Source organism: Vipera ursinii (assembly GCF_947247035.1).
Source record: "Vipera ursinii genome assembly, chromosome: 3".
In the NCBI taxonomy this organism is placed as follows: Eukaryota; Metazoa; Chordata; class Lepidosauria; order Squamata; family Viperidae; genus Vipera; species Vipera ursinii.
Window position 1 is genome coordinate 192,669,482 of NC_139516.1, and position 144,179 is coordinate 192,813,660.

A 144,179-nucleotide genomic window follows, 5' to 3' on the forward strand; every position below is an offset into this window, starting at 1 on the left:
TTTCAAGCCATTTCAGGAATTAGGAATGGCTAATTAGGAAGTAGACATGTAATAGACTTAAGCCATATAAATTAAATTTATCCTGAGCTCCTGCACTGAATTGGATGATCTTCAGGGAACTTGTATTCATGATTGCTTGAAAGGAAATAAGTCTCAATGTAAATGGAACACTTACACAATCAGACTTTCAAATGGGTAAAGGATTACTTTTTGAACATAAATTGCAAGAAGAAAATAACTTTCTGACTTAATAAAGAGCAGTTGGGGGCTTAGAAAATAGGGCTGGCCTATACCAAGGCACTGAGAACTTAATCGTATTTACTTAATCCTTTTATATACAAGATATGAGAGAATTTAATTTCTATGTGTCTGTTTGAAAGATTATGAATAATGTGCTTTAGGTACTATAGAACAGGGGTCCCCAACCCCCAATCCATGGACCAGTACCGGGCTGTGGCATGCCAGCAACTGGTCTGCACAAACAAGCAAAGCCCCATCTGCGGGATGCAGGCAGACCACAAAACCATGCACCCTCCAGTCTGTGGGAAAACCTCTCTCCATGGAACCAGTCCCTGGTGCCCAAAAGGTTGGGGATCTCTGCTAAGGAATGTCTTCTTTTGCTCAGCTTTCTACCACCTTCTCCACTTGGTTTCCCCAATTCCACCTGTATATCAGACAAAAAAGACTCTGACCTTTTCAGTAGATATAAAAGATCTGGTCATCAGTGCTTTCTGCTCATTCTTTATTCCTACTAATTCCAGTCCATTGTGTATTCCTAAATCACTGACATGTCTGTGTATGCAAGTCTGAGACTGATTTACAGATCATGGTTTCATATTTCTTTCTGAGAAGTGAATGAACATTTGTTGACTGGGACAGGCTAGCCGATTTTGCAGCATGAGGAAACTGGTCACTCTTCATGTATTATTATAATAGTAAGGAATCCTGATATGAAGGTGTCTGAGGCTGTAATAAGTTTCTTACAGAGCTCAACCTAGAAATTATGCCTAGGAACTATTATAGAGGTGACAGTAATTGGATTAAATACACCCCCCCAAAGGTACGATAGCTCAGTGGTTAAAGACACTGAGTTTATCAGTTGGAAAGCTGACAGCCCAGGTTTGTAACCCGAGCATCGTGCAATGGGATGTGCTCCCATTGCTTGCCCTAGCTCCTGACCACCTAGCAATTTCAAATCATGTAAATGCAAGTAGATAAATAGGTACCACCCTAGTGGGAAGGTAACAGTGTTCTATGCACCTTTGGTGTGTAGCCATGCTGGCCACATGACCACAAAAATGTCTTTGGACAATGTTGGCTCCCTTGGCTAAGAAACTGAGATGAGCACTGCCCTTTAGACTCAGAAACAATTGGACAGGGAAAAACTTTACCTTTAATCATTTAAAACTTCAGCTATGTCTATTTTTTTTCACCTTCCTCCATTTGATGGCTTTTGTATGAGTTCGGTGTGACTCTCAGAAGGTCCAGAATTTCTACCATGGAGTTCTCAGTGCTATCTGAGCTTGGTTGTTTGCTTGGTGGCATTTTATTGCCTGACATCATCAATACTGTTTGTGCTGATGAAGTGACCTAATTGAATAATGAAACATCTGCAAGCAAAAACAATCAAGCTTAAAGAGCACCAAGGGCTTCACAGTTTGATCCTGAGTTTTATATATTCTTTTCTATTAGAATTTCAACTTTCATTTCAGTGGCACCAGAGTAAGGAAAAATGTCTTCCTTTTGCTACAGGGAGATACAAAGCCTAAAGCGTTTTGTTTCATATGATACAGTGGGTCATCGCTTGCTTGAAATGGAGGCAAGGTTTGTGAAACCACAATGGGAGCAAATAGTAAGGAAGCTGCTACAAACTTTATGACCCTGAAATTTGACTTGCAATTGTAAGACAGCCCTATTACCACTGATTAGTGGATTTGCAAAATTCACCTTTGGACAAAAGATTTAAGAAACTTGAAGTGCTAGATTTCATGTTATTCAGTGTTCTTTGTTTGCAAAATTGAATTAACTAATTTCAAAAGTTTGAGGTGTGAGATCTTAAAGCATGAAATCCCAGCCAAATGTCAGGACAGTAAACATTGGTTCTGGTACATAAACACACATCATAACATCTTGCTTTCCAATTCATGACTGTGAAATTAGGCAGTTTGGTAGAATAGAAGATAGAGGGGGTTTTTAAGTGTGGAAAACTATGAATTCTCCCACTCCTGTTGATCAAAATCTTCCTGCAGGTTACAAGAAGGACATGGGTGGTCCTTAGTTTTCAAGTTGACATGCCATTGTTCGAAGGCTTATGATTAAGAAGGTACAATGTCTGACTTAACATCATATATCCTACATATGTGTTTGTAACAAATATGATTAAACTAATCTAAGCCTTATGTTCTCACTTTGAGCCTAGCCTAACATTGGCAGGCTCTCTTGCTTACATGAACTAATGCTTAGATGCTCCAGTAGCATTAATCTGATACATATGTGTTTGCCTTTAATGTATACACAAAGACATCCTGGGGATGAAGGATATATCCAATGAACTAGCTTGAAGAAAAATCCATTCTGAGTGGCTGAACATAGATGGGCTACAGCTAAATATGGACACATTACGTTTCTTTATTTGATTTGGACGTGCTGCAACAATGCAGATTCTCAATGGTCTACACAGTAATTAAGAGCAATAACAAAGGCCATCACTATTAAAAACATCTACAGTAGGAGCAAAATTAAATACATACAGCTGTAATATAAAGTCCAACAACCCTGGGTATCTTGTCACTCACAATGGGCCCTCAAAATAATGAAATTTTCCAAAGTTTTTGGAATGCTAAAACTGGAAAGCAGACTGATTTCTAAGGAGAGTGTAGTAGGCCATGACAGCAAAAGTAGTAGCTATTCTTCAAGATATGCAGAAATGGGAGGTCACCAGCAAGTTTTCCCATGATGGGTGAATCAGTTTTGATTGGAGAAAGCAATTTTTCACATGCTTCCTGTGAAGCCTACTACAGCTAGACAGGTCAAGGCCAGCATGTTGAATTTTGCTTGGGAGCTAGTGGGTAGCCTGGGACTGGAAACCTGTTAGCTAATGAACAGAATGGTAGTTTGAACTATGATCTTCCAAGTAGTTTTTAAAAGCAATCCCATTTAGTGTGCATTCTAATAATCCAGGAACATAGGAATGAGGAATGAGGAAGAGAAAGAAGGGTTTATTGAAGTTGGCAAGGAGTTTCCTATCAAGTCAACAATAAGAATTTCTTGTCCTTTCATGTCCAGCACCTTAACCATCTACTAGTATTTAGTTGAGCAGAGCAGAATTTCTGTAGTTGATTTTATTTATTATTATTTATTTATTAAAAGTTTGTATGGCTGACCACTCATTCTCACTATCTTACAAAAATAAAAACCCAATATGTAAACAATAAAAAAACCAATAACCCTTCACTGCCTTGATGACAACAATCAGTCAAACAAACCACTTGATGGGTTCCTTCCCACTCTAGATTCCCCAGGCCTGTTGGCGAAATCAGGGCTTCAGAGCCTTACAAAAGAGGTCAAAGAGGGGCCAATCTAATCTCCACAGGAATAATGTTCCAAAGGGAAGGAGCCACCACAGACAAGGCCCCTTTTCTGAGCCCCACCAGATGTGCCTCCTTAGGACATTCCCTGCCTCCCCATTGTGGTGGGTTGGGTAGTTGTAACTAGGAAAAGACGGTCCTTCAGATAACCTAGTTCTAGGCCACATAAAGGTTTGAAGGTGATAACCATCAGCTTCAATTGTACCCTGAAGCAGATCAGCAGCCATTGCCACTCCTGCAGGAGAGATGATACCTGTGCATACCTATAGTAGGTCTGCACAAAACCATACATAATGCTACATTTTAAAGCATGACTGGATTTTTATGGTCACCATGGCCCAACTAATTGAAATATTTATATATTAGTGGTACCAATAGCTCAATCTGACTGAAACAAAACCAATGAAGCTGATGCAGAATTGGTTCAGTGTAACTCAGACACTATGCTTCTACCAGTATGAACTTTTAATTCATCCTTTAATATACAAACAAACCTAGATTTGAACCAAAGTTGTTGTTTTAGGATAACTTCATGAATAAACCTATCAAGTCTGTAAAAGAAATGGGAAAATATGTTCTGTTACAGCTAGACTTTACTCATAAGAAATAGGAATTGGAATCTCCTAATTTTTATGCCCTGTGGGGTAATTTCTTAGCTATTATGGCTTTCCTTATTCCCCTCCCCTGTTTCTTTTGTGTTTTGCCTCAGGAAATATTAGATGTATTTACCTTAAGCCATAGGTTAACAAAGTTTCCCATGAGGAACCGGGTATGTCTCCAGCTGTATTTTGACTAAATTTTACCCATGGATCATTAGTGTTTGAAGCAAGGCTTTATCTTCATGAAGACAAAATTTATTGCATTTTTTAAAAGAAAAGGGAAATTGGGGGTATTTGAAATAAAACATTTTTATATGGGTGGGAGGGCTGGGAGTGAGGATGCTGCTTTAACATGCTCTCTTTGAAAACGTCAGCTGCTTTTTCAACAGATGTTTGAATTTATTCCTTTCTAGAGCTGTATATGTGTGTCAGCCTCCTCACACGTGTACTGTGTTTTGTAATAACAAGCAAAGGTCACTGACTCAGTGCAGATTCCAGGGTGGTAGATTGCTTACATGTGCTTTGGTCCTAAGGAGCTTTACTCAAGTGCTAAAATTGATTTAGTTTTTCCACATGCTTTGAAGTGGGAGCCATATTGGTATGTCAGCTTCACAACACCAAAACAATCCTCTCGCTTTTTTTCCCTCTCTGTCTGTCTGTGACTCACACATACATATGCACTTATTCTTTCTCTCCACATTGGTAACATCTTTTTTTTGCTTTTGACTTCTCTCAGTTCTATGTTTCGCTTAAAAGACATTGCCTCCTACCCAATTTTACTCATGTGCAATAACATCCAGACACTTGAAATACTTAACAGCCTTCCACAGAGATGCCTAACATCTTTTTTTTAGTAAGTTTTTTATTGATTTTCTAATGTTACAATAATATCTTTGAAAAGCAACGTCGTGTCTGGGTAATACTTCCATTTCATACGAATACATATTATTACAAATCTCCAATTTATTGTGACAAATATTTCCTCTCTTTTTTCCTTAAATACATATTATCTCTTATCTAAATTAACATACTTCTTATTGTTATCCATCAGTTATTTAGTAGTTTTCTTACATTTGTCAATACTTTTGTATATTTTATATTTTAACATTCCATCTTTAAAACATCAAACACCTTATATATTTTCCCAGCTTTAGTTTTGCATTGATATTAAAGTTAAAAGTTTGAAGTTTCTCATTTTTATATTTCTGCGTGACCTCCCTTCCCTTAACACTATTTTCTCCAATACCTGGTAATATAAGTACACTTCTTATCTATCTGATTTCCATATCAACAATTTAGTAATACAATATGATATTCTTATTTTCATTATGATTTCCACATATTGAAAATTATATTCATACATCTAATGTTTTTTAATTAGCCAGTATTTTTATCTACTCATCCAAACAATCTCTTATAGCCCAAATACAATCCTGTCTATTTTAGTGTTTTCCATTTCAAGCCTCTTAAATATGTACAATCTTCTTCAATCTTATTCTTGCTTTTTTCCTTTGCCATATCATTTTTCACTTCTTTGCTTCAGGGTCATCAAGAATTCTTGTGTTATTGTATCGTATTGAAGTGACCCTCCAATCTCCATTTTTGAAGGGTTGTGGGGGTCTAATAAAAACACCAAATCTTCTCATTACTTTCACCTCTTCATGTAATTGTCCTGGACTATATATTTTTTCCTACATTTCTTTCTCATTTTGCTCCTCAAATGTTTGTGCTTGTTGAGTAATTAATTCTTCTGTCAGTGTATTTGATTGTTCAGTTTCTTCTGTTAAGTTCTGTCCCAATAAATTATTAGTTGTAGTCACAATTTGAGTTTGCTTCTCCAAGATGCTTTCTAGTTTCCCCCCAAAAGCTCTTATTTCATCACCGGCTGTAGAAAGGAACTGATAGGTTTGGTACGTTGTTTTCATCATAGCATAAATTTGTTTTTGTATTTCTTCCATGGTGGAGTTTCACATCTGGTATTCAAGGTTATTATTATTTTTAGAATGCCAGATTATAGTTTCAGGCTTAGCCACTGTGTGTCCCCCGAGTGCTTAGAAAGTTCTTTTTTTCTTTTCTTTTAGGGAACTGTCTGTTAATGTCTTTCCAATTTATTTCTTCTATTTTAGAAGAGTAGAGCCAGATTTTCAAATAAAAGTAGGAAATAAAGAGTAGTCCAAAGCTTTTAGTCCACAAAATATAAAGTTCTACTTGTGGTCCAAATCAATTTTTCAACATTTTTTTAAAAAAACACCCCTGGAGGCTTGGTTGCCACTAATTTGAAGGGAGGGTTAAAAGCACCCCTCCCTCTCCACAGGGGGGATGGTACTTAGCAGCTCATTTAGGTGGAAAGAAGATTAGGGTATAAGAGAGGAATCTTACCCAGTCTCTTCCACGCTGCTTTAATGTTGCCTGGTGGTAAGTGTGACTTCGGCTGCCTGCAGCCTAGTAACCAGCCATGTTGCTATGGCCGGTCTTTCGTCTGCCAGTTCGAAGGGAATGCAGGCACTAACAGGAGGGTTGCACTAACAGGAGGGTTTGGCCCTTTTAGGACCCCCCAGCGATGCAAAACTGGACATGGAAGGTGAGAGCCATCCTCCAGACATCCATAATGGCAGCAGTGGCAAACCGGAAGTCAAGATGCCTAACATCTTCTGCATGCACTACACACCTAAATTTTCAGTGGGACTGGTTCAGTGGAATAATATGAGTAGAGAAGTCCACAAAGAAACATACTTTCACTGGCTTAAAACAGAGAAACAAGCCATTACAAATTGTTCTTTTCTGGACTGGTATATTTTTAGGAATGATAAGACTTACAAAATGCTGTTTAGCTATACAGAATCTAACAACCACAACATCTTTGTTAAGATATTTAAATATAGTAGCTGGAGCAGTGGGGTTGTGTAATGAGCCAGCACACACAGTTTTGATTGATTAATACCAGAGTACTGGCTCCTGTGTGAGGCAATCTGCACTATGATTGGTTGCTCTGAGTGTGGAGGGGAGTTTCCCCTTTTCCCCCACCTTTTTCTTCTGTGTGCCCTCTGTGCTTTGCGATTTACCTGATTATGGTCCAGTTTGCCTGACTATCTAGTTAGCTGTATATATAGATCTTAAGTGTATTTTTTATATAAACTACAAATTTATGTCAGTCTCTATGATTTCATTTGGACACCTGCTGTGCAATTCCCTGATAACCCTACCCCAAATGACCTGACTTTAACCCTTTTACAGCATGTAAGGAATCATATAGTAAAAAAAAATATGCATGGAAGAATTGATATTCATGCCTCTTCTGGTTAGAGCACATGGCTTTGTCATTATCCTCAGACTTGCAGGATGAATTCATGGCAAAATGTCTATGGCTTCAGCCTTGAACAAGTGTGAGACTCCAAAAATCCTTAACACTTCAGTCAGCTCCTATGGAGATGGTGGACCTCACTGTACAGATCCTGACTGTGTGTGAGATTTAGTTTTAACTATCTTTGGAATGCTTCAGAGGCAGGTTTGCTCTTATTTTAATAGGACAAACTCCAGAGCTCTCCAAGGTACTGTTTTATTCATTTATGCTGTGTGGGCTACCTGTGGAGAGCTTTGGATATTTGAATTGGTTGGGGCATACACCGAGTTCCTCACCCCCACAGAAATATGCTTAAAAAGGGACAAACTTTACAAGTGAATTTAGATTTGGAGGAGACGTTTGGCTGATAGAGCAAGATAGAAATGAATATTCTCCCCCCCCTTTCTCATTTTGCAATAAGATCTCAGGATCTGGTGGATATCTAACCTGAGCTTATAAAGCTCAAGTGATTCATATCTGCTTCTAAATGTCCTTTTTATAGTGCCTTGGACTTTAATTGACAATTATAAAGGGGGATATTTCCCTCCTTATGATTTAGACCAAAAGCTGCCAACAAACTGCAACAGATCTGATAAAGTTACTCCTTCTTTAAAAAGATAAATGTTTCCCAATAGTTGTAGATTAAGTTTAGAATCAACAAACAGAACAATTACTCAGGAAGTGTCCTTGGGGGTTCCAGCTTCTGAGCTGGAAGGAGACACATGGAGGTACCATTTCCCCCCCCCTCTAATATTAAATCAAGAACCAAGCTGAAATCCTAACAGACTAAAAGGTAATCAGAAGCTTGAATTTATCAACATCAGAGTAAGTATGCAAAATAAACACTTAAATGGAATCTAAACATATTGCAAGTTGATGTTATGGAGATCTCAAGTAGCTCATGGTCTGCTATTATTCTATCCTTGCAGCTTCCCTCTAAAGTGAGTTTGAATGAGATAAGGAGTGACCCAATCTTGTTCAGTGAATTTAATTACTGAATATGAATGGTGATTTGAGCCCAGAATTCTTGTATAAATCGAACACTAATCTAATTATCATAATTATTAAGAATGTAAAATTCTTGCAACATTTTTCAGGTAACAGATGTAAATCATTTTATTTCCAATGCTGAGGAAAAAACATCTTTCCCTCAACATATGGATATTTACTCCCACCCCCAAAAAAATTTCTCCTGAAATTTTGACCATATATCATTTTATGTAAGCAATTTTCCTGAATACAATGCCTTTTGTTGTTATTTCACTTGGTAAATACTTTAATATGACCTTTTCTCAATACATTGCTATGTATCATTGTGTGCTACATCATTTAAGAAAAGGAATTTTTCAAAGGATAACTGAGTTTGACTGCATTTATTGGTCTAAAAGTGCAACATTAGTATAATTCCCATTAAAATGAGAAGCCAATGAATTCCAGCTGCTATCTTATAAGTGGGCCAAATGGCACTCAAAAGATGCATAAATGCATCCACATGGGGTAAAAAAATAAACAAAACGTCATAACAAGCTCTTCACAACTCTTCCCACTATATGAAATGGCTTCACAATTTCATTTTGTTTGGTTTTTTATCCATTTCTGGAACAGATGGACTGCTCAATTGGATTTTTTAATCAGTTTCCTAAAATATAGTTTAATTAGTTTCCTATTGAGGCAGACATATTTAAGAATGTTAGTTATTAATATTGATGGTTGCATAACAGGATGCAGAATTATAAAATGTGAATAAATTCCAATTTTCTATCTTGACATTTTGGGGTGTGAACCTTTGGATTAGAAAATGTAAACTTATATTCAAAAAAGAAATTCTAACCCCCAGTTCTGATTTCTATCCTACATAGACTTTGCATGCCTAAAGTATCTCATCATTAGACACATAAAATCATTTGCCATTCCAAACTTAAGCTTGGAATGAGTTCCTGTGCAGTTAAAAAAAATAAAAGAATTAAAAATTAAAAGATAAAAGAAACAAAATGAAAAAAACTCTCAGCTCTCCATTATCTTAATTTTGTCAGTTTGCTTAAAACGTGTGTATGGCTCTATCTCTATCTCTTTGTCTCTGTGATTGAATGTGTAGACACACACACACTTTTGAATATGTTCATGGTATTTCCCTTTTATTTGTATTGCTATGACTGATTTGTTTGCTTTATAATATAATGGTTTTAAATTTCCTGGAATATGGATCAAGTTTATAATCTAATTTGAAATTTATCCGTTATGTATTCTGGTCCAAATCAGATAGAAGATAATATTTGATTTTATATTTGTCATGATGATATGCAAGACTTAAAAAAACACACACCAGAATCTACTTTTTAAGTTTTACAAGTTATTTTTAAATAAATATAATGGGACTCTTGGGGCTGTCAATTGCATGTGAATGCCTGAATTGGAAAACCCAACTTGTCATATTTCTCCACTGTTACTTCCCCCCCCTACATTTGCATATTATATTTTGGATTTCTAATGTCACAAAACCAAATGAAACTCTTGAATTCTCAGCATTATAACCTTGCAGTTCGGACCTGGAACAGTTGATGTTATTGCTATCTTATTGCTGAAATTATATCCTATTAGTACAAAGCATCTTTTTTGTAACCTGGCTGTCTCTAGTTTTGAACATTTCATTTCCTGGTTGCTGCAGAACCATTGAGTTATGACCATGTAATTCCATGCTTGGTGAAACAGTTACAGAATGGTCAAATGCTCTTTAGACATTATTTGAAGACATGTGGCAAGACCTCTTGAGTACAAGCTCTATAAGGACTAATTGAAGAAACTTGGTATATTCAGTCTGAAGAAAAGAAGACTGAGATTTTCTAAGGAACATATCAGGAACAATTTCTATTGCCATAGAAACAGGTTCAGGAACCAATAGATATAAGTTGCAGGTCCCTTAATTTAGCCTGAAAGTAAGATGTATACAATAGTGAATAGTCTACTACCAAGGCTGCAGGCTCTCCATTTCTGGAAGTTTTAAGAAAAAGCTGGACAAATACAACTCATGGATAGTTTTATTGGATTTCCTGCACATTAAAGAAAGTTGAACTAGATGAGCCATGCATTTCCTTCAACAAGATGATGATACGATTTTATAAGAGAAAGAATAATTATTTCTTAAGTAATGGGTTTTGTCATGGGATAAAGTGTACCTTACAATTATATCTTTCTCCAACTTAAAGCTTTTAGATCTGGTCATGTGGTGCTACTGATAATATGTAGTAATTGAAGGTTGCTATAATGTGCGTACACACATATACAAACAAACAAACAAACAAACAAACACACACACACACACACAGAGACAGAGACACACACAGAGAGAGACCCCTCTCAATCTCTCTCTGAAAGCCAAAGTTGTGCAGTAACTAAGGTACAAGGTCCATGACTAGGATCATAGAGACTCAGTTCTGGTCCTTTCTTAGACATGGAAGCTGTCTGAGTCACTCTTAGTTTCAGATTGGGAAGTTGAAAAACATAGAACATAGAATAATGGAATTGGAAAGGACCTTGGAGGTCATCTGGTCCAACTCCCTGCACAAGCAGGATACCCTATACTCAGTGCTTTTTTTGTAAAAGAAAAAGGTGCCGGAACTCACACATGTCATACAATCTGCCTTGCCTACCCTACAAGGTTCCATCCAAAAAAGGTGCCGGAACTCCATTATGAGCGTTCTATGAGAAAAAAAGCCCTGCTATTTCAGACATGTGTCTATCCAGTCTCTTCTTAAAAGCCTTCAGTGATGGGGCACCCACAACTTCTGAAGGCAAGCCATTCCATTGGTTGATTGTTCTCACCATTAGGAAATTTCTCCTTAGTCCTAGTGTTCTTTTCTCTTTGATTAGTTTCTATCCATTGGTTCTTGTCTTGCTTTTGGGTGCTTTGGTAAATAGTTTGCCCCCTTCATCTTTGTGATACTCTCTCAAATATTGGAGCACTGCTATCACATCATCCTAGTCCTTCTTTTCACTAGCCTAGACATACCCAATTACCCAGAATACATCTATGTAGCAATCCAGCTGGATCACTGGAAAGATAGATTACAAATCCATCAACTTCAGTGAAGAGACCTCCACCTATGGTAGATTAATTCAGAATAATAAACACCTTCAAATAACATTTCCCCATCCTTGCTAAATTCAGTCTATACATCTGGCTGACTGTGCAACCAACTATAGTAATTATATAAAATTGATTTATGGAATGACAAAGCATTAACAAACACACAAAAATATGATAAGCAATGAGGTATGTTACAAGCAAACAATATGTTGTCTGTCTGAGTGAAAAAGAAAGCTAGTTCTAAATATATATATAAAACATGTTCTAAACGTTAAAGCTGAACAATGGTAATATATTCAAAGGCACTAATTCTTGAGTTGTGCCTATAATCTGCTGCACAGGATGTACAGTATTCTTGATTGGGCACCAGCTGAATTAGAGGATTTAGACTGCCAGGCTCTGAAATGCATAACAAAACATGATGCACCATACCCAAAAAGGACACAGATTTGTCTTTACCAAAGAAAATGGATGGTTGTGGTTTGTTGCAAGTGAAGCAGACAATAGAGGATGAAATCAAACATCCATATAATTACATAAAGCAAACAAAGGGTGAGTGTTAATAAATGTCTAGAGAGAAAACATTTTGACAAAATCAAAGATAGCACACAAAGCTATTTAAGTTGCAATAGTGACTGGGGAATTGGAAATATAAAGATCAGCACAGTCATTACCTAAAAAAAATAATAAAGCAAAATGAATAATAACAAAACATAGCAATGACTTCAGAATGAATTCAAGAAGGAAACAGAAGGATTATTTTTGCAGCACCAAAGCAAACACTTAGCAACAAATGACACAAAAACAAAATAGCAATTCAGATGAAGATGAATAAATTGTGGAATGTTATTCTAAAAATGGTGGGTTAGTTAGTAAGTTGTGCACCACCCTCAGTCCTATTTTCAGTAGCGAAGCACCAATTTTCAGTAGAATGACTTTGGTGTATGCCTAGGGAAACAGGGTAAATGTGTTTTAATTGATCCATATTTTTGTTAAAAAAACCCTAAAACAATCTTATGAAAGAAAAGGTCATTGAACATTTTTGCCATCACGTCACATCCTCATTGTGCAATATATTGCCAACTGTATAACTATCACAGGTCTGGAGATTTCAGAAGATTTTTTCCAGGGGTTTTTTTTTAAAGGAAAAGTGTAGGTCCTAGGCAATGAAACAGCTTCTTGTCCATTTCTCATTTTTTAAATCTCATTTGTTAAATCTGGTTAAATGGAATTGTTTGAATTAAAATGACAACTCTTTATGTCGAAACATGTCTTTAGTGTTACAATTTCATTCAGATGTCTTTAACTTTAATTTCAAAGTCAGCTTGGCTAAACAATGAAGAAAAGCATTTTGTTAAGTATAAAACCCATCTTCCATCTCAGTAAGAAATAGTCTTGAAAAGAGTAAAATTTCAGTTTTAAGCAACTTTACTAATAAAGGATTCTTGTCTTTATCTTAGGCATATTTGCACTAGACTGTAGCACACTGAGAAGTAAGAGGAACTATTGCTTTGCTTGTAACATAAGCTATCACATTAGCACCACATTCCTCCAATTTTATGAAGCATTCCTCTGCAGATTTAGCACTCATTTGGTTTGACTAGTTCCCTGTTTTTTGTCATGGCTTAGCTATGTTTTGAAAGTGGTGCTAAGCTGGCTGAAAACCAAAGGCTTGTTTTCTTTAGCACTCTGTGCTTGCATTGAAGAGCTGTAGAAGCTAAAAATTGTGTCTTCCTTTCTTCCTTCTACTGTTTCAGTCAGTCAGAATAGAGTTGGAAGGGACCTTGGAGGTCTTCTAGACCAACCATCTGTTCAAGCAGGAGACCCTATAGAATTTGAGACAGTGGCTGTCCTGTCTTGTTTTAAAAACCTCCAGTGATGAAGCACCCACAATTTCTGAAGGCAGGCCCTTTCACTGGTTAATTGCTCTCACTGTTAGGAGGTTCCTCAATTTCAGGTTGCTTCTATCCTTGATTAGTTTCCATCCATAGTTTCTTGTCCTGGCCTCTGGTGCTTTGGAAAATAAATTGACCCCCTCTTTTTTGTGGCACCCCTCAAATACTGGAATCATGTCACACCCAGTCCTTCTTTTCTCTAGACAAACCATACCAAGCTCCTGCAACCATTCTTCATATGTTTTAGTCTCCAGGCCTTTAATACTATCTTGATTAAATTTAAATTTATGTTGACGCATGTCTTTTACATGCATCAACATATATAACTATTAGTCATATCTGAGCATGCAAAAATCCTGATGATCACTAAATGCTTGTCTCTTTGCTGGTTATCTGGGTTGTTTTTTAAGCTCAACTATGATTTCCTTAGAACCATCTCAATTTACCAGTTTAACGATCATCTCATTAAATTCTTTACTCTTTCTTTCCTAGACTCAGAAATCCCTTTATTACTAAATTCAAAATATAAGGAACTAATTATTTGAGTATAATAAGCAGAGACAGTGTAGAAATATTTACTACATAGAAAGTGAGGCTAAAAATAGGATTATCTTACTTACACATTGCATTTATTTCTCAGATTCCTATCCTGCTTTTTCTTTCAGAGCTCAAGGCATCATTTGTAGTATTCCTTTCTCCAATTTTGTTCCAGGAACAACAATTATGTGACCTATCTTACTCTTACATATAATTAGGCTCTTGGAATGAAAGATAGGGATCAGCACAACGTCAACCAGTGAGTATCCCTGTGATGGATTTGGTCACAGTCCTGTACCGTAAATATTGAATAGACTGTTGGGTCTTCTGTTTATTTGAATCTTCCTTGATTGACTCTGAGATGTACGCATGTACATTTATTACTGATCAGTCTTGGCTATCTCAAAAAGCAAGGTAGAATGTGGTTATGTAGGAACATGAAATCAAAGAGCTGGGGGCAAGACTGGGAAGAAAAAAAAAATCCTGGAAAAGAGAAATAGCAACCAAATCTTTCTACATTATTGCTAAGAAACATAGATCTGTCATGAAATCACTTGGAAGAAAAGCCCAGTTTAAAGGACTTTTAAAATTTATTCTGTATTAGCAAAAATATACATCTCCCACTACATACTGTAAGCATATACATTCAATATACACTCGACAATATTCCACATTGCTTTATTTGGAAGACTTCTGCTTTATGCAGAATTCACAAATATAATTAACTACAGCAGCAGAGCAACAATGACTGCATAATGTTTAAACTAAAATATTTATTTTAATGTGTTAGTAGTTTTTCCTTGATGAATTCCCAGCAACTCCAATGACAGTTGTGCATTTGAAAATCATCATGGGCTAAAACACTCTTGGACGCACATGTTCAGTGTTGAGTGCAGCAAACAAATTCCAACTTATCATATGACCCTCTGCATATGTGTCATGTGTTTGTATTTGTGAAATCACCCAAGATAGATTTCAATTTCAGAACATGAATATAATGTGTTCCAATTCAAACCAGTTCATGGTTTGGATCAATACAAGATCCAGTGTTATGATAAAATGCCTACTGTCTTTGGAGATTCTCAGTCATCTAGCTCATAGTTGACTCATAGTTTTTTTTTTCTTCAAAAAGCAACTGGACTGTTTTTCCTTGAGGAAGAAGAAGATGAAAACATTTTGCTTTTCATCCAAAAAGCGTCATCAATTCTAATGGCAAGGGATGGGGGATGGAAGGCTAGGTAGATACTGATAATTGGAGGGGGGGAATGGAAGGATAGTTTCTGACTGGATGGTTGTGGTGGGGGGATGATGGAAGGATTCTATTTCTTTGCAGTCATCTGGTCATTAGTACTCTCTAAGAGCTGTTGAGGCCATTTGGGGATTTATCTGTGCCCTCAGGCTCACCTAAATCAGGGTGCTCACCTAAATCAGGGTGCAATAGGGTGTGGAATCTTCTTGGAACTGCTGCAAGGGCTGTGTTGTAAACTGGAGATAGGAGGTGTCTTATTCCGCCCCCTCTAATGAGGGACGAGTGTTCAATTCTAACATAGATAGATTTTTCTACCCCTTTTTCAAAGCAGTGGTGTTCTCTAACCAAAATGTTACTTGCCTACTGTTACTTGCAAATTTTCAGCTAGACTTAAATTTCAGCTCAAGTGCAATAAGCTGCACTTGAATCAGGAAATGTATTACTCCAGTTAAGACACAAAGCTTTCATAGTTTAAAAAGTAAACTGTCAGTGAAAACTAACACTAAAACATTATCCTCAGACTCTATACTTTTCTGTGAGGCTGGCCTCTTGGCATGAAACATTGGACACTTACTTATGTCATTATTAAAGACTCCATTGCATAATTCAACTTCACCTAGGTATGTCTAAGTATAAAAGGAAATTTCAACAGTTTGAGATCTGTAAGTTCAGATCTGCGCCAGAAAGTCCATTAATCTTCAAATTTCCTTTGAATTTCTCAGAAACATTTGGATGACACCTGAACTGAACTGACTCTGTGAATCATTTCAAAAATTGAAGTCAAATATTTGTTCAAAGGGGTGATTTGATTGATACTCTTTTGAATGAAATCACCCCTTCAATCTTTTTCTGTGTGTGAGAATGAGTGAGTGTGGGAAAGAGAAAACTTCAGCTAGATACTTGTTCTTGGATGACTGTCACCCCTTTGATAAATAGCCCACAAATTGACTGTACTGCTGTATCTTAATTGATTTGATAAACTTGCTCTGTGGAAGATTAAATCAATCTTGTTTCTGCTTTATTAAATGCATTTGTCACTTACTGTCATTCTTTTTTGGTTTAAAATGTCACATAAATTTGTTCTTCCCTCTCCTATCATAATTTTCTTAGGGATGTGTGTCTTTTTTGTTATTCCACTGCAGTCACAAGTTATTAATTAAGAGTTCCCTACTGACGTTCATTCAGCTTGGAAGCATTATATAGATGACAGCATATGAGTCAGGCAAAAGTATGTTCATCTCTACAATGTATGATGGGGCTGAAGAGATTTAATCAGAGCTTTTGTCACCATGTTCTACCATACAAAGATAGCTTAGGAATTATAAGGAAGAGGGGAGAAATGAATATTTATTAAATGTTACTTTTTCCTATGTACAACTCTCAGAACAAGGTATTATGGAATAAAAAAGGATGGAAGCTGGTAGTAAGTGGATCTTGAAAGCAATAATGTTCCCCTTGAAATCATGAGACCTAGTCCAAAATGTAGAAGGGGAGACATACCCCACATTTTCTCCTGGAACCTCCCCAATACCCTCTTAAAAATATCTCCCTAAATTTTTGATTATTTTTTTTTGTCCCAGTCTTAGCATTGTTCTTGCTGGGTAAAGAACTGCATATGTGCCCCAACTATATCAAATGGATTGTATTCGCAAAGTGTATAAATCATGTTGACCAGCTGAATATTTAAAGACGATATTTATATATTGCTATATATTGTGTTGGGATGGTGTGATGTCTCAGCAGTTAAGATATTGCACTTGTTGGCTGGAAAACCAGCAGCCAGGGTTTGAGACCTAAGCAACATGCAAGAGGGTGAGCTCCCGTCTTCACCCCAGCTCCTTCTAGCCTAGAAGTTTGAAAGCATGTAAATGTGAGTACTACTTTGGTGGGAAGGTACCACTTTGGTAGGAAGGTACCACTTTGCTGGGAAGGTAACAACATTCTGTGACATCATGCTGGCCACATGACTGTGGAAATGTCTTTGGACAGTGATGGCTCAATGGCCTTGAAAATGAGATGATCACCACCCTCTACAGTCAGCAATGACTAGTGAAGTGAAATCCATAGGGACTCCTTTGAGTTAGAATCAAAATTTCCTTCATGAAGTCTCCAAAAGATTCAGATGGTCTTGGGGTGTCAACAAAAAACTAACATAGTATTTATCATCTTGTCTCTTTTCTCCAGCATCTTGCACTAAATATGAAAGTTGGATATTTGGTTATTGTGAATTCTAATCTTCCACTAGCTTCTATGTTTGTTAAAGTCCACTTGTTGCAATATGTTCCAAATAAGTATTTTTGTGGCACTAAATTTATATTTCCATATATGACTAGTGTACACAAGTTAACTTTGCATGTTAAAGCTGTTTCAACTTGAGATTTGACAGCTTAATGAAATATACTTCAAGTTATTTCTTTCTTCTTTTAAGGTATGGGGAACTAAGCTGGACTTTTCCCAAAACTATTAACCATGCAAATATAATTTTAGGTACCATACATCTGGAATGGATCAAAGTGACTGTGGTTAAAAGAATGCACACAATCAAACCCAGATGTTAAAATATAGCAGTGTCTTATAGTCTCAACAGATCTCAATGGGTAACAAATGAAAGATAAATGTTTGAATGTAAAAGGACTAAGTGGCTTTAAATTTAGGTGGCTTGAAGGTGATGGAGATGGTGAATAGCTTTATATCAAAGTAGGTGTGAGGTCCAAGAATTTTAAGAACTCCAGTCAAGGTCTGTTTTTTTTAACAGACTTCTTTTTCTAAAGACAGGATGTTAAGTAAACTTTCCTATAAGGACAAAGACTAACAATCTCAGACTGAACCTGTGTGATTTAGCAAATTCATTTATTCTGTATTTATCACATTCCATTCTTGTTCCTTGTCTGAGGATTTCAAAGCCCTGTGTGTAAGGTTATCTTTACAACAACGCTATCAAATAAATTATGATTGATTTAAGGCCACCCAGTTTGCTTCATAGCAGAAGTGGAATTTGAATTCAATATGCTATCTGATACATCATCTTAAGCATCAACCAAACTGCTTTTGTAGTTTGGTAAAAACAATTATGCCCCTTTTTAAAACTGCTTTTCACATCATAATAACTTGGACAGGACCAACAGGCATTTTTACAGGAATTTATGGCTAATCCACCCAATCTGTCCCACAGGTTTTGGTATACATGAAGATGGATATAATGCTAAATAAACGTTTCTGTACCTGAGTTGTTCAGATATGTTGGAATTTCGCCTTCCAGAGTTATCAACCAGAATTAGAGTTTCAACAAATCCACAGTTCCCAAATAGACCTGGGTCTTTGGATGGTAGGTAGTTAAAAATATTCTTAGATAATAAAGCTAATTAGACCATCATCTTCATCACCAATATGATTACTGGCAGTTTGCTTTGCTAGGAGGTAGTCTATTCCACTCTATTCCACTTTAGAAGAAGAAACACCAAAGAACGTAAATCATTGTGTGGTCTTGTTGGCAGAAACCCTGTATAGCATAAGCCTGACTTGGACTGTGCTTTTCTCAATTCCCATTATTTCTTTTATTCCCAAATGCTTCACAGGTATTATCATCTTTATTACTGAATAGCAATCAAAAATAAATCCAACAGGTTGATCTTTAGGAGACAGAAGACGTTGAGCTTGCCCATCTTGTAAAATCAGCTTGTGGGCTCCTTCTCCAAGACTTAGCACGGACATCAGAGACTGAGCACTTTTTCTCCACGGCCCCATCAAGATGCAGTTTTACATTCTTTGACTGTGCTGTTTTGGCCTTATCTACCTCAAAACTGTTGTGTTTTTCAGGGCACGCTTAAGGAGTTCATTAGGTTAAAGCAATGATGCAGAAACAGAGGGCAGTTAACTCTAAAAGGTTATTTTTCCTTGGACTCAAATATATGGTGAACTTAACTTTGGGAGGAAAAATGCATAATATTTGGCAGAATAAAGAAATACATAAATATTTTAGATCTGGGAAGCTTTTACTTAAAGTTCAGAAGCAGAATATTCTTTCCTTTCTCTCTTTTTATTTATTTATTTATATCCCACTTTTATTATTGTCACAAATAACTCAACAGGGTGATCATATCCAACACATCTTCCTCCTCTTATTTTCCCCACCACAACAACCCTGTGAGGTGGGTCGGGCTGAGAGAGACTGACTAACCCAAGGTCACCCAGTTGACTTTCATGGCTAACTTAGGTTCTCCCACTTTCCAGCCTTGTGACCACTAGGCCATTGTTTCTGTGGCAACAATGCTCTCCATTTGTTTTTAAGCCATGACTGTAATTGAAATACATTCATTAAAAAATAATAATGAAATACAATATTTCATTCAGATAATAATAAATCAATATTTAGTATTTCTGGTAGCACCAATCTTTCCAGAAGCATTGACTTGATCTAAAAAAAACATCTATTTTTTAATGTTTTAATCACTGGGGACTCAAAGGCGCCACTTTATTTTATGCAAAAATTGAATGAACTGCTATATAAAAGAAAAATAATATTTTCTGGAATTACATAATTGTGATGTAGATTTTAATTTTGCTAACTGCTATATAGACTGTGGATATTTATGTATCATGAATATTTATGTTGTTTCATTAAGTTATGTACAAATGATTACAGGTAAAAATAGAAGTCTTCCAAAGGGCTTTACTGGCTTAAACTGTTTGATATTATGTGGATAATCTATCTTTGGGTATTGTTCTGCTTCTTTCAGTAGGGATATTGATTTTAATTTTGCTAGTTGCTATGTAGACTGTGGATGTTTATGTATGTACTATGAATATTTATGTTGCTTCATTATGTTATGTACAGGTGATTACAACAGTAGAGAAATGTGACAGATAAATTAGGAAAGTCCGTCAACCTATAGCAGGTGAGAACCTATCTCAAATAGATTCACCCTAAATTTACTTTATGGCCACAACATTTTTATATTTAGGATTATTGAATAGAAGATTGCCTGTCTTCAAATATTTATATAAACCCAGAAAATACAAATGATGCTATAATTTCCCCAATTCCATCACAAAGCATAGGTTCCAGAAGGCTTAAAAGAGGATCCAATCTAATATATTGGTTAAGGCACTCTAAAGACTAGGGATTCTTGAATTCATGCCTCTTCTCCACTGGGTAGTTTAGAACTGTTCCTGATATGTAGAGTTCTTGTTGCCCTCTGATTTTGGTGGTTTGCTGTCAGATGTTTCATTACTCAAGTAGGTGACATCATTAATACCTTCATCAGTGCTTTTATTATCTGGCACTGATAATGTTACCTAGCTGGGTAATGAAATAACAGCAAGCAATGAAGCTCAGAGAGCATGAAGGACTCCACAGTCCAACCCTAGCTAGATATATTTCCTTCTGCCGTTCCTGCTATCTCATCTCTACATACCTCTACTAGTGGAAGTGTGAAAAAAATGGGAAGACAGAGTGCTGTGGAGACTACATTAACTTCCTGAAGGGAATAGGTTATACATCTCATGAAATAAATGTTTATGTATCAAAGCTATAATATTGTACAATATTTTACAATTATATATTTTGTCTGCCTTTCCATTTGAATCATCGGTATAGCTTATTAGTGGACAAAATGTTAACCTCTGAATTTATATTCTCAACTTAACTTTATGCTGACCAGAACAAATCCAGAAAGACAGGTAGCAGAACTAAGGTCCAATAACATTGTTTATGGTTGTATCCAAAATTGCCTTCACATTCTATACATTTTGTCAATAAATAAGAGTACAGATCTCTTCTGAAACCAAACCATTTATCTGCCTTAGTCCATGTTGCCTGCTTCTGGACATTCTGATCTCTGCTTTCCGGCAAAGGGATTGTCTTTGCTAATATAGGACAAACACACACACACACACACACACACACACACAAACACACACACATATACATTTACATAGACACTATCCTAGGTCATGCTTTTTGCTACACTAAGGAGAATATTTGCAACTGAGGGTTGAAATGAGGGGTCCTTGGTGTTCTCTGAGCTTGATTATTTTCTTGTAGTTGTTTCAATATCCCAATTAGGGCAACCAACCTCAGAGAGCATCAAGGACTCCTTATTTCACTACAGCTTATAAGGACATAAGCAACAATAACCTGCACTATCTAACTATTTAGCCCCAAAGAGAAAGAAATTAAAGAAATGTCAGTGCAAACATAAAAGAAGCAGAAAAAGAACAGAGGAAAAAATGGGAGGAAACCAGAGGCTGAGGATTTGGTGAAAAAAAAAATTACACAGAATTTTTCTATCCTGTTTTCCTCAGTTCCTCGAACAAGGTTGTCTGCAAAATAATTGCAGGTACCAGACTGTGAAACCATGACACCAGCAAGCTTGAGAATGAGTTGATGAAAGTTTATTTTAGTATCTTGCAGATTACTTTAGTATCTTGTGATAAGGAAGAATGTTAAGAGTTGAGATGAAAGCTCTGATGTCCAGTATAGAGGGGATATTCAACAGAGGAGAAGAAGGCAAAAAGGTCAGTTGAGGTTGTCTGCTAAACATAGATTCTTGGACAATGGAAGTAGGTCTAACATTCAAATCTCCTTCTTGTTTACCATAGCCTGTCACCTGAAAATTTTCATCAAAAATCAAAAGGTTACTTAAGATCAGCAAACAACTGGAACGAAGAAAGGTAAGCAGTCTATTGTCCAGCAAACAATTATTTTTTTTTTAAAAAAAATCTTGACTTTCCTAATTTCCTAGCAAAGGACAATTCGTTTGGAGAACAATCAAAAGACATACCACAAACTGGTCCATAAAATTTAGGTGAATAAAAAATTATTTCATGATATATAGATGAGATAACATAGGAAAAATTTGCCCCCCCCCAAAAAAAAGCTTGCTTCAGAAGCAAGCAGAAGCAAACTGGCATGAGACTTTGTAGTATAAGACTTCTGCTGGTGGCAAAATTATTTATGCTTAAAAACCAGAGATGGAGAATCTTTTTTCTATTGAAGGGTACGTTGCCTTGTCAGAATTTTTTTTAAGCAATTGCTTAACGGAGCTGCTGTTGGATCCAGTAGTGTGAAAGACCAGAACTGTTAATTTAATTTAATCTATTTTCTATCTTTTTTTAAAAAAAAAACCCGCTTTTTCATTTCTCTTTTTACTTCACCATAAGTTTGTGTTTCTGGAAATACTTACATGGATGCTCAAAACTCTCCTATGCTTTCTCCTGAAATGTAGGAACCAGTCAATCAACTGGGCTCTAGTAAGGCTTTTTAGTGCTACAATCTATAAGCCACAGAGAACAGAATTCCTTAGAATCACCAAGCAAAGTTATGCAAGTTTTACAGTAGAACCACTTTGACTCAATTTTGTTGCTTGCTTTATCAGAACAAAAAGTGTGCTTCAGACAAAAGTCCAAAAGATGGCAACTTTTAACTGTTTATTTGACAGCAAAAAGGAAGGCCTCAGCAGTGAAATTTTCACACAGCATGGAGTAGTATTTGAAAAAAAGAAACACTCTGCCCACTCCAGTTGCATCAGTTTGTTCTAACTAGAACAATTAGTCATGTGTATATGTTCTGTACTAAATTTGAGATGGCAACCTCACAAAACCTTCTTTAGCATAGGTTTGCAAGGAAGTTGTTTCCTCCTCCTCCTCCTCCCCCCTGCAGGAGACCTTATACCATTCTGGACAAATGGTTGCACAATCTCTTCTTAAAAACTTCCAGTGTTGGAGCACCCACAACTTGGCAAGCTATTCCACTTATTGTTTTTACTGTCAGGAAATTTCTCCTTAATTCTAGATTGGTCCTCTATTTGATAATTTTCTATCTGTTACTTCTTGTCTTGCTCTCAGGTACTTTGGGGAAGAGATCGACCCCCTTCTTCTTTGTGACAGGATCTCAAATATTGGAAGACTGCTGTCATGTAGCACCCCTAGTTCTTCTCTTCGTTAGACTAGGCCTGCCCAGTTCCTGCAACCGTTACTCATACGTTTCAGCCTCCAGACCAGTGGTGGGATTCAAATATGTGAACAACCAGTTCTTTGTGTGGATGCCGCTTCTGGAATCCATTCTGGGCCTGGGCAACAAAAAATTAGCTACCGGTTCTGCCGAAGTGGTGCGAACTGGCTGAATCCTACCACTGATTTCAAGCATTATGGTTAGAAATAATTGCAGCGTTCTTGCTGCCACTTACTCATAATGAACTCTTGTTATTTTATTTAAGAAAATTTGTATGGCTGCCCAACTCAGTGATTCCAGGCAGTATACAGTAGTAAATTTATAGGACAACAAAAATATAGACCTAGAAAGAAATATAAGCCTTTCCTTAATTGAAAGATTCAATATATACACTCTGTTATATAATAATTAATAGATGAATCTGTCTATTGACCAAATAATGGTATGCCTCTCTGAAGTTTCTTTCATTCCATTTTTTGCCATCTTTTTCTTTGCTATTCCTTCCTTCCTTCCTTCCTTCCTTCCTTCCTTCCTTCCTTCCTTCCTTCCTTCCTTCCTTCCTTCCTTCTTTGTTTTGTCAAAAAGAAGGTCTCATTTTTCTTTGGATTGAAAAATGAAAACTGATCAAGCTTTGTCTGATGTTGAGGGGGAAAGATGTCCAAAACAATGTCATGTATATCTAGTGAAATTAAAAAGCTTGGGTCAATCAGATCCTGAATGCAGATGCCTGAGAATGTCATGTTTCTTATTTGTAATTTCATAGTAGAAGAAGAATGGAAGCTTAAGTTACTTAATAACATTTTATCAGAACCAAAATCTGCTATTATGCTATTTTGTCATATTTTGAATACTACAATAAATCTTTTCTTTATTGTATGTTATGCTTCACCTTGGAGTTGAAGTCCTAAGTATGCCCTTTAAGGGACACTTCCAAGTAAAAACCTATAATCTGAATAAGCAAAATATACTGCAGACACACATTCCTGGTAGAGGAATTGTCTTTTGAGATCCCTGCTTTGCAACAATTATATATTTGCAATACCCTTGGGACTGAGAATTGGCTCTCATAAATGCATAGTTTTGACATATAACAAAAAGAGGAAAAAAGAAACATGCGAGGATTAGAAGTATAATGGATCAGAAGAGACTCCTCTGGGTTAAGAGTAAAAAGGCAGACTCGATGTTTATTTTCACTAATCCTGACTAAAAAAAGATACAGCAGTGAAGGCTGTATTTAAGACTTTTTCCCATTAACCACTTTTTAAGATTTTGAAGGCTTCATTTGCTGCTGTCTCACACATGACCTACAATGAGATAATATTCATGTGGAAAACAAGCTGTTCGTTGACACTTGTGATGAGTTGTATATTTATTTTTCTTACAGAACATGATTTTAAGAAGCGTAGATCTCCTATCTTTCCATTTTAACCATGCTTTCACCATTTGTCGAGAACCACTTAAACTCCAATTCTGTCCCTCCAGACTAGCACAACAAAATGTCTCAATTTTCCATTTTTGCTGATTATGAACCAGATTGCCTTTATGGTTTAATTATAAAAAGTTTATGTGAAAGTATGCATGCTTACATGCATATTTTGCCTACGTAAAGCTTTACAAATTTTGAAAGAATGAAACTAGTAATCCTTTCCATTTATTACCTCTCGGGCAAGTCTGTCAAAGACATATTGTTGAGTAATCACTTCATTCCAGTTTCTGTCTACTTCTTCTCCAAGATGGGAGTCATCTGTGCGCTTAAGCTTGATTAGAGAAGAGACCTGTGAAACATACTATTCCTTTCAGTTTGAAAAAGGAAATATTTATTTAGCCAATTGCTAGACTAACTAGCTTCAAAAATGACTCTGGGTGGCCTAGTGAAGTTAAAAACAGAATACGTATATTCCTTCTTTCTCAATTGCCACTCACAGCAGGAGTAAGAACAACTAAGCAGATAGGAATGGGTGTTTCTAGAGTGGCCCCATTGTCATGAATCCTCTCTAGGACATTGTGTCAATCTCAGAATAAGAAAGTCAACAAATACCTATGAACAAGATCTGCTTGGGATTAAACTTAACTCATTAGTTGGTGCAGATTAGACAGCTCTTATGACAAGCCAGGGTGACTGCTACAAATTGCTTGAAAATAATGTGCTATTTAAAGTGGGAACAAGTAACTTGACAACCTCCAGTTGTTTTGCCATTAAGTAAACTAAGATTAATGTGATTTGAACTACAAATATCTGGTGATCATAAGGTTACCTTTCTGTGATCTAAATCATACATTGTAATCTATACCTGAGCAAGAAATTCTTCTTCAGACAAATTCTGGAGTTTTTCCTCAAAGTGTGCAAAAAAATCTTCTATTTTTTTGTCAACATATTCAGAACTAAAAATAAAAATAAAAGAGGTAATATGATCTTGGAAGATATTTATTGCCACCTGTGCAGTATTTAGTCTTATCTACGTAGGTTCAGCTATGGATTTTAGTGGAGGTTGAACAAGCTGCCTTTCATGTAAATCAGAGATGATCAAGGATCTATTGACTGCCAGCAAATATTTGTCCCCTTAATCATGAGATTTCTCATCCTTAACCAATAAACCTACACAGTAGTGAATCTGGAAGAAATTGGAACCCAAGCAATAGATTGATTTGAATTTATGTGGACCAATTGTATTATAGGAAGTAAGCCATAATGGGCATGAGACACTAATCAGAGTCAAATGAAGATTAGATTTCAGCAATTTTCACCAGTGAAATTATTCCTTCCTTCCTGCTGAGAGGGCAGGGAACATGACCATCTCTACTAAACTGATTAGACCATCTTTTATTTTCCACCAAGATACAGTTAGTTCTCAACTTATGACCATAATTGAGCCCAAAATTTATGTTGTGAAGTGAGACATTTGTTAAGTGATTTTTCCCCATCTTATAACCTTTCTTGCCATACTTGTTAAGTGAATCACTGCAGTTGTTAAATTAGTAACACAGCTGTTAAGTGAATCTGGCTTCCCCATTGTCTTTGCTTGTCAGGAGATCAGAAAAGGTGATCACATGATTCCTGGACACTGCAACCATCATAAATATGAACCTATTGCCAAGAGTCTGAATTTTGATCATATGACCATGGGGATTCTGCAACAGTCGACAATGTGAAAAATTGTTATAAGTCACTTTTTTCCAGTGCCATTATAGCTTTGAATGGTCACTAAATGAATTGTTGTAAATTGAGACTAGCTGTATTCTTTTTTTCCTTTTGTGTTGCTTATGTATCCAGACTAAAAATAGGGGAAAAATAGTTTACTTTTAGAAAATAATATCCAGCTGCGAAACTAATAATTATTTGCTTGTCTCTTCTTGACAAGTTTTAAGAGAGTCCTTGGCAATTCTTATGTTCTTAATAAAATATAATTTGCATATTGAAAAGCAGCATGTCTAAAGCTGCAGTTTAGCACATTTCTAAACAATAATCGTATCTTTGTCTTTCTGGCAAATTCAATTCTCTTTCATGAAGTATTTATTTTTTAAAAACCTTGTGTTGTCCTTAAAAGGACACCTCCCTTTCTCTGTGTGTGTGTGTTTGTGTGTGTATATGCATACACATTTATGCACAAATAAAGATCTTTATTTATAGAAGAGAATGATAATAGTAATGAATTTTCTCAGAAAGAATTGCCTTCTACCTAATTCAAATTAATGTTCCCTACAATATTCTTGGTTTTCATGTAGATAACATGAAAACATGCTACCTCCAGATCTTCTAAATTGATGATGTAAAAAAATTAAGCCTGACATGTATATTCCAAAGTAATTTATGAAGTATAGGACTGTATGAGATTATGTTAAGCTAAAGTCATTTTTCATTTTTAGAAAAATCCCAATCCAGCTAAAATTCAGTGAAGGTATGCTGTGGAGTTTTATTTAGTGGCTGCTATGAATTGGTAACTTTCTTTTTAATGTACCAGGATCTGGGCAATAAATTTGATTGGCATTCCTATCTCTTATAGGTCAGGCCATTTAAGTAGGTAGGCTTGTTTTGGAAATGTATCTCAGCAAATACATTAAACCTCTTAGCTTTAAAAGAAAGCAACAGAAACATTTGTAATGGAGAATTAGCTGTTTTAAACATGTCAGTGTTTTTCAAGAATGATTAGCCATTAACAGTTCCAGAATAGCAATATAACATTTACTTGATATGAAAAAAAAGAGACGTACTTATATTTGGTTGCTTGTGTTGTTACGGTAACAGAAAAACCCAGGATCCCAGAAGTATTTCTTGTAGCAGGGTAGACATGGTAACTAAAACAAATGAACAGAACAATATTCCAGACTCAGAAGTCATTTTATGCAAACTATTAATTAGAGTGTATTAATATACATTAGCTTTCCTATTAAACCCATATGCTTGTTGAAACTTCATGGAAGCCAACATTCAGTGATTTACTAGAGTTAGAGCTTTGAACTAGTGATTTAATCAAAGCCTTTCCATCTTCTAGACTTCATGGGAGAGGAAAGAGACAGTGATGGCCCATTCCATCAGCCGGGTTAACTCTACCTGTCCCTGGATCCTTTCTCCAATGTTAAATCATCCAGACTGAGCTGCAACATCAAACATCTTAAAGGTAACAGATTAGAAGACCTTTGGATAGGTATCGCTTATTCTGCTCTAATATCCATGATTGTGAATTTGTTCATTAAGGACCTAATTCACAGATGGAATAGTGGGAAGTTCAAAGCCAAAGTTATGGAATTTTTTCATCTGCTTTTTCAAAAGTGGGAGCAGAAGTATTCTATAGTAGGGTTTTTCAACCTTGGCAACTTTAAGATGGGTGTACTTCAGCTTCTAAAGTTTCCCAGCCAACAAGGCTTCAATCTGTCAAGATTGAGAAGCAATGATCTCGCAGACTTATTTGATGTTTAAAAGCAGTGATTTCAGATGAACCTACTTTTGAGTAAACATGGCTAGATTACAGTTTAGGAAGGGAATAATTAGATTTTTCACATTGTGTTTCCTAATTAATAACTATTATTTTGGGGTTTTCCCACTAATTTTATAAAAAGGTTTTCCTCCCTCCCTCCCTCCCTTCCTTCCATCTATCCATCCATTTTTTTTTGCTTCCAAAGGTATTATCTGGAGAGAGAAATACCACAAAAATACAAAAATTCATGTTTAATATAAAAGGGGGTAATATGCTCACCTTGTAAACTATTTAGAGAGGGCTGTAAAGCACTGTATATAAGTCTAAGTCGTAGAGAGAGGAAACAATTCTATAGATATAAAAACTACGGTCTATGATCAGATAAGATGAGAAGTGGAAAACTCACCCCAGTGTATTCTTGGTCCTCAGGAAATCAAAGCACGGCTCCTCCATGTGCATCTGAAATTCCACAGATTTAGAAGTTAAATACCATAGTTTGCTTAACTCACACTTTTATAAAATTATACATGATTTTTTTTTCTTAAAAAGGGGAGGTGTTGTTGAAAGCTTTACAATTGTGGCTTTCATGTAACTAGAATTAAATGAGGAATCTGACAATTTTTTAATTAAATTTTTTATGAAAAGGGATAAGTGAACTTCAGCTCATGGTACTGTATGTTGTTCATTTTTTAAAAAAAATGAATAGGAAAAAGTGCTATTGAATTCCTGATTTTATTTCACTATAGACTAATGGATTTGCTTCTATAATGTTTAGAATTAGAGGTATAAGGAGGAGAAGTATAATTTTTAATTACAACTAAGAGATGGTGAAGCAGCTTACAAAGCAGTTGAAAAAATGCAATAGTTCTTCAGCTTATAAATTAAAAATTATCCACATCAGAACAGGGAGTAAGGAGGAAGCAGAAAGAACAAACACAGGCATTAGTTTTTAAAGTTACAGGCATTGGAACTTACCACAAGCAGTTCTGTCAGTGTATAGTCTTTTAATTTCTTAGCTCCAGTCTAAAAAAATAGGTGATAGTAGGTTAATGATTTATCTAGGTATGTGGTATATATTTCAAAATGTAATGAAAATATGCCATAAGAGGATTTCCAGTTTTGTGTCGCAGTGAGATGCGATGTAGAAAGGCAGAGCTCTGCCTTCCACGCCTGATTTTGCCCTGCTGGGGTGCCTGAAAAGGGCCTAAAGTTGTCCCGAAGAGGTGATGAAGAAGGACTGGATGAGAATATTGATCCTTTCTTTACTATTTTACAACTGAATTTCCTGGGAAAGGCTCCCAAGAAGCTTAAAACCTCCGGATGTGAACAGAAGCGGCGTTTTAAATTTTTTATGGGGGACATAAATACACAATACTGAAGTGAAAGTAATACAAAGTTACAGTTTTGATAAATATGAGAACTGAGATAAATTTTTAACATTTTCTCTTTGGAAAAAAATATTGAGGTGAAATATAAGAAATATAAGAAATCAACCCTTTGTTTTAAGAATGGAAAATGGATTTGAGTACAGCACTATAACTAGGTCCTTGGCTGCTTGATGAATTTCAGCTTAAGGGAGAACAGCTAGCAATAAAGGAAAATATTTTGGCATATTTACCATCTTGACCTTTTTGGACTATAAATACCTACTGAGCTTGGACTTTTAAACTCAAGAGCTAGTGGGAGAGAAAGAAAAATCTGACCTTTGAATATGTCTGGCTGCAGGGATGTTGAACTTTTTGAACACTTGGAATATTGTGGATTACAACCTTGCCTGATTGATAACTTTCAGGATACTTGAGACAAAGGATTACTATAAAATATTGCTATTAGGACTGGATTATAAAGGCTATATAAAAAGACCAGAAAACTAGAGAAAATTTTGTTCCACTCTTACCGAGACTGGTAATACTAGAGGATTTCTAGGAATGATGCCTCAAGAAAAAAGAGATACCTTTCAGAAGGAAATACTCTCTGTGCTACAGCAAATTCATCAAACAATTATTGTACACAAAGAGGATGTAAAAAGAAACCATAATGAGACTAAAAATAACCTAGATGATATAAAGGACCAAATCTCCAAATTGAAGCTATAACTGGAAAACTCCCAGGCAACAACTACAAAGTATGAACAAATAAACCAGAAATCAGAGGGTGAAGCAGAAAAAATGGACTTAAAGATGGAGGAGATAGGAGAAGGGAAATATAGACTGCCATACACAAATAAAATGCTCTAAGACCTAGCTATAACAATGAAAATACAAGAGACCCTTTATTCCTTTCTCCAAAATACACCTGATGACAAGGAAGAAGATTCTAGAAAATGTAACATAGAGCAGGCAAGGGAAATTTCTAGGGAATGTGGATGAGTCAAGTCCCCCACCCCCCAAAAAATACTCTACCTAAATTGTCTTTCTCATGCCAAGGAGCTTTCACAAAAATAGAAAGAAAATCCTTGGGCAATTTAATTGTCCTGGCCTGGAAAACTGCTTGGCAAAGAAAAAAAGCAAGAGTTAGACTTAAAAAACAGAGGATTTGATCTATCAGAGGGGGCACTATCTGTTTAATACACTTGTTTGAATATGTTTAAAAGAACAGATGACCCTTAGATATAACTAGATTTTTATAATGGTAGATATGATACAGAATTAAAATAGCATTTTTTTCTTCTGTTGATATGGGAAATTTAAAAATAAGAAGATTGGTATGAATAATTTTTTAAGCTATATAAATGTAATTAACACTGAGAAAATCATAACTGACAAAGATGCTTTATTGATGGGAAATCAAACTTTAAAAAGAGCACAAAAAACAAGATATTGACTTATGAATTGATATTATTGTCACTTCTGTAATATCAGTAAAATGAAGATGTCTATATCTAATTTTGTATACCTTAATAGTACTAAGAATTGTAATTGTTTAATGAGGGGAAAAGGGAAAAAATGGGAAGAAAGGAAGATCAAGGAAAAAAATATTGGATTGTGTAGTACTGAATAGATTTATATTGAAGAAACTAATGTTAAATATGCGAACCCAGACAACATGTTGTTTACTAAGCTCTAAATTTATTAATTAAAAATTAATAAAATCTATTAAAAAAGAAAATATACCATAAAAATGCCTTTAATATGTTCTTGCCTTAAGTTTTTCTAAGGAACTGAGGTCTCTGGATCATCAAAACCACCAATCAGCCTGGTTAAACTATTTTTTTTAATGCAATGCTCAAATTGCCCATTTGAAGGAAGGGATTGGGATAAAAAGACTGCCAGTGTTTGACAACAGTGATGTCATGGGGCAGGTGAAGAAAGTCACACTGGTGGCCATAAATATTTGACCCCAAACCCATCTTTTGCAGACAATACATGTAAAAAAAAAGATATGAGGTCTTGCTTACTTCTGGTAATTAATATAATCTATTACTACTGGTTTCTATCACCATCATGGTTTTTTTTTGCACCCCTTCCTTGCTCTATTTGACAATCACTCATTCAAAAAACTCATTTCCTTAAAAAATGCCATTTTATGCTTGAAAAGAAATAGAATAGGGGTGTCAACCTGCCAGCCCATGGGCCAGATTGCATCATAGCAAAACTTTGCCTACCCCAATGCCAGCAATGGCAAAAAAAGTCACAATACATCACGACACGTCATGTGACGTTACGAGTTTGACACCCCTGAAATAGAAGCTTTTAATTTCCTTTGCAGCAAATATAAGTACAATTACAAAATTATCTCTTTATGATTATAAATAAGCTCACTGTTTTGTACTATCCATTTTTTTAATCATCATACCCATGAATCATACAGTAAGTGCATCTTTTTTCTGCCTCATGTAAAAAGTCTATAAGGGGTTTCCAGTTGTAAATTATTCTAGTAATAGACTAAGAAATGTGGGATAAGTAGAAGGAATCAGTAAAAAGGTAACTAGGTAAGGTAAAGTTTCCCCTGCACACGCGTGCTAGTCGTTTCCAACTCTAGGGGCCGGTGCTCATTTCTGTTTCAAAGCCGAAGAGCCAGTGCTTGTCCGAGGACGTCTCCATGTGTCATGTGGCCGGCATGACTAGATGCCAAAGGCGCATGGAACACTGTTACTTTCCCACCATAGTGGTCCCTATTTTTCTACTTGCATTTTTTACGTGCTTTCAAACTGCTAGGTTGGCAGAAGCTGGGATGAGTAACAGGTGCTCACTCTGTTACACGGCACTTGGGATTTGACCTGCCAAACTGCCGACCTTCTGATTGACAAGCTCAGCGTCCTAACCCACTGAGCCACTGCGTCCCTTTAAAAATGTAACTATTATGATGCTAATAATTTTCTCCTTAAAAACTTATAAACTTTAATATAGAATCATAGGATAAATTATTATATGAATGTATTATTTACATATACCATAACCCTGACCCTAACCCTAACCCTAATTATACAGCTTAACATCCATTACAAATCCTGAGATATAATTCACCTGGTAATAGACCGTGACATCAGTGTTTGCATCCCCAATGTGAAGAGATTTCACTTTACATAGGATGTGAGTATTAGGCAACTCTATCACTCGAAACTGAATAGGACAAGGGTGTATTAGAGGATGGAACTGCAATTTTCTGGAGAAGGAAAGAGACCAAAAAAAAAAAAGTAACAAAGCAGCTTATATGGAAAATTCTACATACTAAAATCTCTATTTAAAAAAAGCAATCCAACTTGCTGATTATGCTTTTTGATATTTCATTTTTTTCACTGGCAGGTGAATAATCACAGCATCCTCAAAAGGATGAGGGGTCCTTCGTGTTCTCTGAGCTTGATTGGGTTTTTTTTTTGCAGATGTTTCATTACCCAGACTAAATAAATCATGATTACCTAGTTTGGGTAATGAAACATCTGCAAGAAAACAACCAAGCTCAGAGACCACCAAGGGAACCCTCATTTCAACCTTCACCTACAAATATTTTCCTTTTTTGATGTAGGAGTTTGCAGGACTTTGAAAGCATTTCTTTCCTGTGAAAAAATCAGCACATTGGTAGGTAAACAAAATTTGCTCAGCTTTCCTTTGAAAATGCAACCAAGGAATGAGGCAAAAGTAAGTAAGATGCGCTGTAGGTTCAAAATTCAGTCAAAGCAGCAGAAAAATACAAACCTGTTTGACTCCAAGTAATTGCAGAAACAGGGCAAAGTTCTAACAGAGGAGAACACAAATTATATACATTTCTACCAGTGGGTCATTTTCTATTGGCAAGCTATAGCACTTAGTCTGAAATTGTTATTTAGAATTTCAGGAATCTGGTTTATTCGGCAGCAGGTCTAATTCTTAAGTTTCTATTCCCCAGGAAGAAAGACTGCATTTTTCCTGCAGTTTCATGCTTCTTCATCTTTCAGTAGTCTGGCTTTTGGCCTGCTGTCACTCTTGTGGACTGAGATGGTCCTTAGGGGTTTTCTGTATGCAACCTGAGGTTTCAGCAACGTTGGTAGAACAGACCAATTTTCCTCCATCTGCTCTGTTGGGTCCTGTCTCTTAGCCCATATCACTCTTCAAATGACCCTGCCCTACAGCTGCATTGCTATGTCGTCTGACAAAGGTCATAATCAAAGGTATGCTTTATGTAAAACATTTTTACAATGCCCTTTGAAGTTCTACAAAATGAGGTCTCCTTGCTTCCAAATATTAGAATGGGATGACTGAACCATCCCTTCTGTCTAATAAATAGAGTCCAGAAGTTGATGAGGGCTTATACTGCACATTCAGCAAAGCTCCCTCCTATGGTGATATGGAATCTACTTTGCAGGTATATAGTATAAGCTCATGGAAACAATAGATGGCTTCACAATTAGTATGAAAATTATGCTGGAATTTTGAACAAGCAAGTTTGGCTAAATGAATGCAAGCAAACATCAAATAATGCTTGAGAATATTTATAGTTTTAAAAAAATCTGGAATTTCAAAGTTTTTTTTGTAATTAAGATAACATTGGTACATAATATTTTTTAAAATATAGAAAATTAAACACAGGTGTTCTTAAACAAATGCAAGCATGATGGGCGGCACACAAGTCAAATAAATAATACAACACAACTGTACTAAATGCATACTAAAAATGCTGGTAATTATAAAGAATTAAGTTTCCAATGCAAGTTATGCTTTAGTATTGTGAAAATAACATTAACTACTATGTAGTTCTCGAAAACAATTGTCTTTTATTCAATAGTGAGAATCAAATCACAATACTTACTCAGAGATATAATTCATAAACTCCTTTGACTCCTAAGAGATAAATTGTGAAAGGTAATACATTTGAAAAAAGGTAGGCAAAATATTTTTGTCCCAATAGTCAGCAATATTTTGCATCAAAGACCATCATGGTACTCCAAGGCTGTAGGCTTGATAAGATAGGGTTTTTAGTAGAAAAATGCAATAGCAAACTATTTCTATAGTACTGCCAAAATAATTTGGCCTTCACATCACCAGAACCACTGTTCAACACAAGTTCAATTCACAGAATAGTTAAATTTTACCCTCTTTGAAAGCAAATTTCATCTCAGACTCTTTATTTAAAAATTGTTTGTATTTATTTATTTATTTATTTATTTATTTATTTATTTATTTATTTTATTTTAATTGAATTTTTATACCGCCCTTCTCCCGAAGGACTCAGGGCGGTGAACAGGGCATATAAATAGAAGTACAAAAGTTAAAAAAGGATTAAATTATTGCCCAAATTAAAACAATCAAAATATAAAAAACATTAAAACCCTAACCCTATTGATATAAAATGTCCATGTGATATCACATAGCAAACAGCAACAATATGAAATTAATAATGTTAAAATGTTAGTAAAGTAATAAAGCTATCTGAAATATAGTCTATAATATTTATTGATTTCATTATTTGTATTTATTTATTAAATTTGTTTGCTGACCATCTCACCATAAGGTGACTCTGGGCAGCTTACAACATTAAAATGAAACTATAAATATATGTATAAATATATAAAATCACATTAAATAGCAATAGCACTTAGACTTAGCTACAGCACTCTCTCTGAGCAGTTTACAGAGTCAGCATATCGCCCTCAACAATTTGGGTCCTCATTTTTCCAACCTCAGAATGATGGAAGGCTGAGTCACCCTTGAGTCCATCAGGATTGATAATAAAGCAAAATAAAACAATAAAATACAAGTTAGAAATAAAGATGGGGTTCATTATGATAAAAGATTTATTATCATTTCATAAATATCCATTAAAACATGCAGATTGTAAAAGGGCATAAAAATTAGGGAGTTATAATACTTTGTACCAGCTAATGATCTTCACCACCCCATATCTAAGTGGGTTTTGTACTCACATTTTTTGTAAAGTTTCCTTGGACAAGTCCTTCTACCCACAGGTTTGATTTGAAAGCACCAACAAATTTCTTCAGAGATTCTATAGAAATACCATTAATCAAAGTTTGATATTTCTCTATTAATGACCATCTGCCGTGTTCCAATATTGATAGCCGTATATCTCTGGAAATCCCAAAATGAAGAGATATCAGTAGACATGTATTAATTCTGGATTCTTAGTTTTTTTCAATACTGCAAGCACAATAATAATCTAACTCCATTCGCATGTCATTCAAATAAATATTGGGGCAAGATTGCATACTTAGTTCAACTCTTCTCCGAGTGTCCCACCACCTAACATCAGGAACCTCTCTAAGTGAACAGCCACTTAGTCATAAGAGGATCAAGTAGAATGCTTAACTATATGGGTGTCATGCTTACAGGGCTACAGTGCAAGAGATAATGCATTTCTATAGCAGATGGTACATAACCTGAGATCTCACTTCCATGCTCTGAAACCTTGGGTAAGGTTATTCAGAACCTCTCCAAAATTTATCACCAGTTTGTGACAGCTTTGATGTGACAAACAATTAAATATTCAAGAGGTCGTACATTAATGAGAACTAATTGACTGAATATATTTTTAATTAAACAAATCAAATCAAATTTAATTTTTGATCAGTTACTATTCATATTAGTTGCCTTGATTCTAATTTTTGAAATATATATTTGCATTTATTAATTCAAGGCCGAATGTTTCTTCTAGCCTGGGGAAAGTTACACATTGCACATATCTTCTACAGCAGCAGTCCCCAATCTTTCTGTCTCGGTGACCTGGACCAACGCAGGGGTTTGTGTAAATGGCAGGCACACAAACACGTGCACAGCTCCATTGGTGCAAGGGGTGGTCTAACACACCCCTTACTTGTGCAAATGGAGCTTTGTGTGCGAGTGGAGGGCATTAGCATGTGAGGCTCCACTTGCATGCGTGGAGGATACTTGCGCTCATGCACAATGCTCCACTCGCATGAGTGGAGAATGGAGAATGCTGACAAATGAAGCTTTGCATGTGAGTACTGTCCATTCACATGAATGGAGCTTTGTGCACAAGCACAAGCGCCCTCTGCTCATGAGAGTGGAGATTCGCACACAAACTTGCCCATCGCTCACACAGCCCAATTTCAAATGGGCTGTGGCCCAGTAGTGGGCTGCTGTCCAGGGGTGGGGGACCCCTAGTCTATGGATTCAACCACTATCACACATCTTTACCTATAGGCTTGAAACTAGTTTTGTTGTTATTTGTTTTGTTTTGTTGTAGTTGTTGTTTTAATTTACACAATTAAGCTCCAACACAGTCATTATTTCCATGAAGTCAAAACTTAAAAATGCTCACTTGGCCAGTGTATCTGTTTTGATGAGATAATTAAAGTATGACCTTTTCAACTGTTCTGTAATTATCTGGAAATTTGAAGGCGTGATCTTCAAGTCAGATAAATTATTGATTATCAAATGAAACAGCAACTAGAAAGAAAAGTTCAAGTACAGCAGCAATTTATGAAATAAAACACTAAAAGGTGCCACATTAAGCATCTCACAACTCCTAGTCCAATGTAATACACAAATCACAAGCATACCAATCTATATACTGGATACTGAAGGACCCAAAACATCTGTGATGTTGAATTAAAGGAGCTGGAATAGAGAAGGTTAAATGTAGTCATACTATCAGCCTTCAAATATTAGAAAGGCCATGTTTTGTAAAATTAGGCAAACCTTCAATATGCCTCAAGAACTTTCAGAAACCTAAATCTGCCCCTTGAAGTGAAGAATAAAATAATTCAATCCATCCTTAAAAGGGAAACATTCAAATCAATCCATTAATTTATTAAATAAATATAATTACTGAGCTAAATGTTTCCATCTGCCATTCTTGGTGACATCATAAAATTTTTCCTCTATCCTGTGTAAGCCTTGAGATTGACAAGGTACAAAAAATGATTGTCTCATTTTGGTCTGTAATGGTATAAGGACACAAATATAATAATATTTATATAGATCAATAAACATTACATAAATCAGGGGAAAAAATCTCAAGAATAATTTCTTTCTTCTGATTCTTTATAGCTCATCTGAGGATTGCAGTATATGATTCCTACACATGGAATATATCCCAATTTCCAGGTAGATAATCCCAGATAAGAGGATGGAGAAAGAGTTATGTGTAGCCAGACAACAAACCAAGGTAGCAAAATCTGATTTAGTGTACACCAGTGTTTCTCAACCTCAGTGCCTTTAAGATGGGTGGACTTCAACTCCCCACGCTGGCTAGGGACTTCTGGGAGTTGAAGTCTATCCGTCTTAAAGGTGAAATGATTGAGGAACACTGGTGTACACCATCTTATGGCACTGATTTATGAACTTTCACTAAAGTTTAGGTACATAGTAACAGCAGGTAGTCCTTGATTCATGACTATAATTGGAAACCTGTTTGTAAGTAGTTGCAGTAATAAATTGAGGCATCAATCTGATCAGACCTGTTTTTCTGACATTTTTCATGGTGGTCATTAAGAGAATCACATGATCATTAAACAAATGGTATGGTCATTAAGTAAACATATTCTTCCAAAAGTGGGCAAAAAAGTCACAAATCGTGTTCCCATGACCTCAGAATGCTACAACCAGTTGTAAAGGCACCCAAAATCTAGTCATGAGATCAAAGAGGAGGGGAAGCAACATTTTACAATACCTGGAAGTACATTATGGGCCATAATGTACCTGTTCTGAGACCACTGTAACAAATGGTCATAAGTTGAGGACTACCTGAATTCATCCATGACTTAAGTTGTTCTTAAGTTTTTTTTAAAAAATCTTTACAATCACTGGAATAGAAATAGATTATGAAGAAGTAAGGATCACTCACAGGTAGCTTGTGGTTAAAGCCTTTTACTCGAATGGCCAAGCCATGCTCTTTAGCCATCACTTTATATTCCAGCTGAGCAACATCAGCTTCGTATGCTGGTTCAGCAAGGTTATGGCTGAGGATGCTTACAAAAATATCAAAAAGCACCATGCTAGGTGAGGGGAAAAAATGAAGTGAATTAACATAAGTTGAAGTGGCAGAGCTGTCGTGTCTTCACGTTTTACAGAGAAAGAGAAAAGAGGCTGTTCTGAGACTAAAATTACAGATTGTCATTTCCATGGGTTAATTTCCCTTCGACACGATCTGTTTGGGAGAGTTAAACTGCAGTAACAGATGATCCAGCCATTTCCAAAAATTACAGACATTTTTACATTTACGAGCTTTTCCTCTCTCAAAAATACTGTATACTGAGTGAATTTAAGATATAGAAACAATTAACCTTACCTTTATGAATTTGGAGTGGTGGCTTCACTTCAAAAAAGATTCAAATGAACCCCTTTAAACTTCTTCAGAGAAAAAAAAAGACTATGCAAGAAAACTGAGAGGAGTCTTTGGTAAGTTCTGCAGTTCAAAACTTCTCTCAACCTTCTTTTGCAGCATTGGTCAAAGGCTGTGATGGAATTCAGCCAGTTCACACCTATTCAGCATAACTGGTAGCTAATTTTTTGTTGTTGCCCAGGCCCAGAATGGACTTCCAGAAGCAGCATCCACACAGAAAACTGGTTGTTCACATATTTGAATTCCATCACTGGTCAAAGGACTTTCAGGTTGGATGACTTTGGCAAATGCCATAGGATCTCTGTGCCTAAAGTTGCAATTTTAATACTTGCTGAGGTTCTTCCAGATCAGCACAAAGTGAATCACAAAGTCTGCATTGGAGCTAGAAAACGTGGAATCTTTTCCTGATTGCTTGGTAAAGATCCTTTCTGAGTAGGGAACTTTGGAAAGTGCTGAGGACAATCCCAAAGCCATGCAGCCTGAAGCTCCCTTTCCATGTGCTGAAACAACTTCAGCTATCAAATCTTTGGGGAACATCTACTCTAGAAAATGTAGACTGGTCCTAAGGTAGAGCTGCAAGGAGCCTTCTAACCACAGAATTCTGGTTCAAGGACTTTGCTTAATCAAAGTGAATCTAAATCACTTCATACAAGGCTGTATATGTATTATTGTAGCCTAACAGTAACAGTGAAATCTCTTATTATTTTTTAAAAAAACTAATGCAACCAATCAATTAACGAAATGCTTACTTCAATGCAGACTGTAATATTATTGGTGATACCAGGTAAAAACAGATAAATCCTGAAGAAAAATGAATAAATTGGAAAAGCAGTAAGAATATCAAAATCATACTGTATATATACATACATCTATATTTTTAAAGAGTCACTGAAATCTCTCCTACACCGGTTGAGGGTTGTTCAGTTAAACATCACAATTGTATTCTTTCTGAAACCATTACTTTTATGTGGTAACCATGCTTGAAGATCCTCATTCCCAGGATGATGATGATTAGAATTAGAATTCAAATAGCAGAGTTGGAAGGGAACTTGTAGGTCATCTAGTCCAACCCCTTGCCCAAGCAGGAGTCCCTACACCATTTCTGACAGTTGCCAGTCCAGCCTCTTCTTGAAAGCCTCCAGTGATGAAGCACCAACAACATCTGAAGGCAGTCTGTTCCATTGGTTGATTGTTTTCACTGCCAGGAAATTTCTCCTTATTTCTAGGTTGAATCTCTCCTTGATCAGTTTCCATCTATTATTCCTTGCCTGGCCTTCAGGTGCTTTGGAAAATAGGTTGACCCCCTCTTCTCTGTGACAGCCCCTCAAATATTGGAACACTGCTATCATGTCTCCCCTGGTGCTTGTCTTCACTAGACTAGCCATGCCCAGTTCCTGTAACCGTTCTTCATCTGTTTTAGCCTACAGTCCCCTAATCATCTGTTTTTGTTCTTCTCTGCACTTTTTCTAGAGTCTCAACATTTTTTGATAGTGTGGAGACCAAAATTGGTTGCATAATCATTATCATCATCATATCAATGTGTGTGTGAGAGAGAGAAAGAGAGAGAGAGGGGGAGAGGGAAAGACATAGAGAAAGGAAGACAGAGACCCATAAACAACTTTCCCTATGCCCAACGTTGCCCCCAGTAGTAAACACTAACCAATGAGTTAACAATGATTGTTAACAGAAGGTTTTAATTTCAATTGGGCAAAGGGTTGTTTCTGGCCTTTAGTGAATGCACTTTAAATATGTCAGTTTTTTGGGTAGATTTTCCTTAAATCACCTTCTTGTTTAGCATTTATCCTAAGCTCGTTTCACCTCTGTTTCCCCAAAGGATTCATTGAGAAGAGATTTTCCATGACAAAGAGCTCTCCAAAGTTCTGATTGTTTTGAGCAGTTAAAGAACATTAATACCTTGACAAGATATCTTCTCCATAGATCTATTCTAAGATGTATGATTCAGTTGTATTTATACAATTTACCTTTGGGCACACCAAATTTATTGTCTTCCTTGTACCATAGACACCCTTCCTGTGTGTTTATTATTTTGGTAGGATATTCTGGAGCATGCATACTTGCTTCTTTCACAGAGAAATCTGTGGCTAAAATAGGAGACAAAAGTGGCAAATTTCTATACTGAAGACAATATTTATTCATGGTCTTGGTCTGCCTGCTTCATCAGATCTTCATAAGCTTTGTATGAATCTCTGGACATACAAACAACAAAACTTCCTAAAGTTTTGATTACAATTGTCAAAATCCAGGCATAATTTCCTAGCATTTTTAGGCAAAAACATTAAAAACCTGAGGCTTAGATTAGTTGAAAAAAAAACTTTAAAAAATAATCCTTGTCCCATAAACCTAGAGGTGATAGCACTAAGGGAAGAAAAAGAAATCTTGGCTTATGTATCCAAGTCTATTACAGGTATTTGTTATTTGTTATATTTATAGTCCTTGCTCCCCAAAAGATATTAGTGCTACCAATGTGTACCTTAGTGGGTTAATGGTTTAACCCAGTGCAATAATAAGAACACTTTTTAATTGAATAGGACTGTTTTGTTGTAGTACTAACCTATATATTTATTTTCTTGTGGCAGATGTAAATCTGGATTCAGAGGGAAATCAGTGTTCCACAAGTTGCTCCAATATGGGTCAATGTCTGTGAATGTAACACAATTCATAATGAATGCCTTAGTAGAGAATACTTCAAGATAAATATTAGCCTTTGATTCATTGGTGCAGAGAATCTAGCTTAAGCTAGGCTCTAGTGAGCTCTAATTTTCTTAATTTTAATTCTATAAGCCTTCTAAATCATGCATTCAATCCTCCCCATCCTCTGGAGGACAGCTAGAATCTTTTAATACCAGAAACACCACAGGAAAAGAAGAAAACTATCGATTTTATGTTTCCCAAATGTCTAACTTTTATGGCATCTTCGTTTCATCTGAGTTCATGATTTAATCATAATTTGTGACTTTTGTTCCTGTGTTTACTTACTCTTGAACCCTTGATTCTTGGATTGGCTGACTACTCGACTCAGCACCCTGGCTTATGGATCTTATTTGGATCACTCTCTTGGTGCTTAAACTTCAAACTGACTTATTCCGATAAGCTCTCTTTGCACAGACTCTGATTTATGATATTGTCTACTGTTATCTGCTTAACACCACAGAAACTGTGTCCACATATGAATGTTTGCAAACTGAGAGAGGACATAGTTGGCATGGCCAATGCCACAAGACAGCAAGAGCTATCAAGCTCCATGTCATATGAATAAAATGAAAAGCCTGAATTCTGAAGAGAAATCCTTGTAACTAAACAATTCATATGGAGGTTAATGCAACATTTTGCACCATTAATGACATTTTTTGCTCTGAGATGTTTTGAAGCAGATTTTTACAAACCAGTAATAACACAAATGGCCACTTTACCTAACACACAGTATTGTGTCCCAAACCACTTTTCTTTCTTGGTGCATTCTCCCTCGTGGGAAGGAGATAAGAGAAAGATGTTTACTTTTTCAGGAGTGAGATGATTAAGGGCATCAGCAATGATCTGCAAATATAAAAGATAAAAGAACAAATCAATGTATTCTCTGTTAGTCAATTTTCATAAAAGTTGCCTCTTTGTTCTTAAGCTACTTTTTTAATGCCATGACATAAGAATTATTATGGGGGATGGAGGATGGGATATTATCAACCCATTGAAACTCACAGGCTAATTGGTTAGGAACCTTGTTGTATTGCCTACACAACAGAAAAGAAAATCTCATTATTGCCCCTAGACCTACACTTTAAAGAAGCTTCATTGCATTTTGGATCAGGAAGTGTATAGAAATATTTTCATTTCACTTATTTTTTTTCCAGACACATGTGGGCTCCACTTACTTCAGCATTATATTCAATCAGTAGTTGATCTCCTGTTAGTAGGTCTTCCTTTTCAAAGATGTGCATATTTTCACAAATATTTTCTACAAATTCAATTGGATCACTCTGGAGATATGGAAACCACAATGAAGAAATAATAAAAGTCTAATAAAGATTAGAGTTTCTTAAAACCTAGTCTTGAAACACAGCATGATTCACAAGAGTTAGATTCATTTGAATTCCATTTTCTAAAATAATGTGCCAATATTTTCAGTGTTACTGCTGGCATAATGGAAATACCTGTTCCTGGAAACAAAATTCATTAGCTTCAATCTTCTGAATCTCTTCCCATATTCTGCAAAAGAAAAAGTTGTGACCATTATCACGTGGAACAGCTCTCAAACCATCTTGGTATCCTTGAAATGTTTGGAGTACAATTTCCAACGTTCTCAACAATATTTGTAGTAGTTGCACTATTCTTGGACCTTAAATCTACACATCAGAAAGATACAGGTAGTCCTTGACTTACGCCCACAGTTGAGCCCAAACTTTTTGTTGCTAAGTGAGACAGTTGTTAAGTGAATTTTGCCCCATTTTATGATCTTTCTTGCCACCATTGTTAAGAGAATCACTGCAGTTGTTAAGATACTAACATGGTTGTTAAGTGAATCTGGCTTCCCCATTGACTTTGCTAGTCAGAAGGTCACCAAAGGGAATCACATGATCCTGGGACACTGCAATTGTCATAAATATGCACCAGTTGTCATGTGTCCGAATTTTGATCATGTGACCATGGGGATGCTGCAATGGTTGTAAGTGTGAAAAATGGTCATAAGTCATTTTTTCAGTTCCATTATAAATGTGAATAGTCACTAAATGAATGGTTGTAACTCAAGGACTACCTGTATACAGACTGGGTCTACACTATTATTCATACCTTTGAATTAGCAGGCGATGGAAAATCATATAGGAAGTGTGAGTTTTTAATAAACAAAAATTAAAACCTGCTTTTCATGACTACAGAATAAAAACATCTTCATTCTGGGTGCACTGAATATGCATGAGGGGTTATCATGGCAGACTCCAGTCTTGACCAATGAATGTTTAATTGATTGCCTGTACAAGTCTCACATGTTAAGACTGACTCATGGATTCTCCAAAGTTATGAGCTCTTCAAATAAATCATAATTAATTAATCGATTAATCAGGTGAACAACCTGTCTCCAGATGTTGTGAATGCTCCAACACTGGACATTTTTAAGAGACTGGACAGCCATTTGTCTGAAATAGTATAGGGTTTTCTGCCTGAGTAGGGGGTTGGACTAAAAGACCTCCAGGATCCCTTCCAACTATTATTATTATTATTATTATTATTATTATTATTATTATTATTATTATTATTATTATTATTATTATCTTTTATTCATTAGACATGAACCACAGTCAACTGAACATTCAAATTGACTGGTGCTGATAGTTGACATGGGTTGCTGCCAGCATCCTAGGTATCAACCAGGTACCTCCTTAAAAGGTAAGATGTTCCGAGTAGTGTACTTTTTTGTAGCATTGCTGGAGTTATTGCAGGAAGCTGCAGTTTCTTGATGTATTTTGCAAAGTTTTTGGACATCATTCCCAGTGCCCCGATGACAATGGGTATCACTGTTACACATTTCATCCATAATCGTGCAGTTTTGATGGCCAGGTCGCGATATTTCATAATTTTTTCCAGTTCTTTTTCTTTGACTCTGGCATCTCCTGGTACAGCGATATCAATCAGCTGTACGCTTTGGTTCTCTATGACTGCAATATCTGGCATGTTGTGTTCCAAATGGCGATCTGTCTGTATACGGAAGTCCCACAAGATCTTCACCCTCTCATTCTCGACAACTTTTTCCACCCTATGTTCCCATGACTTATAATTTTTGTTGTTGTTATAATTATTATTATATTTGCATATTCTTTGAATTACCAAATTGGGATTCACAACCAGCTCTTGTATTTTACATACTAAGATTTGCTACAATTATATTTGGCTAGATATACGAACCAGAAGCCAAAGAAATGCCCAAATTTTGAGCACTATGAAATTTCCCCCACATTTCCCAGTCCCAGATAATATAGCAGTTGGTTTGGGGAGCTAAGTTCTAACAGAACGTGTATCAGAACCATGACATATTGATGATCCCACTTGTTTTAAACACAGATAGTTCTCGTTTTATGACCACAATTGGGACCAGAATTTGCAAGGCAGTTGCTGAGTGAGTCAGGTCTGATTTTATGACTTTTAACCAGGGTGGCTAAGGAATCACTGCAGCTGTTAATTTAATCACAGAGCAATTAAGTGACTCCAGCTTCCCCTGTGTGACTTAGCTTTCAGAAGCCAGCAGGGATGAGCACAAATAATGATCACATGACCCCAGGATGCTGCCATTGTTGTAAATGCATGTTGGTTGCCAAGACTGAATTTTGATCATTTGACTGGGGGGATGTTATAATAATAATAATAAAGTTGGAAGGTACCTTGGAGGTTATCTAGTCCAACCCCCTGCTCAGCCAGGAAACCCTATACCATTTCAGACAAATGGCTGTCCAGTCTCTTCTTAAAAACTTCCAGTGTTGGAGCATTCACAGCTTTTGGAGGCAGGTCTTTCCACTGGTTAATTGTTCTAACTGTCAGGAAATTTCTCCTTAGTTCTAGGTTGCTTCTCTCTTTGGTTAGTTTCCATCCATTGCTTTATGACAGTCGTACATGCTAGGACCAGTCCTAAGTCATTTTTTTCAATGTCTTTGCAACATCAAATGATGTTACTAGATGAATGGTGGTGAGTTGAGGACTACATGTATTCTTCCTATCTGTCACTTTTTAGAGTATGAGAAACAGAAACATATATTATGGTTCTGAACAGATGACTAACACCTATCCCAAAGGTGCTTTTTCAAATAGCAACTGGACTTTGTTTTTCCTTGAAGACATTTGCTTTCCTTCAGTTGAACTGAAGAATCTAATTGGATGAGAAGTGAAATGTCTTCAGGTAAAAAACAAAATCCGGCTGCTTTTTGAAAAAGCATCTTTGGGACAACCATGACATGGATGACTGCGAATCTCCATAGACATGACTAACACTTATCAAATAAAAAATCACTTTTGTTGGAAGGAATGCCTTTTAGAGGTCTATTCTATGTTAATATGAAACCTTATACAGTTATTTACATAGCATTGTTTATTACTGCTGTCAAAGAGATTATACTGCACATTTCAAACACTGTTACTGCATATATTGTATATGTTGATTTGATTTGAAGATTAATATATTTAATATGTATGGTACTCTTAAACTCTTTGTTTACAGCATCAGTTACAATATGTACTGAAAATATATTAAATATAAAATAAGAAATGACTAACAAAGTCATAACATTCATATATATATATATATATATATATATATATATATATATATATATATATATATATATATATATATATATATATATATATATATATATATATATATATATATATATATATATATATATATATATAAAATATACCTTTTTTCTGGTCCATTTTTTTGCAACATCTTTAAATACTGAAATATAAGATGAATAACCTGAAGATAAAGAAATGGATTCAGTTATTTTTGAGCTGCATTCGACTACAAAGAAAGGCAGCATTCACAATTAATAAACCATTCACAAATAATCCTCCAGACAAACAAAAAAAAGTATTATTTTGTTTCTTTAGCCCCACCTTCTAACAATTTCTGATATCTTATGTTATGGCATTCTCAGTCAGAAATTATCTTCTCCATTGATCCATAGCACACATGGATTAAGAATCTTTTATCTGAGATTTTAGATGCTTTTAGTATGGTAGCCCCCCAAAAGTCCTTGTTTGCTTTGATGACATGCCCAACCATGCTTTAATTCCAAAATTGGAAAAGAAAAATATTTTTTCTGCAGGATTATTGCCTGCAACCCCATGGGATTTCATGAATTCATTTATGGCTCCAGCAGATCATAAGTATATAGACTATTGATGAAGATATATAGTATGCTATAGAGAATCTATTACCCAGAACTGATTTCAAAAGAATTGTCCATTTCTTCTCCTTCATTACTGACAAATATCTCTAAATCTCCAGCAAACACTGTAAAAATAATCTTACTCAATGATTTTCAAAAGTCAGAAAAGATGAATCTTCACTCCTTGGTTCATCCTATGTAGCACTGTCCAACACTAAGCCATTTATATATTTCTATTAAATGCATTCTATTCCTGAAAATGACAGAGCATTGGAAACATTTGGAATCTAAAGAAAAGTAATACTAATCTTCTATTCCCTTTTCAAGTTGTCATTGGACTTTATGGAATTTACAATACAATAGTATACACTGGAATAATAATAGTAATAACAATAACAATTGACCTCATAGAAATATTTAAAGCCTTCATCTGTCAAAGTCACTGAAATGCTGAAGATGGAATAAGTAGAGTTTTGTTCAAATCCTGTCTCACCATTTCCTCCATATAAGGCAAGAGCCCAAAACCTATTATAAAAGTAAAGCCGTGATTAAAGTAAGTAAATAAACAAATATTAGAACTGTAAACAGCGAACATTAACTAAACATTTAATCTGGTTATAATTCTAAAAGTGGGCTCTTGCAAAGTAGGTTTTCAAAAATATAAATATTATAAACAATATTGCATGGCCTTTAATATTCTCAAAAAGATACTTATATTAAGTGTTTGGTAATATTTATTTATTTATTTATTTATTTATTTATTTATTTATTTATTTATTTATTTATTTATTTATTTATTTATTTATTTATTTATTTATTTGGACTTATATGCCGCCCTATCTCCCGAAGGACTCAGGGTGGCTAACAACAATAAAATACAAATAGGATACAAATATTAAGAAAAAATTAAACTATACTATATGCATGTACATTTAACAAATTGTTTAATCAGTATACAGTCTTTCTAATCAACTAAAAAGTAATACATTTTCAAGAAGCGTTGCTTAATAACTGCAGGAGGGTCAGGGTTAGGGTTAGGATTAGGGTTAGAAACATGGTCTCAATCTTGTGACACCCATAACTGTTTTACTTTGGGACAATATTTCCCCCTCTTAAATGACAACGTGTAGATGAAGTAGCTAAAGTTCTTTGTAGAATTCTGATCTCTTGCAGTGGGCTTTGAAATTAGCTTGAAAATTGTAATGCAATAATAATAGTAAAAAAAAACTTTGGACGTACTTCTTTCTAAGAATGGAGAGCACGCTTCCACTACCTTCATGTCCTATCAGCCAAGAGATATAATGCAGTGGCTTCACCCTAAAAGTTTTGGGAAAAACATTAAACATGAACTTATTTTAAAACAGCTTGATTAGAAGGATAGATGTTTCTTTTATTTTTTGAAAAAAAAAACTGTATTACTTTTCTGTATATTCAGAAAATACTGCATTATTTCAGATTGGAAATTCACCTGGAAGTCAAGTGGAGGGAAAGAGCTAAAATTCTAGTCTGTTCTGTTAATCAGTGCTATGTTAGGGAGGATTAACACTAACATTAAAAGTGGTGTCATTTGTTACAATTCAAAAGTAAAATAAAATACAGATAGTCCTCAACTTAGACCACAACTGAGCCCAAAATTTCCACTGCTAGGTAAGGCAGTTGTTAAGTGATTTGTGCCCCATTTTATGACATTTTTGCCACAGTTGTTAAGCAAATTGCTGCAGTTTTTAAGTGAAGAATACAGTTAAGTGAATCTGACTTCCTCCGTTGATTTTGCTTGTCCAAAGCTACCTGGGAAGGTTACAAATGCTGATCACATGGCCCTGGGACAGTGCAACTGTCATAAATACATGCCAGTTGCCAAGGGCCCAAATTCTGATCACGTGACCATGGGGATGCTGCCACAGTTGTAAGTGTGAAAAATGGTCACAAATAACATTTTTTTCAATGCCATTGTAACTTTGGTAACTAAATGAATGGCTGTGTGTCAAGTGCTACTTGTAGACACATTCAAAGTTATCATTAATAAAAAGTAAAAGTCAGGAGATTAGGTTTGATTATTGGATAAAGTATATAAGGAGAACATGATGGTCTCATTTATCAGGTCGATGCCTCTTTGGAAATGTTTTAAGTACTCATGTGGTAATAACAATGTTCTGTTGTTCCACAGCAATTTTGTGCCCCCCCCCCTCCCAGAGCCATTGACAATGCCAAGAGGACATTGTAAAGGTTCTACCGTACTTCAGAGGCATCTGGACTGTGGGCATAGAAACATATATTGTATTTGAAAGCTTCAGCTCTTTGGAAGTTTTCTAATGTTGCCACCAAATGGTTATTTTTAATCTGAAGGAGACCATTATTAAATACCTAGGGATTGTTTAAGATTTCAGGCTTGGTTTGCCATTGCCTCCTTCACAGACCTGAGAGAGGGAGTGAGTGGCTGAAGGTCACCCAGCTGGTTTCATGCCTGAGGTTGGACTAGAACTCATGGCCTCCAGATTTCTAGCCTGGTGCCTTAACCACAGTACCAAGCTGGCTCTACATGTGGATTAATCCTGTGTAAAGGCTTCTTTGAGATGACTAGAGAGGAAACCTCCTTGGCAGCAATGCAGAAGTGACTTGCATTGTACGAATTTTTTTTAAAAAATTAAATGCTGATTAAATACAAATACACTCTTATGTTGAAATAAATGGCTGTCCTACTCTCTAGAGTGTGGCCTGTGGGATACCATTCAGAAACAACACATGGTTCTTAGTCCACAAAGCTTACTCTGATGCACAAATGCCATAGGTCATCCTTGACCTCATTCCAGAATGGATGTGATTCCTAATGTGAACTATCACCTCTCCCTTCACATTAGATTTATTCAAAGCCTTGAATGATGCAACTGCATCTACTCATTTATCTCAATGCATTAGGAAGAAAGACTGTTTAGAAACAAGAAGTCATATTAAACATCAGAAGTATCATGAAACAAAGGCCTTCAGATAAGAAGGCAATGACAATTACATCTGTATAATTTCCGAGTAAAGAATATAGACATGTTCATATAAGTCAACAGGATTTGAACTTAAGAGACACTTAATTTATAGAGACTAATAAAACTATTAGTTCATACAATAATATGGAAAAGGAGCTAACATTCATGGGGTGTTCTAATCAAAAACAGGAGGCATCTGTCAGTTCTCCTTGCAGGAATTAAGTAGGGCTGCTCATTTTTTACAAAATACCTTCTTAATATCTTATGATATCTCCACTTATTCTCTTGCCCTTTCCCAAATCATGTTTCCCAATGCATATAATTGCCCTTCAGAGACAGTTGATTAATGGTTTGATTTTGAGTTTATTTATCTGTTATTTATTCACTGCATTTAAAATGAACTGGATATTCATTTCACTGGGACCATGCGTCCTTAAATCCTGCTCATTTTGCATTGGTCGGTGACTAATAAAGAACTGAACTCAGCTATTCATTATTGCTTTGTATGCGCAGGTTGGGGAATAGAAAGACTCAAGACAATAGAAAATAATAATCTTAATTATGTGATGGATGCAGATCTGACTCCTCGTAATATATAAATGGAAGATTGTACAAATTCCACTCCTTACTTGTAATTCTTTTCCTGTGTGGGAAGAGCCCAACAGATGTTCAAAGAATGTATTTCTTTCACTGGAATAACTGAAACAGGATAAAGAGGTTAATATCATGTTTTCAAAATTTGAAAAATTGGGTAAGAATAATGGGAAAGGCTGTAGGGGAAAGAAATGGTAACTAGGGTATGAAAGGTCTTTGGAGAACTCTTACTTCCTAAGAACATTATGACAAGGTGAAGACCAAGCCTTATATTTATTAGACAATGAGGACCTCCAAGGAATTTGTTTTGCTCTATTAACTATTGAAGTTGTACCTCCTTGATTTATTTATTGGCCATGCACCAGCTGCTTTTAAATTAAGGCATCACCAAAGACTTGATCTGAAGAGGGTATAATATTTTGGTTGACTACTGAACTTGAGGAATTTGTTTCATTTTCCCCCCCTTCACACCTGACTTTTTTCTTTTTCTAGTTTGCTTAAGGCAGGATTCATCTCTGTTTTCAAATGGCTCTAAATGCTATAGGAGATAGGATAAAATATAAATCACATAACTAAATATTTCAAGTTCTTCTAAAAAGTACCATCACCACAATGTATTCCTTTGTAAAATAACAGCAATATGTCTCACTTCCCCTAAACCAGGGTATCTATAATCTAAGTCCAAGAGACACACATGGTCTCCAAACTCTGAGTGTACTGTAGCTTCTGGAATGACTTGAAAAGTTACTTCCAAATTATTATTTGTGATGCACAGAACGTGAACTTTGTAGACCCCTGCACTGTAACACCTTTGCTTTGTAAGCTCTTCTGGTTACCACTTAGTTTGCTGGTCCAATGCAAAATGCTAGTTATCAGTTATAAAACCCTTTATGGCATAGGGTTGGGCTACCTCAAGCACTGCATCTCTCTTATTATTTCTACCCATTCTGCATGATTTAACAGAGGAACTTGCTTTATATTTCATCCATTAAGCTATGCATCTGATGGATGCCAGGATGCATGCCTTGTTTCTCATAAGGCCTGCCCATTAATATACCAACTCTAAGATTTGGATTGTCCCAACTCTGCAGCCCTTTAAACATTATTTTAAAAGTTAACTTTTCCACTAACCACTGGGATAAATCAGTGATGCATCCATTATATATATATATATATATATATATATATATATATATATATATATATATATATATATATATATATATATATGTAGATCTAGAGTCTCGGGTTTCTTCCCGCGTTCCTTTCATCTTCAGAAAGTTGTGGCGACGTTTCGACGAAATCCCATCCGTCATCATCAGGCCGGAGTGTTCCTCCGGCCTGATGATGACGGATGGGATTTCGTCGAAACGTCGCCACAACTTTCTGAAGATGAAAGGAACGCGGGAAGAAACCCGAGACTCTAGATCTACACATACAGACACCCGCGAGAATCTACGAAAACATATATATATATATATATATATATATATATATATATATATATATATATATATATATATATATATATATATATATATATATATTGTTTATTTTGGCTGTGATATGTGTTTTCCCTTATTACACAATGTCTTTTTTCATTGACATTGCATGTTTAGATACTGTTTTTAACTGTACACTGCCCATAATTGGTTTTGGGTTGGGGCAGCATTATGAATCAAATTATAAACAAACAAAGAAATAAGCTGTGATTTGGAATGTAAGAAAAGGAAAGAATACAAACGAACAAAGAAATTAAACAAAAAAATTAAATATGCTATGTGACTATAAAAAGAGAAAAAGGAAAGATTGTAAGTGATGCTTTGGTCTTGTGTGGAGGACTTTAATACATGCAGAGAAGTAACATATTGTCTGTGGAGATTCATAGTCATCCAGGTTCATGGCTGTCCCAAAGCTGCTTTTTCAAAAGGCAACTGGACTTTGTTTTTCCTTGAAGAGGTTTTGCTTCTCATCCAAGAAGCTCCTTCAGTTCTATAGGTTTAATTATAAATAAAAGATTTAAACTGCAAGTCAGAAAGTAGAACTGGTATTACCTGAATAGATATGAGTTCGGGTAATACTGTTGGGCATGTTGTGCCCTACAGGTGGTTCTTGACTTACAACACTTCCTTTAGTGACTATTCAAAGTTACAACAGCATTGACAAAAATGACTTATGACCATTTTCACATTTACGACCGTGGCAGCATCCTCATGGTCATGTGATAAAAATTCAGACACTCATATTTATGACAGTCGCGGTGTCCTGGGGTCATGAGATCACCTTTTCTGACCTTTTGACAAGCAAAGGCAATGGGGAAGCCAGATTTATTTAACAACTATATTACTAACTTAACCATTGCAGTGATTCACTTAACAACTGTGGCAAGAAAGGTCATAAAATGGGGCAAAACTCACTTAATAAATATTTTGCTTAACAACAGAAATTTGGGGCTCAATTAAGGTCACAAGTCAAGGACTACCTGTATTGAATGGTGAAAAGGAATGAATCATCGTTAGGAAAGTTCTGAATAAATGTGATCCAAAGGAAAAAGTTATTCTGCCAAATGGCAGAATGGATAGATACGAATTAGGGAATAGAGTATAAACAAAGTGATTGGCTTATTTGGAGATCGTAGAATTAATAGATTTCTGAGCATTTGCTTAGAATAAAAATCTGTTTTGAATGATGGTTTACACAAAAGTTTAAGCAATGAAAACACACAGGAAAGGAATCTAAACTTACATCATGACTAGTAAAAGCTACAAGGGTGATGAATGGTTCTGAATATGAATCAGAACAATTTTTGATTGTGTAAATACTATATATTGGGTAAAAAAGGAAATGTAGTAAAAGGAGATATCTGAAAGAAACTATTATGAGAATAGTATGACTGTATGAACAGAAAGCTCACATTATATTTGAAATAGTATTAGAACATAGATGAACCTCCCAATAGGGTAAATGGAAAACAGATGTAAGAAAAGAAAATGTAGGATTCAGCCAAAAGTAAATAGTGTAATTAGCACGTTAAATTACAGTTAGCTTTTGTTGTGACATCACTTAATGTTTTAACACTTAATGTTTGATATTGTAAATCCCAACATGTTAATCAAAAACTCAATGTATCCAGTAAATTTAAAGGTGCACATCTTTGTGTTTAATGCTACATTTTAGGAGTACAAATATATACTATATAGTGACGAGCTGTTTATTTTTTTAAAAAAAACAACAACCTTATATGGAACATTCATGCTATGATCTCAGTATTTGGAATACAAGATAGTCATAGGTGGAAGGCGATGACTTGTCTATGATGTATCTTTCAACACCTGATAAGGTATGAGTGCAATTCCCAGGAATTGTTTCTGGAAACTGCTAGCTGGAGAATCTAAGAAGTGATGTCCCCACACATTTGGCAAGAGCCAGACTGAAGAAAGATTAGCCTAAATTGACATAGTAACATCATAGCTAAGGCAAAATGTGAAATTCTTATTCAGATCTTTATTCTCCTATTTCTTATGCCAATATTCCTTAAAGTGTGGTCCAAGGACCTACAAGGGACTCTCAAGAACCTCTCAGGGGTCTGCAAAATTGAAATTATTTGCCAGTTCCGGAAAATTTAGCAAAGTTTTAAAGCAACGACACTCTCCCCATCATTATTTTTCGTTAAAAGTATATGAATTTTTTATAAACCACAATTTAGTTATGTTAATATCCAATGGGTTTAATAGTGTTATTCCTACAAGATTCAATCAATATTCTGTGAATATTTTGAACTTTCAATTTTAATATTTAATATGATAAACACCAATAAAAATGAACCCTAAAATTTTAAGCTCTTTTGGCTTCCTCAAAGTTGGGAAGTTAGAAATGTTCCTAAGTGCATACTTCTTAAGAAACACCTCATTACACTGTCCTAGAAAATGATATTTTGGTGTACAATTTCCATCCAGATTCCCCAACTTAAAAAAAATTCAGAATCACATCTACTTACTTTTGTAAACCTTGTGAAATTCTGGTGTATCAAAAGGGTTCATCAGGTGACTAAAATCCGGTCTGGGCAGCCCACTTAAAAACAAACAATCAGGAGCATTGTATTTAAGGCTTAAAGTTTAAATTCTACTGCCATCTCACCTTTCTGGTGTTCATATACAAATCCTGGCACTGTAGAAAATAAAAAAGTCTCTTAACATAAGACCTCTATGACCCCATAACTGAGTTAGGATACTGCCATTCTTTTAGAGATTTATCTTTGAGTCTACTCCGGAGTTTTGGTGTCTAGTCCGATTTATATCTACTGTGGCAAGACCTACTTTCACTGGGAAAACTTACTGAATATCAGCCTACATCAGCTTTGTTAGCTAATTCAGAATGGAACTTGTTGCCCTAACATCTGGATATTACATTTGGCAAAAACCCAGGAGTCCCAACCCCATATGCAAGAGCCTGTGGGAATAGGACTGCTTTGCTAGCCTCTCCTATCAAATGTTTCTTTTTTCCCAACTATACAACGATGTGTTTCCCCAGAAAGTTTTTTGTACTTAATCAGCATGAAGTTTAAACATGATCTACAAGGGGGTTACTCTTGGACAGCACTTTGAAATTTTTCCCATTGTAATTTCTCATGTTTGCTTTTTTGAAGCACATCACTGGAGCTTTGTTAAACATGTAAACCAAGGCTGAATCACATGCAGCCTTTCATACTGTAAACTGCTCAGATTAGCTTCAAAATGAGATAGGCAGCATTTTTTAAATAAAATATTAAATAACTTCCAGATCTATTTCTAGATTCTACTTAGGTTCCCCAAATGGGCCATTGATGTTCAGTGGCTATATGGCAATTTTCAGGCATTACTTAAAAACTATGTTAATTTTTAAGTTAATGTATTCAGATCTGAGCAATTTTATGGTTTTTTTTTCTATTTTGGATAGTAAAAAAAATTGCAAATAGAAATTATAGGAACAACAACAACAAAAAATTGGCAAAGGTGTTAGGTAACATGGTAAAAAGTTTATTTATATGGAGAAAAGAACGGAGAAATATCAAGATGTGCAAATGTTAGCAGAAAGGTTCTATGTCAAATAAGGAAAGAAAGTTGATGTGTATAAGCATCCCTCTGCCCATCTTTACATGAAATTGAAAGCGGGATGTGTCAAGAGAAACAGTGAAGTTGAATGTTGTGGGATGCTCAGTGTGATGTGGGTGATCAAAATACAAAAAGGAGAGACAAGGAGGAATGGATATTTGTTTGTTTGTTTGTATGTATTTGTTTGTTTGTTTGTATTTGCTTGTTTGTTTGTATTTGTTTGTTTGTTTGCGGTGGCTCAGTGGGTTAGGACACTGAGCTTGTCGATCAGAAGGTCGGCAGTTTGGCGGGTCGAATCCCGAGTGCCATTTAACAGAGTGAGCGCCTGTTACTCGTCCCAGCTTCTGCCAACCTAGCAGTTCGAAAGCACGTAAAAATGCAAGTAGAAAAATAGGGCCCACTACGGTGGGAAGGTAACACCTCTCTGTGTGCCTTTGGCGTTTAGTCATGCCAGCCACATGACCACGGAGATGTCCTCAGACAAGCGCTGGCTCTTCGGCTTTGAAACGGAGATGAGCACCGGCCCCTAGAGTCGGAAATGACTAGCACGCATGTGCGGGGGAACCTTTACCTTTACCTTGTTTGTTTGTTAAATTTATATGCCACCCATCTGACTAATGCAACAACTCTGGGAAGCTTAAAATATAATAAAAAGTTAAAACATGCTTAAAACACAAGTAAAATTAGAATAAAAAGGTTCAAAGTTAAGAACCACAATGATGGGCAGCCTGGAGGTGAGTATCTTTTCTATTTCTCTGCCATCCCAAACCAGGCCAAGCAGCAGGCAGATCTCACTTCTGATGGGAGAATATTCCAGAGGAGGGTGTGGGCACAGAAAAAATTCTCTTCTCCTGCACCCCACCAACCAAAATACTTTCCCTATAGAATCTGAAGTAGGCTCATTCCACTGGAATAAGTGGGATGGGTTGGTCCCATTGGGGCAAGGCAGTTGCCCAGTGTTGAATGTGGATTCAGTGCAAGAATGGTTGATTAGTATAAGGTAAAGGTAAAGGTTCCCCCGCACATGCGTGCTAGTTGTTTCCGACTCTAGGAGTCGGTGCTCATTTTCGTTTCAAAGCCGAAGAGCCAGCGCTTGTCTGAGGACGTCTCTGTGGTCATGTGACCGGCATGACTAGATGCCAAAGGCGCACGGAACGCTGTTACCTTCCCACCATAGTGGTCCCTATTTTTCTACTTGCATTTTTTACATGCTTTCAAACCGCTAGGTTGGCAGAAGCTGGGACGAGTAACAGGCGCTCACTCTGCTACACAGCACTCGGGATTCCACCTGCCAAACTGCCGATCTTCTGATCGACAAGCTCAGCATCGTAACCCACTGAGCCACCACGTCCCTTTGATTAGTATAAAGACATATAAATATATGAAGAGTGAATGGGATCAGAGGAAAAGCTAACATCAGTGCCAGAAGGGAGTGGGGTTTGCTCTGTTTATATATGTATAAGTGGCTTGCCCTCTCAGTGTTGGTAAGAGTCTTCTTGGTAGCTCCTTGATTAGGGCATTGTTTGTTTTTAACACTGGTGACGCTACATAGTTGAGTAATGAAATGTCTGCAAGAAAATAACCAAGCTGAGAGAGCACCAAGGACCCTATAGTATAACAATGAGCTACAAATATTCTCTACTCTTAAGTCTCAGCTATATTTCTTTTTGTTATCTCCTTTTTTTTGTTTTATCCACTTACTATTTCCTATGCATTTTCTTAGTTGAGTATAGTGTTGTTTACCTAAAAATTTAGAGAATGAGGGCATGCACATATGTATAGATCTACTCCTTACAGCATTGTTAGATTCTCCCTATTTCACATATCCCTAATCTCCAATCTTTAGGCTGCAAAATAGTTTTTTTTCAAGCTCTGATAAAGTTCTCTAAATTATTGGGGAAGAGGTTTTCAGAAAAACTGACTCTTCGCATCCAACTGTACCCATCTTCAGAGTTTCTTGACATTAATGGAGGAATGGTCAGCTGTGATCTAACAAAGAGTGTGTGGCTTGGTTGTGGTTTTACAACTCTGCAACTTTTTCCTGGAGTAGATCCAGGGATGATTTTTAGATAAGCAATAGGGTTTTGCTTCTCTAGGCCTCTGACAGATTTATGTTTTTGACTGAGAGCTGATATTGGTTTCTTTAGTTTTAAATGAATTTCATTTTGTTCCTTTTGGGGGAACTGGAAAGAAGAATATTACTGAGTTTATAAAAAGTCATAAAAGAGTCCACAGCTGAGAGAAGATTGTGGCAGAAAAGAAGTAGCTTTGTTTACCCCATTTCCGCTAAAAATGCATTTTTTAGACTTCATTTCATAGTTTAGCTCAGACATGTCAAACACAAGGCCCGGGGGCCAGATCCGGCCCGTGAAGTGGCTTCATGCGGCCCACGAAGCCATCCTGGAAACAGTGAGGGAACAGCCCCCACTGCCTTGGCCCTGGCCCAGAGACCCTCCTCCTGCCAGAGACCCTCAGATCTGTCTCACTCCTGCCCAGGCCCCCATAGGCACCCTAAATGCGAACGATGTAGAGCTGGCCATGCCCACCCAGTAGGCCATATGCACTTTAGCCACGCCCACCCAGTAGGCCACGCCTGCCCAGGCCACACCCACCTGGCCCCCTGAGGGCAACCGCAGTGCTGATGCGGCCCTCAATGAAATTGAGTTTGACACCCCTGGTTTAGCTAGTGAATACTGGAAGATGAAGAGTCCTCTGCCTGCCAACGAATATGGTCTTTTTACCATATTTTGGTTTGGTTTTGGTTGTCTTGGGGAACCAAATAAACAGTATAATATATTAGTTAATTAATATATTACTGTTTGATTCCTAACATGCATTAACTGATTAGTATTCAGGTCAGAAATTCAATTCAAAACTCTGAATTGAATGGATTTTTGAAATTGAATTGGAAGGTTAGTTTGGAGACTCAGATGTCTCCAAATTGATTTTGATAATTTTGGATACTTTTGCATATAAACAAAACTGTTTTTCCAAATGAATTCAGAAATATTAAACAAACCATGCAATTGTAATCTGAACATTCTAATTGAATCAACTTAGTTTTCTAAATAAATTTAAATTATCAAATTGATCCATTTTCAAAATGGAATTAATGGTTAAAAATTGGTTTGTGCAAGTTTTTTGTTATTAAGTTCCAACTACTGTATTGACTGCACTTCTGTTTGCACAAACCTCAAACACACATTCATATAAAATGATTTATATGTTTTAAGATGAGCAAATAAGTAAACCTAATACTGACAATTAAAGGCAAACTTAAAAAGAAACCTTAAACCTTTACCTCTAAAGGTAAAGATTTCCCTGTCCAGTCATGTCCAAGTCTAGGGGATGTTGTTCATCTTCATTTCTTGGCCAAGGGAGCCAACGTTGTCCAAAGACATTTTCCGTGGTCAAGGGGCCAACATGGCTCTACACCAAAGGCACACAGAACTCTGTTGCCTTCCCACCAAAGTGGTACCTGTTAATCTGCTTGCATTTGCATGCTTTTGAGCTTTTAGGTGGCAGGAACTGGGACAAGGAATGGGAGCACATCCCATTATGTGGTGCTCAGGTCTTGAACCCAGGTATCAGCTTTCCAGCTGAACCACCACGCCCCTTCCATAATTTATTTACAAATCTCAAATGTTTAATTCCCCTCCCCTTATCACTTTTGTTCCTTTCCCCCTTTGGCTTGAAAATTTATAAAATATAAATTTTCCTATTAATTAGGACTAGATTAGTTTTATTTATATTCCCATACCGTCCATCTTTTTAAAACAGAAGAAGCATCTTATAGTTATATTTCTGGAATCTATAGTTACGTTTTTAGAAGTTTTATAGTTTAACCAGAATACTTCAGTTATTGGGTGAATTAGAAATTTTAAGATTAAGAATAACATTAATAGAGTATATTCTTTCACATTGCTACTTCTAATGGAACATATGGCGTATACAGAACACTTAGCTCTTCCAGGAAAAAAAAAAGAAAAAGATAAACTCACTTATTTGGGATGTGTGAGAAAATTTCCGTCACCCATTTTTGCAAAGTATCCAGGGTTTCTATTCAGAAGAATATTTAAAAAAGGAAAAGAATCAAAAAATGTAGAAAATATAGAGAATGAGGAAAAGACAATTCTGCTATAAAAATTGAACCATATACTGTAGGCATGTATTAAATTTCTATCTATGTATCAAAGTCTTCAAATGGCTATTCTGCATTGAATCAAAGATGGGATTTTCTATAGCTTAACTATGAATCCACAAAAGAAGTACCCAATATTCTTCCTTTCAACTCTTTAAAGTGCTATTTTTGACAGGAATCAGATTCTTTTGACATTGGGACTCTTGTGTTGTTTTGTTGTTTTGCAGCAAGGATTTTAAAAAAGAATATGCATACTAACCAGATTTCAGTAATGCAATTTTTAAATAAAAGGCTAAGGGTAAGAATGGGAGTGGGAGACCTCTAACAGATAAATCTCTCCCGTAGTCATTCCTAGCACTGATATACCCCTAAATCTTCCTTCAAATTGGCCTGAAGAATATTGCAGTTAAAATTTCACATTTAATTCTTCGTGCAAAAAAGCATCATTTTGTGGGCAATGATGCTAAATAATCTACTGGTAGTTGTCCATGCCATTTGAGATGTCCTACACCCTCCATCAGGTGTGCTTAAAAGTCACTCCTTACTAAATGCAAAAAAAACCCTATGTTTGCTGTATTAAGGATGCATTTACACAGAATCAACCACCCAGTGATTCTCCCAATTAGTTCACTTATCTTATTGTGCTGTAGTGTAATGGTGCGTGGGACTGAACTTGGGAGACAGAGGGAAAAGAGACTGCGTAGGGAATGATCAGATAAGGGGAGGGAGGCAAGGGGAGAGGTTTTAGCTTCATAACAGGCACAGAAAGAAAGAAAGGATCCTCCCTAATGTATGAGGCTACAAAAAGAAACGGTTGGAGATTTGTACTTTCAGGCACACAAAATTCTGTTAATGTAGCCTTACAACAAAGTAGACTGGGAGGCTATCAGTTTTTTAATTCCTGCCTTTTTTTTCTCCATAGGAAGCAGAGGATTTCAAGGACATTATTCATTTCTCCCTGTTTTTTTTGCCCTGTTTTGCCTCCTTATGTGGTCATTACCCATGGGGGTAAAAACCAAAACAACTTCTGTGGTAGAAAGCCTAAGAGGGCTCTTTTAGTGTAGGGTCCTTCCCTAGTTCAGTGATGCTCATAAACAATTGTAGGGACAGTTCATTATCAGATAAATGGTTCACAAGATACATGTATAATTAGGTGAACTGGAGGAGTTAATTAGCCCCCCCAAATACTATTGAGCTAAAACTAACCCTCAATAGTTAATAGTCACATTTAATTAATTTAGTTTTAGAATGTACCCAACACACTTACCATTCCCACCTTATGATCCCATTTAAGTATCAACAAAATCTAACAGTCTCATAGGCATATCTTGTCACACATTAAAAATTAGCAAATATTTTGTCACTTAAATTCTGAGGGATTGTTATGTCGTGAAATTGATTGCAAACATAATCTACAACAGTTTATGTAATAAAATAAAACTGTTGTTTTTCTTGTAAAAGTAACCTAGCTATTCAGTACAGTACCTCAAGGAATGCTGCCATGGATGCATCCAAATATGATGGTAAATTTAGGATCATTGAGATCTTGGCTATTCCTAAGTAGCTATGCAGTCTCATAATGGCCTAGTTCCTGGATCCATATGATTGAAATCTGGAAAGATTGGAATGATTTTGCCAACCTTTCCTTGAGATCAAGTGAAGGAATAGCAACATGTTGTAAGATGTTATGAAAAAAAACAAGCAAACTTACTTCTTGAGGTTTTTGCCATTTGTAGGTTTTAAGGGGCTTGGTGATCTTATGAGGTCATTCTGCTCTCTTGATTATTATTTTAATTTGAGTGAGCCTCAAGCACAGTTATATATGTCAGTGCCCATAAGAACACACCATTCTTAGATTGGTGGCTTTAGGACTTACATGTACCATTAACACAATGGTGTAAGTTGTGCAATTGTACCAGCAAACCAACAGAGATTTTACTCCTCCCACTGTGTTATTTTAATGAAAGATTTTTCATGAAACTCTGACAAATTCTGTCAATTACACAACTGAATACACTTTCATACATATCTATCATCTATCTATCTATCTATCTATCTATCTATCTATCTATCTATCTATCTATCTATCTATCTATCTATCTAATCTACCTATCATGATTATGGGTAATTTCTACCTCTAGACTGGACAACAAGATTCATGTAGTGAGCTGAGTAGTATCGTTTTCTGAAATCCCTTAGTCTTGCGTAGGTATCAATTCCTTTCTTTTTTGGTGTATATTTCAGTGTCTCTGCATTACCTATATAATTTGAGAAGAAGAGATTTTCTTACTAACATTAGTATCAATTTCCCTACAGTGTTGTTTTCTCTGCAACAAAGCAGATTTTGTTTAACTTAAAATAGCCCAATAATACCAAGTAAATATTAGTTTAGAAATGCTATGCTGGATATACAAATGAAACCAGCTGATGACTTATTAATTAAAAGTGATGTACACATAATAAGCCAAAAGAATGATTTGAATAATTTTCCTATATTTCCTTTTTATACAAAAAAAGACTTCTTAAATATACCGCATCAGACTGAACCATATCTTGAAGGATACAAGATCGTTGAGGCATGCAAAGCCTCTGTCATGAAGCTTGTTTGAAGAATAGCATATCCACAACTTTTGAAAGTAAAGAAAATACTTTATATTATATAAGGTAAAGGTAATGGTAAAGGTTCTCCCGCACATGCGTGCTAGTCGTTTCCGACTCTAGGGGGCGGTGCTCATCTCCGTTTCAAAGCCAAAGAGCCAGCGCTTGTCCGAGGACATCTCCGTGGTCATGTGGCCGGCATGACTAGACGCCAAAGGCGCACGGAACGCTGTTACCTTCCCACCAGAGTGGTCCCTATTTTTCTACTTGCATTTTTACGTGCTTTCGAACTGCTAGGTTGGCAGAAGCTGGGACGAGTAACAGGCGCTCACTCTGTTACGCGGCACTCAGGATTCGACCCACCAAACTGCCGACCTTCTGACCAACAAGCTCAGCGTCTTAACCCACTGAGCCACCGCGTCCCTTTATATTATATAAAATTACCATCAAATACAAGCTCCATTAAAGCCCATCTGCTTGTATCTCAGTATACTTGACTTACCCCAAAAGAATTTTCTCATAGGATGTCCTGGTTTTGCAAGACTTCCAAGCAGGAGTTCTCTTCTGTTAGCATCAGAGGGTTTTGCAATCTGATATTCTGTTTATTTTAAAGTACACATTAGGCATAAGAACTTAAGAAAAGAATTCCAGTGATATGATCATTTGGACAAGGCAAAGAGCATAATGCACACATACATGAAGCAGCAATGAAAAGTGTCATACTCGTTTGACACATGCATTGGATTTGTGGTTTTGTTTCAGAAATATCATGGGCTCCATCAGGGATTACTAGTACTTTGGAGAATGAGTATTCCTAGCAGCTCTGCCTATTTATCAATCGTAACAGAGCCAGAATCTCAATTAAAATAGGATAAATAGATGTTCTCTTTCAAGGCACAAATTACCATATAACCATAATAAACATATTGGTGGGAAGAGAGAGAAGTTCTTGATTACATTGGTTCTTCTTCTGATGGAAACATACAATAATCTTCCTTGTCAGTATTTATTTCTGTGCCTTAGCATTTTCCACTGCTATAAGTGTGTATCAAAAACTGGAGCCCAAGACCCAAATCTAGAACTCCATAGGCCAAGTAATGATCATCCAGAACTGCAGGTTGAGAAATAAAAAGTGGCCAGTTTCATCATGACGTCTCTGATGAGGTCACCAGAGTTTATGCTGGCTCACATCTTCCTTTGTTCTTTGCTACCTTCCTTCTTAATCCTGTGCATATCTAGATACATACCTTCATTTGGTCAAAGGGATTTATTTATCTTCCAGGAAGTTTATTTACTGGAAGCAATAATATAAAGTAATATAAAATAGAGGTTGCTTTCCTTTCTGTTTCACAGGTGAAGGCAGAGGATTTAGAGACAATAACTTCCACCAGGACAGGTTTTTTGTTGTGTTTTTTTTTAAAAGCATTTGGTCTTAGATCTTAAACTGTGATAAAGGAAGTTTCAAGAAGTTGTGTAATGTTGTAGTTGAACAACCAGGCTTGTGCCATCCTAAGAATACACAGAATAGTGCTTTTTTTCTTTCCTTTTTTTGGTCCCGTCAAGTCAGTATTGACAACTTTGGGTGACTAAATGGATAAGTCCCTGCAGCTTTCTTGGATAGATGTGATTTGCTACTGCCTTTTTCCTAGGGTTGAAAGAGAGTGACTGGCCCAAGGTCACCCAGCTGGCTTTGTGCCTAAGGCCTGAATAGAACTCATAGCCTCCTGGTTTCTAGTCTGGTGTCTTAACCATCACCCTAAACTGATTGTAAGTACTGTATTCATATTTACACTGCATTAATCTCCACTGAATTCAACATATTTCCTGCAAGATACCATCAGGATTGCAGTTATTTGTCCAGATTTGGATGTTTGGAGAATAGAACTCCTAAAAGATATTGTCTGCAATCCAGTGCAAAGTACACGTAATGCAACTGATTTTAAATGTTTTAAATGTGCTTAAACCTTTGAATTGAAAATATATATTTTTTATAAAATGGTTGTGAGACAGGCCATCCAAATTTCACAAATGTGAATGCATCAAAAAATGAGGTGAGATAGTTTTCCACCATCTAAGAACTGAAAAACTATAAGCAGTGAACAACCCATCCATTAGTTTTACCACTATCCACAGCTTCAACTTCACGGTCAATAGCATCTTTAATCATCAGAGGATGAATGAAGAACTGTGCCCATCTATGAATAAAGTAGAAGAGAAATACAGGTGTTTGCTATTAAGCCTTGAAATGTGTGGAATAATAACAATCTCTTTCCATTAATATGCTTATGAACTATTGTTATGGCAAAACAGAACTTGATTTTTTTAACCAAGCATTCATTTTGATGAAAAATGGTTTTTCATTTATTTGATTTCATTTTTTATTACACCTAGGCAAGGTATACGTTTCTTTTATTTTAATTATGTAGAGGGAATACACAAACATATACTCACAAACAAAAACTCTATTTTATTATAGAATTACATTTTTGGCAGCTTGGATTTTCCATGACCTCCCAAATTTCAAGATCCTAAAAGATCCTAAAATATCTTGATTATAGGATCTCTAATCACATTTAATTAGACATCCTATAATCAAAATATTTTAGGATCTTTTCTCAGATTAGAAAGATCAGTCAACTGGTCTTTCAGTTACAGAGGGTTTGACTTCCCTTGACCTCTCCCAAACCCTCAGTAACATCTTCTGCACTTCATGAAAATAAAGAGAATTTGAGGACTGAGGCTGACTAAGCTAAACCTGACACCAGGAAAGTAGCAAACAGAACGTATATTTTAAATGCATGCAAGAATTACATTCATATTTGAAACATTTAAAGCTCCAATGATTAATGCTGAGCTAAAACTGCTGCTTAGCCTAACTAGAAGGCTTCTAAAAGAATTTGGAACTTTATAGAAATATTTCAAGCTCAGAGCAGAATTATTTTGCGTTTGAAACAGTATTGGGCTGGCTTGTACACTTCACTATGGTTAGAACAAGCTGCTTTGGGCTTACAGCCACTATTACAAGCTCAAAATAATGTTTGAATTCAAAATGCTAACTGTTTGGCACACTTCTAATGCATATTATGATTTTATCCCTCAGAGTTTTCAAAATCAAAATGGTCTTTCTGCTATCCATCATGCTTTCAATAAATTAGAATTATGCTCAAGGGGCAATTTACCTATGCCACTAGAGCATGCTAGTCAGAGCCCTAATAAGCCAATTAATCTTTGATGTCTGTTCTGTTCTTCTGTTCTGTTCTACCTCTGAGATTTCTTTCAATTAGAAGGAATTTTTCAAATTTTACAAAAATTTCTTCTAGCAATTAAAGTCTATATGGCCAAAAGTAAAGAATAATGGGATCTGGACTCAATAACAGCTGCAAGACCTCTGGTGACCCAATTCCTAAGTAGAGTACACAAATTAATTACTGCTTGATGATTTGCAGTAAATGACATTTATGAATATTTATGGTTAATTTAGAACAGTGCTTCCCAAACTTGGATAAATTACCCAAACTTGGGTAAAAGTGTTTTTTTTTTCTGAGTAATCACACACAAACCCACTAACCCAATATCACAAAATATCCCAACAGGGATATATAAATTGACTTAAAGATGTCCATGTATTCTAAAATATATTTTAAAATCTACAAAAAAAATCTATTAAGATGAAAATCAATCACATCACCAATGATAATTTCTTAGAAATGAGATAAAGCTTATTAGCTGATATTTTTATAAGACAAATCCTCAAGTGATGAATTTCATTCAGTGACAATTTGAAGTTATGACTGTGTTGAAGGAAGGGACTTACAAGCAGTCCTCAAACTCTGGTAAGATTTTCTAATAAGCAATTTGAGGTAATGAAGAAAAAGTCTGGGAAGCACTTATCTAGTATGTATAAGATATAGAGTGACTGTACTCTTCAAATTGCTATAACCACCCAGTCATTCTACTGATGGATCCCTTAGTCTTTTAGCTTGTTTTGTACTCCTAAGTCACCTGTCAAGAGCTTCTTTAAAATATTTCTTTTGGATATCAAACTGGAAAACAGTTCGTTCTGTGTCTGTCGAGGCATTGTCTGACCCTCCATGCTTCTTTAGGAATGTATCAAATCCATTTTCATCTGGATATTTCTGGCTACCCATAAATACCACTAGAAGAAAGCAGTCAGAAAATTGGCTGTGATCAGATGCAGGCAAGGATTTCAGCACATTATCACTCATGTCAATGGCTCTATCTCCAAAAAGGAGGGGGGGGGGAGAGAAATGCTTCATTAGGGCTGCAGCAGTTAAATATGCCAGATTAAAAAAAAAAGAAAAAAAGAAAGTGATTCCAGAACAATGGGGTAGTTTCTGAAAAGGCTCTGCTCGATAGGTGAACTAGTGGCTATATACCTATGTGGCTGTAATGATCACACTGAAATGGGATTAACCAGGCCTGAACAGCTGATATTCTTCAGACTCTTTTGGACCTCCTACCTGTCTGTGACTCATGCCACTGGCTAACCTGTGGCACTGGCTACTGTATATCAGAAAGTGTTCACATGGTTTTCAGTTTCTAGCAGTATCAATTTCCAATAGAAGATAATATATGTAGTTCCGGGTTGAACTTGGAGTCCTTGCTGCTCTTTGAGCTTAGTTGGTTTCTTGCAGATATTTCATTACCTGATTAGGTAACATCTTCAATTCTAGAAGGGAGTTGGGGTTAGCCCTTTGTTTATGTACAGTAACTTGCTCTGTCTGTGTTGGTGGGGGTATTGTTTTCTCCTTGGTAGTTCCTTGATTAGCTTACTGTTTACTGCTTAATCATCACTTTTAATCATAAAAGAGCCTTGGTGGAGCAGTGGGCTAACGCCTCCTTAAGTAACACCAGCTGCCTGCAATTATTGCAGGTTCGCATCCCACCAGGCTCAAGGTTGACTCAGCCTTCCATCCTTCCGAGGTAGGTAAAATGAGGACCCAGATTGTTGGGGGCAATTAAGCTGACTTTGTAATAATGCCGCTTGGGGTGTGTGTGAAAGCCCTAATAAGCAGGCATATACATGGAATGAAGGCTACTGCTAAGCTTGTAAGCCGCCCTGAGTCTTCGGAGAAGGGCGGGATATAAATGCAATAAAAATAAATAAAATAAATAAAAATAAATTTGACTAGATTAGTTCCTGTTTATCTGGGTGTTGATTGTTGGCAAAGAGGTGTTTTTTTAAAAAAAAAAATCCTTTTTATTTTATTTTATTTATTTTATTTTAATCCCATTTATATCCCGCCCTTCTCTGAAGACTCAGGGCGGCTTACAATTTAAGCACAAACCAATGTGCTTAGCAATATTAGCTTCTTTATTGTCTGTTTTGAATAGTGTGCAAATGTTGTTTATCTGTAGGTGACTTAACATCTGCAAGAAAGCATCCAAGCTCAAAGAGCACCACAATATCAATATCACTTTCAATTTCCCACAGTGTTGTGTTAATCTTGGCCACTGTGGAACATTTAAAAGAGGGACAGATTCTCATACTTATCCACTACCAATAGTTCAACTAGGTTGGGATTTGGGAAGTACTTCACTTTCACATCCAGTTTTGTCTTTGTCCCTTTCTCTGGAACATTTCACGAATGTAAATGTCTATGGTGATTCTCAATCACTCAGGTCAGGGTTGTCCCAAAGGTGCTTTTTCAAGAGGCAACTGGACTTTCTTGTTTTTCCTCGAAGGCATTTCACTTAACATCCAAGAAACATCTGTTTCTGAAGTTCTGAAGAAGCTTCTTGGATGAGAAGCAAAATGTCCTCAAGGAAAAACAAAGAAAGTCCAGTTGCCTCTTGAAAAAGCACCTTTGGGACTTATGAATGGAAGTAGACTTATGGAAAGGTATTGATTTATCTGCCTTGTTTATTTTTTATTGCTTCCCATTACTTTTTTTTAAAGCACACTTTGACTGATTTTAAAAGAAAACTAAGAACAGCTTTAGGCCTGTAAAGAAAATATTTAAATAGCGCTGAGGATGTCAATATATGGAAAGCTGCACATTCCACAGCAAGAGATAGAACAGCTTTCTTTCTGTCTGACATTGTTAATTGTTTGGTAGATAGGCTTTAGTTTTTACATACTATGCTCCAAAAAATGAGCTAATCCAGGTAAATCATCAGGGTCACAGAAACTCCCAACACCAACAGCAAGGGCAGCTGCAGCCTGCAATCAAAACATAAAGAAGAAACAGTGAGAAGTCACTACAAGACAAAGCCAAAATATACAGCGTTTTTCCAATATGAAAGGAATCCTACTTCTGTCAAAATTCTGTTGCATTCCCAACTGCAAGCCTGTCCCTAAGAAAGCAAGCATACATAGGTGCTGTTATTATGTTTCACTCTTAAGTTTTCCTTGCAGGCACACTTGAGTAACATACACAACAAAATAAGGTCTTCAAATCCTGCAATTCAGGCTGCTTCAAATAATCCCATTTTCTTCTTGCTCTGTAGTAAAATAATATCTTAGTTGTTTTTTTTAAAAAAAATATTTCAGACAAAGGTTGTACCTTAAGAATGCTCATTACCATTTTATTCATTTTGACAGGAGCATTTTGACCTCTGGCCCATGGGTTTGTTGTGACTCAGGGCCAGCCTGTGGGTCCGACAGCCGGCTCCGAGGTATCGGATGACTCAGATGTGGGGGAGGAGGGAAACGAACCGGCTGATGATGATTTGGAGGCTTTGCAGAGTCCTCAGCCGGGGACCTCTTCTCAGCTGCGTGAGCCCGAGAGTGCGGAGGAAGATGACCCACAGCTGGCCCTGTTCAAGGACGCCCGACGCAGGAGGCAGTCGAGCAGGAACAAACAAAGAAAGGCTGTGAGACTCCTCGGGAGGAGGCACAGGGAGACCACGCCCTGAGCTCTCTATAAAAGGAGTGTTTGGGGAGGGGCTGGTTGCTGAAAGCAACTTTTCCGCTTGAGAAGACAAGCTCTAGTGTTTTTGTTAACTGCGTAATTAAATCTTGGCAGAAGCCTTTTAGCCTTGGACGCTCTCCAGTCTCTTCTTTTTGAATAGGGGTTTGTTAGAAGAGGGCTGGTTCAGAACAGTTTGCTTTCAGCCACCCACCCCTTATTACTACGATGGAGCAGCTTCTTGCCGAGAATGCCCAGCTCAACCAGCAACTCACCTTGCTGGCCACTCAGGTGGCACAACTGCAGGCTCAGGTACATGCTGCCCCCCCACCCAGGAGGAAATGTCAGATAGCTATGCCGGATAAATTTGCTGGTAATCCAGAACTGTTTCCTGCCTTCCTGGGACAATGCCAGCTTTTTATCAGCGTGAGGGCGGCTGATTTCCCCACTGACCGAGATAAGGTGGGATTCGTGTTGAGCCTTCTGTCGGGAGATGCAGCTCGTTGGGGCACGCCTCTGTTGGCACAGCCTAGCCCTTTGTTGGATAACTTTGGGGGGTTTTGTGACCATATGCGCCTCATGTACGAGGACCCGATTAAGGCGCAGACTGCCACCCGACGCCTGAAAGTTTTGAGGCAGGGTCAGCGCCCTCTACAGGCCTATATCAGCGATTTCCGGCTGCTTAGCCAGGATTCCGCCTGGAATGAGGCTGCGCTCGTGGATGCCTTTCAGGATGGCTTGTCAGAGGAGATGTTGGATGAGCTGGCCCGCGTGGACATTCCCTCAGATCTGAATGGGCTGATCCATCTTTGTCTGCGGATCGATGCCCGGTTGCAGCAGCGAAAGAGTCGCCGTGCCACCCCACAGACCCCTGCCGCCCCTGTTGTGCGTGAGCCCCCAGTCCAGAGGGAGGAGCCAATGGAGCTGGGTGCCGCCAGGTCCCGTCTATCGGTGACAGAAATGGACAGACGACGATCGGAGGGGTTGTGTTTTTACTGTGGGGACCCTGGACATTTGGCTGCTTCTTGTCCAAAGAAGCGTCAGCGGGCATCAGTGACCAAGCCGGCCCTGAGAAAGTCCCCTGCTTTGCTGTCGGGAAACGGCCCGAGCCCGATCTAGACGGTGTGAAAGATCGGGCGACCCACAACGACCACGCCGAGCGATGCCGTTCCGACGGTGCCTGTGAACCTTCACGGCATTTGATTTTGGAGGCACGTCTGATCCTTCCTGGCAAGCCAGAGGGGATTCCGGTCCATGCCTTAATTGACTCTGGGGCTACCACTAACTTTATGGATTCGGCCTTTGTGGCCAAATGGGCTGTTCCCCAGTGTCCAGTGGATCCGCCCATGCTTGTGGAGACCATCGATGGTCGAATGCTCCTGTCCGGGCCTATTACGGCCGCCACGCAACCCGTGTGTATGGCCATCAGTACCCATGTGGTGGCCATTCAGTTCTACGTCACTTCGGAACTGCACTTCCCCGTGGTCTTGGGACTGGCGTGGCTCCGGGCGCATGATCCACAGATCTATTGGTCTCAGAACTTGGTCACCTTCCCAAGTTTGCAGTGCGTGGACCACACCCGCCATATCTGTGCCGGCCAGGTGGAGGGTTCCCCAGGGGTTTCCTTGCCTCCCGAACTGTCCGACTTTGCTGACGTGTTCAGCGAGTCAGAGGCGGACCAATTACCCCCGCACAGGCCCTACGACTGCTCCATTGACCTAGTCCCTGATGCGCCTCTCCCAGTGGGGCGTTTGTACTCCATGTCGGAGCCCGAGTTGGCTGCATTGCGGGACTTCCTGACAAAGAACTTGGCTCGTGGTTTCATCCGGCCCTCGTCCTCGCCAGTGTCTGCGCCCGTGCTCTTCGTCAAAAAGAAGTCGGGCGAGTTACGGCTTTGCTGTGACTACTGGAAACTCAACGCTATCACGGTGCGTAACCGCTACCCGCTGCCCCTCATCCCCGAGCTCTTGGACCGACTCCGAGAGGCTAAGATCTTCACGAAACTGGACCTGCGTGGAGCTTACAACCTCGTCAGGGTTCGGCCGGGTGATGAGTGGAAGACGGCGTTTGGTACTCGCTATGGACATTTCGAGTACACGGTGATGCCGTTTGGCCTGACCAATGCCCCCGCTGTGTTTCAGCATTTTATGAATGACATCTTTCGGGATCTGTTGGACCAGTTTGTTGTGATTTACCTGGACGACATCCTGATTTACTCCCCGTCGCGTGAAGCGCATCATCAGCATCTCCGTCAGGTCCTGCAGCGCCTCCGGAAACATCGGCTGTTTGCCAAGTTGGAGAAGTGCCAGTTCTACCAGGTGACCATTGATTTCTTGGGCCACCGCATTTCTCCTGAGGGCATCGCCATGGAACCGAGTAAAGTTGAGTCGTTGCAGAGTTGGCAACCCCCGCGTCGCGTGAAGGATGTTCAGCGACTTCTTGGATTTGCCAACTACTATCGGACATTCATCCCTGGCTTTGCTGCCTTGACAGCCCCCCTCACCCGGCTCCTGCAGAAGAAGACTCGGTTCCAGTGGAACGCCCCCGAACAACAGGCGTTCCAAGCTTTGAAGGACGCCTTCATGAAGGAGCCCATCTTGAAGCATCCTGACCCGCAACGGCCGTTTGTCGTGGAGGCGGACGCCTCCGACATTGCCATTGGGGCCGTGTTACTCCAGGCAGCGATGCCCAACGGTACCCTTTTCCCTTGCGCGTATCACTCTCGGAAATTGAATCCCTCGGAGCGCAACTATACCATCTGGGAGAAGGAGCTGCTGGCCATCAAGGCGGCGTTCGAGGCTTGGAGGCATCATCTGGAGGGGGCGCGGCATCAAATCGAGGTCCGGACGGACCACAAGAATCTGGAAAGCCTGCAGACCGCTCGGAATTTAAACCAACGCCAGATCCGGTGGTCCCTCTTCTTTGCGAGGTTTGACTTCCGGGTGCGGTACATACCAAGCGGGCACAACCAGAGAGCGGATGCTCTGTCCAGGAAGCCCGAGTACACCCGAGTGGAAGACAAGCTTCCGCCCAGGACAGTGATCCCCGTCGAGTCTTTTGCTGCGGTGCGGGAGCCGGTGGATATACGGGCTCGGATCCGGGAGGCGCAGCAGCAGGAGGCGTGGGTGGCTCAGCGGAAGGAAGAGGTGGGGCCAGATTCGCCTTGGTCGGTCACGGATGGACTCCTGTATTATCGTGACCGGCTCTATGTTCCAGGAGGGCCACTCAGGGGACTCGTCCTCAGCCAATGTCATGATAACCCGGCTGCGGGGCATTTTGGCCTGTTCAAGACTCTGAACCTGGTCTCCCGTACATTCTGGTGGCCCCGAGTCCGACACGATGTCCAGTCTTATGTCACCTCCTGCGTCCCATGCAGGCAGGCCAAGTCAGCGACAGGGGCCCCGCCTGGTTTACTGCAGCCTTTGCCAACGCCCAAGAGACCCTGGGGGGCTGTGTCCATGGACTTTCTGACGGATCTACCCCCATCCTCCGGCTTCACGACAGTGTTTGTGGTGGTGGACATGTTGACCAAGATGGCGCACTTCATCCCCTGTCGCGGCTTACTGTCAGCTCGCGCCACTAGTCGCATGTTCATCCAACAGGTGTTCCGGCTGCACGGCCTTCCCGATAGAGTCATCTCCGATAGGGGGGCCCAGTTTACAGCCCGCTTCTGGCAGGAGTTGATGCGGGCGTTGGACATTAAGGTTTGCCTCTCGTCCGCGCATCATCCTCAGACCGACGGGGGTACCGAGAAGGTCATCGGCATCTTAGAGCAGTATCTGCACTGCTACGTTAACCTGCAGCAGGACAATTGGGTGGACTATTTGGCCATAGCCGAGTTTGCCTTTAACAACTCGCAGCACACCTCCACGCAGATGACACCGTTCTTGGCCAACGTGGGTTATCACCCCCGGTTTTTCCCCCTTTCTCCCGTGGACTCACCGGAGCCGGCAGCGAACGAATTCATGGCGGAGTTACAGGCGATCCATCGGTTGGTGCGACGGCAGCTGGAGAAGGCCAAGGCCGACTACAAGAGGTTCGCCGATCGGTCGAGAAGGGATACGCCTCCATTATCGGTGGGGGATCGGGTCTGGCTGTCCACCAGGAACCTACCATCCACTCGGCCGGCGAGGAAGTTGGACCACCGTTACCTTGGACCGTTCCCAGTCGAGGCCGTCATCAACCCAGTCGCCTATCGTTTAACTCTGCCACGTTCCCTGCGCGTGCACCCCGTCTTCCATCGGTCCTTGTTGGTCCCCGAACAACCGGCTTGTCCACTTCGCCAAGCGGAACCTCCCCCATCAGGACCTCATGATGGCGACAGCACCCCCGAGTACGAGCTCGCCAGCATCAGGGATTCCCGCTGGCTGAAAGGTCGCTTCCAGTACCTGATCGAGTGGAAAGGGTACGGGCCGGAGGACTTCACATGGGAAGACGCGACCGCCGTTCATGCCCCTGCGTTGGTGACTGCTTTTCACGAACAGTTCCCATCCCGACCGCATCCGGATCGGCAGACCCGGGGGAAGGGCCCTGCGGTGCGGGATAGTGTTGTGACTCAGGGCCAGCCTGTGGGTCCGACAGCCGGCTCCGAGGTATCGGATGACTCAGATGTGGGGGAGGAGGGAAACGAACCGGCTGATGATGATTTGGTGGCTTTGCAGAGTCCTCAGCCGGGAACCTCTTCTCAGCTGCGTGAGCCCGAGAGTGCGGAGGAAGATGACCCACAGCTGGCCCTGTTCAAGGACGCCCGACGCAGGAGGCAGTCGAGCAGGAACAAACAAAGAAAGGCTGTGAGACTCCTCGGGAGGAGGCACAGGGAGACCACGCCCTGAGCTCTCTATAAAAGGAGTGTTTGGGGAGGGGCTGGTTGCTGAAAGCAACTTTTCCGCTTGAGAAGACAAGCTCTAGTGTTTTTGTTAACTGCGTAATTAAATCTTGGCAGAAGCCTTTTAGCCTTGGACGCTCTCCAGTCTCTTCTTTTTGAATAGGGGTTTGTTAGAAGAGGGCTGGTTCAGAACAGGGTTGCAGTTGTACTCTCCAAAGCCATTTTTGAAGTTATCAAAGCATCAGAGTTCCCCCACCCAGAACCTTGATTCTTTTCAAAAAAAAAATCAGTTATAAAAAATAGATGCATTAAGTATACCCAGGGCTTAACGCTTATATTTCTTTTACACTTATTTGAGCAAGCAGCAAATAGTCACTTTTTTAGAGTCGACATAACATCACTGCCATGTGAACCCTTGGTGTTCAGAATGTGTTAACTTTGATACAAACAGGGTGTACCTACTGGCTAAGAAATAACACATCCCTCGATGTGCTATAACACAATTCAATTAATTAATTAATTAATTAATTAATTAATTAATTAATTCAAGCTACTGTCTCAACAATAGTGTTCATCCTGATGTAGAAATGGGTTTACAGATAGTCCTTGCTTAATGACTATAATGAGGACTGGCAGCCCCATTGCTAAGTTCATTAAGTGAGACATCAAGTGACTGTGCTGGACTTATAATGTCACTTTTCCCCACAGTCATTAAGTGAGACATTACATGACCGAGATTTGCAGTTTCACTGCCGACCTCTCCATTGACTCTGCTTGTCAGACGTTAGCTGTAAAGCACCCAAATGGATATCTTCCAACTGCAGGACACTGCAACAATCATACAATGGCTTCTGGTTGCAAAGCACCTGAATCTTGACCATGTGACCATGGAGAGATTATGAGTGTAATATTTATTTATTTATTTATTTATTTATTTATTTATTTATTTATTTATTTATTTATTTATTTAGATTTATATACCGCCCTTTCCCGAAGGACTCAGGGCGGTTTACAGGGCATTTAAAAGGAAGTCAATACAAACGTTAAAACAAATTAAAAAAGATTAAATAGAACCCTGAGAAAATTAAAACCCAATTAAAATTAAGATTAAAAATTTCTCAGCCTGGGCCAGAGAGCTCGAAGAGCCAGGTCTTCAGGTCCCGGCGGAATGAACGGAGGTCGGGGGCAGTCCTCAGCTCCACTGGCAGCTGGTTCCAAAGGGCAGGCGCCCCCACTGAGAAGGCCCTACCCCTGGGTGTTACCCGCCAGCAGTCTTTAACCGGCGGCACCCTGAGGAGACCCTCCCTGTGGGAGCGCACTGGACGAAGGGAACTTGATGCTGGCAGCAGGTGTTCCCTCAAATAATAACCAGTTACTTTTTCAATAATGTTCTAAATTTTAATGTTTGCTTAACTCAGCAGTCATTACTTGTCTATTTTATTTAATACTACACCTCACCGATTAACAAGTAGCTAAGTTATTTTATAACATACCTGCTTTTCTGTACTGCCCATCTTATTTTCATCTTCTCGTTTCACTAATTCTTCATATATTTCAGGGTCATCGTGGTCTTCCCTCACTTCACTATCACCTTCAACAACACCATCACTCCCAAAATCATCACTTCCTTCACTTCCAACTTCACCATCCAGAGATCCATCCTCAGATTCCTTGATGTTCCTATCATTTCTCTCAATTTCCTGAATTTTTGTAGCAAGAACGTCTTCCTCATCGGTTCCAGAAGATATTAGGAGATCTTCTAGTTCAGTGTCTGAGTCATCAGAAGAAGTGCAATCATCAATTGTCCACTCAGAAATCAACAGCACATTCATGCCATTTTTTAATTTGATGTGCCTATAAAAATAACGACAGAGGTGTGTTGTATGTGTATGTGAAGCATAAACAGGCATTTTTCTTGGCAGGTATTCTCATAACCCCTGCAAAGCATTTTGAAATATATATTATGGTGAATTAGTAAAAACTCTGTTATATCAAGGGGCTCACACAATACCCATTTTTCAGGTCTATACAGAGAAGATGGATGTTGAACTGGATGTTGTGAATGAATATCTTTTGAGTGGTGAGTTTTGCCAGACAAAATGTCTTGTATTCCAGAATTTGTTTCCAAAAGAATCAGGCTCTTTCATTTGTACTCTTTTAAGCATTTTGCCTTAAAGAACAATAGAAAATTAAGTCAATCCCTTCTGGCTTTCTTATTTTTCATACCAGGGCTACAAAAGCTGATGAAGAGATAGTTCATATTAATTATTATGTATCAGCCTACAGATAAATTGGTCAAGGAAATTATTATTACTTTAATTATCAATCTTATATCTATTTGGTGGGACGCGGTGGCTCAGTGGGTTAGGACACTGACCTTGTCGATCAGAAGATCGGCAGTTTGGCAGGTCGAATCCCGAGTGCCGCGTAGCAGAGTGAGCACCTGTTACTCGTCCCAGCTTCTGCCAACCTAGCAGTTCGAAAGCACGTAAAAATGCAAGTAGAAAAATAGGGACCACTACGATGGGAAGGTAACAGCGTTCCGTGCGCCTTTGGCGTCTAGTCATGCTGGCCACATGACCACGGAGACGTCCTCGGACAAGCGCTGGCTCTTCGGCTTTGAAACGGAGATGAGCACCAGCCCCTAGAGTCGGAAACGACTAGCACGCATGTGCGGGGGAACCTTTACCTTTACCTTTACCTTATATCTATTTATGGTTTTTTAAAACAAACATTTTCCAATTAAAAGAAATCCTGAAGACAATCTATTTATGTGATATCTAAGAACCAACACCAGACAGATGGCACGACAATACCTCTAACTCCATAAAACATCCACATCTGCCTATCCCAGGTCCTTGGGAAGAACTTGATAGGTGGATAAAAATGCCAAATCCAGTCTGAACTTTTGGCTAACTGCAAAATGAACAATTATTAATAGTAAAAATTGCTGAAACTTTCAGTCCCACTCACTCCAAAGTGATACTAGTCACATGTGCAGTGGTCCTTGGAAGGCGACAATGATAATGATGCTGGTGTTGCTCTGGAAGAAAACAGGTTTCTTGTCCATTCCTACTGTCAGCTCATAATTACCTGTATTCCTTATGGTCACTCGGTGATTTTACAATATCTGGGTCTCCCTCATTTCTCTTGGCTCTACGCTTCCGCAATTCCTCTGCACGTTGGGCCCTTTCATTATGGCATCTCTGTGGCCTCTGCTGCTGTGAGCGTATAGCTGGACAATTTTCTGTTCCTTTGGTCCTAGTCTCACCAGACATTTCAGAGGCTCCAAAGTGAACTTCAAAGAGCTGGCTAGCTAACCTACTTGTCTACTAACTATACAGCTCCATTCAAACCAAATAAGTATCCCATCCATCAGCTAGCCTGCTTATCTTTTTCTTCCCATTGGTTGACTAAATGCTTTAGAAATAATATATGTTTATGACATCAGTGAAGGAGAAAAACAGGATTCCGTGAGAATGATTAAAGGGGAAAGAAAGGACATAAGAAAACAGTATACAGGACTTCATTTACGTTTAGGTTATAGCGTTTCTATTTACCTAGTTAGATAAAAAGGGAATGACATAATAGATCTGGAAGAAGGTTTGATGATCTTCAACTGATGAAATGCATAATTATGAAAAAGCTAAAATATATGTCAAAAATCAGACTTGGTATCAGGTAGATTGATATGCACTTATGTTAAAGTGTAACATTATAAACTGATAACAAGTCAGTTTGAGAACATTCCAGTGAATAGTGATAAAATAACAAATGTGGATGAGTTTGGGAGGGGGGAATGTGCAACTTTTTGAATGAATATGATCAAGATAGGAAAATACAACTTTAACAAATATTAATAGAAAATACTGATCAATAGCTTAAATCTCAGTTTTCTGAAGCTGTAAATGGAGGCAGGATAAAAAAAATCATTGGTCCACTTTCCAATAATTAATATCAAGATATTAACAAAGGTCACTGACTAAAATCAGCTACATCAAAATCCCCCACAAAGATCTTGATTCACTAGCTAATAGCACATGCAGACAGAGCTTTCAAACCAAGGGTCTTTTCCTATCTTAAAAGTGCCTAAGACTGCCTTAATTTGCACCCAATCTATAGCAACTGAGTTTTTCCAGATCACATTTTTTGATTTATCGTTGTTTTTTTGCCCCAGAATTTTTATTCTAAACTTTTGTAATTTATTTATTTGCAACAGTTCCTACTTTCTTATATCAGCTATTTAAACATACTTTTTCCATATATCCTGATGGGAACGGCTATAAATGATGGTGCTCAAAGGGGGAAAATGATTAAAGGAGAAAGTGAGAAATACTGTGAGAAAATTGAAAAATGGTAAGGCTATCTGACTCAACTGTGTAACTGGGGAAGTATAACAGAATAACAGAGCTGGAAGGCACCTTGGAGGTCTTCTAATCCAACCCCCAGCTGAAACAAATGGCTGTCCAGTCTCTTCTTAAAAACTTCCAGTGTTGGAACATTCACAGCTTCTAGAGGTAGCTTGTTCCACTAGTTCATGGGTCGGCAACCCGCAGCTCCGGAGCCGCATGCGGCTCTTTGAGCCGTCTCCTGCAGCTCCCAGTTGCCCGGTGCACGCGCACCTCTTCGAACGGGCAGTGGTGTCGCTCGTTGGGAAAGCTGCCACGGCCCGTTTGCACAGCTGCCGCATTCGTCCATGTTTGATGAGTGCGGTAGGTCTCCAAATGGGCGGCAGCAGTTTGGAGAGTGCGCACACACCTCTCCAAACCACCGCCATCTCGTTTGGAGGTCTGCCGCACTCGTCAAACATGAACTAACGCGGCAGGTCTCCAAATGGGACAGCAGCGATTTGGAGAGGTGCATGCGCACTCTCCAAGCTGCCACCGTCCTGTTTGCACAGCTGCCACATTCGTCCATGTTTGAGGAGCGCGGCAGACCTCCGAATGGGACGGCGGTGGTTTGGAGAGGTACGCGCACCTCTCCAAACCACTGGCATCCTGTTCGGAGGTCTGCCACGCTCCTCAAACATGGACGAATGCGGCAGGTCTCCAAATGGGATGGCGGCAGTTTGGAGAGGTGCACACGCACTCCAAACTGCTACTGTCCTCTTTGCACAGCTGCTGCGTTCGTCCATGTTTCTTTCAAATGCGGAGGAATGCAACAGCTCTGCAAATGGGGCGGCGGTGGTTTGGAGAGCTGCGCAGCTCCCCAAACCTCCGCCTCCACATTTGAAGAGCTGCTGCATTCATCAAACGCAGAGGTCCCGGGAGAGGGGGAGGGCACTCGGGTGGCTCTGGCGGTGCCTGGGCTGAAGGTGCCACCGCAACCCAGTGCCCGTCGCCTGCGAGTCCGTCTCTCCCCCCCACGTAAGCTGGCAGCACTGGGCAGCAACAGGTGCGTGCAGCTCAGGATGCGGTGCGGGCGTAGGGGGTGGTGTATTTTTTTGCTTGTTCTGCGCATGCGCGCCCACATGCACGCGCACATTTTGCGGCTCCCACTTTTTTGTGTGTATGACGAAACCGGTTCCGACTGGCTCTTTTGCTGTTTCAGGTTGCTGACCCCTGCACTAGTTAATTGTTTTAACTGACAGGAAATTTCTCTTTAGTTCTAGGTTGCTTCTCTCCTTGATTAGTTTCCATCTGTTGCTTCTTGTCCTGCTTTCAGGTGCTTTGGAGAATAGCTTGACTCCCTCTTTCTTTGTGGCAACCCCTGAGATATTGGAACACTTCTATCATGTCACTCCTAGTCCTACCCAATTCCAGCAACCATTCTTTATATGTTTTAAATCCTCCAGTCCCCAAATCATCTTTGTTGCTCTTCTGTACACAACATCTTTTTTACTTTGTAGCGATCAAAACTAGATGAAGTATTCCGTGTGTTCTTATAAAAAAAAATTAAAATATGAAAAATAAATATGAAAACATAGATATGATTTGCTTATGCAGTGATTATGTAGTTGGTTAATATGTGTGTAAAAACTGGTCACGTGGCTGAAGATTGCAAAGAATGCCATTACTGTTCCCCTAAACAAAGGAAAAGGTAATCAAGAGTAATGCAGAAAGTAGAGACAAAGTAGTTTTTAAAGCAAGCCTAAGAAGGACATTAGTAGAATTCTAATGGAAAGGAGAATGGAAGGTAACAATGAACAAATTATGGGGAGTGCATTATTAGGCAGAGAACAGCATGTTCCAGAGCTGGATATTATGAGAAATAAGATCCTGTTTCATGTAACTATGTTCTGTACCTAATATGCAGAGGTAGATAGAAGCAAACATCTGTGTATCCCAGGATAGCAACAACAACAACAACAACAACAACAACAACAACAATAATAATAATAATAATAATAATAATAATAAAGTTGGAAGGGACCTTGGAGGTCATCTAGTCCAACCATTTCAGGCAAATGGCTGTCCAGTCTCTTCTTAAAAACTTCCAGTGTTGGAGCATTCACAGCTTCTGGAGGCAGGTTGCTCCACTGGTTAGTTGTTCTAACTGTCAGGAAGTTTCTCCTTAGTTCCAGGTTGCTTCTCTCCTTGACTAGTTTCCATCCGTTGCTTCTTGTCCTGCTTTCAGGTGCTTTGGAGAATGCATAGAGATGGAATGCCAAGTATATTCTTTTTTTCTTTCTCTCTCCCTCTCTCTTTCTCTCATTCCAGTTGCCCAACCAAAATATACAATTCTTGATGACCAACAACCAACCCACAAGAAAACAACAGTTTGATAAATAATAATATTAAAACAACCAAGCTCCACATAATGCACGAAAATACATATTGGGTTCCAATAATAACCTGATCCTAATGCCTGGATCTTCCCAGCCTTTCAAAATGCGAAGAGAGTCAGAAATCTCTGCAGTGGGGTACCACAAGATACTCTTCAATATCTTCATAAATGATTTAGGTGAGGGGATAAAAGTGGAAGCCATCAAATTTGCAGATGACACCAAGCTGGTGGGAAAAGCCAACACTCCAGAAGATATGCTCAGGATCGAGAAGGATTTTGACAGACTTGAACATTGGGCGCTTATCTAACAAAATGAAATTCAATGGTGAGCAAAGTAAGATTTTACACTTAATCAAGAAAAACCAAATGCACAGGCATAGAATAGGTGGTACTTGGAGCAATAGCAGTAACTGTGAGAGGGATCTAGGAGTTCTAATGGACAACCACTTAAATATGAGTCAGCAGAATGCTGAAGTTGCCAAAAAAAGTCAATGCAATTCTAGGCTGCATTAACAAAGGTATAGAATCAAGATCATGTGAGGTAAGATCACATTTGGAATATTGCATCCAGTTTTGGGCCACACAAATTTAAAAAAATGTTGAGTCTCTAGAAAGAGTGCAGAGAAGAACATCAAAGATTTTTAAGAATAGATTGGACAGCTATTTGTCTGAAATGGTATAAGATCTCTTGCTTGAGCAGGGGGTTAGACTAGAAGGCCTCCAAGATCCCTTCCAACTCTGTTATTTTGTTATATTATTATTTAAACTCCCTTGTTTGGTTGAATCATTTTTACTCTGTTCCCATTCTATGTCCTGAATGTTTAGAAAAGTGAGTATTTGTACTATGTTTATCATTCTTATTTGGATATACCAGGGGTCGGCAACCTGAAAAAGGAAAAGAGCCACTGGGAACTGGTTCCATCACACATAAAAAAAAGTGGGAGCCGTGTGCATGCGTCCATGCACGCGCATGCGCAAAAAACATTTTGTGCATGCGAAAAATGGGTTTTTCTTGTGCATGTGCAGATGCGCGCGGTTGCCATTTTTTTATGTGTGATGGAACCGGTTCCTGGTTGAGCGATGGCGACGGCCCGTTTGCAGAGCTACCGCCTTCGGCAGCCTGCAAACGTGCCGCGGCAGCTTTCTCAAAGAGTGGCGCCGCTGCCCATTCGTGCGGAGGTGCGCACGCACCTCTCCAAAGGTTTTGGGAGGTGTGCGTGGACCTCCACTCATTCAGAGAGGTGCACGCGCACCTCTCGGAATGGGCAGCAGTGCCGCTTGTTGGGAAAGCTGCCGCGGCCCGTTTGCAGAGCTACCGCTTTCGGCAGCTTGCAAATGTGCTGCAGCAGCTTTCCCAAAGAGCGGCGCGCTGCCCGTTCGTGCGGAGGTGTGCGCGCACCTCTTCAAAGGTTTGGGGAGGTGCATGCTCCACTCCAAATGGGCGGTGCCACTCTCTATTTGGAGAGGTGTGCGCGCACCACTGCCCATTCGCATGCGGCTCCGGAGCCGCGGGTTGCTGACCCGTGCGATATACATTGTATGTTCTTGTGAAATGCTCCAAAAATAGTTGCTACAAAATTAAACAGCAACAAAACAATATTACTGCTACATGATATTTAGCAGCAGCTTCCCAGCATTGGCAAAGAGAAATAAAACGAGACTGAGTGATCGATGTCAATAAGATGCATTAGCAAAGATTCATGGTAAGTTTATAGAGTCATTAACACCTCTGTAGTATTTAAGTCACAGAATCATTTTCTGTGGAAAAGTTATCTAAAAAAATGTTTAAGAATGCATTGTACCATAATTGTATTACCAATATATATGATCATATAAAAGGCAATCTAGTTTAAAAGCTCTGGAGATCAGGATGAGCGTGACCACACTGTTCTTTGGTAAGGCCCCAATATGCTGGTTTAGGTTTCTGGCCTCAGGCTGCACCAAAAATGTGAATTGTCCTGTCTCCTCACTGTGCTAGTGACTGTCAATTGTTATATTTTCTTTAGCTGCTGTGTACTTTTGTATTTGTGATTGAAATTGCACCTAATTATTTTAAGACTGTTCACTGCTCAGAGTACTTGTTGGCTAGGCAGCCATGCAAACTGACTGACTGACTGACAATGAATGAATGAACAAGTGAATAAATAATGAATAAAATAACAACAGCTATCTGAATTTAGTCATAGGTCAGAATTCAATCAAATATTTAGGGCATGCAAAAATAGTAAAGGTAGGCTGTTATTATAAACTTTATTTTAAGAAGGAAAGTTGATGGTTAGTGCATTTTTAAATTATGCAAGTCTTATGAATTATGAGTCTGGACAGCCACTTGTCTGAAATGGTATAGGGTCTCCTGCTTGAATAAGGGGTTGGACTAGAACAGACATGTCAAACACAAGGCCCGGGGGCCGGATCAGGCCCGCGAAGTGGTTTCATGTGGCCCGCGAAGCCATCCTGGAAACAGTGAGGGAACAGCCCCCTCTGCCTTGGCCCTGGCCCAGAGACCCTCCTTGTGCCAGAGACCCTCAGATCTGTCCCACTCCTGCCCGGGCCCCCATAGGCACCCTTGATGCGAACGATGTAGAGCTGGCCACGCCCACCCAGTAGGTCATATGCACTCTAGCCACGCCCACCCAGTAGGCCACGCCCACCCAGCCCCTTGAGGGCAACCACAATGCTGATGCGGCCCTCAATGAAATTGAGTTTGACACCCTAGAAGGCCTCCAAGGTCCCTTCCAACTCTGTTATTCTATATTCTTTACTAGCTCTGATGAATCTTCCTGCCCACGTTGAATTAAATGAGCCACTTATGAGCTAAATAATTATAAGCTGTAGCAAAAGGTTCCTTCTCATAGGATAAATTAGGAAATGGAAAAAAATGAAGAAAATATAATCTGATCATTATTTTTGCATTCTTAATGTTCTGGCTGGGAAAAAGAACTGAACTTTCTCAGTTATTTCACAAGGTTCCAATGAAATTCTGCCATTTTTATATTAATGTTGGGCAACATGCCAGCTTGGATAAGTACAGTTGACCTATACATTTGTCCTACAATTAAATTAAATTGAATCTGTGCCATTTCACAGGAGATACGTTGTATATTTTATAACATTTCTATATATAATGGTGTTTCAGAATTTGCTGGATCCATCTGGTATCTGTTACAACTCTTAAGCAACTGTATTTTTGTAGCAGATTAAGATGGTTAATAAAGTATTGAATAATAATAATAATAATAATAATAATAATAATAATAATAATAATAATAATAATAATAATAAAAGTCTGGATAGTGGATGTGGCAGTACCTGGAGATGACAAAATAGAAGAGAAAGAACTGGAGAAGATAACAAAATACACAGACCTGCAAACAGAAATAGAATGACTGTGGCAAAAGAAAGCAAAGGTATACCAATAGTATTAGGCACCTTGGGTGCAATCTCAAAACAACTGAAGTACTATTTGAACACCATCAGCATTGACAAATTCACCACCAGTCAATTGCCAGACGGTGGCTTTACTCAAAACAGTTTGCATCCTGTGACAGTATCTGTAACACCATCAAACATCCACATCTGCTTCCCCAGGTCCTTGGAAATGACTTGATAATGTAAAGGTAAAGGTTCCCCCGCACATGCGTGCTAGTCATTTCCGACTCTAGGGGCCGGTGCTCATCTCCGTTTCAAAGCCGAAGAGCCAGCGCTTGTCCGAGGATGTCTCCGTGGTCATGTGGCCGGCATGACTAGACGCCAAAGGCGCACAGAACGCTGTTACCTTCCCACCGTAGTGGTCCCTATTTTTCTACTAGCATTTTTACATGCTTTCGAACTGCTAGGTTGGCAGAAGCTGGGACAAGTAACAGGCGCTCACTCTGTTACATGGCACTCGGGATTCGACCCGCCAAACTGCCGACCTTCTGATCGACAAGCTCAGCATCCCAACCCACTGAGCCACCGCATCCCAATGACTTGATAGGTAGACAAAAATGCCAAATCCAATCTGAACATCTGGATGACTATGCGATGAACCATAATAATAATATACTGTATATGCTTGTGTGGGGGTGGAGAATCAGAATGCAGAATTTTGTACATTCTTGATACAAAGCAAGGAAAGGGGTAAAAAGAGCCCAAATTACTATTTTTTAAAATCCCATTTATATCCCGCCCTTCTCCGAAGACTCAGGGCGGCTTACAATTTAAGCACAAACCAATGTGCTTAGCAATAGCCTTCATTCTATGTATATGCCTACTTATTAGGGCTTTTGGGCCCCCCCAAGCGGCATTATTACAAAGTCAGCTTATTGCCCCCAACAATCTGGGTCCTTATTTTACCTACCTCAGAAGGATGGAAGGCTGAGTCAACCTTGAGCCTGGTGGGATGCGAACCTGCACTAATTGCAGGCAGCTGTTGTTACTTAAGGAGGCATTAGCCCACTGCTCCACCAAGGCTTGAAAGCAAACTTTAAATAATGTAAGAATTCAAAGAACTGAAAAAAATGATAAAGCACAAGAGAAATATGATAATGGGGTAATTATATAAAAAGGGCTTACTCTGGACTGATGACAAAGGATATAGCCTAGAAAAATGAATAAAAGATATGCTTGAGTGTTTCTATTATTAAGTTTATTTATTTGATTTATATAACGCCCTTCTCCCGAAGGACTCAGGGTGGTGTACAGGGTAATAAAAATAAGAATACAGGATACAAGATTTAAAGTTAAATGATTGTGCCCAATGTAGTAAGTTAGTTAAAAATAATGTTATTGGAAGGATAGGAAAGAAAGCCCTATATAATCTATAGCAGAAGATCTTTTTCCCTCATAGGGGACAATCAGCATCTCCCTTTAATTCTGGAATATTGGATTGGAGATTTTAGCCTACAGGTCTCCAACAATATAGAATCTACAATATCATTCTTATACCATCCCAGTCAAAGGGTTGTCCAGTCTATTTTTGAAAACCTCCAGTGAGCTATAACTGTAGGAGGCAAGCTATTCCATTGATTAATTGCTCTCACTGCCAGAAAAAAGTATCCTTATTTTTAGGTTGGATCTCTCTTTGACAAGCTTCCACCTGTTACTTCGTGTCCTGCCCTCTAGTTCCCTAAAGAATGTCAATCCCCTCTTCTTGTGACAGCCCCTCAAATACTGAAAGATAGCTATTATGTCCCCCTTCATCCTTCTTTTGATAGGCTAGACATACCTAGCTCCCTCAACTATTCATCGTACAATTTAGTCTCCAGATCCATTATCCCTTTGTTGCTCCTCTCTGCACACTTTCAAGAATCTTATTAGCACAGTGTAAAGGGATACTATCTCTTCTTGTTGACTGGATGCTATCCCTCTATTGATGCAGCCTGGGACTGCACTGGCCTTTTTTTGGCAGCTGCAGCACACTTCTGGGTCATATTTAAGTGTTAGTCCACTAGGACATCTAGATCCCTCTCACAATTACTGCCATTGATCCCAGTACCACCTATGCTATACCTGTGCATTTGGTTTTTCTTGCCTAAGTGTAAAATCTTACTTTTCTCACCACTGAAGTTCATTTTGTTGGATAAGGCCCAGTGTTCTAGTCTGTCAAAATCCTTCTGTCTTCTAAAGCATGCAGAGACTCGGTATGTTGCACTGAGTTTCTTCTTGCCTGAATTGGAAAAATTCTGCTCTTATTTCATTCATTTCAGGTTTACTACGATGCAGATCTTCCTGGATTAGGGTTTGGTTGAAGGTACAAGAAAAATTGGCCAGTTAGCAGAGTTGTGAATTAATACAAGATAGTCAGGAAGGGACCTATTATTTATTGAATTGCCTCTGGTTACTTTCATGTGAAACTACTGAATTAAGGCATTAATGTAGCTTATTATACACTAAGGATCTTCCAATAATTTATCAGTGGTCATGTCATAGATGTACTTTTATTAGTCTTATGAAAATGACTTTTCATATATAACTGAAGGTAGTATTATCCTCTTCTCTATATTTCAGGAATATTATGGTATTCATTAGAATGTATGATTAAATATTTTCTTTCCTTTTTTTATCCTTGAGCCAATTGTAGGTGGCCTCCATCTGTAGATGTTTGTGCTCTTCTTCTAGAGAAGAGCTCTAGTAAACAGGGGGTTGGTGAAAGGGACTTTCTGCAGCCAAGAGGTATCTTTGAAAGGTATGGATAGGGTTTCCTGCCTGAACAGGGGGTTGGACTAGATGACCTCCAAGGTCCCTTCCAACTTTACTATTATGATTATGATTATAAAGGTGAAAATACAGTCAAGGAAAGCCAGAGATCAGCAGTGATGTATCTCTAGCATGGATTTCATGAAAAAAGCAGAGATACTAAGACAGGTTATCATAGTGTTTAGTTACTTAGAGAAAAAGTAGTGTGGAGAATTGTTCCAGGAGTCACTGTCAAAGGAGCCAAATATCAGATGATGAAGTTCAGTCAGTAGACAGAAAGAATAATCTCTGGGTATAGAAGGATCAGCAATTAAAAAAAATAGAAGCTTGCTGAAACAGAGTCCACACTGTTCATCAGGAACTAAAAGCTTAGAAGATCAACTTAGGAGCAATGTCTGACTCCCAAATGCACCTAGCAATCCTGAGGAGTTCTTCTATGGATCTTAATACTTCTATGGTTTCTGACTTCAAATCCAGAATAATATTTGTGTAACCCTATGTGGGTTAGGGCTGGGGTTAGGGTTGCTCAACATTTTTTGTGGATAATTATCACATTTTATTATAAAAATTATGAAGTGAGATATTTCAGTGTCACAGTGTAAGGTGCTATTAGATATGTGGATTGGGATAGTTGGCATTATATGACATGGTAGAAAGAAACACATACACGCTAATTTGATTTTTCAATGTCACTGTAGCCACACTGTATTTACCTATTTTCCGGTTTACTTTGAACTTCAGTGCTTACCCTGTTCCAGGTCTTCTCACCTATTCTATACTGGAATTTAATTAAAATCTACTAGATCGCAGCTTTAAAAATTTGGCAACATAAAAATACAGAAATCTCCCTTTTCTGCCACCTGATCACTATTTAGAGCAAGGATGTCCAACCTTGGCAATTTGTGAACTTCAACTCCCAGAATTCCCATGGGTGGATGAGGAATTCTGGGAGTTGAAGTCCACAGGTCTTAAATTTGCCAAATTTGGACAACCCCGATTTAGAAGGTTTTTTTTAGTTCAGATATAGCAGCCATGACATTTATTTTTATTGCTTTCTTATGACCATAAAAGTGTGGAGAAATGGAAAAAAATGTTCAAATTTGGCTACTCTTATCTTAGAAAGAAAGGTGGGAGGAGAGCAAGTCTGATTCATACTTAATATGGTTGACCTTAGATCAGGGGTGTCAAACTCACAAAGACATGTGACGTGTCGCGATGTATTGTGACTTTTTTGCTGTTGCAAGCAATGGGATGGGCGCAGTTTCGCTATGATGCATCCGGCCCACGGGCCAGCAGTTTGACACCCCTGCTTTAGATAATAGCTAAAGAAATGTGGTGTATCAGCACTTAAAGAGAGACACAAAACAGCTTCTGGTTCACTAGATTATGATGTGGAAAATGCCTCCCTTAGAGTTTGCTAACTTTCATATTTCCTGCAGGCACTAATAGAATAATTAAATTATTCTTTCCTATAAGCAGAAGTTTTATATTGTGATTCTTATTTTTTATTTAAAAAACAACTGATTTCAATTTAATTCATGTAGATATAAGCTGACTTCCTTCAAACATTTCCAACTATAAGTCTCACAAAGTATTGCCATTGCAATTGTCACTGGATCTGATGATAGTTTAAGATCAGAACAACAGAAAACACAACATTGCCTACTCATGATATAAAGATTTGGAATTTTTAAAGGTAGCTATAGTTGAACACAACTGAAGGCACTAGGGTGTCATTTAAATCTGTGCTATGTGTAATGTTGTTTATTTTGCTGTGCCAAAGTATGTTTTCCAATTGTCCCATAGGGACCAAAAAATACATATTTCATTATAGCCATACTTGGAATTTTTCTGGAGTTTTTTCAGCTTTCCTTTCAATTGCAAAATGACCAAGAATGTGATGTGTATTTTTATTTCAAACAAACATATTTATGCTATGTTTCAGGGTCTTTGGCTATCTTGATGTTCTGATCAAAATAGCTCAAAGGAAGGAGTTATGTCATTATATTTTCTCTGGGATGTAATTGAAGTGTAGAATGCCAAGAAGGGTTCACACTGCTAGACTGAGATTTGTCAAATGGAAGACAAAATATACACACACACACACACACACACACAAATATTGACCCTGAAAAACTGTCATACACCCCACCTAAAGTTCTCTGAGTATTTCTTTTACCTTAAAAAAAGCTTCAAAACTTCTTTGTTTTCCAGGTAAGAAATAAGCATATGTTAAGAAGAAAGATTAAAAACATGCAAACCCTATGAATTATATTACAAGTGGTATCATTAAATAGTTCTCTATTTTTTTTTAGAATTATAGAAGGTATTTTTTTAGAATCACAGAAGATCAGGAACTGAGAAACTTTAATTTCAAGGCATTTGTAATCAGAATGAATAAATATATTTGCTACATTCTTGCTTTTCTTTTGTATATTTGGTGATAATCTCCCAAATTCATCTTTTATGATACGTTTTTACAATGGCCTCAGAACAAAATCTGAAATGAGGTTGGTTTTGTTTTTTAGTCAAACTGAACAGTTGGCTGTTTTTCCAAATAAAACATTGACTTCTGCTGCATAATTGTTCCATATGTTCCTATAGGGATTAGATAAACACCTTGGGAAAACATCAGAAATGAAACTATTTGGAGTACTAGAGTAAGCATTATGAATTTCATGGTAAGGCAACACAACAGCTTCCAGTGAAAATGCCTAACAAGAGTGGAATAGAGATACTACAGGAATGGCCACAGACGAAACTATTGAGCTGATTCATTGAACTAGACTTTCTTTATTGGCCTTCAAAATAATCTGTCATCACCACCACCAACTCATTTTCAGAAAGCAATAAAGATCTTTCCTTAAAATATTTGGCTATGAATTTCAAACTTAATATATGTGGATAGGATATACAATTCACAAATGATGTTGTGATTGGAGTGACATAAAAATGTTCAACTAACTGTGGAGAATGTTTTTATTTAAGGATTTGATTGATTAAGTGCCATCAAGACATTTTCCATCCCTAATCACCACATAGAAAGATTAATTTTAAGGATGTGCTATCCAGATTATTCCTGTATTCAGTGTCTTGTTTGACACGGACAACTCAGTCCAGGTGAAATACTTTATGACATCATCTTATGATCACTCTCGATAACAAACTTAGTAATGCTAATCAAGTTCTTCTGAGTCCACTGTGAAACAAGAGAGATATTAGAATTCTTAAAGTAACCCTGGTTTGGTTTAAAAGTAACTTAATGGAGAAACTGTCTTCCCAAAATTGTCCACTGAGGCTTGAACATCCTCAATAGCTACTGAATGTTCATTTTGCAGGGGTTGTATGCACCAAGACAATTGTGTTGGAAGGGTGCAGATGAAATTAAAGCTGTGCCAGAGACAGTCTGCCAGTGTCTCAATGTTCCTCTAATAAACGGACTTCTATTTTTTTTTATCTTACTCTTCTTTTCCTGGAAATTGTCTTTCAGATACGGTATTTTAATGGTGGTGTTAGTTGCAGTACTGGATACTACTGGTAGTGGTTTCTGTTCTTTTTTTTCCAACACCCTGAAAAGGTTTAATGGGAGAATGCCATTATTAACCCTTTTTCTTGAGATTAATGAAAATCTGGGAAGCAGGGAGGCTGCAGATCACTGGCGAGATTTTAGCATAATAAAATATAGGACATTCACCCATACCACCTAAGCTAAATTAATGCAGAAATACTCCACTACCTACAAGGTTTTCTCTTCTTCACTGAAATAAAAGTTGAAATCAAATTCTCTCTATAGGAGAAATGTAACACTGTAGATGAAGCAATATTTTATTATTTGTTGGTTGTGTTTGCAAAAGAGCTATGACCTCAGTTCTGATTCCAGAAGAAAATGTAGGTAATCAAGCCACATTCCTGCTTCTTAATTCTCTCTTCCAAAACCACTATTTTGCACTTGAATGAGTGTAGATAATGAATCCCAAAGTCCTAATACAAAAAAAAAATCAGTCCCAGGAGCCAGACCTCTCTTTAATGTAACTAAAGTATTTTGGAAAACAATAAACTGGCTGGAATGGTGAACAGAAAGACAAAAGGTGGGGGACATTTTATTGAATGTAACCAAACAATTTAGGATATGTGATTGTTGCACTGAGCTTTTGCACCTATAAAATACTTGATAGAGACACAAGTCATTCTTCAAAGAGAAATCAAGGAACTGAGTTCTTTGCATCAAAGAAGGTTACAGAAGGGAACTAATCTACCTTCTTTCAGGAGGAAATTAAGAAGAATGTGTGGCTATTGCCACAAAATAGTTGTTATATTGCCACTGCAAAAAGCCTTCTGTTTCAAGAATAAAAGTGCAGTCAGAAGGACACAGCTTCTTTCTAAAATATGCCATATGCATTTGTTTTTAATATTATGACATAGTAAGTAATTTCAATTCAGGAATGTTTAGGCAGCTTCCTGTCAACCTTTGAAATCCCTCCTTGACAGGCTTGACCAGTGTATACTATGTAAACAATGAAAACTGTCCAGAGTCACTTGGTTGAGCCAAAAAGTTATAGAAATAGATAGATGGATGATAGATAGATGATAGGTAGATAGATAGATAGATAGATAGATAGATAGATAGATAGATAGATAGATAGATAGATAGATTAGATAGATAGATAGATAGATAGATAGATAGATAGATAGATAGATAGATAGATAGATAGATAGATAGATAGATAGATAGATAGATAGATAGATAGATAGATAGATAGATAGATAGATGAGAGAGATTACAAGCTAAATTTATGTTGAGTTCATACATGGTGCAATGATGTAGCTTGCAGACCATCACAGAGCAAAGTAGAACAACTTTGTTGAAACAGTTTGAACCATGGAGGTGTTGGAATTTACATCATTCATTTACCTTCAGTGAAACAATCTTGGCAACCTTGAGGCCAGTGCTGTCTGTGGCCAGGATAAAGTTTCTCTTTGCATTTTCTATTGGCAATATACTTTTTGAGATGAAATCACAAGAAACTATGAGGAAGAAGCTTATTATCATTCCCACTGGGAATAATTAGTTAAGGATGCATAATGTTGCTCCTTCAGAGTGTTCTTACCACTCTTCTTCAACTCCATCAAATAAAGTCTTTTACCAAGATTACATTGCAGTTAACACGGTGGCCACATTATCCTGAGAAAAGACATAGCTGCTTTAAGAAGGTGAAATCAGAAGCGCATCTTAAAATATATTTTGTATCTTCAGATCCAAAGCCCTGAAATGAGTGGTTGCCACCACCCTTATATTAGGGTGTACATGATTAGTTGACTCCTGATTGTGATCCCATGGTCAACAAATCATTTCCAGGAAGATTTTAGTGATGTTAAGAATAGAATTGTCCTTGTTCTGTAACATTACGTCATGTGCAATGAACCAGCATGATACTGGTGGTTGATCAGAATGGTATATTTATTGCTAGTCACTTATTGATGGGAATCTTGTCAGACTAATATTCTCTCTAGAAATACTACTAGATAAACAAGTATCTGGACATTGCAGGTTTAGGGAAGATATGTTTTGCACTATTTCCTTCCCCTTAGCTATTCCAAGCTAGCAATCTCTTCATTCCATCCTGCACTACAGCTCCAGATTCCTCTGCAACGTGCTTATTTTTGGATCTGTTTACACAGTGGTTATTCAGGGTGCAAATAGCAATAGCACTTAGGCTTATATACTGCTTCATAGTGCTTTATAGCCCTCTCTAAGTGATTTACAGTGTTAGCATATTGCCCCCAACAATCTGGGTCCTCATTTTACTAACCTTGGAAGGTTAGGTGGCTGAGTCAACCTTGAGTCATCCACAGTCGAAATCCTGGAGTGAGCAGTGAGTTAGCCTTCAGTAATATATTATAACCACTGTGCCACCATGGCTCTTATACTGCATTATATTTTAAAGGTTTAAAGCAGGCAGCACCATAAACAAAGTTTTGTATCCCATAACAAGAATAAAATATACCCTTTCTAAAAAATGAAGGTTGTTTCACAGAATATTGCACATGATAGATAGATAGATAGATAGATAGATAGATAGATAGATAGATAGATAGATAGATAGACAGACAGACAGACAGACAGATAGGCAGATAGATATAAAAATTAGGAAATACAAAATGAATCACCATTTTTATAGGTTGAAAGGAATGACACTCATGTGAGTAATCGCTAGATTGCATAAATAAATACAATTTTGGTATCTTCCCAAACCTTTATTATCCATCACAGATTCAAAGAGAAAGTTAAGCCGAATCTATAAATGTCTGTAACTGTTTCCTGAGGAAAAATATGGCCCAGTTTTACAATAAACCCACTGGAATTGCACTGAACTTAACAGTTTTATCACGAGTGACAGTTTATACATTGAAATATTATTACAGTAATAAACTAATGTATAGCGCCTTATGGTTCAAAGCTTAAATGTCAGCCTTCTTTTCTTTAATGATTATATCTGTTTCTGTTTTGCAAGTGATCCAAAAGAGAAGATACTGTGATTTTATTGGACTATTTAAAAAGGAATAGTTTTCTCTTGGCAATTTTGCCACATAGCATTTATAGCAAAATGCTGTGCCAAGGAGAAGGGTATGAATGGATGCTGTCATCTAGACTTCAAAATAACTTTAAAGAAAAATTAATGATTCCTTCCTTATGGCTGAGAAATGCACTGCAGCTTTTAAATTTGTAGACCATTATTATCTTTTAGAGTACCTAAAAATATCTGTTAATTTCTGATGTTTAGCTGCCTGGCATCCTGCTCTTTTGAAGATAGGCTAAGATTTCATGTTTTACTAAAATTGCGCAACCTATCATAAAAATAAAATATTTAGAAAGTTCAGGACACTAAATGAAGTATTTTATTTCACTGGGTGCCTATACACAGTATAACTAAGAAAACACTGGGCACATATTCCAGCCAAAAAGGAGAGAAGACCTTGAATAAAAGATTGATTATAATTTCATTATGTGCCATCAAGTTGGTATTTGCTCTCTGTGACCACAAAGATAGATTTATTTGCCATATGATGTGTCCCCAATCTGGTTTTTCATATCTTCCAACATTACCCAAGATCACCTCTGTCATTGAGTCCCTCTACTTTCCTACCAGTTGTCCCCTTTTCTTCCTTCCGCCATGCCTAAAAAAGGAGAAAGCCTCCTTAGATTTTTCTCCAGAGAGCTATATGCACAATGTATTTGAAGTATGATAATTTAAGCCTGGTCATTTGTGCCTAGGTGAGAACTCCTTCACCAAATCAATTCTGATTTATCCAACGATCCATTTCTTTGTTTTCTTGGCTATGTATGAAAGAATTACCTACTATTTAGATCTAGCCCAGAATGAATGTGCTGATCTGGTTTGTATGATAGAAGAATTATTGGTGAAGGAAAAATAAACCTCTCCCACATGGCTGTACACATTTCTTGGCAAACTTATGATTACAGAACAGCATCAAAGCTTGCGAGCAGCTTTCAGTGTTGGAATGACCAGAAAGGCATGGTATACATTCAGTCATAAACAAATATATATTTATATAAATGAAGTGTCTCATACACAGATGACAAAACATTTAGTTCTATGGCACAGGAATAATGTTGGCAATGATAAGAAAAAGGAGGCAGGAAAGAACAAAGGTAAATGTAATGTTTACACACTCTTGTGAGAGGATTTCTGCTCTACATTTATTAATGCATATACAAAGTAATTTAAACAAGGAGAGGAAATAATCCATCACAGGACAGCTGCTTGGGTAGACTAGAAGCATATTTAGTCGACAAAATATACTTTCCATATTAAAACAGTAATCTGCAAGGCCTTGATAATGTATAGCATTGTAATTCTGATTAAAAGCTCTTTTCCATTATTTTTGAGAATGAATTGATTGCCATGCTCCCAACTTAGCTTCCAATTTGAAAACACAGCATTAATTTCAAAGACAGCAGAAATTGGGTTCTTCAGCTTACTGTAGAACAAATCAGGATACAGGGAGACCCGACAGAAGCATAAACATTCATACAAAGCCCCTATAAAATGGAAGGATTATAAGTTTTCCTCCTATTCTCACAATGTTAGAAAGAAGTCAATGAAACTAAACAGATTCAGGACCAACTGAAAGAAATACCTTTACTTGCAGTATGCAAATGCAAGTATATTAATAGGTACCACTTTGGTACTTATTAAGGTAACAGGATTCCTTGTGCCTTTGGCATATAGTCATGCTGGTCACATGATCATTGAAATTGTTTTTAGACAACACTGGCTTAGAGTTGAGTACCATGCCCAAGAGTCAGACATACCTTTACCTTACTATAGAACAACAAAGATGATCAGGAGACTGGAGGCTAAAACATATAAGGAACGGTTGCTGGAATTGGGAATGTCTAGTCTAATGAAGAGAAGGATGAGGGGTGACATGATAGTAGTGTTCCAGTATCTTAAGGGGCTGCCACAAAGAAGAGGGAGTCAAGCTATTCTCCAAAGCAGCTGAACGCGGGACAAGAAGCAATGGATGGAAACTAACCAAAGAGAGAAGCAACCTAGAACTAAGAAGAAATTTTCTGACAGTTAGAACAATTAATCAGTGGAACAATCTGCCACCAGAAGCTGTGAATGCTCCAACACTGGAAGTTTTTAAGAAGAGACTGGGCAGCCATTTGTTTAAAATGGCATAGGGTTTCCTGCCTGAGCAGGGGGTTGGACTAGATTACCTCCAAGATCCCTTCCATCATCATCATCATCATCATCATCATCATCATCATCATCATCATCTATTATTATAGCAATAAATTACATTGGGCATATTTAAAAACAGCATACCTTTCTTGATGATTCAGGCCTCAAAGCCAATCAAGGGAGCCTCATCTTTATAATTTCCCTAAATTTTAAAATTGTGGAAGTGATGGAATCTGAACTTCATGGAGATTTCTGCCTAGAGGCTAGTTCAATTGAAGCTGCCTTATGACATATACATACACTAAATGGTGAGGCCACTAGAGAAAAACTCTACATTTCTTTTTTATTTTTCCTCATTTTTCTATGATAATCACATTTCCTCTTTAGCAAAATCCTTTTTAAAAACCATCTTTATGGCAAAAAAAGGGAAGGGAAGGGTATCTATAAGGGAAGGGGAGGGAGAGGCAGGCAAGGAATTTCTTTGCTATTTCTTTCAATCCTTCCTTTCCCATTCTCCCAAATGGTTTTCAAGAATACAGTAAAACAGAACTGTTTGACAAAGATTTTAATTTATAAATATAGTTTGTAATGTGGATGTGTTCCAATAGCTAGCAAGATTGTTTATTGGACTTTTAATTTTAAGGCAATATTTTAACTGATTTCATGATTATACATGTTCTAAAATGGCAGGAATGTATGTGAAGACACCATTATAGAAATATTGTCAATAAATATTTTCCTTTAAAAAAATAAAATAAATGAATACTCTCAGCAAACTGGCCATGATTAATTTGCTCAAATGTCTAGGAATTGCAGTTCCAATATATTTGTAAAATACCATTCTGGAAAAGGCTAATGTAGGTAGTCTAGCTCAGGGGTCCCCAACCCCTGGTCTGTGGACCAGCACCAGTTGGCAGCATGCCAGAAACCAGGCTGTGCAAACAAGCAAAGCGCCATCCACGGGATAAAAGCAGGACACAAAACCACACCCCTTCTGGTCCACAGAAAAAACCTTGACCTGATGCCCAAAAGATTTGGGGACTCTCGTCTAACTTTTTGGAACATTTATATTTTTACAAAAGCTCAAACTATCAAATCTTTATCAAAACTTATTGTTCCCATTTAGTTAAGATCATTAGTATCTCTAAAAAAACACCCTCTTTTTACAGTCATGTAATCCCTTAATTGGGGGTAGAGTTGAGGCTCTTCCTGATGTCACATGGAGTTCACAGGAGACATTTTCTGTTTGTGCCTTGAGAGAGAAACATCTGCCAGTACCTAGGATTGAACTCTCAGAGTGGGAAGTGAGCATCTTGACTCCTGGGTTACCACACAGCTCATATCATCCGTATCACTGAAGTTCGTGAAATGTTTTTATTTTACATCAGTTTCATTTGCAATTAAATTCACTTTCAGGAGAAGCCTTGATGAGATCAAAATATATTGTGTGTCATGGCATCATCTTGCACTTGATGGAAATTATGTACTTGGGTCATTGATGTGATGACATCATCACATGTACAGCTTCATTTCCCTTCCCATATCTCCACTTAGTAGAAACCAATACAACTAAAACATTTTTAGCAAGCCTAACTGGTTGTGTAGTAGGGAATTACCAGCAGGCAGATTAGGTGATTGTAGATGACTTGCATTCAGTTCACTTTAGGATGGAGGGTGAAAAAAGTCTAAGGAAAGTAGAAAACAATCACAGTAGCAATAGAAAAAAAAATCTCAGCAACCTTTATTAATTAAGATTTCACTGGTGCAAGAGCTGTATTTTGAAAACATCTGCTTTCACCCCAATGTTCAGACGCAGCAAATGTGCCACATCAATCTATACATAGGTTCAGGTTTTTAATATAACTATGCCACAAACTGTTGAAAAGACATATTTCCACCTGTATTACTATCTAAAACTATCAGGTCATAAAAATAGACCAATCAGGGCAAATAACCAAATTTTGGCTTAGGTTAAGCAAGGCTGGCTCTTGACTAGATTTGATAGGGTGACCTGAATCTTCTTTGGTTTGAACATGAAAAGCAAACATTTCATCTCCATTAACATATAAAAAGCCATCACTGCCAGTACACATGGATAAGCCTCAGGAAAGAAATGAATCATATATGCGAGTAAAAGATAAACTATCTGCAAAAGATTAGAGATTTTGCTCTAACCTGTCAATAATTCTTCATGTTTATAATGAGATGCTCTCTGTTGCTCTAATCTCTCCCTTTTCTATTCACCCTTGTAATATTTCTGAAAACAATCTGTCTGTTCCTCTCTGTTCAGTTTTTTCAAAAGCAAGCCAAGAAAATGATTAGCATTCAAGAGATACGGCTTCATATACAGACTGTTTGATTGACCTTGGTCAATGTTCTTTTTTTAAAAAAAATAATCTGATGATTACTCCTTAGTCAAATCAGTATTACAGTCAACAAACATTTGATATGAATGATTTATATGTGTTTGAGGAGGAAGAGAGATAAATATATGAAAGGATTTACTACACACCCCCCCAATCTACAAATCATTCATTGGCATGGCAATACTCTCAAAAATAGATGACTTTTTCTTTCACTAATTGATAATTTAACTCCAGGATTAAATATACAATATGTATACAACATATATAATTATACAATATATATACCTATACATATAATATATGTAATTGAGTCTTCTGGAAGCTGCATACCACCAGTCTTTTTAATTGTTCAGTGGAATTTAAATTATTTCCCACATGCATGTTCTAAGAGAATTCTTTAATTTTAGCAATAACGCAACTTGATTTTTCTCAAAAATCCCATAAGTATATTATTGATACTTTTGAAGTGAATCAGTTCCATCCCTCCATCCATCTTACTATCTTTCAATTTACCGGCAGTATCCCTGAGATGCATTTAAAAAGTCACAGCAGTATCATTGAATCCCTGCTCTGTTGTACATACAACATTTACACATTTAAAGTAGGGTTTTGATTGTGCTGCCAAACCACAAGGAGGTTGACTTTAAGCCTTCTTTGTGGATGCTGCTATGTCTGTCTGTCTCTGTCTGTCTGTCTGTCTGTCTGTCTATTTATCTCTCTATCTCTATCTTTATCTATATCTCTATGTATTCAAAATATTTAAGGGACTAAACTTAATAGAGGGGTGCAGTGGCCTAGGGATTAAGACATTGCTTGTTGACCAGAACACACCTGTTTGTTGGCAGTTCTAAACCCAAGCATTGTGTGATGGGGTAAATTCCCATTCTTGCTCCAGCTCCTGCCAATCTAGCGATTTGAAAGCATCCAAATGCAAGTAGACAAAAAGGTGGGAAAATAACAGTGTTATTTTCAGTGGGAAAATAACAACCTTCCATGTGCCTCAGCGTATAGTCATGCCAGCCGCCTAACCATGGAAGTGTTTTCAGACAACACTGGTTCCCTCGGCTGGGAAAAGGAGATGAGCACTGCTCCCTAGAATCAGACACAATTGGACAAGGAAAACCTGTACCTTTTAAAACTTAATAGATGGTACCAATTTCTAGAGAAAACTTCATTTGAACAATGAAGTGCAAGACATCCACACATGTTCCTTGACCACTCAGAACTATACAGTGCTATACACTCTCAATTCCTGGCAAATAGATGGGGAAGAAATGGAGGTAGTGACAGATTTTGTTTTCCTGGGCTCCAAGATCACTGCAGATGGGGACTGTAGCCAAGAAATTAAAAGATGCTTGCTCCTGGGAAGGAAAGCCATGGCAAATCTAGACAGCACACTAAAAAGCAGAGACATCACCCTGTCGACAAAAGTGCATATAGTCAAGGCTATGGTCTTCCCAGTTGCAATGTATGGCAGTGAAAGTTGGACCATAACAAAGGCTGAGCGCCAAAGAATTGAGGCCTTTGAACTGTGGTGCTGGAGAAGACTCCTGCGAGTCCCTTGGACTGCAAGGCGATCAAACCGGTCAGTCCTAGAGGAGATCAACCCTGACTGCTCTTTAGAAGGCCAGATCCTGAAGCTAAAACTCAAATACTTTGGCCACCTAATGAGAAGGAAGGACTCACTGGAGAAGAGCCTAATGCTGGGAAAGATCGAGGGCAATAGAAGAAGGGGACGACAGAGAATGAGGTGGCTGGATGGAGTCACTGAAGCAGTAGGCGTGAGCTTAAATGGACTCCAGAAGATGGTGGAAGACAGGAAGGCCTGGAGGAACGTTGTCCATAGGGTCGCGATGAGTCGGACACGACTTCGCAGCTAACAACAACATACACTTTATCTAAAGATGTCAGTGAAATACTCTTTTCCTTCAAACCAGAACTGAAAAGCAACTTCTTTTTCAAGAAACTGAATATTTTTATTATTTTTTTTAAAAAAATATTAATTAATTAAATATAATATTCCAGGTTCTTCAGAAGGACTTGATAGGTGCTAACTTGCCTAGTCCAGTCTAAACATCTGGCTGTCTGTGCAAAAAAACCAAACTAATAATAATTGCAAATCTGTCAGCATCACAGCTAATGAAATAGAAAGAAACTACTAGGAAAACCAGAAATATGGATGGTTATCTCTCATATTTTGTTATGTTTGTCTGTGTTCTCATGTTCTAGATTCCAGCTGCAATCTTATGTTGACCAAATCCTGCAGAACCCAAAGAGACATAGTTTGTTGGCAGTGTCATGAGTATAAGACCACAGATAAAAAATAAAAATCTTCTTTTCCTGATAACAGTAGTGCTTTAAAATTCCTCTCTGAGCCTGAGAAAATGTTTTGTGCTGTTAATCCTTTTTTCCACTTTTATAATTCCACTGTTGCAGCCAGCTTTGTAATTGGCGTCTTTTCTAACGAAATTGCCATGCTTTTCTAAAATCTGAGATAAATCATATTTGTCACCATGAAGCTAATGATAATCTGTTTGGCCTACACGAGTGACTACATGATGCAGTTGAATAGCTTGCTGGCATGGAAAAAGCTGGCAGTAGCATTCCATAAGGAATATTGAGCTCAAATTGTTCCTCACAAACATGCAATTATTATTTTCTGCAGAGGCATCTTTGAATTACCCTCTTGAGGAGCATGTTCAATTGCATACTGTAGCTTGCTATGTAGTAAATTATGTACATCTGTACTAAAAATATTTTAAAAGTTAATGTATTTAAATATGTATGAGTTCAAGAACGTTGAGGACTTCTATACAAATAACACACATACATCATTATTAGTTTTGAAGATCATATTGGAGTCGTGGCCAGGGGGGCATTTGCCCAGGTTTGCCTGGTGCACCAGTTGCACCCCTATCTGGACCGAGATGCCCTACGTACGGTCACTCATGCACTCGTTATCTCTCGGATAGATTACTGCAATGCTCTGTACATGGGGCTGCCCTTGAAGACCACCCGGAGGCTTCAGCTGGTGCAGAATGCGGCCGCGCGGGTAGTGATGGGAGCATCCCAATACTCCCATATTACACCCCTCCTGCATGAGCTGCATTGGCTAACAGTTGTCTTCCGGGCGAGATTTAAGGTGCTGGTACTTACCTTTAAAGCCCTACATGGCTTAGTCCCGGGATATTTGCAGGACCGTCTGCTACCAGGGACGACTTCCCATTGCCCAGTGCGCTCACAGGGCCTCCTCAGGGTGCCGTCGGCCAGACAATGTCGGCTGGCGACCCCCAGGGGGAGGGCCTTCTCTGTGGGAGCACCAGCCCTTTGGAACCAACTCCCCCTTGAGCTTCGGATGGCCCCGGACCTCTGGTCCTTTCGCCGTGACCTCAAAACTTTTTTCTTCCATCAGGCTGACCTGGATTGATGATGGTTTTTTAAATATGTTTTAATTTTAACTGTGTAGTTAATTTATTTTGGGGCTGTTAGTTAATTCTTTTTTAATTTTTGTATTGTTGTTTTTTATTGTTGTTAGCCGCCCTGAGTCCTTCGGGAGATAGGGTGGCATATAAGTCCCAAAAATAAATAAATAAAATAAATAGTAGATAATAATAACAATTCCCACAATAGTGGATGCTTTTTTTATTGAAAAGTTTTACAATACATTTTATCTTTAACAATCCCTCCCCCTCCCTCCGCCCAACCCTTCCTAACCCTCCCTAACCCTCCCCCTTCTCCCCTCCCCCCTCCCCGACTTCCCAGAGCTAAATACAAGTTATAAAAGCAAAAAACAATCATAAACAACCATATGTTAACAACAATAAACTATTAAGTCTATCGCACTCTAGCTCATATGAAATGACTACAAGCAATACTAATATCACATAAAAAAAAGAAAAAAAAACTTATTCAAATGCTAAGTGAAACTTTTTGGTCCCATATTTGTTCTGGATATAATCAATCCACTTTTTCCACTCCATAATATAACGTTGTTGCGAATGATAATAGTGGATGCTTTTATTCGTCAACAACTGATATGTTTACAGTAAATGTATGCCAATAACATACTGCTAGGGGCTTGATGTATCTGGCCATATAAATTCTAAACAAATTTTCAAAATTTCACATTCATTTGCTTTTGATCAACACAGTCAGATCTAGAACAGGGTTTGGCTCTTTGTGTAATCATAATAACACTGACACTAAGGTTGGGGTAAATGCCAGCATCCAAATGACACAAGATATGATTTGTAACTGAACAATCTTGTTACTCAGTTTTAAACATGCTTATTTAGAAGTAGAAGAAGAGATTTCTAAGTAAATATGTTTAGACTATTACTGTTGGATACACATAAACTACTGTTTTCTGGTTGGGACTTCAGAGTATGTAAGAATTAATTATCCAAACTGAATAAAAACTGAAAATGAGAAATGTAAAACAAGTTTGATATTAATGGCCCATGCAGAATTCTACTTTGCTGGTTTAATTCTATCTGAATACTTTCCTTTGGGCGATCAACATCATCACTTCCAAAATCTCACTTATCCCCCCTGGTATATTTACACACTGCAATGAAAAATACAAGCTTTCTGCTTAGTACAGAAAAGTCAGAAAAAATATAGCCTGGTTATTTTTATGGATTCATCATATTTACAAAATGTATTAAATGTTTTGTTTCTGTTTGGAGATTATGCATACTGTGATTTTGTAATTACGGTACAGTGAAAAGCTGTGCAAGTTTACATAAATGCACACATTTTAAAAACAGCAAAATAAAGATACAAAGCACAACATTTTGTGTTGCTGTGATTGTTCAAATTTCCATCCTGCCTTGTATGCTCAGATGGAATAGAATGGGTAGAATGATCAAAAGTTGTTCCTCGCTGTATTGTTGGTAGTCATCAACTAGCTATTGTTCTCCATTATTGTTGAATCCAGTGCTTTTTTTGTAAAAGCAAAAGGTGCCGGAACTCACACATGTCATACAACCCGCCTTGCCTACCCTACAAGGTTCCATCCAAAAAAGGTGCCGGAACTCCGTTCTGAGCGTTCTATGAGGAAAAAAAGCCCTGGTTGAATCATTGATCTCTATATACTGTATTCAAGGGACTTTGTCAGATCTCCTGTACTACCTATGGTAGTAAATGTTGCTATTTATCTATAACTCTGGATTAAATACTGAGTTTGATTGTTTTCTTGCAGATGTTTCATTACTCAGACTAGGCAACATCATCAATGCTACTCCTCATTTCAACCCTGAGTTAAACATAGTCTGCTTTATTGGTAATTATATTCCTCTTTTCTTACAAATGATTCCTTCATTTTGCCTTTGAAAGGTTAACTAGTGTTCCACTTTATTATATTAAATTTCTTTCTACCTAAATTGTGAGCATCTGCCTTTTGTTAGATTAGAAATGGAGGCAAGTGGCATTCAGATATGTTTTTCCTACTTTGATCACATATTTCCAATTTCTCATTTCAATGGAATTTAAGAAATCAGTAAAACACAGCTGGAAATGAAATAAGGGACATAAGCAATCATCACCATTTATTCAAAGAGTAATCCATGTTTTTATATGAACTTGTACGTGTACCCTAGGGTAATATCGATTCCTTACCACATCAGATTGAACCATAAATATCTTTTCTAGAAATGCTCTGAAAATAAGAATAACATTTTAAAATCAAGGCCTCAAGAATAACATTGTGCAAAATGAATTTTTATCGTATAAACTTCAGCTGCAAGTATTCTTTAAGCTATAGAGCCATCGCCTTCAGCTGGGTCAGGCCATTCCTCGTCCAGGAGAAAGGTGGTCAGTGGATGCTATTGTGATACCCTTATTTGGATGGCCTGGTTTTATATTGTATGATAAAGCTAAGATTAATGTAAATCTTGAGAATCATTATATGCACTATTGAGAATATGGAGCAGACATAAGCTCAAACTGATATGCCTTTATGGATCTCAGAACAAGAAGCAAATCAGAGAACAAAAACAGTAGACAAAATGGTTAAGTAAGCCACCCAGAATCACTTTGCAGAGTGATATACTGTAGGTGCATATACATTTAATAAACAAACAAATAAATAACATACTCATGCTGAATTTTTCCTAACTCTTTCTTTGACAATAATCATATTTGGGGATAAATAGCCTTTTCCATTCAAGCAAAAGGGGAAACCCCCAAACCCCTATATATCTTCTATGCCATATAAATTGCTATAATTAAGCAATAGGTTCAAATTAGAGTGAAGAATAAGTGGTCTTTGAAAATTTTCCACCAAATTTGGATGGATGATTTCTCCAGGAGAAAGAAAGAAATCCAGTTTTTCACTCCCGTTTTATTTATTCCATAATTTATATTCTGCCCCAATTCAACAGATTCTAGGAGTCTCACTTAAAATAAAAATAGCAGTAAATTAAAAAGGTACAACTGAAATAATTTGAAGCAAAGTTAAGTAACAAATGCTTTGTTTTAGAAGTGTGAGGGGCATTCCAGCCTTGGCCAGGTGGGGGCAGCGGATGAGAAGTAAGCTCTTCCAAAGAGTTAGAGCTACTTTTAAAAAGGAATGCCTATCGGGAGAGGGAATTTGAATAATTCTCCCCCCAGAGCTGATTGCACAAACAATACAGATTCTATTATGAGAAGACAGTTTGACCGATCACACGGTCCCAAGCTATACAGTGCTTCATTATAAAAACTAATAGTTTGAATGCTCATGCTCAGAAACACATTGGCAATCAATTCAGCACCTGCAATGGACTGCAGATGTCACACTGCTGAAGCACGGTCAGACCACCATCTGCATCAACTGAAGTTTTTGGATGGTCTTCAAAAGGAACCCCAAGTTGATCACCTTGTGGTAGTCTAATCTCGCAATGATGAGTGCGTGAGTAAAAAAAGAAGAAGCATGCATCTGCTGAAGCTTGCCAAAGGTACTGCTAGACAAGGACTCTACCTACTAATTGGGCAAAATATAAATCCATCCACATTCACTGCAGAGATCAACAAGGAGGCAGATGATTTTTGAGTTACTTTAGAATTACTTTAGAATTCACTTTTACTTGTTTTGTCCCAACATATTTGAGTTTTAAAGTTTGAGAAGACTTATAGAAGATGAAACTATTGTTGAGCAAATTCCCAAGTACCTGTTCAAAAACTAATTAGGTCTTTATCTGGGGCAAACCATTTTAATTTCTACCTACCCCATCTCTTGTAGAAGATGATAGCGGTCATGAGTAAATATATTGACCAGGAAATGATCTAACATAACAAATCTCACCACGTTCAGATTACAAGTCAAACGTTCCAAAGGAAAGACTAAATTCAGCAAGTGTATGCGCTGGGCCAGTTATCAAGTTGGGCAACTCTCTGCTTGCCACTGAGCTCATGAATTCCTGAGCCAATTCAGATAGTACACTCAGAATTGAAATCTGCCTCAGCTCCTTAATCAGATCTAGAGACTCAGATGGAAAAACTGGTGAGCAGCAGAAGCAGCAACTTATATATACAGCTCAACTTCAGATCCACATACTTATTTAATTGCAGATCAAGGTCTATGTTCACAATCAAGGTCTCATGCAGAATCATTAAACTCTTAAACTTTGGTAGGCATATCATATAATGCAGAGGTCCCCAACCTTTTGGGCACCAGGGACTGGTTCCATGGAGAAAGGTTTTTCCTGTGGACTGGAGGGAGTGTGGTTTTGTATGCTGCCTGCATCCTATGGGTGGGGCTTTCCTTGTTTGTGCAGCCTGGTTGCTGGCATACTGTGGCCTGGTACTGGTCCACAGACTGGGGATCGGGGATCCCTGATATAATGGACTACATCCCCACCCCCATCCCATTTAGGCATGCCAAGTTTGCTCCTTCCACCTTGACCAAATTATGGGAAAACAGGGTCTTATTGCACAATGAGCAATACAATAGCCATGATTTAAGGATGACACGGTGTAGTTGGATTAGAAGACACAAGACACTGACACAAAATTGTCTTAAGACATTTTGCTTAAATAAATCCCAAGCCTCCCATTTGCCTTTGTCCTCTCTGGTGAGGTCAGTGTATCATTGTGTTGTATCATTGTGTTGTTCTTTATGCCCTTCAGTGGTGACATAAATGAATGAAAAATATGCAACCTTTTAGCTACAGGGAAGCTGCCCACCATTGTATTGAGATGAACCTTCAGCAGTGTTGAATAAAAGGTGAGGAAGCCCTAAGGCATATCTGGCCTGTGACTCAGAAAGTTTAATATACCTTGGTGAGATAAAAGTGAGACTTGGCATCTGTTGTATGGAATTGTTCAAGCTGAGTTTTCTTTTAAAAAACAAAATTATGAGAATGATAGACAACTGCTACCACCACATGGGACCACAGCCTGAAAAGAAAAGAAAAGACAAAAAGAAAAGAAAAGAAAAGAAAAAGAAAAAGAAAAAGAAAAAAGCCAGCCTATAAAGGGATATGCCATACCACATCAAAACTATTCAGAATGCATGGGAAACAAAGAAATAATAATAATAATAATAATAATAATAATAATAATAATAATAATAATAATAATAATAATAATAATAATAATAGGAATAGATAATCAGTTGGATGCTTTCAGCTCATGTCTGCTTAGCTACAAATTCATCTTGTGTGTCCTGTGGAAGTAGGAGTCCAGATGTGTACAGGGTCCATTCCCCTGAGTCTGAGTCCATGTTCTGATTCACTTAGGTACAACAAAAGAAGTCAATCTCTCTGTAATGCTCACCAGAAAGAGAACTGTCAACTTCAATTAATATTTGTGGGCAAGCTCACCAGATTTTTTTGTTAAACAGATTATTCATTAATTTATTGATTTCCAACTGGAGTTTGCTTGAAGTAATGCCTTTGGCACATTCTCTTATACCTAAGGTAAATTCTACTTTACCTAAGTAGAATTTTTTCCTGAAGAAGAGAATACTCATATTCTCTCTAGTTCAGAGAAATATACTTTTATGATTCTAACCAATATCCTGGTGTTGAAATGCTCTCCAATTGTTGCATTTGATGATTGAAAAATATTTTGGCAAGACCTGAAACCCTAGTATTTTTAAAGGTATTTTAAAATTACCATAGATGTGCTTACATTTTTAACTTGATTAGCGATATGTCTGTTACATTTCTTATCATAGCATGATAGTTTCCTGTAGCCCTAAATGGCTTAAAAAGTTACATCGGCTAGAGATCCCATTTTTCTCAGACTGATTCGGAACAGAATTAGGGAAGCACATGTAGGAACAGTTTGGATTACTTTCATTGCTTTTCATTACAGTTGGATTTACTTTTGATTATGTAGATGGAAATGTTCCCTCTCTGGAGATGGAACATTCTATTGTTCTGTACCAAGGTGATTTGGTTCTTACAGGTCAAAGTGATGCTTCTGGGAGTAAATTTGATTATTTTAAAAAATGGCTTGAATATGATGTTCAGAGTACTATGAACCACATCATGTCTGAAAGTTTGATCCTCAGAAAACTGCCAAACCATTTCTCTCTCTCTCTCTCTCTCTCTCTCTCTCCCTCTCCCTCTCTCTCTCCCTCTCCCTCTCTCTCTCCCTCTCTCTCTCTCTCTCTCTCTCTCTCTCTCTCTCTCTCTCTCTATATATATATATATATATATATATATATATATATATATATATATATATATATATATATATATATATATATATATATATATATATATATAGAGTCTCGGGTTTCTTCCCGCATTCCTTTCATCTTCAGAAAGTTGTGGCGCCACAACTTTCTAAAGATGAAAGGAGCGTGGGAAGAAACCCGAGACTCTAGATCTACACATACAGACACCCGCGAGAATCTACAAAAACATATATATGTGTAAATTACTAACAATTACTAACTTGGCATTACTAACACAAATATATGAATTGTCCGGTGTGACTACTGCCTGTTTGATAGCCTTCAAGATAGGCTGAAAACAGGAAATAAAGATTTGCCCCATGTTTGGGGCCTAGCAAGGTAATCTAAATAGTTAACATTTAAAACATATATATATATATACATATACATACATATATATATACATACGTATATATATATATATATATATACATACACACACACACACACACACACACACACACACATATATATATATATATATAGGCAGTTTTCTGAGGATCAAACTTCCAGACAGGATGCTTTGCAAATATATTGTTTTTTTTAATAGAAGCTTTTTGATTAAACCTTTTGAGGAATGATTTTTATTAAACTATGTTTAACATTTTGGATTCTGAAGAAGCAAGTTAGAAAGAATATTGACATCTTTGAACTTTGGAGTTGGAGAATACTGTGGACAGGCAGATAAACAAGCCAACGGAAGATCAGACAAATGAAATCAGATGTCTATGGAGTTTCTCAGTCTTCCAGGTCAAGCACCAAAGGTGCTTTTTCAAAAGGCAACTGGACTTCCTTTGTTTGTCCTTGAAGACATTTTGCTTCTTCCGTTTAGAAGAAGAGCCTTTTGAAAAAGGACTTTGGGGAAAATCAGAGTTTTCACTTGTGTCACAATGACCAGACACAAATTATCCTACTTTGGACACATTATGCAAAAAGCCACCTCTCTGGTAAAGGGTCTAGTGCTAGGAAGGGTGGAAGGGAAGAAAAGAAGTGAATAACTATCAACAAAGTGGATGGACACAGGACTCAGTCATAGTGGTGGTGGAGATACTGTTGGGAGATTGGAAAGAACAGATTAGATCATCTTGGAGAAAATGTAATCATGTGGTTGCTGTGAGTCAAAATTGAGAGTAATCAATTAAATTTAGAGTTATAGTTTGCTATTTCCCTTACCTAAACCAAACTTTCAAGTATCCAAGTTGTGTATTTGCAGCTTTTAGTGTTCCTGTCATTTTTGATATTTTATTATTTATTATTATTATTATTATTTTATTATTTAAATAAAGCAAACACTTTTTAAATGGTAAAAACTAAGAAAGATGATAAAGATTAAACTCTCCTTCAAGTACACTCTGATTCCTGGTGATTTCATGGCCATGTAGTATTTTTTTAATAACAATATAGAAATGGGCTCCATGACTAGCTTCTACATTTTTTTTATAACTGCTCTGGTGTTCTCTGAGTTTGCCCATCCGTATATTAACCAGACCCAATTTTGTTTCATTTTGGAACCCAGACTAATTTGGCTAAGCCAAATTCAGCACTCAGACAAATTTGGCCAAGCCAAAACTTTTCATTGCACAAATGTCTATACATTTAAAAATAATTTTAAAACATCTAACAAATAGACTTTTTTAAAAAACAACCCCCAGTTCCCATTTTTTCTGTTCCGCTTTCTCTCCTTCGTTTTGTTTCCTGCTTCATTTCCTGTGAATATGCTAGTAATTTCTCCATAGAATTTCAGCATACGTAGCTCAACTAAAACAAAACAAAAAATCACACCTTTAGATAAGTTTTGGAAGCTGTGTTTTGTCACATGTAAATGAAGATCTATAGGTACAAAGTAAGCACTGCATTAAACAAAATGAAGATGCTTCAGGCAGCAGATACTAAGCGTCGGGCCCGGCACGCCCGACATCCGGAGAGGCCGCGGAGCGACCCACTGGCCCCTGAGACCAGCCGCCGGCGCCTGCGGTCTCCCGACGAGCCGGGGAAGAGCGCAGCCGCCGTAACAGCTCAGCAGCCGCCTGCCCGACGCCTGGAGAGGCCGTGGAGTGATTTACCAGCCTCCGGGAACAGCTGCTGGCACCCTCGTTTCCCCGACGAGCCGGGGAGGAGCGCAACCGACGGGACAACTCAGCAGCCACCTGCCCGTCACCTGGAGAGGCTGCGGAGCGACTTACCGGCCTCTGGGAACAGCTGCCGGCGCCCTCGTTTCCCTGACGATCTGGGGAGGAGCGCAGCCGACGGGACAGCTCAGCAGCCAGCTGCCCGTCACCCGGAGAGGCCGCAGAGCGACCCACCAGCCCCCGAGAGCAGCCGGCAGCACCTACATTGCCCGACGAGCTGCGGAGGAGTGCGGCCACCGAGTCGGCTCAGCGGTCACCCGCCTGGCGCCTGGAGGGCCCGCGGGGCGTCTTACCGGCTCCCGGGAGCAGCCGCCGGCGCCCGGATCCCACCGACAGGCCAGGGAAGAGTGCGGCCGCCGACGTGGCCCAGCAGCCTCCGGGGCCGTCTGGAAGGCCGGGGAGCAGCCGTACAGTGGCTTGTTCCGACGACACGTTCCAACGCTCTGCTGGCCTCCTTGCTTGCCAGGGGACTGCGTGACAGGCGCCAGCGGCGGATGGTCCAAGCGGCGCAACTCACGGCGGTCTGGGGACCTGGGGGGGAGGCGAGGTTGTGCAGTGCTCTGGGGAAAAGGAGGGCAGTCTAGGCTGGGGGGTGGCTTATCGGCTGCAACGGTGGTGGGACGGGGACGGGGAGGATACGTACCTGGGGGCGGGTGCCAAAGGGCAGGAGCCAAGGGGGGCGGTAGTTAAGTAGGGTGAGGGCATGGTTAAGCAATTAAGGGTGTGGTGGTGGGTGTCGGCTCTGCCGGCTATTTAGCAGCGTTGATTGTGCTGTGGAATCAACGCTGACTTCGTCTGTCTCCGAGTGACTGTTTGTGAAGGTAATAAACGTGGCTCAGGAGAACCAGCTCTCGTTCTAGACTCATTCTTTCTGGTGATTCGTCGGACGGGGCTGAAACTAAGTAGTGGCCTAAAACATTTTCCTGATTTGGAGGCCAGTCCTATATAGTCACACAAATTATCAGAGCTCCCAGCTCCGATTAACATGGTAGACATCATGTTTCATTATGTTCTTTGCCTCCAGTAATAAAAAGTCTTGAGGTGGTTTTTATCTTGTCTTATTTCCATACAATGCTTTTTATTTGAGAAAGCCTACGCTTCAGTGCTTGTGTTCATCTGAAGATTCAGTTGCTATTTTTGCAACTCTCTGGGACAACTGTTGTCCTGCAAAATTCAGGATTCACTGAACTCAGTTTATAGTACCTATGCTATCTAAAGGGTTAGAAATATAGATTATTCCAATTCATTGGAGTCTCTCTCTCTCTTTCTCTCTGTATGTGCATGTGTGTGTGTGTGTGTGTGTGTGTGTTAGTGCATATGTACTAGTTAAATAGCAATCAATATCCTTCACAGAATCTTTTATTGTCAAACACTTCTTCAATATAAGCACATTTGCTCTGAGGTATGTTATATTGTGATGGCATTTCAGCCTTCAATATTAATGAAATAATTCTTCACTTTGTCATGGTGAAACAATTACTTAGGTCAGGGAGTTTGAGCCATGAGGATTGTTTTGTAAGAGGCCCACCCACTATCCAACCTGAGTTGAGTCAATGTGATTTTGGATTCCTGACTAGATTGTCATGTCAACAATACATCATAAACCCATTTATCTTTCAGCAGTCAAATATCTTCAGATCTGTCTTTCTGGTATGTGTTTTTAATAAAGTAACATATCAAAGCTTTGTGCCCTGATTGGAATGCACTTGGATAAAGAAGACTTTTAAACATGGCCAAGTAAAAGTGGTAACAAAGACCAGTTGGGATAAATGCTTGCAAACACTTGTCAATTTATTACCGTCATTGCAAACAATAATACATAATTACAAGTCTGATTTGAAGGACAATAGGATATAATTTAGCATGGACTTCTCATGAATTTAGTTTACCTTTACATATTGCAGAGAAATAACTTCCTGTGTTTTCTCAAGAAAACTAAGAAAATGGATGTAATATATTTTCTTTTTACTATTTGCCATTCAGAGAATTGGAAAAAAAGCCCTGAAATATTTCACTATCTTAAATTATGATAAATTTTGATTTAATTATAGGATTGTAATTGAATATAAAAGGTTTGAGAATAGATTTCATTTCTCCATTCCCTGCATGAATTGTAGAAGTACAGTAATTATCTGGAAAAGATAGTTACACCATCTGAGTCCAACATCTCCTTAGTACCAGAATCCACTATTTATCTGTAACCAATGGACAACTTGTTCCCATTTGAAAATCTTCACGAAGGGTTATTTTAAGAATATTTGCCTTTATGGCCAATTTTAACTCTCTACACTGATACTAACCATCTTTCATGCTGGTTAGGATTCTGTCATAATCAGGACTGTTATATAGCTTATTCTAAGTATGTGAATGAGGCAGAGATGCTTCCTCTATGCTTATACAGTCTCTGGTTGGCAGGAATCTTCTCAAGAAGACCTCATCTCTTTATTTTTAAAAAGTGTGCCTAAAATGTGCCTAAATTAGATGGTGAAAATAATACAAGCATAACGGGAAAAAGAGAGCATGCAAATGATAAATCAAGACTGGTTTTGGCTTTAAAAAAATAATCCAGCACTGATTGTATCAGCATTACATTGTCAAACACTACACATTTTTTTTAATATTCAAAGGACATTATCTAAATTATCATGATATATTCAAGTGAATTGCAAGAAAACAAATCCATAGGATGAGAAAGTGATCCTTTGCAGATTTGACCTGATTGCTTCTATTATAAATAACATAACTGGGGAAAAAAAATCTAGCCCAGCAAGGAATTCTTGGAAACATTCTTTTCTCCATGGGAAATAACCCATCGGATGCTTTGTCATTGTTTTGATGTGTTGCATTAATCAGAATAGAAAGACAATGTTTGAAAGATTACAGAAATGAAAGCCCCCTTGGGGGAAATAGTATGTTTAGTGTACTTTATCTTTTTTCTTTTTTAAAAAAGAAAATCTTTCATAAGTTTACTCCTCTTACAGGAAATTTGTCAAAATGGCACTGATCTGGGGAAAAGGCAATGTTCTCAACAAATACTCCCCAAGGTTTTATATAAACTCTTCGAATATTAGCTACATAACAGTCCTTCTGATGCTAATTATAATCCCATTGTATTTAATGCATCTGTTGATGATCCCTCTTTATTAAATAGGCTAGTCATTCTTTGCTACTTAGTTTTCCAAGAATCATAAACAGAATATCATAATAATACAAAGAAACAAAGAAAGATGCCAATGAAAGCATCTGGGTTTCTTAGGTGTCTGACAACTTTCCACCTTTGCAAGGTATATAAATGCATTCGGCAGTTGCAATTTATACAGAATGAAATCACAAGAAGGTAGAGGGGGAATAGTGAGAGGAGAAGGTTTGGATAGAAAGTGAAGACAGTTCTTTGGTGGGTTCCAGAGAAAACTTTTATAATGTAATCATTCTGTCTAATTCACTGGATTTTAAGAGATTTGAAGTCAGTCCCTATTAATTATAAATCTTCCAATATCCTCAGTTTTGTTTTTCATCTACTTTTTCGGCAGAAAATTATTAAGGGAAAAAAGATTCAAAAAATTGCACAATTTTTCAAATCATAACCTTAGAAACATTAGTTGATTACTTTGCTATGGAAGCATAGACTTAATGCTGTGCTTCAATTTCTCTACAAGTTTTCTTCCCCTGTGAAATAAGCTTCTGTTTTCTGCGTTTTCTACATTATTCTCAGGGTGCATGAGAATTTCTTTTGAATCTCTCTTGGAAATGTTGAATTCAATGTGTTTAGCTCAAAGGAAAAGCTCTTTTGCAATGCCCCAACTCCAGGTCCCAGCTATATTTTTTTTAAATGGGAGATTTGTTGTAGGTTTTCTAAGAAGAAATACTTAGACAAAGTACTTCAATTTTTTTCTCCCAATGAAATCAGTAAGCTTAAATTCTTGATTCTTTATGCATGTAAATGGTATTTTGTGGTTGGAAATAGGAAAATGTGTGATTGATGGTGTTCTTTTTCTGTTTCCTTCCGTTCCCCTCTTTCCCTCCCTCCCTCCCTTTCTTTCTTTCTTTCTTTCTTTCTTTCTTTCTTTCTTTCTTTCTTTCTTTCTTTCTTTCTTTCTTTCTTTCTTCCTTCTCTCTCTCTCTCTCTCTCTCTTTCTTTCTTTCTTTCTTTCTCTTCACAAAGCTTGTTCAATTCAAATGAAGTTGCTTTGGAATTTTTATTTCCTTAAACACCTTTTGCATTTTTGCAAAACTTCAAGAGACAAACTCCAGATATGATAAAAACTTCAGATGTTATCTGCCAATCCTATTGTTACAGCCTAATAACTCAGAGAATTGAAATTAGTTTTAATCTGAATACTACATACTTCCAATTCAGTCATTTGCAAACAACATTCTGGATTAATGAATGGCATAATCCATGCATGAAAAAACATTGAATATAAAGAATGCTGCTGGCTGATCTCTGTCTGATTTACCACTCTGGTATTTCTTCCTTCCAGTTCACCTCTTTTGGAAGCAAAAATGATTTGCATCAAAACAGAAATGTCTTTATTTCCATGGAATAAACATAATTAATCTCACTGGGAAGAAGGCAAGGACAAACTTGCCATGGAAACTACAGGACAACGCTAGCCAACTTCAAAAAAACAAAAACAAAACTACACCTTGAAAATCCTTCCCCAAATTGAAGAAAAAGAAATCCTAAGTTTGACCTTTACTCTCTCTCAGCCCAAAGAAGATAATGAAAAACCACGTCTGAAATTCTTGCTCAGAAAACTGCAAAGACTTCTCCATGCTCTTGCTAGGAGTCAATCTGATTTGAAGACAGTGATATCTCCATCTCCATCTCTATTATCTCTATTGCTATTCACTTTGGAGAAAAGCTACAATAAAATCATATTTGGTTTCACTATCAGAGGCTGCTTTGATTTTCAGATTTGGAAGGTGGAAGGAAGGACACCTTTCTAATTTACATAAGAGAAAGGACAGGGTGATAACATGAAGTAATTTAATGAGGTCTCTTTTGATGTCATTGAGGTTTGCGCTCATGAAAACTGATTGGAGCTCCCCAACACCAGGGATCAATGATTATGGCCAGAACTTCAAATTTCTCTTCTTGTGATTAGACTGATTTTCATTACTTAACATACAATAAAGAGATCATGAGTGGGAAAGCAGGGTCAGTGAGAATAACCCAAAAGTGTCTTAGAAAGTTGTTTTGCTTAGCCAAGACTATAGACAACAGAGTAGTTTGTGTATATGTCTGTCTCTCTTTCTCCCTCCCTCCCTCTCTCTCTCTCTACACACACACACACACACACACACACAAACACACACACACGGAATATATGTATGTATACATGTAGAGTGCATTTAATAGCATAAAGGCCCTGAAACAGCAGGAACCGATCTTGTAGCCCCCAAGTTAAAGAGGACCACCCATATCTGATCAGACATCATTTACATTTGGCTTGAAAAGGAAGAGATACTTTTCAATCCCTTAGGATAAGGTGATTTATTTTATCAACTTTGGTGAGGCAAAGTGTATGAAACAACATTCTTCTTTGTCCTGAGCAGGAATAGGTCTTTCAGAAAATTTCTTCTTTTCTTTTTCAAGCCCCTTCCCTCACCTACCTTTCAGCTTTTAGTTTCTGGAAAACCTGAGACGTGTTTGGAATACTGTAAAAAAGAAAATCTCAGGGAAATTAACTTCATGGGAAAAATATAACACAATATCTTATATGCATATAAAATGGATAATATGGCATTTTCCTTATTCTGCTTTCAGGTTAAAGCTTTCCTGCAAAACATTATTTAAGGTAAAGAGTGGCATCACGTAGCCTTTTATAGATTACTGTCCACTTTATGGGATTGGTGGATAAATGTGTAATTTATTAACTGCCCAGAAAAAATTGCGATCTAAATTTCAGTATGGAAATAGAAGCAAGAGAAGAAAATGAGGAACAGGTTAACTGGCAATTATGGACTGTTGTTCAATAAGCACAAACTGACAAGGATTTGATTTCTCAATTTCATGATTTGAAAAACAAATTCCTGGTAATTTGTAATATTTCCACCTGAGTCCTCCTAATGTATTCATCTTTCTAACAAGGACACCCTCTTCTCAGTCATTTCTTCTAATTTCATGCATTTGGACTGCCATTTTCATGTTTATTTTAGAACTTGGAGGATTGCCAGCATCTCCAGGCCAAGACTGAAAAAGGGCACCAGCAGAGGAACTGAGTCACCACAGAGCACTATATTTAGACCTCTCCCTAGTCCAGAGATGGTCCTATTTTCTGCAACTTTTACATTTCACAAAAACAGAGACAAACAAAGTACAGACAATATATTTAGAAAGAACAGCAATTTCAACCAGCAAAACAAGTTCAAGCTGTGAGGAAAATGGCTGATTCCCATATCTATTACAGGAATAGAATAGAATAGAATAGAATAGAATAGAATAGAATAGAATAGAATAGAATAGAATAGAATAGAATAGAATAGAATAGAATAGAATAGAATAGAATAGAATAGAATGGGACCTTGGAGGTCTTCTAGTCCAGTCCCCTGCTCAAGCAGGAAAACCTAGGCCATATAAGATAAGATACTGCACTTGGATTTTTGATTCTAGTCCCACTTTAGACATGAAAGCTGGCTGGGTAATTTCTGAGCCAGGCAGTTTCACATAGTAGTTATGGGGAAAAGAGTTGTTAGAAGGAGGAAGGAGTATTGGGTATGTTACTGGCTTGAGTTATTTATAAAAATAATAAATATGGGAGAGAAAACCCACAAAATCTAATCTAATCATGTTAGGAAAAACTCAGGTACAGGTGAGGCCAGGGTTAGGCAACCTTGGCTCTTTTATGATTCATGGACTTCAACTCCCAGAATGCTATGCTGGCTCAGGAATTCTGGGAGTTGAAGTCCATGAGTCATAAAAGAGCCAAGGTTGCCTACCTAAATTCACAGTAATACTCATGAGAAGTATCTGAGTGTTTTGATAGAAAACAGATTAGCCACGAGCCAGCAATATGCTGCAGTGGCAATACAATCTTGGGCTCTTCAACAAAGTTGTAATATTGAAATCACAGGAAGTGATCATTCTGTTCTGTGCTTTACTCTTTCTCAGGTTTTGCCTGCCAAATTACAATAATGATGATCAGGAACTGAGAAGAGTACAGAGAAGATCAACATAAAATGGTGAGGGTCTTTGTGATTAAAACCTGTGAAGACTGGTTAAGGAACGGCGTATCTTTAACCTAAAGAAGGGAAAACTAAGGGACGACATAATATCTAACACATGAAGAGCTGACTTAGGAAAGAGGATGTGGTTTGTTATCTGTAGTGTCCAAGGTCAGGAAAAGAACCAAGAGGTAGAAGCTTAACAAATTGGGATTCAAATTTGAAATAAGGTGAAATTTCCTGATTTCAGGAGCTATGAAGTGAATTGAATTGAATTGGTTTGACTAGGCTTGGCTGTCCACTCCAGAAGACTTTGGACATGTTACCAAATACACACACACACACACACACACACACCAAACAAAGAAACAGTGCAACAATAAAAACAGTTAAAGTCCTAAAGCAGCCTGAATTAAAGCAACAAGAATGACAAAAATGCCACAAACAGTATAAAAATACAACAGGGCCCACCAATAGATACAATCACATTAACCTCTAAGGTCTAACAACAGCCTTCTTCCTGGAGTTGTGGATGCCATATCACTGGACATTTTTTAAAACAAATTGGACAGGGCTCTCTCTTTGTGGGTATGAGGATTCCTGTGCTGGACAACACCAGAAGACCTTTAAAATCCCTTCCAACCCTCTGATTTCAAATAGCTTAAATGGGGAAAGAAATAGAGACAAATACCCTCTCCCTTTTTTTTGTCATTCAGAAAGTTGTTTTATTTTTTATTTTTAATCAATAGCAGATTTAAGATAGAATTCCTATTATTTTCAATAGGCAAAATATGTTAATAATTGATATAGCAAAATTTTATCAGAGGGTTTTCTCTTCTTATTACTTACCATAATACTTTTACAAAGTATTTGGAAAGAATTTGTAAAAGGATGTCAAGGGGGCAGGTGACACAGGGACCTCAAACACATGGACCTCATTTACTTTGTTAATCCATATCCTAGAATTTTCTCAATTTTTGAAATTTACCTACCAAAAACGTATATGTTCTACCATACTGTAAGACATCTCTTGCCCCCCCTCCAAAAAGGGTATGTTGGGGGGGTGGGAGAGAAACACTCCTGATCTTATTGACTAAAATTTGGTGGACTTTCAAATTGTGTCTGGAATGTCAAAATGAAATCATTTACTTTCTCCAGCAGGATTTGAATCAAACCTTATTTTATTGCATATTTCTAAAAACAATATATCTAATTTCTCCCCAGGAGAATAATATTTTCTTATTTGCTTGGAACTTTTCTCTCACCATTGAAATATCCCCTCTGTGGAGGAAAAAGAAGCTAAGTGAGATGATGGATTCCTGTTAAAAATGCATTACTGCTAGATTTTCTCCATTATCTTCAGAAGTGAATACACTAAACAGATAAAACTTGAAGTACGAAATCCTTTACTGGACTGACTTTGGTTTTTTCAAGCTGTTTCTTGACTAAAGTTCTCTCAGTCATATCTGGGCTTCAGAAGCATTTTTTTATCTACCTTCTATGTGAATAGTAAACATGGGTTTATATACTCAGTATATGTTCATAGAACTTTGTGGCCAGTAATTAAACTCTACATCATCATCATCGGGATCTTGGAGGTCATCTAGTCAACCCCCTGCTCAGGCAGAAAATCCTGATGTTGGCACCATAGGTGAGGAATGATGGGGGATTTTCTTGGGACAGGCTTTCTGTGGGAAAGTAATGCAGAGAACATTGATTGATATACATAGCCTTTCATTCATCCATCAATTATCTTCTAAAACATTTCCTTCAGAAATATTGTTTCCCAATGTAACTGATGGTTTAGAGCAGACATGTCAAACTCGGGACATCACGTGACGTGCAATGTATTGGAGCTTTTTCCCCATTGCTGGCAATGGGGTGGGCATGGTTTCCCAGTGATACGTCCGGCCTGCAGGCCAGCAGTTTGACATCCCTGGTTTAGAGTAAAAATGTCCCCTAAAGCCTATGAAAAAATGCCACATGATGAAACTTTTCTATTTAGATGGTTTTTCCAGATGATTCCTGTGGTATGGTCAGGTTGCCCAAGACAGAATCTTAGAGAATCAAGGAGAGAAATAACTAGAATTAAGGAGAAATTTCCTGACAGTGGGAACAATAAACCAATGGAACAGCTTGCCTTCAGAAATTGGGGGTAGCACATCACTAGAGGCTTTTAAAAAGAGACTGGACAGCCATTTGTCTGAAATGGTGGGGGTCGGACTAAAAGACCTCCAAGGTCCCTTTCAATTCTGTTCTTCTGTTAAGATTAGTACTTCAAAGCTCAAACAAACAGTTAAGCTCCTGCCACAAAATAGATTGCTTTTTGCTGATTTTTGACTGTGCTCATCATGTCGCTCCAGCCAAAATGAATTACAGTGCTATAGAGCAGATGGGAGGCAGTAAAATTTTGCATTACTGCTACTGCCTTATCAATGGGAAGATGAAACAGACTCCTTTCACCAGGGGGAGACATTAAAGCACATTTCTTGATCTCTCCCACTGTGCAAGGACATTGCATTTATCATTAATCAGTTGCAGTGTCTTTCTCAGCAACTTGTCAGCTAAATGCCTGCCGAGAAGGTTACTCAATCCAGAAATAATGAAATACATCAAATGTAATCTCACTACTCTGTTTTTTCCAATGTGCTTGCCCAACTCTCCCTCACCCCCAAAGCTGATTGAACTTTAGACATTTGCCTTCTACTGTTTGGGATGTAGCCATTGGGTTTCATTTCCCATATTTAATATCAAGAATGCTTAATGCTTGCCTTAAATTCTCCTATTGATCCATATATATAAGGTTTATTTCAGAGCCAATTAAAGAGGAATTAGCATAATTTATAATGGTGATATACTTGTGACTATTGTTGTTATCTGTTTTCTATAAAACTGAGTAGTCGGTAGGTGAAGTGTATTTAGGCAAATTAATTTGCCTTGGTGTTTCTTCATATTGTTCTTAGTTTGGAATTAATCTTGTTTATACTCCAAAACAGGAATTTTATCTTGCTTAATGTTCATAGCCCCTTCATGGATTACGGCCTTGTTGTGGCGAAGGGGCTTGTGTAATTCAATGAAGCTATGAGCTATGCCTTCATGGATTACTGCCTTGTTGTGGAGAAGGGGCTTGCGTAATTCAATGAAGCTATGAGCTATGCCGTGCAGGGCCACCCAAGACGGAAAGGTCATAGCAGAGAGTTCTGACAAAACGTGATCCACTGGAGAAGGAAATGGCAAACCACTCCAGTATCTTTGCCATGAAAACCCTATGGACAGTACCAAAAGGCAAAACGATATGACGCTGGAAGATGAGCCCCTCAGGTCGGAAGGCGTCCAATATGCTACTGGGGAAGAGCAGAGGGCTAGTACTAGTAGCGCCAGAAAGAATGAAGCGACTGGGCCAAAGCCAAAAGGATGCTCAGCTGTGGATGTGTCTGGTGGTGAAAGGAAAGTCCGATGCTGTAAAGATTTTTTCTCCATAGGAACCTGGAATGTAAGATCCATGAATCAAGGAAAGCTGGACGTGGTCAAACAAGAGATGACAAGACTGAACATCGACATCTTAGGTATCAGCAAACTAAAAAGGACAGGGATGGGTGAATTTAATTCAGATGACCATCAGGTATACTACTGCAGGCAAGAATCCCTCAGAAGAAATGGAGTAGCCTTCATAGTCAATAAAAGAGTAGGAAAAGCAGTACTGGGATACAATCTTCAAAATGACAGAATGATCTCAGTTCGAATCCAAGGCAAACCATTCAATATCACAGTTGTCCAAGTCTATGCCCCAACCACCAGTGCTGAAGAGGATTAAATTGACCAGTTCTATGAAGCTCTACAGCACCTTATAGAACTAACACCAAAAAATGATGTCCTTATCATCATGGGGGATTGGAATGCTAAGGTAGGAAGCCAAAAGATAACCGGAATAACAGACAAATTTGGCCTTGGAGTACAAAATGAAGCAGGGCACAGGCTGATAGAATTTTGTCAAGAGAATACGATGGTCATAGCAAACACTCTTTTCCAACAACCCAAGAGACGGCTCTACACATGGACATCACCAGACGGTCAACACAGAAATCAGATGCTCTGCAGCCAAAGATGGAGAAGCTCTATACAGTCAGTAAAAACAAGACCAGGAGCTGACTGTGGCTCAGACCATGAGCTTCTTGTTGCAAAGTTTAGGCTTAAATTAAAGAAAGTAGGGAAAAGCACTAGGCCAGTCAGGTATGAATTAAATCATATCCCTGTTCAATATACAGTAGAGGTGACAAATAAATTTAAGGAATTAGATCTGATAGACAGAGTTCCTGAAGAACTATGGACAGAGGTTCGCAACATTGTACAACAGGTAGCAATCAAAATCATCCCAAAGAAAAAGAAATGCAAGAAAGCAAAATGGTTGTGTGAGGAAGCTTTGCAAATAGCTGAGGAAAGGAGGGAAGCGAAAGGCAAGGGAGAAAAAGAAAAATATGACCAATTAAATGCAGAATTCCAAAGAATAGCTAGAAGAGATAAGAATGCCTTCTTAAATGAACAATGCAAAGAAATAAAAGAAAACAATAGAATAGGGAGGACCAGAGATCTTTTCACGAAAATTGGAGAGATGAAAGGAACGTTTCATGCAAAAATGGGCATGACAAAGGACCAAAATGGCAGGGACCTAACAGAGGCTGAATAGATTAAGAAGAGGTGGCAAAATTACACAGAAGAACTATACAAGAATGAGCTTAACGTCCCTGATAATCACAATGAGGTGGTCACTGACCTCGAGCCAGACATCCTAGAATGTGAAGTGAAGTGGGCCTTAGAAAAGCTGAGCAACAACAAAGCTGGTGGAGGTGACAGTATTCCAGCTGAGCTATTCAAAATCTTAAAAGACGATGCAGTAAAAGTGCTACACTCAATTTGCCAGCAAATTTGGAAAACTCAACAGTGGCCACAGGATTGGAAAAGATCAGTTTACATTCCAATTCCAAAGAAAGGCAGTGCCAAAGAATGTTCAAACTATTGCACCATTGCACTCATTTCACATGCTAGTAAAGTTATGCTTAAAATCCTACAAGCTAGACTCCAGCAGTTTGGATCGAGAACTACCAGAAGTACAGGCAGGATTTCGAAGAGGCAGAGGAACTAGAGATCAAATTGCTAACATACGCTGGATCATGGAGAAAGCTAGTTCCAGAAAAACATCTACTTCTGCTTCATTGACTATGCTAAAGCCTTTGATTGTGTGGATCATAACAAACTGTGGCAAGTCCTTAAAGAGATAGGCGTACCAGACCATCTTATTTGTCTCTTGAGAAACCTATATGCGGACCAAGAAGCAACAGTGAGAACTGGACACGGAACCACTGATTGGTTCCAAATTGGGGAAGGAGTCCGGCAAGGCTGTATACTGTTGCCTTGCCTATTTAACTTATATGCAGAGCACATCATGAGAAAGGCAGGGCTAGATGAATCAAAAGTTGGAATTAAGATTGCCGGAAGAAACATCAACAACCTAAAATATGCAGATGATACCACTCTAATGGCAGAAAGTGAAGAGGAACTAAAGAGCCTCTTGTTGCGAGTGAAGAAGGAGAGTGCAAAACTTGGGTTGAAACTAAACATTAAGAAAACCAAGATCATGGCATCTGGCCCTCTCAATTCCTGGCAAATAGATGGGGAAGAAATGGAGGTAGTGACAGATTTTATTTTCCTGGGCTCCAAGATCACTGCAGATGGGGACTGTAGCCAAGAAATTAAAAGACGCTTGCTCCTTGGGAGGAAAGCAATGGCAAATCTAGACAGCACACTAAAAAGCAGAGACATCACCCTGTCAACAAAAGTGCGTATAGTCAAGGCTATGGTCTTCCCAGTTGCAATGTATGGCAGTGAAAGTTGGACCATAAGAAAGGCTGAGCGCCAAAGAATTGAAGCCTTTGAACTATGGTGCTGGAGAAGACTCCTGCGAGTCCCTTGGACTGCAAGGCGATCAAACCAGTCAGTCCTAGAGGAGATCAACCCTGACTGCTCTTTAGAAGGCCAGATCCTGAAGCTAAAACTCAAATACTTTGGCCACCTAATGAGAAGGAAGGACTCACTGGAGAAGAGCTTAATGCTGGGAAAGATTGAGGGCAATAGAAGAAGGGGACGACAGAGAATGAGGTGGCTGGATGGAGTCACTGAAGCTGTAGGTGTGAGCTTAGATGGACTCCAGAAGATGGTAGAGGACAGGAAGGCCTGGAGGAACGTTGTCCATAGGGTCGCGATGGGTCGGACACGACTTCGCAACTAACAACAACAAATGTTCATAGCTCTATAAAGGACATATTTTTCTAAAAAAACAACAAACTTACAAAAAATCCTAGAGAATAACGGGGAGAGGATGTTAAAAGCAGAACATGCTGCCATAATACTTTATTTTTTGACTAGGTAATGTAAGTAGCTGTTAGATGCACACATTCAACAATTTCCTTCATGTAAGAAGTGACCTAATATGCAATTCTGTCTCATTGATTGGTTGCTATAGTTCAAAAGTTAAATAGAATTTTGTTCCTATTTCACTTGGGATGCTTGCAAATGCAAATATGGTAATTGGCATTTAAATTTAGACTTAATGACATTATCAGTTCCTTCCAGACAAACTGCTTTAGATTCCAGTTTCTATAATTCTCAACTTAGCATTTTTTAACCTATAATTTTTATGAAATGAAATATATATCAACAGTCTGAATAGTCCATTCAGAAATACTGAACTTTTTCCAATACCACAATTCTCATTTTTTATTTATGGAGTCTTCTTTTGCATTCTATCATGAATTCCTATCAATTCATACCAATCATATCACTACTTATTTATTTAGGTCAACATTGATAGAGTCTGACTTTGAGGGAGAGGGGCAATTTAGAAAATATGAAATATAAATAAATAAATTTAGAGTACTACATTGTCATTCACAAGTCATTTATGTCACATGTGTCTTGTTCAACATCTCCAACCATTGAACTACAGGTACAGTAAGTTTGTCTGTGGATGTGGTCTGATGTTCTGATGTTGGTTAATATCATGTCCTCTTGACCATTCTTTTGGCAGTGGGTAAGATGGCCAAAATAGAAAGAAAGAGACTCAGATAGAGAAAGAATCAGGGAACAAACAATATCAAAGAGTTTGATTCCAATGGAAAAGAAAACTCTTCCAAAACAGTGAAATGGAACAAGACTTCCAAAGTAAGAAAATAAAAACAAATCAGCAAAGCTAGTGCAAAGTTTATTTTACTTATATCCAGGGCTTTTTTTTTGGTCAAAGAACGGCCAGAATGGAGTTCCAGCACCTTTTTTGGATGGAACCTTGTAGGGTAGGCAAGGCGGGTTGTATGACATGTGTGAGTTCCAGCACCTTTTGTTTTTTAACAAAAAAGCACTGCTTATATCCTTATATTTACTTATATATTACTTATATTTTTTCCCAGTTAAAATACATCTCATTCAGCTAGTTCATACAAATATATTTGATGGTTTGGTAGTCGGGTGGCAAGGATTGGATATGTTTGCAGGAATTGCTCTCTAACTAGCTTGCTCTAGACATCTCTTTAACTTCAGCATGGAGAAATGCTAAGACAGAGAAGAAGGAAAACAAAGGGAAGCCTTTTTCTCCATATCTTTATTGTCTTGCCAAGTATGTTGGCTGAGAGAAACATCAATTTCCATTTTGCTTTGCACTGCTTCCACTTATGGAAGTTATGAAATAATTATCAGTGAAAAGAATACTCTGAGATTATTCCTGGAAGGGAATTATACTCTGGACCACAGCATGGCAACTGAAACCCTTTATATCCAGATGTGAAGAAACAAATTGTAAAAGCAATTTTCTTCTTCTTAAAAACATTTTTGAAAATCTAAAACAACCCAGAAAAGGAAGAGCAGAGCAGCTCTAAAGAAATTGCACATATTTGTTTTCCTTAAATGTGCTTAAATGCGATATTGGTTTGCTGTAGCAGTTAAGATGCCAGCCCAGAAATCAGGAATCTGTGAATTCTAATCCTGCCTTTGACATGAAAGTTGACTTGGTTACCCTGGACCAGTCATACCTGAACCCAACTCATCTCATAGGTGAGTTGCTATTGTGGGGAAAATATGAGGAAGTAGTTTTATATATTTTTGCTGCTTCAAGATACTTATGAAGTAATAAAGGTGGAATAAAAATCTAATAAATAAAATAAAGGGGCTGGGTTTCTGGGTTTTTAACATACATTTTACATACACTTTTTGCATACACCTATGCAAAAGTAGGCTTAACTACTCATGACCTGCAGACTGCCTATGATTCCTAGCCTTTCTTTGAAGATCCTGGTCCAATGAAAACTATATTGTAGCAAATTAGCAAAGCAGATTTTTAAGGATTTTCAATAGCAAACTAAGATAGCACCTTATACATTTTTCCAATATCCCAATAGTTAGCAAGAATGAAGGAAAGAAATTTCAGCATCATCTCTCCTGTTACATGCTATCCCCTCCCAGGCTAATGGCTATCTGAGATCAAAAAGAAAAAAATATGTATTATTCAAATAATAAACAATAAATTGATAATCATCCTTCTAAATACAGCAATTTTTCTCTTCACATTTCTACTGGATTATCTTCAAGAAGAGAGAACTAAACTACATCCAGTTTCATTTAGATCTAGCACAAATAGCTAAAGGAAGCTAGAAATAAAAAGAATTCATGGGATGGAAAAGTTTGATACAGAATGTTTTTTTTCCCAACATGGTGCCTGCAAGGACTGAAGAAGTAGTTTTGGCTGAATGGCCGTCCCTCAAAGATGTCATAGTTGGTAATGATATACAGTAGTTGTCAAACTCTTGCACAGAACCAGCTGTTAGTTTAGAAGTCCTGTTGTTATCCTAAAATTCTATGTTTATGAAGTTATATAAAAATCTGCATGACTGCACAAATTACCATACATCTCAATTCTTTCAGGACCTGATGTCTTTTCTATCTTACTAGGAGGGAGGATTATCTTCCCTCTCCCCCCCCCACCCCTACAAATTCTTAATCACTCTGATGCAAAATAAATTGTTGATTCTTTTTCCCGGGGAAAAGGAAAAGGGCATTTCCGTGACATTCTCAAGAACAGAGTGTGGGCTTTCTGAACTTACTTAGTAATGAGGAAGACAGGTGGTGTGTGAATATTTGTTTTTTCATGATGCAATCTGCTCTCCAAGTGTCTTCATTTTCTCTGGTTTCTCATACCTCAGTTAAATCTCAGTGGAAGACATTGTGCTTTGTTATAAAGGCCACAACGGGGAAACATTAGCAGAAGCTTTAGCACTGGGAAGAGACGAAGAGTAGATGATGTCTGAGCTATCTTCCAACTCTATGATCCTATGATTTTTACTCCTCCCTAGGGCTTTTTCAATAGGGACGCGGTGGCTCAGTGGGTTAGGACGCTGAGCTTGTTGATCAGAAGGTCGGCAGTTTGGCGGGTCGAATCCCGAGTGCTGCGTAGCAGAGTGAGCGCCTGTTACTCGTCCCAGCTTCTGCCAACCTAGCAATTCGAAAGCACGTAAAAACGCCAGTAGAAAAATAGGGACCACTACGGTGGGAAGGTAACAGCGTAACGGAGACGTCCTCGGACAAGCGCTGGCTCTTCGGCTTTGAAACAGAGATGAGCACCGGCCCCTAGAGTTGGAAACGACTAACACGCATGTGCGGGGGAACCTTTACCTTTACCTTTAGGGCTTTTTCAGACTGAGCAGTATTGTCAGGCAGGGAGACTTTGGAATGATGGGATGCCAAATGTGGGATCAGTTTTGGCAATAGCATGCTCCATTGTTTCCGGGATAGGAAAGGAAGGAAAGGAGTCCCTGTGGATTTTTTACTCAGCTAGTTATTGCCAACTACAGGAGGCAGCACTCATCTCCATTTCAAGGGTAAACTACTGAAAAGCAACATTGAAATAACTGTGAATTCTTAAACACATAAAAGGATAGAATGGGAATGACAATGAAAATCAGAAAGAGGGGAAGAGGGGATAGAGGAGGAGAAAGAGAGGAGAAGGAAAAGGAAGAGGAGGCGGCAGGGGAGAAGGATGAAAAGTAGAAAAAGAACTTGAATCTTTCAAAGTGGAAGAAAACCGAGAAATGGTAAGTTTTTGTACGGCACTAGATAACCCGTGTCCTGTTGAGTCAGTGTTTCAGAGATATTTTTTTTTAATCAGATTCCTCAGTGCCTTCAACAATGACAGACCTACTAATATAAAGTTCAGGGAGATATTCAAAGATGTATCTTATTTGAAAGTAGCCCATGCTGAACCGTGTATCACAGTTCAAACATGAGGAACTGACCACAGGTTTTTTATGACATTTTGTATTATGTCATAAAATGTTTTATGCATATTGTTATGTTTCATAACATTTGACAAAATTCAATTCCATGGGAGTTATAGATCCTGGATTTTGAATGCATTCCGTAAGTTGTCCTGTTTGAGGTATCTTGGTTGAAAAAGGTTTGTCCTATAATACATCATTTTGCTCACTTTAAAGGTTACAGACACAAGAGGGCTTTGTATTCCCTACACCACCTCATTAATACACATAGTGAAAAAAAATACTTAATGTATCTATACAATTACTTATACCCAAAGTCTCTTCTCTTAATATTATTAACATTTTATAACATATTATTAACATAATATTATATTTATAAACAATCACAATAATATTGAAACAAGGGAAAATTGAACCTGAATATTTTTTCCATCTTAGAATTACCACACTGTTATAAAAAGAAAGTTAAATCTTTCCCCTCCAATAATATAATTTTAAAAGAAGAAGGTCTTATTAGATTTTGTTAACAATATGAACATGAGATAAATGAGCTTCTTTTTGTCTGGTTTTTGTTTTTATGTGGGAGGGAGGTCATCTTAATTTAGAGTTGTCTTCCTCTCAAATAAAGATGATAAGTAGAGCAATTTTCTTTGTTAAAGCAGAATTGTAGATGCTTGAAAAGGTGAAATCCTCAAGGTATCAATAGAAAAATAGAATGAATAAGGAGTTATTTTCAGCCCCAAAGTAAGCTTTTTCTTGGTTCAATTTTATTTCTGGAGGCATGCTTCATCAACCATTTTTTCAAAGCTGGGTCATGCCACACTTTTTAAGATTTCAAATAAACGAAGTGATTTTTTTATGCTTTGTTCTTTGTTGTTTGCCTTTGATTCCACAGTGGTGGTAGACTTTTGCTTTCTTAATAGAAACATTTGCTAATAAATCTAATCTAAAGACTCCAAGAAGGAACTACTTAGAGATGTGGCTCACTTCCAAAGCCTGATAGTGATAAGGTTAACAAAACAGGCAGTCCTGCTGATCTGTGAACTTTCATTCTTTAAAAAAATATTATAGGCAGAAAAGCAAAAGCATATTCTTTTTGGATCCTGAAAGAATTTGCAGTCTTCCAGCTGTTGCTGAAGTACAAGTTCTAGCAGTCAGTTTGTCCAGGAGGGCAAAATTCTGGCAGCTATATTACAATAACAGCTGGAAAGTCATAGGTTTTCCATTCCTAACTCAATCCAGAAATCTTGATACAAGTATGGGTTGAAATAGTGGTTCATAAAAATGTACTTGTTAATGGCTTGTAGCAACAGTCAACAATGTGTTTACATGAATCATAAAAAGTCAACAAGGAGCTCCGTGCAAAACCAAATGATTTCTCAATCAAAAACTTTAGAATGATAAAATACCCTTTTTGATTTCATTGTACATTAATTTGATTTTTTCCAATACTAATAGTCAAATAATTGAAGCTCATATGGTTTGAATGCTCCTAAAGGTAGAAAGTTCCCTGTTCAGTTACTGGTATCTGCAAGTAGGGCTGTGGCTGACTCCTGTGAGAACCTGAAGTCCATCAACAATTTTGAAGTGCTAGCAACTTTGCAGAAAAAGAGACTGCAAGAAGAACAGCATATGTTTAGAATATATGGAGAAGGGACAAGCTTCAAATAGTTTCGATCTGTCATCCGGAAGTAGGCCATAACTTACTTTATACCATTGCAGAAGGCAGATTCAGCTGGAGGTGGATAACCTTAAGAGTCTGGTTAGTTATTGGTTGATGTGTACTTCATCTGGATTCTTGCCTATAGCAGAGAATTGTAGTTGATCTAAATGGTTCTTTTAGAAGTGCCACATTCAGTAATACTTTATCATAAGCAATTCTGATTAAGATAATGAGAGCTGGTAGTTGCAAGTCACTCTGTGGCCCAGTCTTGACACAGGTAATATTAAGTGAGACAAACCAAGTATGACTACTTTCCTTTCTTTGCACTTAGGTTTACTAAGACTAAAACATATGAAGAACGGCAGCAGGACTTGGGTTTGGCTAGTCTAAAGAAAAAAAGAAATAGAGTAACATGATAGCACTATTCCAGTATTTGAGAGGCTGCCACAATTATTCTCCAAAGCACCAGAGGGCAGGACAAGAAACAATGATTGAAAACTGATTAAAGAGAGAAGCATCCTGGAATTAAGGAGGAAGTTGCTAACAGTGAGGACAATTAATCAGTGGAACAGCTTGCCTTCAGAAATCGTTGGTGCTCCATCACTGGAGGTTTTTTAAGAAGAGCCTAGACAAACACTTGTCTGAAATGGTATTCGTTCTCCTGTCTGAGCAGGGGGATGGACTAGAAGACCTCCAAGGTCCCTTCCAGCTCTATTCTATTCTATTCTATTCTATTCTATTCTATTCTATTCTATTCTATTCTATTCTATTCTATTCTATTCTATTCTATTCTATTCTATTCTATTCTATTCTATTCTATTCTATTCTATTCTATTCTATTCTATTCTATTCTGCCTTAAAATGTGAATGCTATGTATGGTGATTTTCTAACTCTGCAAAAGAGATGCCAAACAACAGAGTCTGTGTAGTTTTTACTTGCAAGAATGAAAACTTGCCCTCAGAGGTCAAGAAATGCTACTGACTCTCCTCAGAGTACTAGCATTCTTTTCTAACCTAGACATGCCAAATAGGCCTAACAGAGAATGAACTTTATATAACAATTATGCAATAAATGAAAAGGATACAAAATCCTCCTTTTAATTTCTAAGCACTCTGACCTTCAACTGAATTGCACTGTTAAGCAGCCCATGAGGTTTATATGGGATTCTTCTACTTTTTTTTTTAAACCAAAAAAATCAGCAATTGTTTTCAACAAAAGGACAGATTTCAACTAGGCATATAATGCTTAGTTTAACACTTCCCAGTTGGTTTAAATTAAAAACTTGGTGATCAGTGATAAAACTGTGCTTAATTAATTCATATGAGTTAGACAAAGAAGTGTATGTGTGTTTATTTCTATTTGTTTTCTTGTATAGGAATTGCATATGTATATTTAGGCCAGGGATTGGCAAACCACATTGACAGATTGGATGTACCACAATATCCTGAAATTTTGCTGTTCAATTTTGGTGGCAAAATTACAGCATTAGGATTGTGATTGATTGCTTTTGAGTCAAAATTATTATTTGGAATAGAAGCAGGACAGTGAACTGTTCTTATTACTATCCTTAAATTGCTCAGTCTACTTCCACTGGCCTTCCTGAACATGGCAGATTTTCAGCTGTGGTGGGGATTAAGGATCAGGATAGGAGCAGTGTGTCTCTCAAACACCTAATTTCATTCCTACCCTTAAACTGTGAAGATAAAAATGTCAAACTCCACCACTTCTGATGACATGAACATATTATGAGACTATGTGTTTGAGCCTTCACAAAACTAAGGGGAAAAGTTGTGGGCCCCCGTTACCATTACAACACCTTGATTAGATCTTTGTATATATGAAAAAGGAGTGTGCGCGATGACTCAGTGGTTAAGGACACTGAGCTTATCAGCTGGAAAGCTGACAACCCAGGTTCAAGACCTGAGCATCGCATGATGGGATGAACTCCCATTCTTGCCCACTGTCCTGCCCACCTAGCAGTTCAAAAGCATGCAAATGTGAGTAGGTAAATAGGTACAACTTCAATGGGAAGCTAAAAGTGTTCTGTGTGCCTTGGTGTATAGTCATGCAGGCCACGTGCCTACAGAAATTGTCTTCAGACAACACTGGTTCCCACAGCTAAGAAACAGAGCTGAGCAGCACCTGCTAGAGTCAGACGCAACTAGACAGGGGAAAACTTTACCTTTTATATATGAAAATAACAGTTCTGTACAGGTTTCCAGAGGAGGAGGAGGAGGAGGAGGAAGAGAAGGAGGAGGAGGAGGAGAAGGAGAAGGAATAATCACCCTATTTTTTTCAATTCTGCATGAAAAGGATACATATAGTGTAATTGTAAGGCCAAACAGCACCTTCAAAAGTCTTGGGGTATTTCCCAGACTTTGTCTAACATTTCGTCCCCAAGCAGTAATAATTACATATCACAAGTACATAAGTACTTTTTATTGATTTATTTAATTTTAATAGTAATGTATCCAAGAAAGCGCTTAATATTTGGCAATATGTGTTTTCATTTACTCTACATATGTGAGTGAGAATAAAAGAAAAGAAAAATAAAGAGTTTAAATTACTGTAAACTTCCCTATATGCTAATAATTATTTCTCTTAATGAACATTGAATTCCTGAATGCTATGCAAATTCTATTAATAGTACACAAACACGAATATTATCAAAAACTGAATCACAAAACACTGATAATTAGATTCCTTTCTTTATTGGAACATTTTTGTACTGTATTCAGTATTTGTAAGTGTGGGAAATTGTTCAGGATAAAAAGATAGATATTGAAACAAATAAAAATGGATGAGGGATACATTTACTTAGGTGCTGTTACTATAAATTATACTGATTAACAATGGTTTTCCTATTTGATTATCTGCAGAAATGCAATTCTCATTAGACATATTGAATATGGATGTTGAAGACATTTGAATTTCTCCTTAAGGTCATGTACTTATGCACACTCCCAATTCTTATTCTTTTTCATTTGTTTATATTTCTTTCAGTTCAATTTTGTTGATTTTATGGATTCCTTTTTATTCTTATTCTGTAATTTTTAACATATTAGTTTTTGTTTTGGTAGAGGACAAGAAGGCCTGGAGGAACGTTGTCCATGGGGTCGCGATGGGTTAGACACGACTTCGTAACTAACAACAACAAAGTAGCGTAAAAATGAAAAAAGTGCTTAAAAATGCAAACAGGACAAAATATTTAGTCTGACTTTAGTTTTGACTGGAATCTGACCTTGGTTGTATTGATTTGCCAATCAGTTAGTTTCATTTAGATTTGGAAGTAAATAAATAAATGGAACTATGGATTTGAAACTTTGCAGAAAAATAGGCTCTTCCCTAAAATGCTAGAGACAATGTAAGAAAAAAAAGTTTACATTTAAGAGGGGAAATGACACAGTATTTTTTTCCCTCTTTTTTGACAGGTATGGCTAAATTAAAATGAAAGTTAGAAAAGGTAAAAAGGTCATGAGGAAATATTAGAGTGAAACTGTGATAAGCAAACACTGGAAATCATTATTTAGATAAAGACTACTTTAAAAAAAACCCTAACAACCAGCAGAACCTTATCAAATCAATCCTCATGAGAAACAGATTTTTAAACCTCTGTAACTAGTATTGGCTAAGTGTTTGTTTGCAAAGGAATAGTTACTACAATTTAAAGACCTGTTTTTATGCTGACAAGATTGTTTCATAAAACCATTGCTTGTATGCCAAAGTTGGATCGCAGCTCTTTGAAACACTCAGAAAGAGGAATGTCTGTGCTGCTCTGTGGGAAGAAGGAGAGGGTGTGGAAAGAAAAAAACATCTGCTTGAAATTAACCTGCATTTTAGCATCCTTCCACTTTTCAGTAAATCTGTATGGAACAGAATGGGGCCTGCAACTAATCCATACAGGCATGAGGTGATGTGTTTGTGCCTGTCCTTTCACCTGCACTTTTGCCTGAAGCAAATTGTAGGTGCTTCCCCCAATAAATTTCTCCTGCTGAAGAACAAATCGCTTAACATTGAGACATCCATGAATAATGTTAAGATGACATGATTTGATTTACTCAGAAACAGTTGGAAGCACTGTATGCTGAAAGAAGCTTCACCTTAGACATCCTCATCATCATTCACAGAAGAAAAATAAGGTGCATCGTGAAATGTGTCTTTGCTTTCATCAAGAAACTTATTGAGTACTGGACTGTGTGTAGGTGTATATCTGAGATAAGAACATACATTATTAAGCAATTCCCAGTATTAAAATGGCTGGATATATCAATCCCATCCACCATTTTTTTTCTAGGATGGAATAGAAGAGTCGCCCGATGTCCTAATTTCCAACTCTATTCTGCTGCTGTCATGTACAGTATAAAAGGTAAAGGTAAAGGTTCCCCCGCACATGCATGCTAGTCGTTTCCGACTCTAGGGGCCGGTGCTCATCTCCGTTTCAAAGCCGAAGAGCCAGCGCTTTTCCGAGGACGTCTCCATGGTCATGTGGCCGGCATGACTAGACACCAAAGGCGCACGGAACGCTGTTACCTTCCCACCGCAGTGGTCCCTATTTTTCTACTTGCATTTTTATGTGCTTTCGAACTGCTAGGTTGGCAGAAGCTGGGACGAGTAACAGGCACTCACTCTGCTACACGGCACTCGGGATTCGACCCGCCAAACTGCCGACCTTCCGATCGACAAGCTCAGCGTCCTAACCCACTGAGCCACCGCGTCCCTCATGTACAGTATACAAACGAATTAAACTGGAATAACCAAAAATAATTCCCTTATGGATTGTCATGATTGTTGATCAGGATTCTGATCATTGGTCAAAGGATTCTTATGTTCAAATGACAGAATAAAAGTTTGGGCCCTAATTGGCCTTTGGGCCTGTGGAAAGTTTCATAGGAAACCACAAGCCTATGGGTTGAGTATGTGATCACAGAATGGATGAGTATTTTTTTACAACTTCTACCCCTTATCTAGTGTGTGTTGACTTCCTATTATGTAATTAAGTAAAAGTGAGAAATCTATATATACTTGCTTCAAACCACATTCAGAGTTCTTTCAATTTTATGGGGGGAGGGATCCACCTTTGTTCAGCTGAATAAACATGTCATTTAAAGAGAGAGAACCTGGGCTCCATATTTTTGTTCACACCAAGCCACGCTTGATCACTGCTTCACAATGATAATTAACAGCAGTATTGTTTTCAGTGTCTCTGGCATATTTCGGGGCATTCAGTAGGTAATGTATATTGTTGCCTGACTCTCTCTCTCTCTTTTTTTGCCTGTCTTTTAGTTTGCTTTTGAGACTTAACTCTTTAGATGTTTGATAGCATTCGGTAAATACATATCAAATCATATTTTTTTGCTAACTGAACTGAGTGGTGTTTGTGCATGTTCTGATCTGGTATGGGAATGGACTGGGAATGTGCTGGATGCAAAACCTGGAGACTACCTGCAGTAATTTTCCAACAATAATATTATGTGTCATTTCTTGGCAAATAGCCCTTTTGTTTCATAATTCTGTTTCTCACAATGAAGAACATATTGAAACACTGGAAGCTAAACTATTTGACCGGGAATTATGAAATAGCATTTTTGAAACCTCATTAGATAAAGAGGCCCTGGTGATTTTATTTTTCACCCAAATGAAGTGACTAGAAACATTAGCAGAATAGGATGGTTTTTGTCAGAACCCACACACATACAGTCTGACACACCTATAAAATGGGGGGGGGGTGATTCTGCATTACAACACTCACTGTGTTATGCCCTCCTCATGTTCCCTCCTTTACAAATGCCCATGGTATGTCCCTCTGTTTTGTTTTTCTGCACTATTGTTCTGGTCAGGCCATCTGGGTCACACAGAAGTATGAACTACCAGGTTTATTCATTCATTAACACATTCGTGCATTTAGGAGTCAACAGAATGTTAAATGAAGATCAAAGAGATTGACCCTTGCATGGGATTAAACCAACTCTATGTGGCCAGCTGAGTTTTGGAAGCACCAAAGTCAACAAGTTCCATACCTGTTTTCTTTAATAAAAGTCCTGGAGAATTGTGTGTGTGTGTGTGTGTGTGGGGAAAATTATCCCTATTACTGAATCATATCAGGAAACCCGGGGATTCCAAACAGCGAATAAAGCACCGGCCTGGCAGACTTTTGACAGTTGACAGCTGTCAAATGGCTGCCAAAAAATGACAGCGCATGCGCGCCGCCCCGCCGGCCGCCATTACCGATGACAGCTGTCAAACGAGCTGCCGGGACCAAACACGCACGCGCCGGATTTGACAGTTCCCAGAACCGTCAAATCCGCAGTCCACAATCTGGTCCTCTGAACTGAGCCAAGCGCTCAGCTGAGAGGAATTCCCCGACAGCCGTCGGGCTGTCAGAATACCGCTTACCGATTGGCCGCTGACCAAGCGGCGGGAAAGTTACTGTTACCTGATTGGCTGTAATGTTTGACAGTTCACTATATAAGCCGGGATTGTTTTGACAGTCAGCTGCCCGGAGCTGAACCGAATAAACTTATGAACCTTTGCCTACGGTCTCGCTCTTGTCTTTGTAAAGACATTTCAATTACCAAGGCCAGCAATATGACTTCGAAGCATAAAACATGTCTCCAAATGCTTACTAGTTGAGCAGCCATCTGAAGTTGCTTGCTTACAGGGGATCAAAGATCCCAGACAATCTCTCAGAATGGGATAAGAGCAATGACTCATGGAATATTCTGGGGAAAGTGAGCAAGATGATATTCTGCATTCTTACAACACAGTCCTTTCAGCAGTTCCAAGAAGGTTCCATACCCATTTGCACTATTTAGGTGACCCTGAGGACACAACCTCCAAGTGGCCTCAACAACTCTCAGAAAGAGTGCTAACAACCAGATGACTACAAGGAATATAAATCCTTCCATTCTCCATCATTCAGTCAGAACCGAAGAAGCTTCTTGGATGAGAAGTGAAACATCTTCAAGCAAAACAAAGAAAGTCTGGTTGTCTTTTTAAAAAGCACCTGTGGGACAACATGACATGGATGACTGAGAATCTCCATAGAAATTTATTCTGAAAATAGTGACTTTTGTCCAAGACAGTGGGATAGTATGCTACTCTTAACTGTGTGCCATTAAGTGGATAATAGGAACAGGATACATGGCTAAGGAGGTCAGAATGGAAATTCAGATCCTAATGAGGTGAAGGTTGGGGAAAGATTGATATCTAGAAAGAGATATTGAAAGAGATATTGAAAGAGCCTTGGTGGAGCAGTGGGCTAATGCCTCCTTAAGTAACACCAGCTGCCTGCAATTAGTGCAGGTTCGCATCCCACCAGGCTCAAGGTTGACTCAGCCTTCCATCCTTTCGAGGTAGGTAAAATGAGGACCCAGATTGTTGGGGACAATAAGCTGACTTTGTAATAATGCCACTTGGGGGGGGGGCGAAAGCCCTAATAATCAGGCATATACATAGAATGAAGGCTATTGCTAAGCACATTGATTTGTGCTTTAAATTGTAAGCCGCCCTGAGTCTTCGGAGAAGGGCGGGATATAAATGGGATTTTAAAAAAATGAACCTTATATTGTTTCCTATACTGGTTGAAGAATAACATTGCCCTTCTCTTTTTGATATTTCACAGATAGCAGGCCATCCCATTTCAGCCATCCTTATAGTCTAAATGGCAGAATATGGCTTTGGTCCTACTCTAGTGGAACCAATGTTTGCATAAGAAGGCAAACTATCTTAATTCAAACTAGCTTTCTAAAAAAGAGTAGAGCTAGAGACAGCTGTTAGAATCACTATATATGTACAAGCTAACCTATTGTAACTCCTTGCATCATATTAAATAATCTGGAACACCAAAACTGATTAAGTATTTGTCTAGATTTCTGAGAAGAAAGTATTAGATTATCCCTTATCTTGGCAGATTAGAAGATTTGAATAACAGAATAACAGAGTCGGACGGGACCTTGAAGGTCTTCTAGTTCAACCCCTTGCTGAAGTAGGAAACTCTATACCAGTGGTTCTCAACCTTTTCTTCCCTACGGACCCCTTTAAATACTTTTTGTGGGCATTGACCCTGGCCAAAGACTCCCAAGACTTAAGATTTTTTATTGAAAAGTTTTAAAGTACATTTTTGAAACATATACCCCATCTATCCCACCCCTCTCCCCATCCCTCCCATCCCAACACCCCCCAACTTCCCAGAGATGAATACAGGGTATTACATAATACAATCTTACTCTAAAATATTCTAATTACTATAATTACTCTTTAAACCCTATCACACTTTAACTCTCCTTAACCATAGAAAAGAAAAATAATATAGCCTCTAATTACAATGACTAATAACTATTCAAATGCTAAATGATACTTTGTAGTCCCGTATTTGTTCTGAATAAAATCAATCCATCTTCTCCATTCCACTATATATCTCTGTTGTTTCAAATACTGAAATATTTTCTTCCTCTTTTGTGGTGAATTCAAGCCATTAACATTCCAAGTCAGGAATTTTGTCGCCATCCTTTGCGACTTGAAGCCTCCGGAGCACCGCCTGAAGATCTTCAGAGATCTGCCTCTTCGGCCTCGCTCCTCCCACTGCTTCACTTGATTCTTGAGTTGTAATCATCAAACATTGATCCTGTTGCCGTTGTTGTTGTGCCTTACGTCTAGATGCAGCCTGTGTTATTCTTTGAGTCGAAGTTTCTTCTACTAAAGCCAAGGGTTGCACAATTTCTGAAGATTGCTGTTTTTCTTGTAACTGTTGCACTCCTTCATCCTTTCCTTCTTTATCTTCTGTAGAGGGCGGTGAACCTGCTTTCAATACATTAGTATAAAAATCTCATGCCTTCAAAACTGTGTTAAGACGATATCTTATTCCAGCAAAATTCACCACAATCCCTATTGGAATCTCCCATCTGAACTGATGCTGTTGTTTTTTCAATTCTTCTGCCAAAAAAGCAAATTCTTTCCTTTTTCTCAAAACTTTTGGGGGAATCTCTTTCAGAATCAACACCTCTTGACCAGCAATTGTAAATCTCTTATTATAAAAAATTTGGATAATCTCATTTCTTATCCTCCTCTTCGTAAAGTACACCACCACATCTCTTGGCAATTTCCTCTGCCTGGCAATCCAAGAGTTAACTCTGAAGACTTTATCTATCTCCCCAAAAAATTCTTTGAGTTTAAACCCCAAAATAGGTGCCAAAGCATCCACCAGCATCTCTTGCAAATTCTCCTGAGAGTTCTCTTTCAAACCTCTGATCCTTAGGGCAAACTCCATATCTCTATACTGTATCATCAGAACCTCTTCCTCCATTTTATCCATTTTAAATTCAGCTTCACCCATTTTTGCCTCCAACATCAAATTATTTTGTTTCACTTCTTCCACCTATTCATTCAAAGTCTCAATACATCCTGCCAGTCCCTGAAGTGCTAAGAGAATGTCCTCCCGCATTTCCTTGTTCTTATCCTCAATAAGCTCAGCCACCTGTTCAGTTATTTTTTTAGTTATTTTTTCAGACTGAGTGGCTAAAGCCACTTTTAAGGCATCTTGCAAGTCCTTTAACATTACAGGTGGAGAAGATGCGGGGGATGATGTCAAAGACTGCAATCCAGATTGCTGAACAGGCGATGTCCCTGCACTTTTAGTAACAGGGATCCTAGGAGGCTTAGAAGCCATTTTATAGCCAGTTAACTCTCCGTTCACACTTTCACTTCTCTTCTCCTTTAAGAACTAAAACCACATCTTGTAAGTTCAGGCAGAGCAAATTTAGAGTCCAATTACTCCTCAATATCCCAGCAAACACTTTCACTATAAAAAAAGGTGAGAGAGGGAAAAAAACAACCTTCACCTCTTATAAAAAAGGAAAAAAAGTTCTTCCCCTCTCTCCTCCCTATTCACTCAGACGCCATTTTCCCTTTCTTTTCCAAATAGTAAGCAGGACGAAAAAAGAATTGTTTTTCGAGGGTTAAAGCCTTGTACTTGCTGTTTATATGACTCCTGTCTCCGCTCTGCTGCAACAATATTTCTAGATGTCAATCAAATCTGGCAGGAGTGGATTCAGCATCTTGTTCTGCTAACAGCAGAAGAGTCCTCCGCTCCGGAGACTCCCAGGCTTTGGGGGGGCCCTCACCCTTCAAGCCCCAGAACAAATGCTCTGGGGCTCTAAGGGGGCTCTATCCCTACCTGGGAACTCCCCCTCCCCTCTTCACCCGAGAAGTGGGGTTTTCACACCACGGAGCAGCTGATTGTCGGCTGCTCCATGGTTTAAACAGAAACAAAGGGCCGGTGGTCGATTCCAACCATCCGCGACGCTGGAGAGCCACCCGGAAGTCTCCCAAGACTTAAGATTTAAATCATAACATTTCTTTGAGCCTTCACGGATCCTTTGTGATGACATTGTGGCCTCCCAGGGGTCTGCAGACTACACGTTGAGAACCACTGAACTAGACAATTTCAGACAAATGGTTGTCCAATCTCTTCTTACAAACTCCCAGTGTTGGAGCATCCTCAACATCTGGAGTCAAGTCGTTCCACTGATTAATTGTTTTAAATGTCAGGAAATTTCTCCTTTGTTCTAGGATGTTTCTCTCCTTGATCAAACTAAGCAAGTATTTTTAAAAGTATTTCCCCAATTTCAGACCTATTTCTATATCCCTCATGTTAGAACTCAGTAAAGGTGTATGTCTTAGCCTGCTGTAGCTTTAAAAATCATGGAAGTCAAAGCAAATTTAAGCCATCAAGTTCTGTTTATAACTATCCAGGATTGGAAATAATGAACTATATCAGCAGCTACAATTGAATTCTCTCAGATACATTGTATAGAGAGGTCCCAGATTTTGTAGTTCACAAGACCAATGACTTGTGCATGTATATGTATGAAATAGCCACATGTTTTGAATAGAACTGATGATTTTTTAAAATATTTTTTTTAAAACTTACAAAAGGAAACATTGCATAATATTGCTCCGTATGCTGTGATGAGTTTCAGGCTCCTGAATTCTGCAAAACATATTGCAAAGGGCATAATAACAGTTATTTTAATAATCCGGCATTCTTTAAATGAGCTTTAAAGTTGAAGGGTGATCCCCTTCTTCAGTTTAAAGAAGTCACACATTTATGTTTTCTGTAAGACTTGTTCTTATTATTCTAAGGGCAACCAAACACTCCAAGGAATTCTGTGACCTAATATAAACAAGTTTTCTTTAACCTCTTTTATTCCAAGATCAGTTTGTGTGTGAGGGGCAGCAAATGTTCATTTAAAAAAGGAATAATAACACGTTACAAACCTATTCAAAATAATTCAAACCAGATAAATGGACTTGTTGCTTTTCTGTTTTTAATAAACCATACTTTATAAAGAAACAGCTATGTGTACATGATTGCTTGAGAACTATTCTTATTCCAAGACACTGTAACTTTTTGTCCATTCTGTCACCAAATGACTCGTTTGTATTTTTTGCACAATATTATCTTAATAATTTTGTTCATTACCATTGTTCCCCACATCTTCTTACACTTCAGACAGCTTTCTATACACTTTGTTTTGTAGAAACAAATCCATTACTGTCCAGTGTCCTGGTGTGTTTTTTTTGTACAATTTCATACATCACTTAATGTAGCACAAAGTTTTGTACAGTCTCAGATATACAGTTCACTTTTTAATTATTTCAAGAAAATACTCTGAGAACTCTTGTTTACACTTGGAAAATAAAGAATTGCATTAGAAATTTGGGAGCAAGACTGAAGATGCCCATTTTCAAATTCCATTCAGCTACTGGTTGGGCTTGGCCAATTTCTACCAGAATAACTCAGAGTTGAAGGACCTTGGTCCAACCCCCTCCTGAAGCAGGAAACTCTATACCATTTCAGTCAAATGATTGTCCAATCTGTTCTTAAAAACCTCCAGTATTGGAGCACCCACAACTTCTGGAGGCAAGTTGTTCCACCGATTAATTGTTCTAACTATCAGGAAATTTCTCCTTAGTTCTAAATTTCTTGTATTTGTATTTGTATTTGCTTTTAATATGCATTTCCTTTAATAACTGTCTTCTCAAAGTTTTCTGACGACATTTATGGAATGCCCATATAACTGCACAATATTTCATGATCACATGGGTGTTCCAGGTAGAACTTTTCATTCCAATTTGTTCCCATTCATTCAGTGGTGATTCAGATATGTGAATAACTGGTTCTCTGTGTAGATCCTGCTTCCAGAAGTCCATTCTGGGCCTGGGCAACAAAAAATTAGCTACTGGTTCACACAATTGGCTGAATCCCACCACTGCATTCATTGTTTCCCTTTTTGTTTTGCCTGTCTTATTGGAATGGTTAAAAAGGTGACTCAGAAGTTTTGGTAAAGCAATAAATAATACATCACACATTCAGTGTTATACATTTATTTTAAATATCTCTGCATGGCTACCTTTTTATATGTAATAGTACAATTGAGTCTGAAATAATACAATTATTGGGCTGAATGTGCTTTCAATGCATAACATACACAACTGTCACTGATATTATATTATTGCCAATGACAAGGACCCCCAAGAGGCAAAAAACAGGAGAGAGTAGAAAATAAGTTTGGAAACTGGCATCCAACAGAAATAGTACACAGGTCGTTCTTGACTTATGATCATAATTGAGCCCAAAATTTCTGTTGCTGAGTGGAAAATTTGTTAAGTGAGTTTTGCCCCATTTTATGATCTTTCTTGCCACAATTGTTAAGTGAATTACTGTAGTTGTTAAGTTAGTAACACAGTTGCTAAGTGAATCTGGTTTTCTATTGACTTTGCTTGTTAGAAGATCACTAAAGGGGATCAAAGGACTGCAGGATACTGCAACCATCATAAAAATGAGTCAGTTGCCAAGCATCTGAATTTTGATCACATCAGGATGCTGCAATGGTTGTAGTTGTGAAAAATGGTAATAGGTCACTTTTTCTAGCTGTTGCAACTTTGAAAGGTCACTAAACAAACTGTTTTAAGTTGAGAACTACCTGTAAAAGCTTAAAGAGAAACAACTATCAAGGAGGAACCATTGATAATGGGCAAAGGGCAAAGGCCATTACCAAAAAAGCCTTTGGCTGTTTCATCTCAGAAAATAAAAGTTCAGCAGCTGGCATCCAGCAAAAGCTAAAAGAGAAGGCAAACAGAAAGAATAACTTTCAAATTGCATGATCGAGGACATAAAAAATAAGAATGTTTCAATAGGGTCAACCTTGTGCCTTGGGCAGAGTATATCCAAGTCTGGATGCCATGACACAAGAGAGAGTGCCTTTCAAGTCTACCAATCAAATGTGGTGGGATTTAGAACAGTGTAAATGTTTGAGAGCCGTCCAGATGAAGCTTCCTTTAAGGAATTTTAACTTCTCTCCTTCCAGAACATTTAGACCTGTAATGATTTATTTTGAATTGGATTTGGAAGCACAGCAGGTTCTAAAGAAAAGAAATAGACTGGAATGCTGCCCAGAAGGACAATGGAAACTGGTAGAGTCTTGGATAAGTATTTTTTCAATTACAAAATGAATTCCCACTTCAGCTTTCCACAAGTAATGTACCTAGATGTATTACAACTACAACTCTCTGAAATCTGAGTGATTATGACATGCGGATTGGAAATTCTGAGAGTTACTTTGTTAGTGCATCCGAAAGAATCAGATTGATAAGGGTTACCTATTATAATTTCTGAACACAAAAAAAGTGTCTGTGTGGGTGTGAGAAGCATGTTATAATAATCAGTGTAAGTTGCTTTTGGATAATGTATATATTCATATTCTGTGCCTCTCCCATTATCTTCTATATTAATCTTCTATGGTTTTTCTCTGTCATCAATATACTGAAAATATTTGATAACTTCCCCCTTTCAATTAGCAGTTGTGCTAAAATATACTCAAGCCTACTTATATCTCTAGTTATCATTACACTGTTTTCACTTTTTATCTGAACCAAGAATTTAAAAGCTGGTGTACTCAGTTCCTCAATTTGTTATATGTCATGAATCTGTCCATTGTGTGTAGTTCCTTAGTCACTTTGGGTCTTTTCCCACACACTGAAATCAACAGTGCAATGCAGTTGGTGATGCTTTATAGATTACTGAACTAGAAACATTTTACTATTATCCAGTGTAAATGAATCCATTAGTGACATACTACAATCTGGAAGCAATGTTTTTTTAAAAAAGAATTATTACCTGTTATAAAATTTGTTTGTATATTTGCTTATATTAAAAAGATTTTGGCTGGTTCTGGTGATAAAATTACACTAACATAAATAATAGCCTTAAACAATAATATTTATTTTATATGCATTTTAAAAAATTATACAGTTTTATCATTAGAAACCAATCTGAAAGTAAGGAAGGAAATTTATAGTAAGGAAAAAACAACACAAGGATGGTTCATTTAAAAGCTCTGAAATAATTCATTTTATGTATACATTCAGTATGTTAATACATGTTAATTCATAGGTTTCTTAATAAGTAGCAATAGGAGGCACAAGTTGGCTGGGCCTGAAAGCAAAAAAGGATCAAGCCGGGTTAATATTAGGATGGAGCATTGAGAAGAAAGCAGTGGCAAATCCCTTCCATACCAATATTTATTTATTTATTTATTTATTAGTTGAATTTATATACTGCCCTATTCCTGAAGGACTCAGGGTGGTTCACAGGGCAGTTAAAACAATACAAAAATAAAATACAATGGAATTAAATTAGTACAATCCCACAATTCATAATAACAATAAAATTAAAATTTAAAAATTAATTTAATATAATTTAATATGATTTAATTAAAATACTTTAAAATTTAAAATCCCTCAGTCCAGGCCAGACAATTCGAACAACCAGGTTTTTAAGTCCCGGTGAAATGAGCGAAGGTCAGGGGCAGTCCGAAGCTCCATCGGCAGTTCGTTCCAAAGGGCGGGCGCACTCACAGAGAACGCCCTTCCCCTGGGAATCACCCGCCGGCAATCTCTAAGGAGGCCCTCCCTGTGGGCGCGCACAGGAGGATGGGAAGCTGATGCTGGTAGCAGACGCTCCCTAATGTAATCTAGACCCATGCCATTTAGGGCTTTATAGGTCATCACCAGCACCTTGAATCTCACCCGGAGGGCAACTGGAAGCCAATGCAGCTCGCGGAGAAGAGGCGTTACATGAGAGTATCGGGACACTCCCATTACTACTTGTGTGGCTGCATTCTGCACCAGCTGAAGCCTCCGAGTGGTCCTCAAGGGCAGCCCCATGTAGAGAGCATTGTAGTAGTCTAAATAGGAGGTCACAAGCGCATGAGTGACTGTACGTAGGGCATCCCGGTCCAGATAGGGCCACAACTGGCGCACCAGGTGAACCTGGGCAAAAGCCCCCTGGTCACGGCTCCTATATGATCTTCCAAACT

At 38.0% G+C, this 144,179-nt stretch overlaps 1 protein-coding gene across 1 annotated transcript; it reads right to left on the reverse strand.

Moving 5' to 3' along the window:
- Positions 1-21,704: 21,704 nt before the first annotated feature.
- Positions 21,705-77,160, reverse strand: LOC310638974 (nardilysin-like; the record flags this gene model as incomplete). The annotated part of the gene is made up of 31 exons (XM_083360335.1): positions 21,705-21,899; positions 22,476-22,565; positions 24,901-25,017; positions 25,534-25,624; positions 27,452-27,535; positions 28,562-28,614; positions 29,131-29,178; positions 32,622-32,760; positions 34,381-34,412; positions 35,495-35,657; positions 36,868-36,995; positions 38,395-38,545; positions 39,642-39,693; positions 40,875-40,994; positions 41,465-41,551; positions 42,324-42,447; positions 42,780-42,884; positions 43,059-43,113; positions 46,311-46,369; positions 47,189-47,309; positions 48,024-48,101; positions 50,392-50,461; positions 54,354-54,427; positions 59,448-59,505; positions 61,723-61,845; positions 62,688-62,783; positions 64,307-64,380; positions 66,188-66,341; positions 68,288-68,369; positions 75,376-75,736; positions 76,976-77,160. 31 exons carry the CDS (start codon positions 77,158-77,160, stop codon positions 21,705-21,707), a joined length of 3,369 nt encoding a protein of 1,122 aa, XP_083216461.1.
- Between the last annotated feature and the right edge of the window lie 67,019 nt (positions 77,161-144,179).